Source organism: Corvus moneduloides, chromosome 1, assembly GCF_009650955.1.
Source record: "Corvus moneduloides isolate bCorMon1 chromosome 1, bCorMon1.pri, whole genome shotgun sequence".
Classification (NCBI taxonomy): Eukaryota; Metazoa; Chordata; class Aves; order Passeriformes; family Corvidae; genus Corvus; species Corvus moneduloides.
The window spans coordinates 145,810,819-145,954,997 of record NC_045476.1 but is presented as its reverse complement, the minus strand read 5'-3'; the positions used below and the strand labels follow the sequence as shown (position 1 = coordinate 145,954,997).

Below are 144,179 nucleotides of genomic sequence, written 5' to 3'. Positions count from 1 at the left end.
GGCCCTTTTGATCATGAACACTCAATTCTTTTTACTTCATTCTTGTCCCCTCTTGCCTGCTTTTCTAAGTATTTTAATGCCTTCACTATGCATTAAGTGAACTCACTGAGACTTGTCATGTGTTGTTTGTTCCATCTTTCTCTCAACCCTTACTCCAGGAAAAATATTTATCCAATTTGTTGATTCATGTAGTTATGAAAGGTAAGCAGCATTTGAAACAGGGCATGTATGGTTTGCCTTTCATCCACAAAATACTTTACGAACAGTAGGGTAGGGATTGAAGGATGAGAAATACATTCCAAAATACAAAAATACAAAATACAATCTCCCAGATTTCTTAACATCTACAAAACCAGAATAGGAATTAAGCCATTGTAGACATTCAGTTGTTTATCTGTTATGTCAGCATATAACAGGAATCAAAGCACATTAGGTAGAACTGTATTTCTGTACTAACAACAAAACAGGACACAAAAAACCTTCAGAAGGGTAAAGATGTATGCAGAGAAAGGACATATGCAGAAAGAGACTATGAAACCGTTTTAGAAACAATGCTAAAAAGAGTTACTTTGTATGTTGCCCCAAAGTTACATCAAATCATCTATCATTCTGCCTCAGCAGAAACCATTAGGGAGCTCTGTGCTTCTGACTAAACCTCTGCTATGTTCTCTGCTTAGCACAGAGGAAAAAGATGCTGTCCTTAATGCTTAGACACTGACAGCAGTTTAAAAACACACAAATGACAGGGAAATGTCCAACTAAGAGGAATTTTCTGGAGAAACTATGGGTTTTGTAAAAACAAATCACTTGGGATCCCATCTGCCAAGGTGGATCTCCAGATACCTATTACCTGGTTGCTCTCTGTGCATGATGGGTGAGCCACCTCCCTCCCAACAGAGCACTGCATTGGTCTACTTAAAATGTGTGGGTAGTGAAAGCTGACACACCAACAACAGGCTGCTGTAAGCCTGCTCCCACTCAGACCCAGCTGGGTGTTTTGTGCTGAAGGTGAGAATTCGCCTTAGGGGAATTTGAAGTTCAGTACCCTCTTGGCCTAAAACAAGCGTGCACCTTACATGACCTGGAAGAATACTATAACCACTGGGGTGAAATTAAGCTTTGGGAAACATATTTCTCCTCCTACTGCTGAAGAACTGCCTCTGTGGGTAATGCAAAGCAAACCCACATAGTGAAAAATGGGAATGGCATTAAGTGTAACTATGTAATTGTCTGGGCATTTTATGCTAAACATTCATTACATTAAAAGAATAGAAGTAACCCAGGGAACAAATCCTCAGTTCCTTTCCTGTTGAGCTGACAAGTTTTTATCACTGCTGATGCTTATTTTGGAATTTGAGAAATAAAAAAACCCATGTTCTTAGGCATGGAAAAATTCAAGTGAGAAGTTACAGGAAACTTTAATGGTCATAAAATGTGCAGCTTCTCAAATTCGGCTGACAAAATCACTTCAGCTGACATTGTTAAGGATGTAATGGGTTTAAAAAGAGATAGGAAGCAAATTATAGGCTCTCTACAAATCAAACCCACCCAGCACATTTCTGTGGTATGTAGCAGTCATTTCTGCAAGTCTCTGCCAGGCAGAGCCCAGGGTGAAAGGCACAGTGCACCTGCAGGAGGCTGACAGGCAGTGTTGGTGAGGTGAATACACTGAATTGTGTGGGATATGCCCAGCCACTGCCCTGGAGGGATGTCTGCTGAGATAAGAGATTTCGCAATCGCCCAGCAGGACTCCCTGGAAAGGACTTTGAGTCATGGTGAGGAAAAGTAGACCCACAATCCTTTGGGAGACCCTATGCAGATCGTTCTGTAACCCATTGGTCTATCCCAGACCCTCTGTAATCCACTGGTCCCCTTGCTGATCCCCTGTATCCCTATAAAAGAAGACCAGCTCGTCCCTGGCCTTCCCTTCGCCGGAGGGAACCCACAATAAAGCTACCTTCGTGCGGAACCAGCCATATGGGTCCTCTCGTCTCTCTCTCCGGTCTGGTTTGGCCTAGAGGCTGCCCTGCAGAGCTGAGCTGAAATCACGAGCTGATAATCACTAAAGAGCTGACAGCTTCTGCAAGGGCTCCTCTGCCAGCAGCTGAGAGGGAGACACCGGGCCTCGGGAAGGCGATTCCTTTTGGGACCATCTCCCCGGACCGGTCACCTCTTCCTGGGTCACAGCCTCGGACCCCACCACCAGCTGTAATAGTATTGCACAAATGCTTTGCAGGGATGTGACATTAAACTTGTAAACTTTTATCCTTGGCTCACAATGTTTTACATTTATTCTTTTGGACTGCATCACCTGGCACATATATTTGAAGGACTGTTCCACATCATTCCTGGTTAGCCTTCTGTAGCTTTCCTGGGATCTAGCCTCAGTGACTCTCTGTTACCTTGCCTAGCTAAGCCAGATTTTGTGTCTCCTTTTCCCTTCACCCCCTTTGAAAACCTCTTACTGGTAGAGCACGCTTGTTGCCAGCGGCCAGTGGGAAGACACTAGAGATTAGCCAGAGGAGGCGGCAGGGCAGAGTCAAAGCAGATAGCAGAGGGTAGCCCCCAGCTGTTTTCCTCAGTGCCTGCTCCCCTCACTCCAGGTACACTGGCGATAACGGGATCTTGTCCTGCTCCCCTCCCTCCAGGAACACTGGGGATAGCAAGGGGGTGGAAGCTGTATTTGCATCTGCTGTACAGATGTGAGAGTGTGAGACCCCTCCTGACCCCTTTCCCCACTCAGCAGTGGCAAAAAGGTTGTGGCTGGCTTTGTGGCAATCATTTTCCATCACCACCTGATTTAAAGCTGCTATTACAAATGGTACACAGAACTCATTCCCTGTGCAGCTCTACTCAAAGTGGCACTTAACTGTGCTGAGTGAATGCTGATGAATGATCTTTAATTAAAGTGCTATAATAAAAAACACAGAACATCTGTGCCAAGGTGCTAAGTAATCTGTCTAAACAGATGTCTAATTTTAAGTTCAGTCATATAACTCAAATATTACATAAAATTTTCAAATAGGAAATAGGGTGGCCACTTTTCATATGTGCATTGTGTTTCTCTTCACTCAATGCAAATCTCAGTCTGCATTTGGTTTTATTTTAAGTCCTTGGGGCTTCCAGTTAGGCAGCAGACATGCTCTGTTGGAAGACTAAAAAAAATTTCCCTCTTTTTTAGCTGTGGCTTAACATCCTAGTATTTATTACATTTAAACTACTGGAAAGAAATAGATGTGCAGATGTGAACTTCTATGATAAATCTGGTGTGCAGAAAACATTTGGGATTGCTTGTGTTGCAAACAATCTTTTTAGTAAAGAGACCTTTACTTGATCAAGCTGATTGTTAATGAGCTCTGCAGTGCACCACCAGCCTCTCTTTTTAGCAGGGAGCTAGCAGGCTTCAGAATAGCCTGAATGCTGAGCTTGAACACACCAAACTGCAACAAAATCCTAAACTCCACATGGGAGAGGCAAGAGACCACAGCCTGAGCTTTTCTAACAGGTATCTTCTACAAAACAAAAAGTGAGATTTGATTCTATAAGAAGTTATTAAAAATATATATATATATATTTCTCCGGGAATGATCAAGTTGATATTCACAAGCTATATCCACATACTTGCATCCTTTCGCTCTGTTTATTTTATATCCTCTCTGTAGAAAGGAAGTTATAAATCGGTATAACTGCTTCTTCTCCTGTCACTACCAGTCACTAAAAATGAGATTACACCTCTCACCTTCTCTTTACCTTTAAGGCTCTCTCCCCCCTTCTACTTTAGCCTTGGTATCACAACTCGTCTTGGGACAAAGTGCCAGCACTAGTAGACTTTCCCTGAACATCAGAGCTCTGGAAACAGTCAACAGCCACCTGGGCACTGGGAGAGCATGGGGCACCTCAGGCAGCAAGGTACACTTGGTGCAGTTTCAGTAAAAGGTTTCAGGGATAAAGCCCCCTTCTAAAAATAGCTTTAATTAAGGTTTGTTGCATTCTGTCAAGGTTTTCCTGAAATTCAGAGAAATAAAAACATATTTTCATTGTTCTTCCTGATGGCTGAAGTTTACCCCAACTAAAGCTTGTCACTCACTACCTGACAAGGAGAAAAGCCTGAAGGAGGTTATTTATCAAAAAAACACAAGGAAAAATAGAAGGGGAAAGTCCTCTAAGCAGGAGAGTGTTAGCTTCATTTGCAAACCTAAACTATATTGAGAGGTAGAAGGGCCAAAAGACCGTTTGCCTGCCAGTTTTCACATGAGATGGGTAGCTTTTTCCAAAGGGAAGGGGAAATGGCCCTGACACTCCCCCCAAGCCAGTGGCCATTGGAGACATAATCAGGGGAAAAAAAAAAAGAGGAGAGGGCAGAGGGAATAAATCTCCTTATGTTTTGGGAGGAAAGTGATTTTACTACAGGGGGAGGTGGAAGATGGGGGTATAAAAAAAGTGCAGTCTGTGTGCAGTGAAAAATTCAGAAAATGTTCAGTTGTTAGCAAGGACAGGAAAGGTGTGTATGGATGACCACAGGGAGAAGATGATGGAGATGTGTGCAGAATCCTATGTTCATCAGGAGGGTAAGTAAATGCAGGTGTGGGGAGACAAAGAAATTTGGGCAAGTGAATTCCAGGGAGAAGCTGGGTGTGGGGAGAAAGGCAGGAAAGAAATTAGTGGGAACAGGAAGTGCAGACAAGTCTGGACGTTGGAAGGATTTGCATTCTCCTTTCCCAATAGGCTGAGTGATCCTCGGGTCCTCTGCATGGGTTGAAAGGTTGTCTTCTTCTAGACTACATAGTTAGGTTACCTCAGATGCATTCTTTTCCTGTCTGAAAACTTTTCTTAGGTATCCCAGATTTCCTGGCCTGCAGCAACCTGGCAAACTGTAATTTCTCAGATATTACAGCCTATGTGCTGGGCGTTCCAATCCTAAGCAACACCACTGTGGAGTGAATGCCAGCACTTTTGGGAAGAAGCAGCTGTGCTGCACATGAACTTTTCTGCATGTGTGGGAAATGCAGGCTCTCCCAGGCACATCTGTATTCGCAGTGTGTGAACAGTGGGGGTCAGTATGAAGTTACTGTGGAGTCACTGCACAATCTTTACATGCAAACCTTTAAAAAAGGCCAGGGTTTCCTTGTTTTACTGAGATTTTCCAAGGATTTTTGTTGAGAGATGTAGACTTAACTCATACTTCTTGCTGCCAGTCAAGTAGGTCCCCCTCACGTCCTAGGAAAGCATTAGTGAGGCACACAGAAAAAAGCAGTGTGTCCAACTTAATTATTTTCTCCTTTGGATGGTCCTAAGACATTTTCTTGTCTTGCCTGCATGTGGGGATTGGTTATGGCCCATTTCCTGCCCTCTCTATAGTCATGCTCTTTGACCTGCCACAAAATACCAAAAAAGAAACCCCTCCAAGGAAATAGCTCCAAGGTAATAGCAGCTGAGCAGTTCTCTGCATTTGGTAGCAATAAAAGGTGGGAGGCAGAGACTGGAGGAGCAGATGTTCTGGCAGGATGGGAAGACAGAGCCTGTCAGTCAGCTGGGTGGGATGTCCTGGGGGCCTTCCAGTTTGCTGTCCTGGCTGGGCTGCCAGGACATGAGACATGCCTGGAGCATGAGATCTGAGTGTAATAGCTGTCTCTGATTTATGTCTTCAGTAGCAGAAGTGCTAGGCAGCAAGGAGAAAGTGTTCCTGCATGAATGGTTTCTAGAAGGCAAATGCCTTGATGGAATGAGAGGAGAGGGGATGAGCTAGAAAAGCTGTCATTTGATTTAATTGTGCCGCTGACCCTGTCAGGATGTCAAGGTGGGCAACCTGATGTATTGTGTTACAGTTCTACAGAGAGCAGCTTGGAATTTCCTTCATCAGTCCTGGTGCAAATGGAAACCCAGTTTCTTGGGTTTTGGAGTTGCAAGCAGTTACACAAATAGGCAGCCATCTCTCCCCTTCCATTACCATGTCCTAATGCTACACGCTTATGTGTCCTATAGGTTTGAATGGATCTTCATGAATGTTCATCATCTGGTCTTTAAGCTTTGTCAGTCTTTATCATCTGAAGACTAATTAACAGTAATTGCATGCAATTCCTGAAAATATACTTCTGCATCTTCTGTGGTCTCCAGAGACCTTCATACAGCCTTCAAAGATTTACCTCAGCTGTGACTCCCTACTCCCTGCTCCCTGATTACAGCTTGGCTACTAGTGAAGTGAGTCTATTCCTTATTTATCAGAAGGACCAAAGCAAAGGAAAATACAGCAAATGCCGTATTGATCTAGTCCATTAGTGTTGCAGCTTATCATATCTAATTCTCAGAACAGCAAGCTTTCTAGAGCAAGGATTTTATTTTATCCTTGTTTGTGTCATTTCTAACACAATGGAGTCCAAGTCCTTGATGTGTGCTGTATTAAAGATCAACAAAATACCAATTTTTTTTTGGTAGTAAAGAGAACGAAGCAGGCAAGAAGGAGATGAAGCTCTATTTCTATGGGCAGTGCAGAGGAAATGACTCAGAGGAACATTCCGTGGTCCAATGCACCTGAGTTTGCAGGTAGTAAATGATCTCTTACAGGCTTCTTTGTCTTCATACACACAGTGCAGCATCCAAGAAGAAGAAACCATGGGCTTAGGTTAAGAAATGGTGAGCACAAAAAAAGAATAGGTCTCCTATCCCAGAAAAAATACCCTTCACACTGCTGCAAGGATTTGCGCTTGGATATCTGCCATTTTTAACCTAGGTGGAAGGATCCAGACAAATGTTCCAATGTGAACTGGTTAAAATATTAAGACTAAAGTGTTTCAAAAGCAGGATAAGCTCTGTGTGTATTAGCTGGAGAGGAGGTGATATCTGGAACAAATGGATTTTCTGAATATGTTTTCTGGGAATGTGATGTAATGTAGTACCAGGAAGGAGGTAGATACCTTATTTAAATAGACACACTTTGTCTCCTCTGTTATTTGTTTCCTTTCCTATTGGTTTTTTTTCTTAGAAACTAATACAGGAATTAAGTAGAACAATGTAGGGAAAAAGTGACACTCACGGAAATCGAATGCTGATTGTATTTGCATAAATGCGTGGGCAGAAAGGACTATGCACAAATGTATGTTAACCAGTTTGCAATATCTCTGCTTTTCCTCTTGTTTTTTAAGAAGTTACCATTTAAACAGTGAAAAAGCATGACTTCTTACATGCAATTCTGCTGCCTTATTTTTTTTTAAGTGGAGGCAGTTCACCATGTGTTTTGTGTTTTGTGGGAATGCAGTAAGTACTTATGTAGCTCAAAGACTTTCCTGGTAGCTGAAAGTCATGTTTGTGCAACTGACAAGTCATAACACGCTCATTTCTTATTCTTACTGGGTCCTGAGGATGTTTAATCAACAGTGTAGTCTGAACAAGTCTAGAAAATTAGTGTTGTTAATTAATAACTATTTCTGTTGCAAATATTGAGATGTTTCCAGTCAACATAAGTAGAAGACAATTATATAGTGTGAATGTTTCCCTATTTCAAAAATATAAATATTTTATTTAAAATGTTAGAAATAAACATTTTCCCGCTGATGTGGTAAATAGCTGCCATCAAGCCATTCATCATAAAAATTTTTTTCAGTCTGCAGTTGTTTCTGTTTGCAAACTATTAATAAGACATATTTAGGTCTTAGAAATTTTGGACATGTCATCAGCCCAAGGCTTCTTCCTCTGCTTTGGATATTTTTTTCTCACTCTTGGTAATAGGTTTCATGAAGTCCTGACAAATCAGATTTCTTCTCATCTCTGGTCAGCTGAAACTTAAAAAGGGGAAGGGAATTTGAGTATCATTAACCATAGCTGAGTAAGCAGGACTAACTCTATATTTTTTAAATTTATCAGCTCATCTGCCCAAATACCTCAGTTAACAGACTTTGTGCAACTCCACTTCTGAAACTGTTAGTGATTGGTTCTATAGCCCATTTCTGAAACCGTTCATGATTGGTTCTATAGCCCATTTGAAAACAGAGAACCAGGCATTCTCATGAAGCTATTTTAGAAAGCAAATACAGTTATGAGTGAGCAAATTCAGGGAAATTGAATTTGATAATAAATGTGGAAATTGAAAAGGCCCTGAAATCAGCTAAAATATATTTATTTTCCTAGCTGTAACATTCATACTGAGCTTGCTGCTACCAATGGCTTCTTTTTTGTATAGCATATACACCTGACTAGTTGATATTAGACCATGTTCTTGCTGGTACATAACTTCATCATCCACCTTGTCCCATCTTCATATTACCCTGATTTTTGCTGCTCTCATCCAGTAGTTAGACACTGTCTGTAGGAGTGGTGCCTTGTGGCCAGATGGGAGCTGCCTGTTGACTTGTGTAATGTGGCTCCCACTTGATTCAGACATCTGTGTATACCACAAACAAAATAATTAGAGCTACTGTACTCTACTATGTGATTTGTTTGAAAATGAAAACTTATTCACAGATCTGTGAATTTCAAATGAATTTTGAATGTCTGTACCATGTAGCAATTTGTAGTAATTGAGTATCTGTCCTTATTACTTGAAACAAGTTTCTTCTTGGCAAGAAACAAAGGATGATCCTTTGGAGGACCATTCTACATTGCATATTCATGATCCTGGTTTTTTGTATGATGATTCCAAAAATATTTATTTATCCATTGAAAAGGAGATACCATGCTCTTAGGTGCTGGAACTTGTCTGCCATGGGGACACCTTGATAATTAAAGATTATCACCGGCTGTGAGCAGGAGCAGAGTTGGTGTTTCCTTTGGATGACAGACTGTGGAAGGCTGTGCCCCTCCTGCTTACATTGCCTGTGGCAAAACTGGGAAGGTCACTACTGGGAGTGGAGCTACGATGTGAGGATGACAGCACATATGGGCAGCCCAGTCCCATGGGAGCGCCCAGTCCTTCTCTCTGGCAGCAGCAAATCAAACAAGCTCTACACCTTCACAAGATTCCCATGGTGATTCTGCCCCCTTCCCATGGTCAAAGCCTGAGTCTCCATCCTTGGAGAGGCAAAATTCAATTTTGCTAATGCCTCTGGGAAGCCTTAACCTGTCTCTCTACACTGCAAACTCCACACTTCATATTAAAATCTTTTTTTTATCTTCCTCCTACACAAAACCATTTCTGTCAAGGACCTCAGAAAATTTTCTGCACGGCTTCTTTGGCCTGAAAAGTAGCACTTAAGGGATTACTAAACTTCAGTGTATCCAGATCTTATCCAGTATTGCAGATAATAAAAAATCCTGAAAATTATGATGTTTATGTCTGAAAACAAGTAGTGTTATAAATAAAAAATATACATATACAGTGTCTTATGACGAGTATGAACAGGTAGGTTATTAATTGCATAATATAACAAGTAGAAAAGTTAACACAGTACTTGATCTGAAAATGAGAACTAACCAACAGATGATTAGATCATTATAACTGTTGATTTTAGCTCATCTGACATGTTTGTTCAGTTCACCCTTTTATAAATATTTTTGGACTGCATATACAATCACCTTTTCACTTACCTGTTTAGGCTAGTGGGGAAAGAATGTATTTAACTCCTAATTTGTAAATGACTGCATGATTCTGACCTGTTATTAATAGAGGTAGACTTGATGTAAACTTCAAATTTGAGATATGGAGCCAGAGATAGACACACTTAAAGGTCCATACTTGCTCAGAGCCAAGGCAGGGGTTAATTTGCCTACTAATTATTTCTCAAAGATCAAGTGGGCTAAGTAAATATATTCATCTTCAACACCTTGTTCTCTAGAAGATATATGCAACCCTTCACCATTAATTTTAAACTTTCAAGTTCTCCTCTTAAAACAGATATATGGCTTGGCCCCAGAAGGCAGCTAATGTAACACCATTTTATCTATCATGCAGCTTCAGGAAACATTTGCACAACCAAGTATTTAAGAGTTGTATATATGTTTCATATTTTCATGCTGACATGTACGCAAAAAAAATTTCCATCGATATTGAAATGCTTAAACATCTGTATGAGGATAATCTGATTTCTTGCAAGATTTGGGTAGATGTCAGAAATAGAAACTTGACTAAGCCATGCCTCCCTTTGATCCTGGCCAGACTTCCATAGAAAGGATTTTGGTGTCTCTCTTTGGAAGCTAATGACAAATTCCACCTGGTCTTAGGGGCAGCGAGGCTTTACTCAACACAGGCAGCTGCTCCTGGCATAGGTGTGTCACCCATGCAGGGCAGGGAAGGATAACCCAGCACCTGGGAACACTGATGACTCCTTGGTAAGAGGATGAGTATTGAAATACCTTTGAGGGATTTGTGAGTTTTATTGTCATTGTTTGTAACTGGGTGTCAGTTAAGCCAGTAATCAGTTAGCAAACTATACCAAGCTTTTAAGACCCATCTGGAGAAAAAACATGCAAACAGAAAAGGGAGAAGCACATTTAGCCTTAAAATTATCACCAGGTTTACTACCATCAGTGCTGCATCTCATCTTCTTTATGGCTTTGCAGTCTAGGAAAGAAAAACTGCTTGGCTCCAGCTAGATGTATTTTAAATGTAATTACCTTGGTTGCTCAGCCCGTCAGGCCTAAACCAGATTTAAAATGACAGGGCATGGCATAGAGTTTTTTTCCATGGCAACTATAAATATTTGCTGTCTATTGTAACTGTTCTCTGACTATACAGTTTTGAAATACTTATCCAAGCATATCTGGGATTTGTTACCTGGAAAGGGGTAGAATAAGAGGGTGCAAAAAGCTATAAATAAGGCAGCACAAGTCCTGAGGGGTGTAATTGTGTAATACTCTTCACTGTACAGCTTCTTCCACCTGCTTTTAAGTGTGTTGTAGTTCAGTGTTCAGTGTATCCTACCTGTATCCACTACAAAAGGGGATGCAGTTCATCTCTAAGTGAAGTGCTATGGCAGTCCTGAGGGAAGTTGAAGCAGAAGATGCTCTTTCCCTGGGGAGGACTTTGGCTGCCAGGGCTCTTTCAGAGCAAAGCAGGAGAATGGGAATGGCAATAGGAAATTTTGGAGAGTAGCTGCAGGTCCTGTGCATGCAGCTGAAGAGAACTTGAAAGAGTTGGTCTCAGTTTTGATTGTAGGGTTGAAGAAGGCAAACAGCAGCTGGGAGAACCAAATGCACAGGACACAGCTCAAATGCCATGCAGCTGTCTCAGGGCTTTGTTCTTCCCACACTAAATGAGGGTTTAGAGAAGAGTTTGGAAACCATCTTTTAATACATTGTTGACTGAGAGATTTCTGTGTGCCATTCACTTTGATGTGACAGAAAAAGCTAAGGGCTGACTTGTTCCCCAACTACAGCCTGTGATGGAGAACTGGTGAATGTCTGGGTTTCAGTGTTGCAGATGAAGATGTGACTGGTAGCCAGTAGTACATGCTTGACAAAATCCAGTCTAGAAATTGAAACCCAAAGGCTTACTTTCCTCAATTATTTCTTTGTTATTGTTTGAATGACAAGGACAACCAACCAATGAATGCTGCAGGTGGTCTACTGTCTCTATTATTTTTAATAAATCTGAACCATTTTGATAGATCTACATGGTTTTAAGTGGTTGCTTATTCAAGGATATTCTATAGCCTTGTCCATCAGAAAAAAAAGATTATGGTCATGGTTCACTCTAGTCTCTTAATGTGAAAGATTTTGTTGCTACTTAAAATACAAAACCAAAACTAGTATGTATCAAACAAGAGTTGAATTTCCCACAGTGCTTGCTCTCAGTCTGGTGGGAAGAAGAAGACACAGGAAAAAAGATACACAAACAAATACTGTGTGAACTAAAAATAGGATGTGCATAACGATTTTCAACTGGTAGAAAAGGGCCTTGATGAACTCCCACAGAATTGGGAAATAACATACATCACCCATTCTCACAAGGTCAGTAGTCATGGGATGTTTCATCCTTATTCCTCCCTCCTGAAATCCACCCAAGGAAACAAAGTATATGGGGGGAAAAAAACAAACAGAAAATGTTTCTTGCTGCCTGGTGAGATTTGAAGTAATTTCCAGCTCTTGAACTTCCCCTACACAGCCGATCCTTTCCTCTCTGTGTGACTAGAAGGCGCACATTCAGTCCAAAATGAAAAACCAAACAGTCAGGATGACTAGCTGTCCTGGAGTGACCGTATGATACTGTATTCCCTATCGTCTGCCCTACGCCAGACATGAATCCTGTGCCTTTCTGTGTCTTTAAGCTGGGTCCAAGAGAAAGGGAGGAAAAAAAAGCACGGAGCAGTTTGTGCTCAAGGACACACACTCCCCTGCATTCCTGGCTGCTACAGAGTGGAGAAAAGCACCTTCCTGCTTTTCTCAAATCTCAGTTCCTTTTCTCAGGAGAGAGACGGAGAGTTAAACTCCTTTGCTTTTCAGCTAGTCTGCTAGCTGAGACAAGAAGGTTTTTTCCCTGGGACTTTGGCTTCTTCTACTTCTCTTCTGGACTATTCAGCAACACCAGAACATCACCAGGAGGCCTTACACCTTCACCCAGAGGGGTCCACACCGAACCCCAACTCCGGAGAGCCACCCACAAAGGACTTTGAATTTTACCAGGTTTTCTCCATAGCAAGAGGTTTTATTATCTAGCATTATTTTCTTTTTTTCCCATGCCTGCATGCACTCTGTTTGTTAAATAAATAATTTTTTTTTCACTTTCCTCCGAGGAAAATTCTTTCTGAACCTGGTGGCAGAGGGGTGGCTGTAACCTGCCTTCTATCAGAGGATGTTCATTTCGGACATTCCTCCGAATTTGTCTCAAACTTGGACACTAGCTTAAAAATGGTACCTGCACATTGATCCCAAAACTTCCTTGTACCTCATCCTGTGACCTTAAATGTTGTCTCTTATGGTTGTTTAGCTAGGTAATTTTCATTTTGCTATGGAGAACCCCTACCCTCTACCTGCTCTGAAATCTTAAAAGCCTGTATAAATATTTCTGTGGGGGTTTCAATATGTGTCACTATGAACCCCAGTCACACCAGGATGCTGTTGTGTAGGAACGATACAGAAACATGGGGAGAAACAGTCCCTTTCCAACATATTAGCTGCTTAAGTAGAAAAGTATTTTCATTTCATCTGACAAATGCAAAGTTATGACTTAGAAACATGAAGTGAATTGGTAAATACAAGAATTGACTCTAGGTTTTCCAACTGTAAACCCAAGCTTTTAATCACATGGCAATCCAGCCAATCTCTTGTCTAGTTTTGGGTTGTTCTTTCATTAAGTCTTTTCTTTATTGTTTTCTTTTTAACTTTTTAGGTATTTTGTACAGCGGTTGCTGCAGAGACTAACAGATTACACTTCCTTCAGTGTGATCAGTTGGTTTACTGTAATTCCCCTGGTCTGACTGGGGAATGGGTCATTTACAAAGCTCAATAATGAAAAGCATATGCAAAAGGACACTTACAAACCAAAATTTATTATAGTCTGATCTTCCTAAAATGTACACACATAATAAAAACTTTCTGAAATCAATGCTGTTGATCTAATGATGTATTAACACCAGGTTATCTCTAATATATGAGATTAATTGATACTTTTAGTATGGAAAGAGTGCTAATGTTCTTATTAGCAACTGTATAAAAAGATCACTTAGCACAGTTATAAACTACTGCTTTGTAGGATATAAAAGCAGTTTGGAACTCTTAAGGGCCATGCTGTATATGTCTAATCTTTTCTGTATGACTAGAAAATGTGTTTCTGTTGAAACTTATGTAAATTTGACACATTAGGTCAGTTCTAAAAAAGTAAAGAAAAAAGATTAGCAGTAACTAAATTGAATGAATTATGTACTTACTGACAAAGAACACTGGTATTTTCTAATCCCTTCTAAGACTTTTTCTCTCTGTGCAAGATTATGGATAGTTTTCCTGAATATAATAATGTTTTCAAAGGTCCCTAAAGGCTGACACCTGAATCTTCTTACCTTTTAGAAAGAAGAATTATTTCTTAAAATTATGGGGCATTATTAACACTTTCAAACTGGTTCAGAAAGAGATTAGAAAGTTATACCATACCAGATGATAGTCAACATTTCTGAGAACAAATCCTACCTCTAAAGGAAACTAAGAGTTTTGTGTGGGGTCAGTGTCATTGTAAATCACCCCAGAATGGGCTTAGGTTGCCAACACTTTGGCTGGTAATTATAGCTAACTTCCTATAAAATTTACTTTACATTTACTTTCATATGGGTCAAACAGTGATGAATCATATGCCCTTATAAAAAGTCCCTCTCCAGCTCTCTCCTAGTTTCCTCTAGGCACTGGAAGGCTGCTCTAAGTTGACCCTGCTCTTCTTCAGGCTGAACAACTCCAGCTCCCTGAGCCTGTCTTCATAGGAGAGCTGCTCAAACCCTCTGATCATCTTTGTGGCTCTCCTTTGGACTCACTTAAAGCTGTTTCTCACTCAAAAATTTCTACTTAAAATCATGAAGCTATGATTACAACTTCTTTAATACAGTATTTTTAATTATTATTATTTTTATTTCAATGAGAAAACTAAAGAAAGGACCTCCTCTTAAATACATGTGATCCAAATTAAAATCTTTTGAACTGCACTAAAACTCTCTCTCTGAAATCAGTTCAACCCTTACGTGTTATGGATGGTTTCACAGATTTGTGCAAATGTTTTGTGGCCCTCCCTTACTCCATGATCTGATCTTCTTATTGCCTATACATTTCTTTCATGATGCATTTTGGCATACTGTCACAGCAATCATGCACTGCAGAAATAGCTGCCTAACTCTTTGGCAGGAGGGAGGGCTCTAGAATGACAGGTCCCATGAGGCACTTCAACCTCACAGACTGCTGCATCTTCATGTGGTCTTTAATCAACTTTTATTCAGTCGGTTTTAATGCAAGAAAATTAAATATGATATAAAATTGCTGATATAAAAATGCTGAAATCATTATTTTGGATTTGGAGAAAAAAAATCTTTTCTGTTTTTTTTCCAAAACATGTCAAACAATTTCTCAGGATGTTTTGGTATTCAGTCTGTTCATGGAACAAAGGTAACATCAAAATATTTGAGCTTAAGAAACATTTGAGTGAATGTTCGTGGGTGTCTCAGTCGATCCCTAAAATGAACAAAAGATGCTGTCAAAGACAAATAAAAGAAAGAGGAGTTCCCAAACGACAGTAGTGGCACCATGAAATGTTGGGTACATAAAGTAGATCAGACTTCTATGTGAATGTCAGGGGACTGCTTGTCATGTACAGTGGAGTTCACAGAATCATAGAATAAGCTGAGTCAGAAGGGACCTACAAGGATCATCAAAGTCCAACTCCTGGTCCTGCACAGCACCATCCCTAAGAATCACACCATGCGCCTGACTGTATTTTCCAAACGCTTCTTGAACTCTGTCAGGCTTGGTCCATGATCACTTCCCTGGGGAGCCTGTTCCAGTGCCCAGCCACCTTCTGGGTGAAAATATATTTTCCTAATATCCAATCTCCCCTGACACAATTTCAGGCCATTCCCTGGGGTTGTATTGTTGATCATCAAATAGAAGGAATGCTTCCACTTCATGAGGAAGCTGTAGACCACTGTGAGGTCTCCCCTCAGTCTCCTCTTCTCCAGGCTGAACAGACCAAATGACTTTAGATGCTCCTCATATGGTTTCCCCTCAAGGCCCTTCACCATCTTGGTTGCCCTCCTTTGGGTGCTCTCTAAGAGCTTTATATCCTTCTTAAATTGTGGCACCCAAAACTGCACACAGGACTTGAAGTGAGGCTGCATAAGCACAGAGTAAACCGGGATGGGAGTTGAGGCTGAATGACTCAAATGCTCTTTTCTTAGCCTTTTGTCTAGGATGTGCTACTGCTTGTTTCCTATTCCTCTGCATGGATGTACCTCCATAAATCCTCCTCTGATTCCTATACTAAGCTATTATTTTATTTAGTTGAGTTTCTTGAGAATTCTTTTTTTTACTACTTTATTTGGTATTTTATTTGACCAGAGTAGTCAATTGTAAATAGCTGGCTAATGTTTCTCATGAATTTTGACTGTGAGAAACTCCATAGATGGACCAATACCTAAAAAGCACTTTGCTTTATGGCTTATTATGGAAATGAAATCATGCTGCCTTTGTGCAAACATATACAGAGATGGGTACCCCTCTTAATAACCTTTAAGCTCATTGTCCTGGCAGGAATAAGCCCTCAGAAATAATTGCACTCTGTGAAAACAGATGATCAGTTAGAGGAAGAAGATATCATACATGCCCTCAGGAAAAGATGTTGGGTTAGCTCATCCTTTTTTAAGCACTATGTAATCGACAGAAGAGGGCAGATACACAAATGAGCTTAGAAGTTTCAAGGGAGCTTGCACCTTTCTAGAGAAGTACAACAGAAGTGACTTACAAGTTGTAGAAACCAGGCAAAGTTCATTTTAATACTTGTAATGTTTGAAGAGAAAATATCTGTGTGATGCTCCCATGGTAGTCATTCATTCATTCAAAGTGGAAAGTTTCTGAACCTGAATTAAGGAGTAGACAGACAAAAGTCTTTCAGAGATGTTTGTGTTTCTGCAGTTCTCCAAAGTGATTCCTGGCTGGAAAGTGTCAAGGGAAGAAAAGAAACTAAAAATACATGTTAAGTATAGTTAATGTATTTCCCTCCATTCTGTCATGTAGCTATCTCAGTATATGATCAAGGGATGCTCTGGTCTTTCTTTATGCCACAGTGCTATGCTTGGCACAGCGTTGCTACAGAAAGAAGTTGGACAGGAAGAGGATTATCAGCTGTACTTTGTTCCCTTTTTGTTTTGACATCCTGCTATCAAGAAGGTCTTCTGAGGAAAAAGAGATGAGGTTGTTAGATAATACATCTAGGTCAGGCTGGTATTAAATTGAAACAAGCCAAATACTTGCATTTCATGAAGTATGGAGTTAATATTCCATGACATTTTGATTTAAAACTTTGCTTTGTTTCAGAACTGGAAGTCATTTTAGTGTATTTCTAATACAAAGACCAGGGAGGGGAAGTTCCAAAAGGACCAAAATCCCTTCTTTAGGGACAATGCTATGCCATAAAAACTGTGCTAATTAAATTTGCATATTCTGCAAAGAGAGCTGAAATTAATTACCAAGTAATGGATGTTGCTTAGTCAAATGTCACTTTGACTTTAGTGTAAATGTTCAGCAGAAAGCTTTTGCATGAGATTTAGATCTCTTTCTAAAAGTCATGCTTCATCTGCCTTCTGTGGAGTGAGGGGAATTCAGCCTAAATATGTGAGATTGGTAGAGATGACTTGTTTTTATCTCAGTCCAAAAGTCGCTAACATTGAAAGCTGGTCTCCCCCTATGCTGTGAACTGACCCTAAAGCCCACCCAAAGTAAACACTGAATCTGTAAGAAGGTCCCAATCAAAATTTGGATGCCACAGCTTACGTGTAACGTCTAAACTTCTCCTTCTGTAGTTGACAGTGTCTTAGATTTATCTCTATTATACTGCTGTCAGTGCTCATCGATTTTGCACACTCCAGCTTGACGGACCATTTAATTAACATTAATCTGTTTTGAATATACAGCCTGCATAGGTAAGATGTGTACCCTGTTTCTTGTTAAGTGCTATCTTTATATAATTAACTGTTGATAGCCTATAACTCATTTACAGATAAGCTCCTTATAAATTTCCCGTAGTGTGACAATTCTTATTTTAACTTTTTTTTTTTAATGCAAGGTCATTGGCAAAGTTGCAGGTGTAATTTCTTACTGTAAAGGCTGACTTCTAACACCATACTAGTAAGTGGACTATACAGCTGGTTCTTGAAGATAGGCCTTTGAATCATTTGCCATCTGGTTACTTCGAAGTTATGGAAAATGAATTTGGTGTCATTCCCCAGATGTCCAGCCTCTTTTGCCATTTATGTTAATCGACCCAGTTTGCTGGCCAAGTTCAAAGAAGGAACAAAAAGTTAATACATTGTAGAATCAAATTTCTCTCTCTCACAGAAATGACTGAAAGGCTGGCACAATGGGTCGGGAGAGCTGGCACTCCTAATTTACTTTCCAAGAGGAAAGGACTTCTTGCAGTAGTCAGGGAATTTGTAGAAAATCTGAATGAGACTTTTTGTCTTATTTGAAGAAAAGCTTTCATCCCCAGTGGGTATGGTACCTATTAGAACAGTGAAAATATACATTCAAGATGAGCAACCAACACTAGCCAAGCTGAAAATTACTATAATGGGTCACTTAGGAGTAGCTTGTTATACTTTTTTTGTTCTATAGTCAACGTTAAGAGAGAAGAAATAAAGATTTATTTCAAGTATTTCATGTGCATCTGAAATAAAAAATTGTCTACCTTCTCAATGTATGTATCAAGCTACAGAACTGCACTATCTAATTTCAATAATTCTTTAGGAAGAGGGGACTATAATGAATGACAATTGTAGAAGGTGAACTTACTGACTGTAAAGAACACAAACATTAGAAATATTATAAGATTTGTGGTATGCCTTCCTCTTACGAAGGCTGGTCTCTCAAGTCACTGAAGCAAAGAAATTATTCCAACTAGTGATTTTTTGATTCTAAGATTAACCAGGATCCAAGAATTTTTCTAAGAGAACTTTAGACAGGTGAACTTTAGTGTTTCTGGGATGCTGCTTATACCATGGGCCTATACCTTACAGAGGTAGTCATGGGAAGTCAATAATGAGAGGGAACTGAAAAACCACTACATCAAAGCTAGAACTTCAAGTAAGCAAGTACCAGATTTACCTTATTCCAAAGGTAAATCATTACCTTTGCCTCAGGAGCTGATTTCTGTTTTTTAAAATTATTTTCTTGGCAGACCTGTGATCCACATCTTAATCACTGCTTTTTTATCATGATTATTACATGAAGACCTGTGATCCATATGATAATCAGTTTCAAAATTTTGGATGCTGTTCAAGGCAAAGATGTAACGTCAGGTCTAATTCTAAAATCTCTTGGTATTTCACTGTCAATTTTTGGTTTCTACAGGCAGAAACTTCATTGAGAGATAAAGTTAAAAAAGGTAAAAAAGAAAGCAGATGAACAAGTGCTATATGCCTTAATTCTGTCCAGGAATTGGTAACAGCCATGTCAGCAAAAATACTGTTTTGCTGGTGTAAGTGAGTCTGTGGATGCCCCTCCTTGTCCAAGCTGGCTGCACTGACTGGAGATATTATTGTACCCAAGCTACTCATTGTAAGCCTCTCCCCATCCACAGCTTTTTGAATGAAAATAATCATGCCACCACTTCTGGGCCATCTGAGTGAACTGAAACCAGAGACCTGGGTGGACTGAATCCACTGGCCACGCTGATAGCAAGTGTAAAAGGGAAGTATTCCCCTGATTTTCCTACCTGCAAAATGGGGATGGCAATAGCTCCCAGCAAAGAGTAGGCAGCTAAGAACCAAGAATGCAATAGCACACTCAGCCTGTAGGGCTGTCAAAAAGCTTATTTTAGGATGGTGTTCTGCTATGGTTCTTATAGAACAGGAAGGTTTTTCTAGTGAAAACAGGTTTAAAGCACTCTATAGACAGTAGCGTGAAATAATACGTTCAAAAAACCTGCATGTAATGAATATGCAAGAGGTTGTTCTGACATTTAACTTTGGCAGGTTTTGCAAAGTGTATCTCTATGTATCCTGCAGATCGCTTTTATATGGAATATATGTGTGTGTGTGTGTATATACACACACACACATACAGTATTTAATATAATCCAATGCTTTTTCTATATGAAAGACCATAAACAATCTTAGCTTCTTGTCATGACACATTGCAAAAAAAACTCCTAGAACTAATGAATTTAAATTGGCTGATATAAAATGGAGGCTTTTTTTTTAAAGGCTCTGAACATTTTCAGCAGTACAGATATTTTAATTCATGCTCTGTGCTTAACTAATGGCAGCTATAGTCTCCAAAATTGTACATTTGGTCCTGTCTTCCCACATGCTCTAACAGCTAACCAACAAAAGCTCTTAGGAGTTTAAAAAAATCTTTCTGAGGTCAGGGCAAAAAAGGTTTTTACACTGATACTGTGTTGCAAGCCTTTTATAAATCAATTTATCAAAGCAAAGAAGCAAATCTAAATTTTTAATTCTAACCACGCATGTGATAATTATTAACAAACTGATGGACAGCAGTTGAGTGTTCATGATGTACTGAATATTAGCTCTGAAGATGTCTCATTTACATTGCTTTCAACATTCAGATATCAAAATAAATCATTAAAACAACCATTTTTAATTAGTGGCAGATGATTTTATTGGAGCCTTAATTTTCTAGAGAACTGATACTTAACATTGCTGATGCTAACAGACAAACTAGTGAGAAGTTTCACTGACTACAGTTTTATTTATACAATTAAGTTTTAAGTAGCTGGGTTTGAAAATAGGGTGCCTAATTTAAGCATATTTTTTTGGCAGTGTCATGTCTAAGAGCGCATACTACTCAAAAGACAGATGTTTTAAAGAAATGTTAACAATTGGCAGAAATGCCCATACCAAAGGGAGAGGAAGAAATCCCCCCTTTTTCCAGAGGAAGCAATTAGTAGGAATTATATTGATTGCAGTACTTACTGTGTAAGGGCATGTGTATTAGCACATTGTTTTACTCTCATGGTACTAAAAAATTCCAAGAAACTAGCTTGCAATGCAAACAGAAAAATTATGTCAATAACTAAAAAACCAACCAAACAAAAAAACACACCACCAAAGAAAACAAATAAACCAATGCATTTTGTTGCCCATATTTTAGATTTACAAGAGTTTTCCCTCCACATGGATGCATAGTCTCCAGCTATGTAGCAACCCCTTGTCACTGTGTGACCCTTTGTGCCAGAAAAAGATAGTCACTGTCTCATAGGCAGACTCTGTGTTCAGTGTGGCTATCTCATCCTTCCTGATGTTCATAGGAGTTCTGTTACCACGCAGAGCATGTACAGTGGTTTTAATGCTTTTATCATTTGGACCATCCATGAAAATGTTAGATCAGACTGACCAGTCTTTGACTACCAATCTGCATTTAGTTTTAGAGGAGTTTGAGGGTTGTCCTGCACCAGGGCCATCAGTCGTGGCACTGCCTGATGCTGTTGGATTATCCAAATACTAGACTGTGGTTATCCTTGGGACACTGGAAACACCCATTCATTGTTTACAGCTGGACTGCTATTGTTTTCCTCTTTGTTAACCACTCGGGCTTTTGGCTGAGGGAAAATTTTGGTAGACAGTTTTTAGAGTCAGGATTAGGATCTGTGCTGCCAAATGCAGAGGATATGATCTTTTTGTTGTGTAAGAGCACTAAAGAGAAGCATCAGCCCAACGTCACTTTGTGGCAACAAAGTACAGTAGGGACAACAATTTTGTCATCAAAGGGCTTTCATGTGTCAGCTGTTCACCCAGAAAGATTTTGGGGGCTGGAAAAAAGTCAAGTCTGTGCAAACCCCAGATGTTTGGTAGCCTTGTTCACAGTCAAGGGTATCCTGACTTACCCCCAGATTCTACTGCAGTGCCGCATCTTGATGTGTTGTGGGAAGCAGTCAGTTGCTCTAAAAGAGATGTCTCTTGGTCTCATAAATGACCTTTCCACTTTGAGCCGCAGCTGTCCTCGAGCACCTTGACCCTGTATGCTGGAGGTGTAGCGGAAAGGAGAAACAACTCTGCCTGTGTAAGGGCATGATGCGGAACTATCTGCGGAGTTTCAACTCTTTTCGAGCCTTACAGACTGGGAGACTGAAAAGTTAATGGTTAATGACTCAAACAATCAGCCATTTGCAAAAGCAACAGGGTGTTTTGGTGAGGCCAGATTTGCACCTCCAACCAAAGGGGGGAAGGAGAGGTTTTTGTGTGTGGTGGTGAAATCTCTGATCCGCGTAAGACAGAGGGGGTGAGCACTCATCATCAGAAGATGACCATGACTGACCTTTGTTTAGTAACAAGCTGGGGTTTGAGCCACATAAGGGAGAAGACCAGTAAGAAACAGATGCTACTAGGTGGGATAATGCTTTTTATCAAGCCAATTTCCTCCCTTACACAACTGTCTCAGTTGTAAAACTTCCCCCCTCCAGGGAAGTAACAGGACATCCACATGTAGGCCTGAAGGTATTTATCTCTTGTGATAACTGGCTCAACTATGCTGGCTGGTGTGAGAGACAGCTCTCATGTCTTAGACAGTGTCATGTACCATCAAGGCTCCTAAAGTGCCCCCAGACATTTCTGAGGCCTTCTACCAGAGGACTGTGCATGATCCACAGTGTTACAACAGATCCGCAGGGTTACATCAGGCAGTGTAAAACTGCCCCCTCAGGGGAGGTACCTGGGCATTCCCACATAAACCTGAATTTATATTAACCCATTGAAGTCAGTGATTCATGGGCCTCCCCTACCCTAATGGATCAAGACTGTAGCAACCACTTCAACCAACAGACATCGAAATTGAAATGATCAAGTCTCATTTCTGGATTCACAGGTGGTGATATCTTTTCTCTCCACTATCTACTCCTATCCTTTCCTTTTCTTTCTTTTCCTTATATATTTTCTTAAGTGAAACCTTTATACTTTTGTATTGTTATATTACTATAGAGAATAATAACCAAAATGGCTACATACCTCCTTTCTATTGGAACCAAATTGTTCTAAAATAAACCCTACATATATATATATATATATTTAAACATTGATCATTCAGTGTTTCACTCTAATCCACCCCAAGGGAATCTATTAAAAAGAACTTCAGTTACCCTCACCTTCAGGGACAGGTGAGAACACTGAGTCTGTAATTTTAACAACTGTAAATACGGGAGTCCAATTCCCTTTGCCCACCTGTGTCATTACTCTAGCATGATGCCAATGAAAGGCTGCTGGCTGCTGAAATCAGGAGTTTCATTTAAAAACAACAGTCAGTGATGAATCTAACGTATGTTTTTTATCTGCAAGCATTTACTAGGACTGAGCTGGTAAAGGGGGACATGGGACTAAGCAAGGTAAGAGGAGAAATAGATGGAAATTAATGGCAGGGAGCTAGGAAAAAGCAGAAAAAGAGCCTGGGAGAAGGAAAGATGATGGAAACAAAAGAGTCATTGCTGATACGGAAGGGTGCATCAAAAGTGGACTCACAGACAGTGGTAGCACACTGGGGAAAGAAGATGTACAGAAAAGGAGGGAAATTAATAATGTATTGCTCCATTGAACGTCAGTTCTAAAGTGGATGCTGGAATTATTACTGCAATCTTAAAGTTTTCCAACCAAATTGAAATCAAGCTCTCACTTCACCCTTCACATCCTATTAGGCAGTTCTTAGATCATTGCTTATTTATAGGTGTTCATAATCTCCCATCCTGACTATGGTGGCTTTGCTGCAGCTTGACCTCCTTGAGCCTTTTCTTCCCTCTAGCACAGACTAAATGTAGCCAGCTCTGCACCCATCTGCAGCTGGCCTCCGTTTTCATTGTATCACACAGTTTTCCCTTTAGAACCTTTCTAACAATTTCTGTGTTTACCTGACATCTTTTTGCATCATCCCATTCACGGCATTTACAATGAAGGTTTCCATGTACAATACCTGTCACATTTTATACCATGCTGCCCTCTACAACTTGACTCTCAATTAAATCCATAAAATTATATAATCAAGAGTGTTTCATGGACCAGAAGTTACTACTTAACAGAAGTAAATTTTCCTGCCAAGCTCAGGCACCAAGATGCAGCCCATTGTAAACTGCATCCTTTCAATTTCTGTTCATGAATTTTACACTTTTTTTCACAAGTTTTGCGTTTTCCCCACTGGTTGGAAAATACCTACTACATGGGTGTTATGATCCGGTTATCAAAATTATTAGAAGTGCCTCTGCCCAAATTAAGGTGTAAAGAAGACTATATACCAAAGTCAGTAGTATGGATTTTATTTAAAAGTAAATGAAAAAGAGAGAGACAGAGAGAAAGAAAGAGAAAAGAGTTGGGGGAACAGAAAGAGAGTGACAGAGACAGATTAAGTAGAAAATATCACCACTCCATGGATCCCAACAATGTCCCATTGATCCTCTCCATCCAGTCTTCTTGGTGGTGAGGGTCCCCCCAAAAAACATAGAGTCTGATGGATTAATATACATTCAAGACAGGTGGGAATGCCCGGATACATTCCCCTGTAGAGGAGCAGGGAGGGGCAAGTTTGATACTGTCTCCTGTAACAGACTCTGGATCTGTTGAGTGTCTTTGCATCATGTGCAGTGCTGTGGTGCAAGGCCTCAGGAATAAGTCTGGGGAGCATTTTGGGGGGTCTTTGATGGGTTATGACACCCTCTCAGCTGCTTCTCACATGAATGTCCCACGGATGTGGTCTCCTTGGGGTGGGGATTTTTACAACTGAGTCAGTTTGTGTAAAGGAAGATGGGTGTTCACTGTCTCTGACCTGAGGCTATGCCACACACCCAAAACTCTCCTTCTCCTACCTTGGTTAGGGGGAGTCTGTGCAAACCTGGCCTCAGCAGAGAGACTGAGGGCTATGGCTTCCCCCACCCCATGGAACCCAGACAGGGATGATTTTCAGGACAGCTGCTGGGTTTGGCTTTCTTGTGGATGCATTCTTCTCCCTCAGCCTTGTTTGCTTTTTCCTAGACCTGAGATGATTGAATGATAGTGTCACCTTTATCTTATCTCAAGTTCCCTTAGGTGGCTTAACTCACAGCCCAAAGTTCCCCGTAGGAGGCATCTTCATGGAGCGGAGGGCTTTGGTGGTCACAGCTTCTTTATACAGTTTTGTCATCATGGGCAAAAGGTACTTCATAACAATGTTTAGGCCATGAACCATAACATTTCAGTCTCTGACAACGGGTAAAAGAAAACCATTTCAGAAAGTAAAGACAGTCTTCATGAGCAAAGGTCATAAAAAGCAAGCCTTGACTTGCTAATCTTTTGCTTTAGGCTACTGGGTTTTCTGAATCTCTCCCTGAAAAGTAAATGGAAAAGTAGCACAAAGGTCATCTGATTTACAACTGAATGAGTTTTGAGACTGAGAAGAGACATCTTGATTGCCCACCTCTTATCCACCTCTTGCCCACCTTTAGCCCTTCCACTGCCTTTACCTCTCCCTTCAGCACCAAGGGATTTAAATTGTTGTACTTTTAATTATTTCATAGCTTGAAGTAAAGGAAATACTTTGCTGTCTTCATCTACATGTACTGTATAATGCAGGGAATTAGCAAGAGATGGTGACACTGACACCCTCTTTAACATTGGAAGAAGGACTACCAGAGCTAAAATTCACCATTTATATAATTAGAAGGTTTCTGAATTATAGTATCTTTGGTGAGCCAAAGCAATCATCACCAGAAACAATTTGCTCCACCAGCCTGTTGCTGTTATCCCCACAGAACAACGAAATCACGACATAGGTCCAGGTCAAATGACATGGCCAAAGCAGAGCTAAGGCCTCATTTAATGAATTGCTTACCTTTTACAGTGTAGTTTGCAATAAAGAAATTACATGATTGGCGTATTCACTCACCACCTCTCAAGGTGATAGGCTAAGCAGTAAGACACACATTTCCAAATATTATTCTCACAAGACTGAAAACAATTCTAGTGTTCTGACAACAACTTGCAGGTGTAAAAATAGTTTACATTCTTAATAGTAATAGTTTACATTCTTGTTATCCATCCAGTTCTCATGAGAACGAAAGCTTTCTCAGAGAAGCTGTGAGAAGCTGGATTTCTCTGTTTCTCAGCTGAAGCATGAGAAAGGAAAAACTTCACAAACTACAGAGCTGGAAAATTTCTCTGCTCCTGCCTTTTAGCATCCACACCAGCCCTACATCTGTTCACAGAGCAAAGGGCAGGTCCTGTCTATCACACTCCTCATAAAGAGAGGAAGAGCTGATCATGCTCAGTGAGAAATTGGATTACAGTCACAGCAGAAGCCCTGCCATCATTTCATTTGCTTCTTATTGTATTCTTAAAATTAATCTGTTGTTGCTTAAAAGTTACTGTTTGGCTTCAGTGATCTACCAGTCCAAGATATGTAAAATAGGCATTTTAAATGTAATAATCAGATTAAAATGTAACATGGGAAATATGATCAATATATAATTTAAGCCTTCACTGGACTGTTAGGCCATCTGCATGATCATGCTGCCTAATGCTCCCATGGCTCACAGCAAGTCCCATGAGACCTATGACTGGAAGGCCACATGATGCCTGCTCCTAACTCACCAATACTTACCTTTCCCTCAATATCAAACAGAATTAATGCAGATTATGCCACCTGATAACCTGCTTATGCCTACTCTACACAGTCAGTAGCTCTGGAGAGCCATCCCTGGTGGAACTCCACTAGGTAATGAGGCATTGCCACTGATATGACCATGTACTTGACCACTCATACCTCTGCATCAGGAACAACCATCATTATGTATTCGCTTTTTTGGTTTGTTTGTTTCTGAGTGCACAAACAGCAGAACCAAATGCATACCATTAGACTCATAAAGAATGTTTTTTCCTCTGCATATAAATGTCAGCACCTGTATCTTTTTCTTTAGCTATTGCCACAACTTTATTGCGGCTTAGTTCAGACAATGAGTGGACAGGCACTGAAGTGATTTGATTTTGGAACAGTCCTAAGGTATTTTGCAGTTCTGAAAACACAGTTTAAGAAATATTTGGCCAAAACTTCCAATCAAGGATGGACTCATCTGTTCTTTGCAGTTTTAAAATAGGGAAACCAAATGCACTAGTGAGATCACTTGCCCTGCCATACCTAACACAACCCACAATGTGCACAAAACTTCAAGAGGAGGAAAGCATCCTCTCCTTCTGCCAGGAGCTGACTCCCATGCAAAACCAAAGAGCAGATATTTTCTATTCAGCAAAACAGTTGCTCTATGGCAACTCTGCTATACAGCAGCAAAAGAAAAACCTCTGTCTTCTACATCACAGAGAAGATGCATCTGTCCCTCTTGGGGGAATAGCCCTATCCACAGGGACCATTGCTTTTTGCTGTTCTTTTTGAAGTACCTGTACCCCAAAGGCAAAAATCCCATTATCCTTCTCTGTCCGTCTTGGCCTGGAAATAGTTTAAAATATTCCAACTAGAAATCAGGCCTGTGTTTTCCAGAACATATGCTTAGTGTGTCCTGTTACTTTTTCAGATCTCAAGAGGTCCAAATGCTGTCTTCCTCCCCATCCTCTGGGTTTGCATGGCTGACAGAGACTGACGCATCGCTGTGGCAGCTGGGTGTTCCAGAACCTGCAAACATGCTGTAACACATCTTCTCTGATTATGGGCAGTTTAACAGGAATGGGCAAAAATCAGGCACAGAAACTTAGTTGAACTTAGTCGTGAACTTCTGATATTCATATTTTTTATATCCCATTTCTCACTTCTTCATCCTGTCATTTTGAGCATGTACTTACAGCCACAAAGAAGTCTCCCAAGAACAAATCTTCACTCTCCTCTGCCTCCCAATATGTTGGAAAACAGAAGAGGGAAGACTCTACGTTAGAAATCAGGCTCCTGCTGGATCACTACTCACATTCCTTTCTTCAGGCTGGGCTCATTTCTTTGCAGGCCTTGATCCAGGAGAATTTCCTGGAAAAGATCTCTGGCCCAAGGTTGCAACGCCTGGTTTCCTGGGAGATACAGCTGTCTCCCTGAAGGCACCATGCTAATAATACTACCCTACTGTCTGTCCATCTGTCTGAATGCTTCACCTAAATCTAGAGATGTGGTTAGAGAAGCCAGAGCTCCTCATGAGTCCTTGGAAGCAAAATGGGCATTTTAGTGGGTGATTAGTGACGTGGTGGTATGTTCTGATTATAGTACCTCTGCTTAATGCCACACTGACCCACACTGGAAAAAAACTGTGATCTAGTCGGGAGTGTTATAACTACTACAGGCTGTTGACCACAGCCTGCAACTACAAAGGCTTGAAATTTGCCTATGTACATGGCTGATACATGAGAACTAGATTTGCAGTATAGGTCTGAGGAGCTGTAAGTGTAACTAGTAGAGTGTAGAACCCCTTCTACAGTGCTTGCTTTACTGCTGGGTGGATGAAGGGAGAACAGTAAAAATACATATGTGGAGGAGACTGGGAGAGGGAGTAGTCCTTTCAGAGTCTTCCTAATCCCAGGCACTCAGCTCTGGCCACTGGCTGTCAGTATACCCTCCATACGAAAGTGTGTGCAGAGCATGTCCCCTCTCTAAAGACGACATTGTCTGCCCTTCAGCTTTGCTCCCCTCACCAACAGCAAGCATACCTGCACCAGTTTGCTTACAGAGCAATGCCATAATGGTGGCTAGGTCAGGCAGCTTAGCTTTGACTTATCCTGTACTGGAGGAAAAATGTCACTGTCATGGCCACAGACTGGGCTTGGGAAGAAACAGTCTGTCTTCTGTGTCTTGGAAACTAATATAGACAGGATGCATGATCTGATTTGGTCATAGACACTTTGTAAAGGACAAGGACCAGCTTAGTAGCAAGGGTAAATATGGTGAGCTACTCAAGACTGAAGATTTGTTTCAGGGGAACAAGGATATTCCACACTGGAGTTTTATTTCTAAGTGAAATGGTTTCCTGATCTGCATGTACCAGGCCTGGGACAGATTCATGCAACCAAACTATTACTTGTGGGAAAACAATGCTCATCCTCACCACCTTTGCTGCTGTTACAGCGGAAGTGAGAAGGTGAGAGCTGCTCACTCCAGCACCACATGTCACAGCATCGGGCATAGTTATGGTGCCTTCTGCTTGGTGGCAAAGAGCAAGGAAGGGGCAGAGTACATGGGGGCAGCAGGCAGGCAAACTGGAATCCCAACTGGAATCTTGTCATCTGTGACCACTTGAAGTTGCTTCGAAACCATATGCCCACCTCCAGATTTTTCCTTGCAGACAGATCAACACATAGGCAGTATGGATTACTGTGGACTAGAACACCTGTGAGAAATTCAGTCCAACAGTATAAACACATCCTCTCATTACATATTGCTGCTGATAGTGTTAAGAGAACTAAAGTAATATTTTGCTTTCAAAAGTCAGGCTACAGATATGTGTAGTTAGGAACTTAGCCACAAAGCACTGGAATATTATTAACAAGATCATATGAAAAAGCTATGCAATTCTGTTACATGGGTTTCACGCCCTAAAGAACCCAAGTTTTCTCCCGCTCTTGTATGAAGTTTTGTGAGCAGAAGCTTTGCTGAAAGAAATCCCAAATACTTTTCTATCAACGACACATGGTGCCAGTGTATATGTTCCTGTCTGAAACAGTGAAAATGGAAAGCGAGACAGCTGTGATGAGGTTATTAGTAAATGAGTGTTTTCCTATTGGAGTGTGTAGAGGGAGGTGAGAAGTATTGTTAACTCTCAATCTCCCACAGGGAATGGGAGCTGCAGTCAGTTCACCACACATCGTCTTTGCTGCTGTTTCTTCCTCAGGGGGAGGACCCCTCACACTCTTTCTCTGTCCCAGTGTGGGGTCACTTCCATGGCAGACAGTCCTTCCAGGAACTTCTCTAAAGTGGGTCCTTCCCACAGGCTACAGTTATTCATGAACTGCTCTAGTGTGCATCCCTTCCATGGAGTGCAGTTCTTCAGGAACAGGCTGCTCCAGTGTGGGTCCCCCCCGAGGACACAACTGCTGCCAGAAGGCTGCTCCAGCACAAGTGTCTCACAGGGTCACAGTCTCCTTCAGGCTCCATCCATAGCTGCAGGTTTTTTCTCCTTCTTAAATACATTACCCCAGAGGTGCTGCCACTGTCACTGATAGGCTCAGCCTTGGCCAGCTGCAGGTCCATCTTGGAGCTGCTTGGCATTGGCTCCATTGGACATAAAGGAACTTTCTAATAACTTCTCACAGAAGCCAACCCTATAGCCTTCCCACTTCCAAAATCTTGCCGTGGAAACCAAATACAAAGACTTAAAAAAACCATTTAGTTATCTTGAAACTTAACATTTTGCAATGCTCCTTAACATTCAGCTACAGTAAGTGAAAGCCAGCACTGGCTAGTGTGCTGTACTTCTTATTAAAGTTAACAGAGCAGTACAGAGAAAGATTTATTGTTACTAGCAGGGAGGGAGGGAATGTTTCCAGCAAGATGGAAAAGAAAATAATTCACAGTGCAAGTGTTACTTTCATTTAGTTTGTGTACACTGTTTTTTATCTATGGCCCCAAACTCAAAATATGTGATTCTGAATAAGAGGAAGCCTTCCATTAATGAAATGTACTTTCATGTAGTCAAAAGAACAACACTCATTACAAATGAAGTTTTATAAAATTGTCTCAAGATTGAAAACATATCCATAAATTTAAACACTAAAAGGCATAAACTGCCTAAATTAAAGGGATTAATTTCACTGCACCTGGTGAAGTTGCTTAGTGTTCACATCTGTATGTGGGAGATCTTTTGTTCCCATTAAATCCCTGTGTGTGATGTTGAACTCTTTTGACTGTTGTATGATAGTCTGTTTAATCTTAGCATAAAGCACAAGGACACATAGGCTTATTTAATAATAATATTTCTTCAAGACTTTATCAAAAAAGCATAGGCACATTTATGTGCATAGCATCTTCTAAGTCACCCAGCCTAATTGTGTATTGGGTGTTACAGAAGAAAGTCTTATGCTTTTGCATAACGACATTAGGTATGGAGAGACAATTTTGGGATTTGTGAGCTGGAGGAAGCAAGTTGATAATGAGTCCAGTCACTGCTTAGCTGGAATCTCTCCTGATTCTTCACCGTTCTGTGCCAACATAGGCTTTTGAATACCTGTCCTTTAAAAACAGTGAGGACTGGTATATGCCTTCCACACTGAAGCAAAGATAGTTTAGTAAGAGATAAGCTTTCTTTTTATGCCTCCCCCTATATATTTGCCATCAATTTTCCGTTTGTTAGAGGTGATTTTCCCACATCATCTGTATTTGGACTTTGCTTTGAAACCTGAAGAGACATGAAAGAAATCTGCTGTAGAAAGGCAGACTCTCTCTAGTGTTTAGGCTTTTCAGTACTGGCAGTAAGAAAGGAACCTCTGAGAATGGTGACAGTGAGTGTTGGGGATAAGGCTGAAGAAGAAATAAGTTGTGTAATGTTTCAGAATCGGCTTGAAAAGATTATTTTAGTAACTTCTACCATGCTCAAAGCTTTATCTTTTTGCTTTTTGACTCAAGTATTCAGCCAGTATTCAGAGCTGTGCTCAATTAGTCTGCTGGTAAGGGAAATTGATTTTTACAATAAGGTCTTTCTTTAGTGAAATTCAGTTTATTTACAAAGGAACCTACACAGTGTCCTGCTTCCGTGGACTTACTAAGACCAAATATCCAGTTCACTTCCTCACATTTTCCAAGCTGTCCTTTCCAGTGACTTTCACTTTGGGAGCTCAGCATTCTCCTTCCCCACACAACCGCAGACGTGGGTCTTTGGGGTGATGGCTCCACCCTCCTGTCATTCTTCCCTTTGGCCTTGGATCAAAGATGCACATATCTGCCATCAGTCCGTCTGCTGGTCCATGAGATTTAGCTGTGCTCTGGCCCTGTGTCTTAGTTTGAAAGACAGGTGTCTGCTAAGGAAGGCAGGAGCTCCCCTTGGAATGGCAGATGCAACCCCCCTTCCCTCCGAGTTATTATAATTTTGAAATCAAGGCGCTTTTAGGTAGAGATGTGGAAAATAGGAGTAACAGTTCTTTACTATTATATATCTATATGTGTATAACCAGTAAAACAAACAACAATAACTACGGCAGTAACAGCAAACACAAACCCAGTGCCAGCCTCCCTCGGCTGTCAGGCTATTTCCCCTCGGGTGCAGTTCCGCTCGCAGCCGGCAGGGGCGCTGGCGGCTCCCGGTGAGCAGGGCAGGTGCGATGGTTCCCCCGCGGCTGCAGGGGGCGCTCCGGAGCGAGCTCGGGGAGCACGCGGCACAGGTGCCCTGGGATCCCGGGAAGGGATGGGACAAAGGCTTCACCAACCCCTGGGCAGCCGATCCCGGTGTCCGGCTGGACCCTCGGGAACAGCAGGCTGGAGCGGCAGGCTGGAGCGGCAGGGACGAGCACAAATCCCGGATGGCAGACGAGATGTATCCAAACGGGAACCCCCCCGGAGGTCTGGGCAAGCAGGGTGAGCACAGCTACAACGTAGTGAAGGCTCGAAGCAGCGGCGGGGCAGGGCGGCCATGGCCTGGCTCCCAGCGGGGCAGGGAAGGCAGGCTGGGGATCCTGGGGTTTTTCTCAGCAGAAGGAAAAGCAGCCAACAAAAAAACCAGCTTCCCTTTCCGGAGTTCAGGGACCGAACTGCCCACACACCCAGGTGAAACAAAAGAGTAGCCAGATGCGCCCCACCCCATAGCCACCTCTTTTGTTTTTCAGAAGTATCCAGCCATTTGTCCCCCTAGCAACATGTATGGGGAAAATTCCTTTAACAGAAAAAAAACTAGGAGAACTCCTAAAACCCCAACACCCTGACATTCTGCCATCTGGCCTTGTGAATATTTGTTTCATTTTGTGCATATTATGGCTAGCACCTGCAGAAAGTATAAGTATGATACTGTCTGTTCCAGTTGATGTGTTTATGGAATTTCTTCATATATGTTTATGCTCACATTACACAAGGCAACCCTTCAAAATGAATAGGAAGACCCTTTTCACATGTGAATTTAGAAAGGAATATGAATACCATGTTTGGGAAGAAATGTGCATGTCCCCGACTCACAGATGAAGTTTTGGAACGGACCATCACTGCTAACAGTTCTGAGATCCCCAGCATTCAAAATATACCAGTGGGGGATATTTAATTTTATGCAAAAGTATTATAGATCCGGATCTTTAAAAAACACAACTGGATCATTTAAAAGAAAATATTGCAGAGTTTAAATTAAGGGTGAATGTGAAATTTTCTAGGGAAGCAAAGAGACTTCTGCTGGTCAGTATATGAGAAAATTCAACAAGAGAATTGAAGTAAATATCTTGCTTGGTAATAGTATCAATAACCTATACTTACAAAAATTTTCTTTTTAAGCTGGTAGCATCTAACATTTTACTGTTTATAGAAGGAAGTTAAAGAATTTAAGTTAAAATCCTAACTGTGGTGTTACTTTGATACTGTTTTAATTCTGAGACTGAATACATTATGTGTATATATAATGAACAGAAATTTTTGTAATTTGAAGGGCTACCCAAAGAAAATCAGACCTTATTTCACAACTAAAATATCAATATTTAGTAGTAGTCAACAGACTGAGTTATAGCTTTGATACTGAAATTAAGTATTATTTTAATATAGTAACTAAGATTTAACTGTAGCTGCCAGTTTTAAAAATTCTGACCTTTAAAATAGAGTGTATGACTGGAGGGGAGGAGACAACCTCAATAGCTCCTCTACATTGAAAATTTTCATGGTGTGACTTTCCCTAGCTTTCCTACAGATAAGGACACTGTTGTTGCTTACATAATGCTGAACTTATTTTTTCCTGCAGGGAGTGCATGACACACAAGCTGAATATTTCCATACTTGTAACAACAAAATATGATGGTGTTAAATTTTCTTGCATTTGTAATGAGACTTTGTTGATTGTTAGCCTCAAATTCTTTTATAAAATGTTGCTTGTTACACTGGAAAAAATCTGTTTTCTTTGTATTCCGATCGAGGAAGAACTGCATTTCAGGAAATGCTACATCAGATGTGTAATCAGTATTCTTCAGTGGATGTCTATCTGTTATTTAGGTGATCCCTAGAGTTAGCAATATTATCTCTAAGTACACTATTTAAACTAAATATTTATTAGAAAGATGTAATTTCAGACGTTTTCATTTGGATACCATTAGTCTCTACTGAAATTAAGAAATGGGCTTTTTATTTTATTTTTTTATTTCCATAATTTTGTATCACCTGATTACTGAAATTCTATCTTCTGTATTCCACCAGTGACCAGCTACAGAAGCACTTTGGGTTTGTTGTTTTGTTTCAGTTTTCTTTTTTCCTTAAGAATTATGACAGCAGATCAAATGGTAAATGAGTCATCTAACAGATGTTTTACATTTTTCAATTTACCAGTCTTTGATGATGTCTTGTTTCAAACAGTATACTTCTGATTAAGCCACTCTGTGTGATCCCTTTGTATCCCTGCAGCAGTTAACTTGACTTCTTTAATTTGTCAATAATTACTCTTAAAGAACTGTTTGCTGAGCAAGCTAAATAAACATAGATAGTATTCCACCTGTGGTAAAACTCAGAGGTCCTGCACGATAATCAGTACAAGCAACTCTTCTGAATTAAAAATGTACAAAGAGGAAGAATCTTAGAAATTAAGTTACTTTGGAGAGGATGAAATATAGGTCAGATAACCCAGCAGATGAAAGACTGACAGTGTAATTCTGTGAAAGTGAAATGTGATTGCAAATTCCCTTACCCCTGCAGCTCCTCATTGCTAGCACTGCTCAGACCTTGGTATAAGAGCACACACAGCCAAGCTGGTGAGGAGATGTACGGATATGTGTTGTAGCAGGGATACTGTAACACGCATATCAAACAAGGAGTCCCGTGGAAAAGAAATATATATGGACAGATTCTTGGTAGATGTTTCAGAGAGATGTTTATTTCTCCAGCCGCATGGCCGGAGCTCTGCCGAGGAACTCCTCCAATCACGGGACCAAGGGTCCTTCTGCCCGCGCAGGGAACACAAACCAACCAATGGGAATGAGGCTGAGCAGGGGCAGGGAAACCCCGTGTCTGTGCCCTCAGGGCCCCTCTCCCAGGGCTACATGGCAGGGGAGGAGACCCCGACAGATATGGGCTTAGACCTTTGTCCTGGAAGCGTCTCTACACTGGCATCATTACAGAGCTCCTTTCAGTGGCCAAATCCGTGTGGTAGCCACAGAGCATATGTGCATGATTCCAGATATATTTCACCTCCTGCATCCACATCCACTGCAGTTTTCTCATAAAGAAGCACTGGAGTAACTTCACGCGGGATCTTTCCATTTCACTTCTGGAGAAAAGCGCACTGCCCAGCACACCTTCACTTTGCCTCAAGGGGGCAGCTGAGCGGCTGATAGATGGTAGTTACCTATCAGCTGCTAATGCCCTGCAAAATACTCAGAGACCACAGCAATAAATGCAGTGTAAAAATTTTATGTTGAATAAAATAGTACAAAAAATTGTGTGCCTCCCACAGGAGTTCATGGGTCTTTTGTTGTTGACTTCAAATTCATGTAGAATTCCACCCATGCTATTTCAAGCTAACTGGAAAGTTTTCTTGAAAATTTATGTTAAATTTGGAATAAAATATCTTTTCTTTTTTTTTTTTTTAATGAAGGCTTTCTCTGTATTTAACTAGTCTCAGCTTATTAGAGTATGCTGCTAATAACAGCAAGGTTGTATATTCAATCCCCATATGAGCCATTTACTTAAGAGTTGGACTTGATGATCCTTGTGGGTCCCTTCCAACACAGACTATTCTGTGAATTTGTGATCTCAAGCTCATATTGCTGTTGACCATGGAATTTCTCCTCTTTCTGTAACTCCTAAAGTCCCATAAGATTTTATAGCTGTATCTAATAATCTAATGAAATTCTGGCCTAAACCATTAAGGTGGCATATGCCTTTGCATCTGCATCCTTTGAATTGTTATTAATCCTCACTGGTGTAGATACCTATAGATGTTCTTATTTATGATTTTAATTAAATTTATGATAGTTCAAGGTATGTTTAGCAAATTGTAATTACTACTATTTCTTTATATATAACAAAAAAAGTTAATCAGTTTATCTTTTCATTTCCAATCCCTTAGATATAATTCTGTATCTCCTTTAACTTACAAAATATAATTACAAGTACAGTAATTTGATTAGTGAATACCCTGAAGACTAGAGAATGCATATCTTCTAGACTGGCTCATCCTTCTATATTCTGTTTCTTCATGTATTCCCTTACCTGCCAAATCACCAGATACAGTGACATAATCTTCATTACTTAATTATAATTATTAGTCAAGGGGTTTCTACCCCAGACATATAGCTTTTGAGCAGTCTGTTGAACAGATTAGCAACAGGTTTAAAAAATAAACCATTTGATGATGGGAATATTATCTGCTAGCCACCTAAGAATAGTAGGAGAATAAATACTCCATTGTTATTTGGAGAGTCCTATGTAATGAGAAAGTACAAATACAGAATAAAGGCTGTTTGTGCATCCACTGCTAAAATTCGTTCACTTTTGAATGCAACATATGAATTATGCATGTATATATATACTTATATCAAAAATGTTTGTATATTCCTTATGTAGGCTAGGGCATTTTTGGAGGAATTAAAATAAAGGGGGAGGGCTGCTTGATATTCCAGTGAAATCAAATTTGCAAGCAATTTGCAACTAAAAATTTCACTCGAGAGATTTCCAGGTGGTTGGTGCACATCTACACATAGGAAGAATATTCCAAGAAATGAACCTTAATGGCTACAGTAAAATGAATCAGAGGCCTTACCTTTGCATCTCTACTCTGTGAATTTCTACTTCGTGGATCTGTCTTTTGCTTTTGTATGTCCTTGTTTTTTTAAAAGAAGGCAGATGAGTAGGCTTTTTACTAATGAGTTATACTAAGAGCCTGCTGGATTTCCAGACATACATTTCATGAATTATATTTTACAAAGGCAGTTTTTCAATTCAGTTTCCTAAACACACTGTAGCATGCTTAAAATCAGAATCCTTGAACTATGGGAACTGTACATTTATGAAGTGAGACATCCACCATCAAAATCTTCTCAGTTTGAAGAAAATGGTGGGTAAAAGAATATTACCTCATTCTTTACCTTGGGAACTCAGAAAAACCTTGTTTTTTCACAAGGTCAGGGAGGATAACTGGAGCAGAGTCAAGAAGTTCTCTCTTGATTTAGTGCCAGTTTGTTCCAGCTTCCATGGATGTCCTGTCAGCAGCACTCCCATCTTCTATTACTCTTGACCTTCCTTTTTTTCTTTTCTGGCAAAGCCTAAATGTCACGAATTGTCACAGAGCTAAGTAGATCCCACAGGTAGGCTGGATTATCCTGTGCAGAATTGTCTGTACTGAAAGTGATACTTCAGTCTAGGTCTGTTTAATGGGCAGTTGAAGGAGTAAGCAAATTGAAATATGCAAGTTCCACTTCTCTGCACTACTAGTTAGAAGAGTAAGAAATGAGTAACTAAGAGTCTACAGAAAATTTGCAGCAATATGTGGAGCTTTCAGTGACCTTTCCTTTGTCAAGAACACTTCAATCCTTAGAGCAACAAGCACCATGTCTGTACTGGGCCTGGTCAGGAAAAGCCAGGATGTTCCCTGCAAACAGCCCCACAGCAGCTGAGTGGGAGGTTGTCTTGATAGGTTTCTTGATGCCTCAGATTGCTGGAATGAAGTTTTATAGTTCTGTCCCTCTTTTCATCAGGTTTTATCTCCTCCTACAGGAAGAAATTGCCAGGATTTGTTCCTGCACTTTATGTCCACATTCAGGCTAGGAAGTAGAAGTCTTCCAAGGAAGCAACCAAGTGAGTTTTATCTTCTCCTCGGTGTCTACAGCAACTTCTCTAGAAATCTTTATCTGTTTAGGGGATTTAAAGATTAACAGCATGGACAGAGTGTATACTGTCTCTGGACATACAGATTAAGTGTGAGGAAATACTGGCTTCCCCTAAATTTTTATCCTTCCAGCTCTAGATCTGTGATGAATAAGGACGGGGAGGAGGGCAAACAGGGGAGTAAAATGAGAAATGGGCTAGCTGGCTTTCTGTGACACAGGCCAGTCATCAGGGACAGGATTGCAGATAGTGATAGAGGGTTTAGTGCTGACAGAGCCTGTGTCTTTACCCTTTGGCCCTGGACAGTCATGAATAAACAAGTAACTGTGAAAAATAATAAAATGTCTTTCCGAATTTTAAGAGCCTCACATGCTAGTTCACATGAAAATGATCCCTGCTGCCAGCATTTCCAGGAGCCCAGATATCTCCTGCAATGCAATTATGCAGGTTCAGTAGTAAACTATTCTGCACACTTGGACAATGTAGTAAATGACTGCAGTGAACTATATTGATATTGCACCAAATTGCACCTGAATCCACTACTACTGGGTTTTCTGGTGTTAAAATCTGCCCTTCAGGATCTCATTGTTCTCTTGTTTGTTTGCTTACATCCTCCTTGATACTGCAATACCAGTGTGAGTCCAAGATAGATTAGGAGCAGCTGTTCTGTAGCAAACAAACAAAAGCCTTTGTCTATTATCCACTATCACTTTTTTCCAGTGGGGAAAAAAAGCCAGATGTCTGTTTGCAGACACGTGAAATTTCATCAAATGCTTGAACTTTTTACAAACAGAAAATCTGAAGCTTGATCCAAGAGTGATTTCAGGAAAATCTGATTTTAGTGGAATTTCATTCACTTTGAGGAACAATGCTAATTCCTGCAGTTCATGACACAGCCTCTAACTCAAAAAGTCTCTGAATATTGCCATGAAAATATTTCAGTGTTATTGTGGTACTGCTCACTTGGTGTGTGCCAAAGACTTCTACAAGCCTAACAGGAATATATTCAAAAAATCATGTCAATAAATAAGCAGCATAACATAGCAGGACTAAAGCTTAAAAGGGAAAAATGAAATGCAGAATTGCCTGGCACAGTGAAGAACTAAAATGTAAAACCACTAGGTCTAGTCCTAAATGTATTTTTGGTATATTGAAATGATCTTTCAAATGATCATTCTAATTGGAATCTGTATGTTTATTCCCACTGATCTCTGTAGCTACAGGGAAACAGGGAATATGAGGACATCTCTTCTGCTGTGAATCTCCCACTGTCACTCATGGCAGATGCATTGAAAGATGCAAATGGGATTTAGACACTCAGGCTTTAATTTACCCCTGTAGCTCTAATGACTAGACGTAAAATGTACTGTTGATATTTCTCTGAAGAATAGGTGACAGAATGTGAATGTCATAATCTTAATCTTCCTTTCACATTTTCTTGTATTTTAATTAAAAGATGGGGAAATGCTAAAACAAAAATGTAATATGTCTTTCTTCACTACAGGATATCACCCTACCACAAGGTTCAATTAAAATACTGAATTATTAAATTTAGGCCATTTTATTTTAACTTATATTACTTGAATATACTAAAATACATGTTCAGGAATATGCACAAAGTCTCGAAATGCACTTGCTCTGTCTTTTGAGTGGTTTGATGTGGGGTAGGCCCAGCCCCCGCCCTGGAGGGAGGTCTGCTGAGATAAGGAGAGTGCTTAACCTCCCAGCATAACTCCCCTGGAAAGGCAGCTACTTCGCAGTTACGGGGAGAAGACGACAAACCCCGAATCCTCTGGGAGACCCTATGCAGATCCTTTGTAGCCCATTGGCCCTTACCCTCTGACACCCACCCCCTGCATCCCTATAAAGCCAGCCCCTGCCCCTGCGAAGGGGAGAGAGATGCCCGTCCCTGGCCTCTCCGTCGCCAACTAATAAAGCTACCTTGTGCGGAACAGCTACATGAGCCTCTCGTCTGTCTCTCCCTGGTCTGGCCTGGAGGCTGCCCTGCAGAGCTGAGCTGAAATCACGAGCTGACAATCACTAAATGTGGTGATGCGAGGTTTTTATTGTATTTTTATATGTTTTCTGTACCCAGTGGTTCATTCCTACCTTCCCCACTCTTACTCCCAGTTGGTTTGCCCCAGACCCACGCCGCTCCCCCGGTGCTCCTATATGGTTGTTCTCCTCCCCTTGTTCTGGCTCTTTCCCTATCAATCATCCCAAACCCCTCCTCTTGTTCCCGAAGGTTCGGTGTCTATCACCTGAGCCCTCCCTAATTACCCTTATATGGCCCCCGTCAGTCCCCCGAGATCCTGCCCCCTCCGATACCGCCCCTCTTGGAAATCCCCTAAACCTCGACGCCCCATTGGGGAATGTGACCCCTCTCCCTCCACCCACCAAGACCATTGGACCAGATGTGAGTCCATCCCTTCAGCGTCTCTCCCTCCTAATCCGCTTATTGGTCCCTGGTTGGTGTACTCCCTTTGTTCACCCCCCTTTGTAAGGCATGGGCGCGTTGCAGGCGGGGCTTGTCCTCTGTGGGTTTCCATTAATAAAGTTGGATTACCTCCCGCGGCAAGCCTCCTCGCTACTTTCTATCTCTCCCCTCGTCGGGGGCTGCTGACTGCTACAGTGTCTGGAGCCGGTACTCCACAGGGTAGAGCTGAGGCTTCAGAGGAGCAGCTTTAAAGCTCCGTGCCTCCGGCTGCCCCTCACTCCTGCCACACACCGCTGGAGCTAGCCCGGGCTGTAGACAGCAGCGGTCCATGTGACAACTAAAGAGCTGACAGCCTCTGCACGGGCCCTCCAGCCAGCAGCTGAGGGAAGACACCGGGCCCCGGGAAGACGATCTCTCTCGGGACCATCTCTCCAGACCGGTCACAGCTTCCTCGGTCAGAGCTACTGACCCCACACCAGCTGCCATAGTTTGATACAGGTTTGCTTTTACAAATAAGGAAACGTTTGTGTATGGGATTTCAAATAAAGGTGGCTTTGTCAAGAGTAGACTAGAATGGTCTATAAAATACCCTTGTAAATGGAAACAAACTACAAAATTAAATTTTCTTTGAGTTCTAATTTACATGCATATTTTGTACACACTTCAGAACTGAAAAGTTCATGTTCATCTTGGGGACGTCCAGAGCTTTGTAAATCCCTGGCACTCATAACATATTAGCACATGGTTTATGTCTTAGGTTGAATAAGTGAGCATATGACTGTATTGCCAAGTTTTATGAGTCAAGTCATATGCAAAGTCTTATTGAGAGCCTTACAATTTTTTAATAACTATGTAATTTGGTGCAAGGGAAGGTGAGAACTAGAATGACTCCCAAGATTGTTTGAAATAGGTGCTATTAAGATTAAAGTACCTAAGTAACAATGGAAGGTGTAACAGTGTGTTTTAATGCAATACACACACACATATATATACACACACAAGTGCGTATGTGTCTGCTATAAATTTGGACCTTTCAGAGAATAACTGTCATGTTCAGAAGTTTAGGCAGAAAAGTGTGGTACTCCTTGGAACGTTTTTGCTCAAGGCAGTAGCTGTCAGTTGCTCCATCTGTATATAACAGCTTGAGAAGCTGTTAGAAGAGAAGCTCTTAGAAGACCCTCTCCTCTAACCCTGGTTATTATGTTGTTTATCTTAAGGTCCTACTATAGTTAGATTATCTGACTCACAGTTCTCATGAACCTATGAGATATACCATTGCTTTTGGATTCAAGACAAGTTCCTCTTGCCAAATCCAGTTCAGTCATGCATTAAGAACCAAACTATGACTTTAAAGGATAGTTTCCACTGGTTGGAACAATGGAAAGGATGAGTAACACTGAAGTAATGTAATCCCACTCTGAACATCTGGCTCCTCTAGGGGTTCCTCCCTTTGAAGTTAGCAGTTATCCTACAGAGTGCTCATCACCACCTCTACAAGTTTAGACTCCATGATTTTCTCCAAACTGCAAATCACATCAATGAAAGGGCATTAGACATGGCTAAGCCAAACAAAATCTGATAAGAATTTTAAAACAGCATCATTCCAACTGCCATCATGTAAGGAAAACAAACCACTTCATTCTTGGTCCTGGAGAATTGTAGACATCAGTTCTGGCATCCACTAAGGAAGGAGACTGGATTAAGTCCCTGAATCATAGAATCGGGTTGGATTGGAAGGGACCTGAGGATCATCAAGTTCCAAGCCCCCTGCCATGGGCAAGGACGCCTTCCACCAGGTTGCTCAAAGCACCATCCAATCTGGCCTTGAACATTTCCAGGGATGGGACAACTGTAACTTCTCTGAGCAAATGGTTCCAGTGCCTCACCATCCTCACAGTAAAGAATTTCTTCCTAATACCTAAGTTAAACCTGCCTTCTTTCAGTTTAAATAAATTCTTCCTTGTCCCATCAGTACCAACCTATGTAAAAAGGCACTCTGCCTCTTTTTTATAAGCCCTTTTTAGGTACTGAAAGGCCTCTAAGGTCTCCCTGGACCTTCTGTTCTCCTTAACTCTGTCAACCTGTCTTCATAGGAGAGGTGCTCCAGCCCTCGGATATTCATGGTCACCCTCTGGACTCACTCGAACAGGTCCACAGCTTTCTTTCGCTGAGGACTCCTGTGGCTGGGATCTTTCTCTCTGACTCAAAGTCTTCCACTTGGAAGTTATGGGTGCACAGTACAGACAGATGATCTGGAACTGTGACTAAATACTAGCTGTACTCAACAAGATTAAAAAATCTATTTGGGCAAAATATTAACATACTATGCTTGATGCCTTTTCTTCCAGACCTATCAACATGCAGATCGTGATTACGGCTATGAAACTACAACTTTTTGTGCTTCTTCAAACTTTAATAAATTCAGTAAAATTTAAACTGCCGTACTTTAGAAGTAGTTCACTACTTCATACTTTGTGCTGTTTCTGTTTTAATGACCAGTGGAGACATAATGTGCATGTGCAGGCCAGATAAAGGAGGTTCTAATTTAACCTAATTAAAAATCAAGAATATTACCAGTGTCAGTATGGAGCTTGAAAAGATAATTGCTTCAAAAATTGTATGTAAGGAAAATTAAATTTAATTTAGAAAATGAAAAAATCCACAACAAAAAACAACCCTGTGGGCTTTTTTATAGCTCTTTCCACACTAACTAATTAGCCTCTTAGTTTTGAAAACTGCTCATGAAATGTTCTATTAGTATTGAAGAGATTTTTTGAGATTTTTTGGTTGTCTTTGCAATCATGAAGTCTTACTTTTGTCTTAGCTTTTTCTTTCTTCTTCTTCTTTTTTTTTTTTTTTTTTTTTTGCATATTCAGGATATTTTGCCTTTCTCTTCCCTTTGGTCTTTGGGTTTGCTCTAAAATTAAAATAACAGTTTAATTCTTAATTCTATCCATGAATCAGCTGAACAGTTGTGCTCCTTCTGCAACTGGATAATTGATAAAAATATTTGAAAGCTTTAGACAAATGTCTTCAGCTATTTGTATACAATATCTACAACAATATCTACATTGTTTTTACTAGACTTTAAACTCAGGCCTTTCTTATGGGTTTATTATGTTTGACACAGTAAAAATCAAACAGAGATTTCAGTGATAGAAGTTTCTTCCAGGTATCAAGAAGCAGATCCAGTTCCTTAATCCTGAGAAGATAAATCCAAAGGCATGAGAATGACTGTGAAAAGCAGCCCTAGGTCTCAAAAACTGGAGTGAAAGACTAAATTTTCTTCTGAGATGTAACTATAGACTCCAATTATCTCTCATCTTCTGATACTATTCAACCACTTTAGATAACCACTGCTGTTTATCTAATGCACTGGAAATTTTGTAGTAAAATAGTGCTAATATAATGGTTTCTGAGCCACTTCTGGGGCTGTAATTAAGGAAGCAGGCAGAAGAATGAAGATATCACCACACTTGTTGATCTTTGCCTGTCACCTAGGTCCACATTGCCACAGTAAGCGTTAAGCTGCTTTACTTAACAGTAAGGAATGAACAAAAGCAGTTTTAATACCAGTGATGTTACCATGTTGTAGGTACTTATTTAAGCAGTAAGCTACACAGCATGATTGCAGGCTGAATTAGGTCACACTTTGCCACATGGCCTATTCCAAATTGATGTTACTTCTGTGTGATTGTCCTTTCAGGAGCAGTGATGTACTTTAATAAATGAATAAGCTTGGGCAACACTTCCAGAACTATTTAAAACTACAAAATTAGGCAATTGCAATTCATGAAGCATATGACAGAAGTGCTGTTACTGTCAGAGAAACTACAGAGCTTACAACTATAACTCATGATTTAATCTGCAGAGTCAGTTGAACTTAAACCAGTTGTAATAATATTTAAAGCATAATATCTGATACATGTAAGAGAGACAGTCCAGATTTAGATGACTAGCAAGGAAAACCCCTACTACTATCATGTTAAGGACATGAATTACTTTTAACTGAAGTAAGAAATTTTGTTGGCAGTTCTTAAAATTTGTTTGTAAACACACCCGTTTCTCCTGAGGGGGATAGAGTTACTTTGTTTAGATTCTAGGCAAAGAGCTTAAAAGCTGTCTACAAATAGGTCCTCAGTCCAGAAAGCATGGAAAAAGAGCAGTGACTTACTCCAAGTGCTCTGCAGTGGTTTGAAGAAATGAACGTGAATCCCAGACGCAGTTAGTGGAGTATGGTGCTTAAACTAATGTGCCCTACAAAATTAATTTGGGTGGGTGCAAGCTACAAGGATGCAGCTACACTGTCACTGTCTCCAGGCACACTTCATTTGCAGTTAGGTGAACTATATTTGGACTATTTTCACTGCTCAGCATACAGCATGTCCTATGTTTGTTCAGTCCTTAGCAAAACGGGGCCCTGCTCTTGACTGACCTCTAGACTGCACAATGATACTAATAATAAATACCAGGGAAATAAATGATGACTTAACACATTTGATGTATTTCCCCCAATATCGAAGAGCAATATGAATATGTACACCAGCATGCTGTAAGCAGATTCTGATGTATGCTATATATTTTTAGCACAATGGCCTTGATCCAGGCATTTCTGACATCTTCTACTGTCTTTCATCATTTTGCAGTGAAGTTATGTAGGGTACTCTAGATTTGAGGTAGCTGTGGTCTAGTATTAAAATTAATGTTGTAAAAAAATGTAGCTTAGTAGTACCCTTTAGACAACTGCTGTGCAAACAACTGTTTGTTAGAAAAAATAAATCACTGAATAGATGGCACAAATAACTTTTGTCCCAGTGTTCATATGTTGTGCTGCAAAATAAATGTTAAGTCTAGGAGAGAAATTTATTTCCTCTGCTGCCTATTGCTATGCTTTATTGCTTATAAACAATTGTTTTTAAAAAACTAATAACACAAAATAAGAATATTTAGAATTCTATTGCTGTCACTCTTATGATAAACTTCTGCAAAAAACAGCTAAGGTAAATTCTGATGTGGTTGAGGGCTCACCAAGAAGTCAACTACTGGTACTGATTATAGCCATATTTCTTATGACCTCATGTGAAGGGAAGTTATGGGACAGAAAATACTGGGATTGGTAAAGGAAAAATACTGTTACTTCATTAAGCTGAGATCTAGTCAACATCTTAAATTGTCCTCATTCTTATTGTGTATTAAAATGGTGCTGAGAGGTTCCAACCAGGACTTGGCATTAGAGAGACACTGTAAGATTGTCTCCAATTTTGCACACAGTCAGAGCAGGAATAGAGAGAAAGGAATTAAATGTGGAGTAGTTTTACAATGGGCCATAAAACTGCTATTAATCTGTGGGTGGCATTTGCTAACAGTATAGTCTGAACTGGGAGAATTGAAAGGAGGAAGAGAAAAAAAAGAAGAGCAAGGATGGCAAAAAGGAAGTGCACTTACCAGGAAGTGAAGTGAAGCTGAAGTGACTATAACTAACTGATCATTAAAAACATAATAATGTTGGGAAGAAAAGTACAGGAGAAAAAAAAATCATATACTGATATTGTCAGTGGGTGCCTGATAATTCTTGCTGAAGCTGCCTCAGCAGCTTCATGTGCCAACCTTGAGCATCATACAGAAGAGTGACTGCCTGTTACAGCAATCTTGATTTGGTTCAAGGGGAAGCATGTGTGCTCTGAGGATGTTTTATCTTCACCTGCCTTCAAATACAAAAGAAAGATGCTGTCAACATCTGTGCCAGTTTACAATTATTCCTACTAATAAACTTCTATTAGTCATCTTCAGATAACAGCAAAGAACAACCACCAAACAAAAAATGCAGTCATGATTAGAATTTCATGTACATAAAGATATGACTAGGATTTAGAACATACTTTTCAGGCATAGGAGTAAAGATATTCTCCCAAAACATCAGAGATTAAGAAAGCTATCAGCAGAGACCAACAGGAGTAGCAAAAAAAGCTGCCAAAAAGGAATAAGACTCTTTACTCAGGCAACATGGCTAGGAAAGAAATTTGTAGATCTGGTGGACTTGCTAAGGTTGTTACATGAGAAGATGTTGCTTGACATCATGAGTGTTTTATCTGGACTACTAACACATTATCTTCCCTGGACTTAAAAGATCCAGCTCATCTCATATGCAGGCAAACTGCTCCAGCAGAGTTTGTTTTTTTTTTCTTTAGATCATCACTTCAGTATCTCACCTTTAGCTTGCCAAGCTCATTTAGTACTGAGGCAAGACTTTTGTATATCATCCTTCAATCTGCATCATTAAGAAGGATGTTGGAATTAAACCCATGATGCCAGGCTTTGATGCTTTGGTCTCTGTCATGAACAATCATTCCTGGGTACATGGTAAAGGGTAGCCACTTGTTTGTGCAGTAAGTTGAAGGTAGTTTTGCCAACAGAGATACTTGGGTTGCTTGGAATTGCATTTAATCTGAAATGCTAATTAGTGTTGTCTTCTTTGTTATGCAACTAAAATCTATGGAAAGAGAATCATATCACATCTCTCAGTTGCAACTGTAATTACTGTGGGAGGGTTAGAAGTCCCTGTGCGTTCATAGGCTTTGTGTGGTGTCTGTTCATAAAAGAAGTAATGATTCTCTCAGTAGCTACAGACCAGATTTCTTGAGCATTCCTTCAGTGCCCCATTGTAAATAATCAAAATTTAAAAAATGAATGGGATACAGTGCATGAAAAAGAGCCACCTGAGGTTTCACTGAAGAAGTTAGTTAGACTTGTGAGTAGAAAGAAACCTAAAAGATTGTTGGCCAAGCTGCTCTGAATGCTTTACTTATTTGTATAAACCTATAGGCTGTGTATTTGTCTTCCATGAAATGTTAATTTTGTGTGCATACTCATGTCTTTGGAGAGATGAACACTTACAGGTTCAAACTGTGACTGGGCAAATGTACTGAAGACTAATCCATTGAGTACTCAGTTAACTCTTCAGTTAATGATGCCATCTCTTGTACAAGATGTTTCTGGACCACACTTCCCAGAGTTGGAAAGTATTCATGCTTGGCTGGTTTACCTTCCTTCTTTCATGACCATTATTAATGCTGAATCTTCATCCAGATGCTCACCCTTAAATAAACATCTCCTCCCTTCTAAATGAGACATCCTCCCAATATATTTCTCTTCCTTCCCAAATAGATGGGGATTTGGAAACAAATGCAGGAGAAATCACAGAACAATAAATGAAAAGAAATAACGTCAAGTTGTGACAGGAAAAGTTATTGGATACTAGGAAACATTTCTTCACAGAAAGGGTTGTCAGCATTAGAACAGGCAAGTTAACTCACCATTCCTGAAGGTATTTAAAGGATATGTAGATGTGACACCTGGGGACATGGTTTAGTAGTAGACTTGGCAACGCTATATTTACAGTTGGACTCAATGATTTTAAGGGACTTTTCCAAATGAAATTATTTCATGATTCTATGAAAGAAATGAGATGAATGAGAAGAAATAGCATAGAGCACTCTCCATAGCAATGACCATTTGTGGAGCAAGAACTCTGGTCTGACTCAACACATCTATTTTCAAGGTGTAGCTATAAAGCCTTACCAACATAAGTTAACTTTAGCTTTTCGCAGGGATGGCAATACTTTGTTATTCCAAACAAATGGTTCTAGTCCAACAGGGGCAGTAAACACTTCTCATGCCTGCAACAGGCACTGCAAAATTAAAGATAAATATAAAAGTTGCGCTGTGAATTCTCTTTGCTTTTGACAACAGGTAACTGTGCAGCAGGAAAACAGGCAATCATAATCGAACAGGAAGTGTCACAAGGAATTTCTATGGGGTCTGTAATTTTGCATCCACAGCAGTTGCACTTTTTGTGCTCCCAGGGTAATCTTTCGGTCTCTCTGCTGAGATGCAGATTTGGAGATCAGAAGCACCGCAGCCCCGGCTGCCAGGGTATCCTTGTGCTTTACAGACTGGGATTGGATTCAGGCAGTTTTACTCAGGGCCGAGAGCCAGGGCACTCAAACACCCACTGGGTTATCCTGTGTGGGCCGGGGACCAGGGCTGCTCAGCCGCCAAGACATTCACCCTCCCACCTTCTGATGCCGCCTCAGCCTCCCCGAGTGGAGGCGGCTGCCTCGTTGGGACGGGGCGGGACGGCCGCTGCCCGGGGCGGGCCAAAACCCGGCGGCTGCAGCGGCGACGGAGTGGGAGGAGAGGGAGGAGGTGACGAAGGAGGAGCCGGAGGAGCCGGCAGGGCGGTGCTGCGCCGAGCGCAGCAGCCCGGGCCCGCCCCCGCCGTCTGGGGGCCGCCGCTCCGCCCCGCTCGCCCGCCCGGCCCGCGGCTGCCGGGAGCGGCTCCATGCGCTCGTGCCGGCAGTGCGCAGCCGCGGCGGAGCCGAGCCGGGAGGAGGAAGCGGCGCGCGGGGAGGGAGGCCGAGGCCGGCGGCGGTGGCGGCTCATGGCTCGGCGGGCGAGCGGGCGGCCGAGGCGTGCGGGCCGCTAGCGCTCCCCGAGGCGGCGGCTCCGGCGGGCGACGGGGCGAGGCGCCGCCGGCCCCTCCTGCGGCGGCGGCAGCTCCGGCTCCGTGTCGGGGGCGCGGCGGTGGCAGCTCCGGCTCCGCGCTGCCTCCCCGCGGGCGGGTGTTATGGCCCCTTGGGGGAGCGCAGAGGGCTCCCCGGCTTGGAGGTCAGCGCAGCTCCTGCTCCTCGTCGTCTCCTGCTGCGGTAGGTACCGGGCAGTGACGCCGCCCGTCCGCCTCCGTCTCGCGGGCCGGGAGGCGGCCGCGGGGGAGGGGGAACAAAGCGGCCTTTCTCCCGGCCGGCCTCGGCGGGGTCTCTGTAGCCTCTCAGGACCGTCGCCAGGCCCGGCTGGTGTCCTCGTACTTCCCTTCTCCGCCCCCAGCCCCGTCTCCTTCGAGCTCGACTGCTCCAGAACTCGCTCCGGGGATTTTTGTTTGTTTTGTTTGGGGTTTTTTTTGTGTTGGTAATTTATTTGTTTATTATTTGTGGGGGTTGACGGAAATCTCCTCTGGGAAGTCCTTAAAACTGAGGCCGGGATTCTGGGATTTGGCCCAGCTGCCCTCGGCTTGCTCTCCCGCAGATGTGCGTTGCCGGGAACTCCGGAGTTGGCGCGGGGCCGCACAAACAAGCCAGCCCCAAATCCTCTGAGTCACGAGTAATCGCTGCCTGTGGATAATGGGGATGGATGCTTGGGAGATGTTCCACGTCCGGCCAGCACGAACGAGGCCTGGTGTCGGGGGCAGGGCGGCCTCTCCGGGCCGCGGGGTCGGGGGCTGGCGCTGGTGATGAGTGTGTGACACATCAGCACAGGCCTGGAAGACCTTCCAGGGACCTTTGCTTCTGCTCGGCCTGTCTGCAGTTCATACCCGAATAGGATTTCATCCCTGGGTGTAAACCCATCTTTAAACACAACTGCTAATGAAAAATATTTGTGTAGATTACTGAGATTGGTTTTTACAGTATGAAGGTGGCCCAGTAACACATGACAGATCAGAACACAGATACCTGACAAAGAGAGTCATCTCATGTTTTCTCAGGGAGTTGTGTTTGTTTTATGAAGTCGAGCATAGGTTGTGTCCGTGGGCCTCAAGCAGGAGAAGCCGCCTGTGGCACAGAGCTGGGCATGTGCCTTGCCCTGAGGAGGACAGCGACAAGGGGTCCTGCTTCAGCAGTTTCTGAAGTAGTTGCCTTTGCTCTAAACACGTGATTGAGCATATGAAATTGGAATCTCTTTCACTGTTAAGAAAAGCAAGCTCAAGTCTGGAACATCAATATATTTCAGATTTGTCTATGCAAAGTGCTTTGTCCAGCACATACTTCTGCCGCAACAATCAGTCCAAACTCTAAAAGTGTAGATGTACTACATAAACTTGTAGGAGCATTTCCTGTTTCATATTTACATGAGAAGAAAAGTAAGGAAGGCTTCTTCAAACAGAGCTACAACTATGCCAGTACCTGTAACCAAATAGTTATGCTGGTAAAGTGTAATTTTTGAGCAGCTGTATTTGCATGAACAAAGTGGGGTACTGACCAGTCTTTTGAATGCATGCTAAGTCAAGCAAAAGAGTTTCATGTCAAAAGGTAAACTACCAGCCCAACTGAAAAGGAGTTAGTTAATGGTGGAGCAGGAAGTGGTAGCAAAAATCTCAAGTTTGGATATATTAAGCTGTTTTTCTGTTTGCATACTTAATGTACTTGAGAAATTTCATTTCTGTGGAAAGGTTTTCTAACAAACTCAGTGTGCTGGTTTTATTATACTCATCACAAAATTGAAAATAAAAGTCAAAATTATAATTGTGATATTCCTCATCAGCCTAAGTAAAACATTTTGAATTGTGATACTGTAACTTATATGTTACTGTTAGCATTTCCCTTACAAAAACTTAAATCACAAGCATAATTTTTAGTTAGAGAAAAACCAGCCTAATAAAATTCTTTCTGAATAACATTTTTCATAGACCTTTAATCAAGACTTTTAAAAGTTCAGCCAAGAAGGCTTCATAAGTTTCTTCTGCCTTTCTAAGAAACACGTCACCATCCGTTAATGCCACTGCCAGGAAGGAGAAGGTGCTTCTGATTTTGATCAGCATGCTGTGCCACTTCATCCCCATGAGGGATTAGTTTCCCTTAACAGTTTTTGTTACAAATGTCTGAAGTTCTGACCAGTTTCACTGCGCAAAGGAAAGGAACTTTCTCCTCCCCAGGCTATAATATCTAAAACAGAAGCAAGCACTTAAATGTAGCCTTTTCTCTAGCTTTCATTTTGATTTCTCCCATTTATTTCTTTTGGGAGAAGGGAGTGAGACTGGGAACTATGTCCTATTAAACCATTTTACCTTCCTGTACAACTGCTTTTAGCTCTTCCAAACTAAACTAATTTAATACTGACGTGAATTTGATCAAGACACTGCTGTCAGCATAGCTCTGGACTGTAATGTTGATCCTGAGCAGAGCCTTCCAGATACCATTATGTTAAGGCTTTGAATGCAGTAGGCAGTACCTAAGGTAAATGCATGCTTGGAAAAGCAATGGCGCATCACTTCGGTTGCCTTCCATTATGCAGTTGCACAGTTAAAATATCTAGAATTTTCTGCTAATTAAAATACTAAATTCACCAAGGTTGTTATGTGGGCATTGAGCTCTCCAGAGAATGTTTCTCTGTTTCCCTGTAGTTGGTGAATTTTTCAAACCTTTCTTCTGATGATGACTATAATTATAAAAATTTGAGAAGGAGGAATACTGATGAGTGAAATATTGGAATAGCACCGACTAACAAGAATTACAGCTTGGTGGGGCGTTGGGCAACGGTATTTTTTGGTTTATATTTCCAGCCTTCCTGTTGGCTTGAGAGTTTTATATCCAAGAAATAATTGGTTTTATGTGTCTCTATGTAATCCTGGCCTGGCTTTTACTGGGACAAATATTAAGACATTTCTGCTTATCTCAAAGGCCGTAACAGTTATCTGAGTTTAAAACAGAACCATATGTTGTGCAAGTAATTTTTTTAGGGGAAAAAATGTTGTTTGAGAAATCAGTCCTGTTCTTGAGGGCAATATTTTTCAAACCAAAGTTCCATGATTGATCAACTGGAAATTAAGTAAATCTTGGAATTGTAGAATCATGTAGGTTAGAAAAGACCTTCAAGATCAGAGTCCAACCACAAACCCAGCACTGCCAAGTCCATTGTTAAACCATGTCCCTGAATGACACATCTATACATGTTTAAAGTACCTCCAGGGATGCTGATCTTACTTACTTTCTTGCTAAAACATGAGCTTAAGTTAGAGAACTGAATTTCTAGTGTTACCATTTTGTTTGATTTTTATTTAACTCTTGATAGGATGACGGTTTATATCTTAATTGGTACTGTGATGCAGCACTTTCAGGACCAGTTTGTAAGGGATTCGTGTTCAGGGCAGAGGCTGAGTTATGAAAAGTCTCTGAGGTGGGATAATGCAAAAACTAGGACATGCCTTCCTTTGGAATGAAGTCTGGAAGCATGGGTATTTGGCTTTCAAATTTCTGGAAATTCGAACTTTATATAGTCTTAACTATACTTGTCACCCAGTTACATTAATTTGAATTTCTGTCCCATTGACCAGAAGGCTACAGAAAATTTCTTTAAAGTTTTGTACAGTTGGTAGCAGTCAGTGCAGTGGTACAGTAGGTGAATCTCCCTGCTTCTGACTTCCGGATGTCAGAAGAAAAATATTTACAGTAGTAGGACAGGGACACTAAAAGAGTTCCAAGGTAGAAATAGCGGCAGGAGAGGTCAGTCTTAATTATCCTTATCTCCAGGTTTGTTTTGGTTTAGTGAATACTTTCGGGAGCACTAATACCTGAGAAATATTAGTGGACATCAGAAAATTATTATTCCCTAAAATTGTGATTGAAACAGTGTTTTATGTTAGACTACTGAGACTGTGCAATGCAATGCTATTGATATTATTTTGTCCTGTTAAAGAAAAACACAGTACACTTATATAAGCTTTAAAACATTTAGTTTTGGATTAGACCCATTCCAGGTTTCTGTGGTACAGATGTTGCTTGAAGTTAAAAAAAGGCTGTATATATAACTCATTCTTCATTCAGTTCTAAGGGAAGACAAGTAAAATTGTCATAAAATTTCACTGGTCAGGACCCGAACTTTACTTGTGTGTCAGTTTGTTAATGATGGTGTGAGATGAGGAAGAATAAATAGTTCTTTGGGTTCATTCACCTTGTTTGAAATAATAGCCTGAATCATGTAAGCAAATAAAGTCTGCCAGCTGGTTTATTCAGTTTTCTAAAGAATTTGAACTCTAAGTCCAGAACAGACTGTCCTAAAGGAATTGCTTGACTTAATAAATTATTGTATCTTAAACTCTTGAATGTCAGTCTTTAGTGATGTTTTGTGATATACTGAACAGATATATTTTGCTAAGTTGGAAATTGTATTATTGGCAAAACCACTGCATTTAATTTATTAGAACAGTTTTGTAGTCCGTTAAGAGAACAAGTCCTAATTTTAACACTGTAGGAATTTATATTGTCTAATAAGTTAGTCGTATGTCAACTTGTCCAAGTATGTACATATTCAACTGACCAGAGCCAATATTGCATCTATAGTCAAAAGGTCTGTGAGGTTATGTGAACAATATTTAAAGTGACATTCATTTGAGGGGAGAAGAAAAAAATCCATAGCCTAAACAATCTCATAGCAAAAAGTTTGAAAATTGAATATAAGGTAGTTAGTGTGATTGTTATTATGCACTAAATGAGAACACGGTCAGCCAGAGGAAGAGCAGAGGTGTACTTGTAACCAGAATCATGACAGAAGCCATCTGACTCCATTCCTGTCATCAGAGCAAAGCATGTGATTAGCCTGGCTTTTTCATCTGTTTCTGTCATTGCTAGGAGAGGAAGAGCTCTACTGCATTAGTGTTGGAAGGACCCTACAGGTGAATCTCTTTTGATTCCTTCGCTTCAGTCACTCCTGGTTTAATATCAAATAGATGTTAACTGTAGCAATATTATTTTCAACTAAGCACTAAATATTTATCATTTGTTACTTGGTCTGGCTAAAACTTGCAATTATCAGTCTTGTGGTTTGTTAAGAGATCTCAAATTTTTAAACTTCAGGCCTTTGGTATGTTAGGTACATTCCTTCACATGTTATGTACCTCTTACCAGGTCCCTCAAGTTTCCCAGGGTGTAGGCATTATTTCCATACTTATTAAGTATAATTCACTAATTTCCTTACAGGTTTTTAAAAAATTCATGAGTACTGTTTGTACTGTGTAAATAATGTAGTTTTGCTTTCTTAGATGTCTTGTCATTTTCTAGTTTTAGTGTTCCATTTATACTGTCCCAGATAGTTAATAATTATGTTAAAATACTGGGACAGCTGAGATATCTAGCTAGGCAGTAATTGAGAGAGTGTGATTTGTTGACAGCCTGGGATGTTTTTAGCTTGTATGCATTTCAGAATTACTAGCTGTGGAATTTTTGCAGTACCAGTTATTACTTGAGATGTCTGTTGGTCGGCAAAATTCAGCTTCCATAATTTACATGGTTTTAAGAAAACACTGGGTACCAGTGCATTGGATGCTATAAAATTTGGTTGTAGATTTGAGTACCTGTGTTTATCCCCTCAGTAGAAATAAATGCTCCAAGTAATTTATAGCAGGCTGTATGATACCATGCTCTGAAGAATTGTGTTGTTCTGACTACCTTATTTTTTTGTTTCCTTCACTTGATTTTTTGCTGCAGTTGTTACTTCACTGAGGCTTCATTATGCAAAGCTTTACAATTGCTTTGAAATATATAGTATTGATTATTGTGAATATCTAAGTTAAAACTACTAAATTCAGCAAAATTGACTGAACAGTGCAAACACTTCAAAAAATTAAGTTGTGGTTCAGACTTGTTTCTCTGAACAGATGCTTTAAATTTGGATATACTATAACTTTGTCTAATAACATTGTTATTATAACATTATAACATTGTTATCATCATGGTGGTGTCTTCTTATCAAGGCTTGCACATTTAGTAGCTAGTTACTAGGATTTTTTTTTCCTGCTATTCTATTTTACACTGAATTTTAAGTTATGAGAGAATTTCTATATATCTTTCTCAGCTATTTTGTGAGGAGCAACTTTTTGGAGCTAGTCAGGAAGTTAGCAAGCAAAAATAAGAGCCTTCCCAAAATTAAGAAAGCTTACGAGTAGAGCATGTTTTGAAGGGGGAAAGGGAGCCACAGGAAACCATTTGGTTTAGTACCTTGAGTTGTCATAAGATGGTCTCTCACTTAAGCATCTTGTGAGTTTTAGTACTTATAGGACTTTCCCAGATATATTTAGTTAGTTGTGGAATTTTTTGTTGTGTGAGAAACCTGAACTTGCTCACGCTTAGTAAATTATAAATGCCACAAAGCAATGAAAGTGAACTAGTTGTGTTTCTCTGTGAGTGGAAAGTACATTTGAACTATGTATTGGGATGGGAACTGCATGCTTCACCCAACTGATTGTGTCTAATTCATGACTACCCTTTGCTCAACCTCAGAGATGTTTCCTCTGCTAAGTGGAAGCCCCTGGGACTGACTGGGTAACTAGAGCAGACATTCAAAGTCAGTTGTAGCCATAAAACAGTAGAGTGATTCTCTAACAAGCAGTGTGAGCACACTCAGGCATGTGGTGGAAGTCTATAATGAAGTTGCTTGTATTTAAAAGTTAAGAAAAAATTAGTCTGCTAGAGGCTCCTGTAACTTGGTTTTATTACTCCAGCTTTGTATGCACGTTTTGGGAGATACAGATAAGTCCCTCTGAAAGCACAGAAGGATTGTGAGAATAGTCCTTTCATGGAAAACATAAGATTTTCCTTTAATTTATATCTAGTGTTACTAGAAATAAGTTTGTTCTAGTCAATTATGTCTCTTAAAAATTTAATGATCCTACTCATTTAATGAGCTGCTCCTTTAGAAAGAACTCTTCAATAAATGAAGGTAAGCAGTTTAGAACAGAAAAATGAAGTCTTGTTTGATGTGCCTCGTAGTGGGAAGGCATGCACTTATATTCATATGCTCTGACTTCTAGATTTTAGCTGTACATGAATTTTCATAAGACTTTGCCTAATGCCTTTTTTCCTATGCTTCACAAAGAGTATTACAATCCAGTGAATTACTATACCCTGGTAGGGTGTTTTCCTTCTATGAAATTGTATGGAGTATCTCAAGTAAAAGTTTCCATTAAGGATACTGTAGTAAGTGGGACTGAGTAATGAATACATCACATGCAGTAAACAAATGCATATATATATATATGTGCTTCTCTTACCACATAGTTTTAAGTGGAGGCTTTAACCTCCCATTTCTTTTTTTTCTTGCACATAGAGTTCAACAGAGTAATTTTCAAACAGAAATTTATTCTCGAGTGCTAATTATTGTGCTTTTTTGTTTGTAATATTGTTGTATTTACTTCAGCTTGCTCTTGATATTACTAAAGAATTACATTTTTCCATTTGCTCTCTTCTAAAGAAGTGCTCAGGGAGAGTGTGCAGGGATTTAACTCAAAATGTGTGTTTAAACCATATGGAAGTATTTGTAACTGGACTTGAGAGAATAAATGTTTCATTTTTTCCAGTTTATAATTTTTAAAAGTACGGAGAAAGAACATATGTCCTTTCCATGATCTAAACATCAATTAAAATAATCTGAGAGAGATGCCTACTCTTAAGTCAGGAAGATGAATGACATCAGACACATGACTCTTGATCACAGCAACTTGCAGCTGGAAGCACTGACAGGGATGGATTTGGGTGACTGTGTAATTAGAAGAAATAGCTTCCCTTGTCAGGGCACCTCCCATTTGTCATGTTTCCTATCTAAAGGTACTGAACGAGCAGCCAGTTCCATGGCTAAAGTTCAGCTAGTGTCTGTGGTTGGAGAGATTCACGAAGACCGGAGAGCTGTGGTGGCAAGGGAGGGAAAGCTTGGAACGTCTTGTTAAGGCATGTTCACAGCTAAAGGTGGCAGAACTGTTCTTCAGAGTGGAATAGGAGGCCAAGATGTCTGCAAGAGCAGCTTTTTTTTAAGAAGTTGTGCAAGTAGAAGGGAGGAAAGGAACCAGCCTTTTATTTTGAGGGTGTTATGGTGGCTGAGTGAGCCACCATAATCAGTCTAAGAGGTTACTCTTACGGGCAAGCAAGAGAAGGGGTTTGAATGCAGGAAGAGCTTGGAAATTGCTTGAGATCTTGATCTCTGGCCTTCCAAGTATTCTCAGGCAGAGAGATGCTACAGGAACATTAGATTCCTGCATTTGACCTGTATTTTAGCAAATAAGTGAATAAACAAATAGAGATCTTTGAACATTTTGTAATTCAGCAAATGGTTTTCATCAATGTTTTAAACATCCTTTTTTGCAGTCCCTTTTCTGGCTGATAACTGGCATTTGGCATTTCTGCACTCCAGCAGCTTTACTGCCGGATGTGCCTGAGAGCTGAATGTTTGTGGAGTCCAGTTACTAATGACCTACCTCCCTGTTGTTGCTGATCCAGCTAATGCTGTTTCCAGTGCCTCTTGCCTAGGTGTTGTCTAGTTCATCTCACTTCAATTCCAGATTTCAAGTTACCTGTTGTATCTGTCATCTATGCACACTGTAACAAAGCCTCAGTGGTATCACAGGTCTCATGTAAATGACAGTCCAGTATCCCGCAGCTGAGTGATAATGTTACTAACCTCTTTTAAAGTCCGCAATACTAGCTTTCTGGTTTTCTTCATCGTGGAAATGTAGGACAGTACACAGGCCTTTTGCCTTTACACTGTAGATGAGTAAGGCTTGGGAGAAGAGCTGTACCTTTATCCTCTTGCCTTAGTGAGGAGCACAGTCCACCTTCCCCACTGTCAGTTGGAATTGCAAAGCTTGTGTGTGGTGCTGTAGTGGGCTGACCCTGACTGAACACCAGGACCCACCAAAGTCACTCTTTAACTCCCTTCTGCAACTGGACAGGGGAGAGGAAGTATAACAAAGGGTTCATGGGTTGAGATAAGGTCCTTGAGAGAGATCACTCACCAAATACTGTCATAGACAAAACAGACTCGAGTTAGAGATGTTAATTGAATTTAACAAAATCAAAGCAGTAAAATGAGAAGTAAAAACAGACCTTTCTCATCTCTACCTCCTCCCCACCAGTGATAAAAGGGACACAGAGAATGGGGGTTAGGTCCAGTCATCACAGTTCATCTCTGCCGCTGTTCAGGGAGGGGAGTCCTTCCCCTGCTCCAGTGTGGGGTCCCTTGCATGGGAGACAGTTCTCCATGAGCTTCTCTGGTGTGAGTCCTTCCCATGGGCAGCAGTTCTCTGTGAACTGCTACATCATGGGCCATTCTTCCTTGGGATGCAGTCCTTAAAATCCAGCTTGGATTCCTCACAGGGTCACAAGTCATAGCAGGAAACCTTCTCCAGTGTGAGCTTCTCTCTCCATGGGGTTGCAGATACCTGCCAGGAGCCTGCTCCAGCACAGGCCTCCATGGTGTCACAGCCTCCTCTCAACATCTGCCTGCTCTGGTGTGAGTCTCCTCCACAGGTGCAGGTAGGTCTCTACATCCCTGTGGTCCTCCATGGGCTGCAGGGGCACAGCTGCCTCACCGTGGGCTGGCTGCACCATGGGCTGCAGAGGAATCTCAGCTCTAGTGCCTGGAGCACCTTCTCCCCCTCCTTCTCCACTCATCTTGGTGTCTCCAAACCTGTTCCTTTCACATATTCTCACTCTGCTCTTCTCTGGCCGCAGTTACATCTGCACAGCAACTTTTTTTTCTTCTTGTGTAAGTTATCACAGAGGCTTTGCCACCATTTCTGATGGGCTCGGCCTTGGCCTGCAGCACATCTGCCTTGGAGCTGGCTGGCACTGTCTCTCTTGGACATGGTGGAAGCTTCCAGCAGCTTCTCGCAGAAAGCCACTCCTGTAACCCCCCTGCTACCAAAACCTGGCCATGCAAACACAATATAGGTGCCTTTAGGGTCCATGAGGAGTTTTCCTGGAATAAGAGATCCTGTTTTCTAACTGTGTAGATCAGGAGGAGCAGCAGTGCAACTGTCCTATGCAGTGATGACATCCTTCAAGTCAGATCTGCCCAGAGAGTAATGTTAAGGTCATAGTTGAGGAGTTGAGAGACATCCCACACTCATAACTAACAAAGTTTTATCAGTGCTTGATTTTGAATTAGTATTTTGAAATGAAAGTTTTTGAATTAGTATCTTGAAATACTCAGCTGTACATCAGTCTTAAAATGTTAAATAAAAGCATGGAAGCCAGGAATATGTATGTGAGAATTAAGTTAATCGGTCTATGTTTGACTTTTTTTCCACTAGTTTTCTGAAACTGTCCACATTTTGCAGCTTTACAAAGGAGGTCTGAGATAGCAGTTTAAAGTGTTGGTCATGAAGGGATTCAGCATAAAATGCAAAAGCTGTCAGGAATGACTGATGATTAAAATAAGGCTGAATTTAAATTTTTCATCTGAGATCTTGCTTACTGACCCTACACCGCATTTGGAAGCCAATAAAGTGCTCAAAGAACCTAATTTGAAATAAACATGCACAGTTTCTCAGGCATGTATGTTGCTCAACTAAAATGATCACATCAAATGATTTTTTTTCGAGGGAGATGAGTTAGTGTGATGAGAAAGAGGTCTGAACTAGCTTTAAACTTGAATTGTTGAATATGTTGTATAAATTACTGCTATAAACATAAGGATCATGGTGTTAGATTCTTACTAAGCAACTCCTTCATGCCTTTACTGAAATATATTGTACTTTGATGTATTTTTGAAGTGTCTTGATGATATTTTAATTTATTCAGACAGGTAATCAGGGTTTGGTTTGCGGTTTATGGGATTCCATTGTCCTGGGAGTACTTTTCTCCCTATATCTGGAAGCCTGCTCTTAAACAGGAAGGATGTGTACTTAAATTAGCAATATACCTCATTATATAAAGGCAGATAAATAGGGATTTGAACATGTAGGCACAATGTCTGACATTGATCTTGTGCTTGTCCCCATGCTGTGTCACATTTTTTGCTATTTTAAAATTCAGTGCCTCCCTTTAAAAAGGCTGTAGGAGCAAGTGCTGAATTTTGTTATCAGGTTGGCTTTTAATAGAGTGAAATGTATGGAAAATGAACATATTTTTTTACCCTTTATTTTACAGCTGAATTAGTACATTGAAGCCTCATGTACCTGTTTTCCTCTTCTGGCTATATTCCCTAAAGAGGAAAGCTATTGGAGTGTTAGAACCTTTTAGAAGCAGAATAAAGTATCACCTGTTGTAGCATGATCCATGATTAATTTAAAAACCCCAAAACACTCATTAGCGATACCTATACAGTGGTGAGGACAAAGGCTGACAGAAATGCCATCTGTACTGTTGCTTTTAGCCACAGCAAGCCTAACCAGGGGACTGAACCAACTAAAATACTTTGGGTGAATACACAAATCTCTTGAGAAATCATGTTCTCTTGGTGCCCTAACAGTGATAATGGTGTATGTAAAAGTTGCCATGTAATGTCAGTGCTGAGCCTCTGAGTACTTCTGCAGGTGATCCAGAAGGGAAAAGCAAGTAAATAGTCAACGGGCTAACAATAATTGTGAAGTATAAAAAGTGTAAGAATTTGCAAGTATGCTGTTTTCACAATATCTGCTTTATTACAAATAAGCCTTGTTCTTCACTTTTGTAATCTATATCAACTGGAAAGTACTCTCTAATTTTAGAAAGTTGTATATGTATCTACCATCAGTAACAGATGAGGAATGGAAAAATCTGGTACCATGAAATGTTCCAGATTTCCTTTATACTTCTTTCCCAGAACTGAACCTCTTCTAGAGATACCCTCTTTGTTTCTCAAATAGCTAACACAGAGCAAAGCCAATGCCCTTAAACTGTGACTTACTATTATTATTCATTAGACAAAGTTAGCAGTAAGGAATTGTAAGGGATGTAATCTGCTTTCATCAATGCACAAGTGTAACAGTGCTTTTCATGTACATTGAAAAGAAGCTACATCCAAAAGAATACAACTGCCTATCAAGTTTAGTAAATGGTATTAACATAAGAAAATAGTATCTTTTTCACTTAGCTCTTTTCCCAAAGCATTCTTCATCCCTTTCTTCAAAAAAAGTTTTTTTTTTCATACACAGGTTGAATCTGAGTGTCCAAACAAATGGCTGTTGTTTCTTTCCCTACTTGGCTGTTAACGTCACATGGGATCTCTCTTTATAAAAGAGCACATATGTACCTAGTGGTGACTTGCTGGTATTGGGCTTTCTTCTTAAAAATAGGCTTATTCCAAAAGTGTACTATAAACCTAACTTCCATCTGAATATACTGTGCTCCAAGATGTGATATGGTTGGTAGCAAACCTTCAATAAATATTTTCGTATTAATATATTCTTTTCATAGTCTCCTAAAAGCTCTTTATTATCTGAGATTTAATTATTAAGATAGACAAATACTGAGAGTATTCCTGTAAAGTATGTTGAGCAATGTAGAAGCTGAAGCACAGAAAATAAGTAGCTGTTTCATGGTTGTGCATGCATAGAGTTTGTTACTCCACATTTCTGGTTCTGTACTGATTCTGTGTGAGTGAAGTGGGGAGTCTTGGTTTGGCATAATTTAAGATAGAGTCAGTGTGGGAAAAGGCAGGCTTATTAAAGGGATGTGAGGCAACAGGAGCGTGACTTAATGATCTGAACTCCTCTTCAGAGAAGTCTCAATTCGCAGTGTAGGCAGATTAGTCTGGCCCTCAGAGGGAAGATAGAGAATGAAGAGTTGTCCTAAATTATTTAAATGCAAACAGCATCCTTCTGGGAAATACCCAGTTCCTGAGTTTTTGTTGTGGAACTGGAAATAGGCTACTTTCAGAGCATCGTCTGTTCTACTTTATTTAAAACTCCAGCTCCTCTCCTTGTCTGGTTTTACAGATGTTACTACCAACTGATTTCCTCTCATCTGCTCGTTAGAAACACAGTCTATTGTATATTTCAGCTGTTGTTTAAGTGAGTGGATGCAGAGTGCTTTAAGAGGTTTAGTGATGATCTGCTGCTGCCATTTAAAGAGCTCCTTCAGATCAGATACATTTTATTGGAAGCAGAGGTAGAACATTTTTTATCATGGATTACTGTATTCTGTGTGGAATCTCTTACACTTAGTAACAAATTTACAATGAAACCTCTGTCAGAATACAAATAGAAATGTAAGGTTTTTTCCTTTAAATTTTTATTAACTGGATTTTTGGTACTGTTACTCTTTTGCCAAATGTAGAAATAGTCCAAAGTGTTTGGAAGTTGTGGGGAGCGTGCAGATGTGCACAGCTGAGTGATTCACAGGAAGCGAAGCTTGAATTGATAGTTGGATTGCTGGGTAACAGTGAATATGTTCAAATTAAACAACTGAAGTGGCTTTTGGAGGATGAGGTTGTGAGCTGGATGGACAAAGGAACGGGCAGTTACTATGTAACTTGACCTTCAGTCATCTGGTGTTCATTGGAATGATTCTTGTCAGGGATTTCCACAGAGAGAGTAAAAAAAATTTTTTATATTATCCCATATATTTTAATAAGGTTTTTCTAGGAAGCTGGAATGCAGAAAGAAAGTTGTTTAAAACTTTCCTTACAAAGTTTATGACTCGTGTAAACAAGCAGTGAGAGTGTTTTTTGATCAAGAAAAGCATAGATCAGAAGAACTTGTGTCAAAGAGATGAGGTGTACTAGGTGTAGGGATAGCATACTGGAAGGTAATTATAAATATGAATGTAAGGGTAAATGGTGATGAGGATTTTGGAAATACCTGTTAGATGGCATTATCTTGTCCAAGGTGTTCATTCCTCTTGCTGTGTTTAAACCTCTTTTCCTATTTGTGCTTTTGTCATTGGAAAAAATGTCCTAGAGCTAATGCGCGTTTGTATGTGTGTGTACACGTTTATTCATGGCCACCTGCTTTTCCCTCCCTGGGGAACTGGTGCTTTAGTAAGGTTTTTCAGAGCACTGCAGTGTGAGGCTCTTCGTGTTTTCTTAGTGCACATCCCAGGGGCGCAAGTTTCTTTGAACCTCCTTTCCTAGTTCTGCTGGTGGGACTGGCATGCCGGGTGAGTCTGAGAACAGGAGTATTGGAAATGGGCAGCCTCATGCTGGCTGTGTTGAAGCTGAGGAAGATGGTATGGTTCCAAGTATGGCTGTGTTTCAGTGAAAGGAGGAAGCTTATTTCTTTGTCATTCATCTCCATAGGCCTTTTTTATTAAGAGGAAGTGAGTGGGGCAATTTACACCTCTGTAAATGTGCCTATTTCAACTACCTAACTTCCTGGAAATCTCTTTGCTCTTTTGAATTGCAGTGAAATTACATCTAAAACATGAAGGTTCAGAGTGCAATGAGACACCAGATCTGTGTTGATTTGACCCTGAGATAAACATGTATCATGAATTTTATAGATGTTTCCAATTCCTTGCAAAGCACTTTGATAGAAATTATGGTTCTGCTGCCCAGGACGACACAGATGTGGTTGACAGTCAGAAAGAAATATCTGTGCATATTTAAGAAGGAAAGCTGTATGTAGTTCAAATTTTATGTTACGTAAAAAAATGAGAGAAAGATTCTTGAATGCTTAGAGCTACTGTAGTACAATAAAATTTGGGATTTTGTGACCCATAAAATGTGACACTTTCTCTTACTGACTACTGTGAATAGGCGCAGAAAATGCTTTTTAGGGTCATACAAACAAGCCTTCATTTGTAAACTATGGCATCTATGAGTAATTGTGATCCTTTAGCTTCTGTGACAAATACTTGCTTTGTAAAAAGCCAAAACCAGAATCCATATAGCAAATTACTTGTGTGCTTACTTTAACAATTTAAAGTTTTCCAGGGGTAATGTGTATGTCTTAGGGATGTAGTTTGATAGCAAGGAAATTACATAGTTAAGTGTTTTGAAACAAACTTTGTTGCGTTCTCTTCGACCAATGTTACCTGTACTATAGCTGTCTTGAGGCTGTGTTGTACTCTTCTGAATTGCAGCTGCCTTAGCTGCCTATCTAGTCAAATGTTTATCTAGCTCTACAGAAAGGATTTTATTTTTCTTTATTTTGCAATCATGGAATAATTGTCCTACACTCATGTTTGTAGTCCCTGATAATAGAAGATTGTGTTTATCTTTTCTAACTACTGGGAACCCTCATGGCAAGATGCTGTAATACCCTACAGTCCTGTGCAATATGAGAAGTAGTATTCTGGCTGTCAGAAATGCATTTGTTTCCAGTGCATATAAAGGTGGTAATGTAAATTGTCCTTATCTTACAATTACTGTACTAAAACTGTTTTCACATAAGCTCTCCTGTCTCTGTTACTGCTTCCAGGACAGTGTAATTCAGGCTTTCCAAACGCTTATGAAAGCCTTTCCTTTTGGTGTTCAAATTTTGCACTTTTTTCTCAGTGAATTAGGGGAGAGAGGGAAGAGTGAAGCACAATGAGGAGATAGTTGTTAGCACAGGATAGCTGTATGTCAGAGTTGCGTTTCATTTGGTTTTAGTCTCCTGTTGTTCTGCTGTGTTTCTTTAGTACTGATAGCCTTATCACTTACTAACATTACTCAAGCCTAGCCATTCTTTCCTTTGGGCTTCGCACCACCTGGGTAGTTCTGTCCATGGGAGACACAAAGGCATCATATGTTCCACCTGTCTCTGCTGTGCTTCCTGTAAAGCACTGCCATTTGATTATGTTTTGGAATGTGGTGGGCTGGGATTTCCAGTTGTTTTATGTATCGTGCATTTTTATTGTATTTTCCTTTATCTGATAAAAATGTATCATACCCAGTTTTTACGCAGCAGTTAGTTCTGTGGGCAAGAGTTGTTTTTTCTTGTTCATACAGTTCCTGACACAATAAAGCTATAATAATGAGAAAAGCTTATTTGTGCTGTTATGGGGCAAGAAGCATGGCAGTATTATGTTACTGTATCATGAGCAAAGTAACAAAGACTCCAAACTTACCACAAATTTATTTTGAAAATTTATTTCTAAGATACTCTGTGGTGTTTGAAATAAAACAGAGGTACTCATGCTAGTGTGTGAGGTACAGCACCAGCATTATTCTTGCAGGACAAGAATCACAGGATTTATAGCAGATAACATGGAAGGGAAGGGGGATAAAAAAGCTCTCCTTTTCAAAGAGAAAGAGAGAATTTTGGTCTTAGCGATATGCACTTATTTGTCTATTGGTTTTTAAATTATATAAATAAATACAGATGGCTTCTAGACTTTTTTAAAATATCCGTGAGACTCTTTGGAGTTTCCCATTTAGAATCAATGACTTTAATCAATGCATCAGCTGTAGTGGAGTTTTCTCAAAGAAGAATATTGATCTTGCATAAAACACTGGAGAGAAAATAGGTTTTACTAAATTATAAATTTTATTGGATATTTCCCTTATCATTTGTTTGCTTTGATGAATCAAATTTGTTTGAACAAGAGAATCTAAAAATATGAAGGCTGCCAAGCACAGAATTCTTCCATGGGTGCTGAGTGTACCCATGCAAGTATATGTGCACGCATGTTAATATCACAAGTATGCTTTAGCATTTTCACGATCTGATTCTTACTTAAAGAAGTTACTAATCTGAGTAAAATCAGTTTCATGTCTTGCAGGCAATCTGTCTTCTATTCATGTCTATCTTCTATGACTTGTAGCGATTCACACTACGTTTTGAGGAATGCAGTATGTTACGACCAGCAAGTTAAAGCAAGTTTATGTCTTACTCTTCCTAAGTCCTGGGGATATTTAATAAACAGCACAGTTTAGGCAAGTCTAGAAAATCAGTATAGCTAATTAATAGCCTTTCCTATCATAGCAATTGAAATTTCCCAGTTGACAACAGTAGAGCATGAACTCTGTCAATTCAATGTCTTTTCAGTAGTGAGAATGGAAGCATCTACGTGTTGTGGTTGCCTTGAAACTTGGTGACGTCTCCACTTCTGTCTGCTGTAACTAGAGTAGATCAAATAGCTCATAATAAATAATGAAATTAATTTTGCACAAGGTTGTTTGTATGAGATTAACAAAAAGTATTGTTTCACAGATGTTGAAGGGACAGGCAAAAAAAGTGGGTTGCCTTAGGAGCTCTTTCCTCCTTTGGCTGTGCTTTTCATTGTGTTGTTGCAATCCTTGTAAATGCGTGCAGGGTTACACTATGCAAGGTTACTTCTACGCTTTAATTAGTTCAGTGAAGCATTAACAAGGAACCAAGACTATGTCTTGTGTTACTGGAAGGTAGCTGGGCAGACAGCATGACATTTGGGTTAAGTTCAGTTTCAGTGTGAATAGGTGCGTGGGGTCTAAAAATTCCAGTTACCAGACTGTGCATAAACAAGTCTGCACAAGTCTTTGCAAGGTCTGTAGTTTCTGTGAACTTTTTTCATACATTACAGGAAACAAGTTTTTCTTGGGAACTCTACAGTGTTTTTTAATTCTATCAGAAAGAAAGCAAAACACATTAAAGAGTGTAAAAAGTTGCCAAAATCAAAGTTTTATTTCTAGTAATAAGTAACAAGAAGGAAAGAAAACATAGTTTTATCTTTCAAATGAGGATATTTTTCCTAGATGCAATAAACATGCAGTGCTTTTATGATTTTCATATTTGATATATATGCAAAAAGTGCTGTAAATATACTGTTGCTTCACCGCCCTTCCCAGTAAACTGTTTGCTTTCAAGTCACTTATGTCACTACAGTGAATGCAGCTGGGATGTGTTGCAGTTAATTCTAATTTATTGTTGTCACTGTCATAAAGATGGAATTGAAGCTCAGCAGCTCTATACCACTGACTCCAGTATTCCCTGGTTTGCACAGGCCAATGTTCCAAAACAAATATAGCAGATCTGAAAATTACTGTTTCATTTCTCAATCCCCTACTTTTGCTTCAGACAGAACCATGAAATTTCCTCCTTTATCTCTGTCTGGATTGTGACGTCTTAGCCCATCTGCTGAATAAAGACTTCAAATAAATAGATGCTGTAACTTTATTTTATGAATCCAATGAGCTTTCTGGATTTTGAAACCATTATTCTCTGTATGTATCTTAGGCTTTTTTTGGTTTATTGGCACATGAGATGTAGGCTCACTAATAAAGGTGCAGCAGTAGAGCAGTGTTTTCCTTCTTTTCAAAAACCCTCGTGATTCTCCCCCACCCTCCAATATCAAGTACTCCTACATTATTTCAGTCTTTTTTGGAAAAAAAAAATCAGTTGTAAATCTGAGTCATACTGTAATCTGGAACCAGAAGCTTGGATGTTTTGCGGGTTCCTGGTGGAGATTCATGGAGTAATAGCAGATTATATTTTTATTCTTCAAGCTTATAATAGGTTTATGATGGTTGCAGTTATTATTTATGAATAATGATTTAATTTCTTCTGTTAACACTTTTTCAAGGTGGCACAGACCCAAATCATGAGAGGAAAAGAGGATAACCAGCAGTATTATATTTTAAGAATATATGACCTGATGAAGCCATGCTGTTACCATCTAACTTGTGATAGTTATGAAATCTTCTGATTGTAGATGGTTAGGGGTTTTTGATTATAATTTTTTAAAATATAACATATCAGCTCTATGTAGACTGTTGTGTACTAACATTTGTTCCTGTACTTAAAAAGAATTAAGATGAGAAATAATTGAGCATGATGCAAAAACAAAACCAATTTTTTTACTGCAACAGTGATTTAAAGAAACCAGTAGGTAAAAGTATGAAGCATGTGAAGAGTATGAATCAAATTTGCAATGCTCTTCCCTCTACTTTATAAGTAGTGTGCAGCCCACACATCAAAATTTTCCCCTAGTCTGGCACTTCTCAAATGTGACGTAGTTTGAGATTCTGAAATGGGATTTCAGAAAAGGATAGTTATTGCAGTTGAACACGTACAAATGGTCTGAGCAGTTCTTTTGTAAAATAACTGAGTTTTAGTACTTTAAACACAGCTGTTTAAAACAGCTAGAAACTTAGGGTTTTTCTAGTTTTTTAAGTAATATAGCAGTGGAAGTGTCCAAATAGGAGGGGGTAGACTGTTAGGTTCAAATTAATGATAGGGTCTAATCAGTTAAGAATAGGCTTCTAAGCCTTATAAAGGACATTTAAGGATGGGTAGGCAGTATAGTCTCTCTTGCTTCCCCTGCTAATTTCTGATCTGCTCCCTTTTCCTTTGATTTCCTCAATCTTTTTTTTTTTTCAGTTGGGATTTAGCGGCAGTGTAGGTGACTGAATTCCCTGTTTGAATTGTTTAATTTTGGTTTAGTAATCTCTTTTTTTTCTACTCTCCATCCAATGCGAAACACTGCATTAGATTGCCACCTGAGAACATGTACAGCTTGCAGGCAGTGGTCAGTCAGGTAACCTTCTTTATACCTGGCTGGGCAGAAGTGTAGGGTGTGACATGAATAGAACTACTTATGTGCTTAAAATCAGGAATCTTGTTGAAGCTGAGCCAGTGTCTCTGCTAGATTTCCAATTTCCACTGCCTGCTGCCAAGTATATTAGAGCTGTCTAAATAGGTTGTGGAATTTTTGAGTGAGAATAAAAAAAAGTCAGGTTCTTTTCTGTCCTTGCCTTTTAAAACAACAACTGAGAAACTTTAACTGTTTTTTTTGTTCTGAAACTTTCACACAAAAATCCTTCTGTTAAGTCAAATTAGTTTAGCTGCTACTTTAAAATTTTGTATTTTGTTGATAGCAGACTCAAAATACGAGGAAGAATGGAAAGTGACTGGGAAGCCACACCTATGGAGCAGGAATGGGAATCAATTGTAGACTGCAGCATCTTCCAGACGTTTGCTTGATGTGTCCTGATGGTGCTTTGGGCTCTGTTTTAATACTCCAGCACCATCTGGCTGGCAGCATCTATGTCAAATTTGTATTATGCTAACATCTCAGATGAAAGGGAATTTTATTTATTTTCTTATGTGTGTTGCAACAGCATTCACAATTGTTGTAATATTAGTGAATAATGTATGCAGTGCCTAATGAATCCAGAATGAGAACTTGTGTGGCTTACTCTGAATGGCTGCAGCAGCTGAGCTTATTCCTGAAATTGAGGTGGAGCCTCCCTGGCAGAACTGGAACTGTGGTGAGCAGAGGACACGCTGCGGGTGTGTGTATTGGTACATCCCACAGCCTGGCAAGAGGGGATTTGTGGAGCAAAAGGAGTTAGGCTGAAGACGTAAGTTTGTGCTGTATATGTTTCTAAAGGGTTTTTCTTGGACTAGCTCTAGTGTGGCCCAGAAAACTCAGTACCCATTACAAGTAGGAACATATCCTCTAAAAGAAATCCAGTTTGCTCGTTCCAAGGCCACAGTGTAATGTGCATGAAAGCACAGAAGGTGGAGCAGATCAGGAGATTCAGAAACATGCCCCTTACGTGAAATAAAATACTAATGTAGACAAATCCCAAGTTCACACCACAAAACTATCAGGAATAAAGGATGTATTATGTATTATGTTTTGTTAGAGAAGCTAATAGATTTGTAATGACCTGATCACTGAATAATCTTCAAATTCAAAGCATTCACTGATGTAGTGAACTTAAGATTTTTGGTGTATGTGTTAGAATAGTCAATTTCTGAAGAAGGAATGTTGACTTTTTTTAGGTGTGAAGGTAGTGTTACAATGCTAAGGAACGTAAAAGTAGTAGGATATTTAGCTTTGGAGATTTTTAATTCAGTGTTATCAAGATTATAAAATTATATAATCACAGAATGGCCTATGCTATTAAAAGACCGTCTACTTCACCTGCTGTGGGTAGGGGACCTTCCACTAAACCAGGTTGCTTCAAGCCCCATCCAACGTGACCCTGAACACCTCCAGGGATGGGACATTTCTATGGGGAAAAAACTCCTCTGTTCCTCACCACCTGCACAAGAATTTCCTCCTGGTATCCAAACTAAACCTGCTCTCTTTCAGTGTCGTCATTACCCTTTGTCCTGTCACTACAGGCCCTCACCAGCTCTCTTATAGGCCCCCTTTAGGCACTGAAAGGCTGCAGTAAGGTCACCCCAGAGCTTCCTCCTCTTCAGGCTGAATAACTACAGCTCTCAGGCTTTCTTCACAGGAGAGGTGTTCAGCCCTCTGATCACCTTTGTGGCCCTGCCTATAGCAATAAAAGTATGTGTGATATTCATTCAAGTACTGATTAACTTTTGAGTTTAGACTTTGTACAGTGAATGCTTTGGAAGCTTCATGACTGTTTTATTCGTCAAGAAAGGAATAAAAGCCTGTTTTTCAAAAGTGTCATGCAAGTACATGTTGTTCATGAAGTCCCTCTGGGAGAAGGAAAGGACAGTATGAGGGAGTGATTAAAAGAAAACAATGTGAGACAAGTTTCGAGTATACAGTGCAGACTTTCAGCAGCACCATACCCATTATTTTATACCCAAGAGTAATTGTCTAAGCACACAGTGGTAGATTAGATACTGGTTGTTGTGAAAGGTAAAAAAAAAAAAATCTAAAACCTATGTAAAATTATTCCATTGCAGAATTGATTCTTTAGTTTTTGTCTTAGTTTACTAAATAAAGTTGCATCACAGTTGGTCTAAAATAAAAATTGTGCCACATGAAATAACAGCACTGAGTATTGTAAACAAATTCTGTGCTTCATCTGCTTCTACAGTGAAATTTTATGTGGTTATTTCTAGCTTTTGTATCATTAAACATTTAAATAAACGACTATTTCATCTATTAGTCATTTTCATTCTTAATTAAAGTACTTATGCCACTGTAGTGTTCACGTATACAACACTTTCTCATTTCCTGTGAACATTGGCTTTCACTGTTTGAAATTTTAGATATATTAGCTGTATCTTCTTTGTAGCAGATATTCTTGTGTTACTGGAATTTGAAATAAAGGTTGTCACTGTTGCTCTGCTTGCCTTTAGTAGAGAATTCTGACTGATGTCTGCACAGCACTGAGGCTTTCAATGTTTCTGTGTATTGCATGTGTAATTTTATATTAAAATAAATGGTTGTTTAATCCATCCCTCACATAAAGAATACTTTGCATCTTGCTGTACATTTTAAATCTGATTTACAAATGATCACGTGAAATTCTGATGACTCCAATACTTAACCCTAAGGAAATAAGGAAAAATAAGTGAACTAGTTAATGCCAAACTACTGATTTAAAAATAAATACAAAATCTGTCAATATGTCTTTTGGAGATTTTGCAGCTATGCTGGAGATTATCAGTTAATGCCTAAAAGTCAGTGTCATCCCTTCTCATGATGCTTTTTAAATTGCCTTTTGTCATGAATTGCATGCTACCCTTTGTAAAGGGAGAAAGCAGCAGTAGGGTGTAGGACAAAAACTTGTAGTCAAAAGTGCAATACATTATGTAAAAAAAGGCAATAAAGACAGAAAAATATGAGATTACTGTGATGTGAATTTTGTTCTGAGTAGTTGATCCAAATACATATTGGTGCACAAACTAACTTTATTTCATGCATATCTCTAATCAAAGGGATGTAGTGATTGCAAACTAAGCTGTCAGAAGGCAGAAAATGGTGGTACCTGTAAAGGCTGGGACTGGTTTTGTAGAAATTTGGGAATGATACTGCTGCTTTGCTTTTTTACTGGATATAGAGATATTATAAGTGGTTGCTTGGCTTCGGTATGTTCTGAGCTCTGCCGCACCTTAATTTAAAGCATTCCCTGTAGCAATAACTCCCTATTTCATGGACTGTTCTGGGAGGGTAAGTTTCAAGCTATTAGATTGCTCTTACTTTTTTTTTCTTTTGCTCCACTGTTTGCTTCACTTTCAGTTCCTTCGCTCTTGTAATTTGAAATGCACATGAAGCTCTTCCTGTCTTCTGAGGAAGGGAAAATTTGAATTTCTGTAGTTCAATTTAGCAGTGGTTGGAGAACATATGTTGCACAGATAGAAAAGAACCTACAGAAGAAACCATACTTTCAGAGACTCTGGGTTATAAATGAGGAGAAACATGTCTAGTCCTTTTTGTACGCTCATGTCCATCTGAGATTACAGAAAGTGTTTCCTTCAGCTGGTACTCTCATTATGCTGAGTGCTGATCCTTCTGCAGTACAGGAGAGCTTGGCAGCAGTATGGCCATATACCTATGCATGTGTAGTGCTTGGTGGTGGTTACAGCTTTAAATTCCTGTGGCTAATGCATTTTATTCTAAATGCCCATTAGTTTAACAAATATAAGGAAAGTGTTCAAGAGATGAGGTTGTGAATGATGAGTCAAAAGACTGAGGAGGCTCCTAACTGATTTTTTTTGGCTTGTTAACTGCAGGTGACCCACAAGTAAATAATTCAATACAGTATTTTGGGTTACATGCTAAATTAATGCTTTAATCATAGAATTGCTTGTGTTGGAAGGAACCTTCATCTAGTTTATCTGAAGAAGAGCAGTAGTACTTGTTTTTCTGTTGGTCTCCCACATGTCCTGCTCTGAGCTGTAACATCATAACCATGGATTAACCGTAGGCGTGGTAGGTAGGCAGTGGCCTTTGCACTTTTCTCCCACAGACTCGGCAGAGGAGCCTGCCTGACTGTGGTTCCACAGGACACACGGCATCTCCAGTGGAAGCTTGTTTTTGCACAGCTGTGCTTAGGTGTTTGCAGGAGGTAGGCCACTGGCTGGGGCTGTCACAAAATGTGCTATCAAAAAGGATAATTCCCAAGAAACCTGATGGAATATTGCAGAGGCATCATGGATTTTTCCAGCTCCTCCCATATCTGTAGATGAAAAGGTTATTTTTATTTTTGAACTCATAAGTCAAAGTACCATTGTTAAGTGGCTTTTTACTGAGGTTATATGGAAGGCAGCACCAATTCATTCATGAAAGCATATAGTACCCTTGTTTTGTTCAGTTAGAAGCAAAACTTGGTGAAAAATAATGCAAGGTGACAAAGAGGCAGCTTTTTAAGTACAGGGTGGAAAGGAATTTTGGGAGTAGGATGAAGAAAGGAAGTTTGGTCATGAAATGCATTGTCTAAAGTAAAGCAAGTCTAACATGTATCACAATAAAGGGTGTTTAGAAACACATTATGTACAGGAACTGTTGTTGATCTCTTGTCCCTGATAATTGTAGTTCAAGAAAAATACCCCGTCCAGTCTGCTTATGTAGCATTCATTATGCACCATAGTACCTTTTAACTCAAGTAGTTTAAAAAAATCTCTCTCTTCATAGCCATTCAGTTACAGCGCTTCTTCAATTTATACAGTTCTATTTATAGGTGGTTGTAATTTGGCAGTTAAGGATAATGGCACAGGCTTAATCTTGATACAGAAGAATTTAGCTTCAATGGAGATAGGTGTGCATGATTTTTCTTTGTGGACAGTAACTACTTAGTGTAACAGCAGAAAAAAAGGTGACTTAAATGGCCTTTGCCACTCTTGATTTTTTTCTTTTAATTTTTTCATTTCAGCACTCATTTTTCTTTAAAACACAATCTAGATTTAACTTAGTCTCAAGATACATGATGTTAATTCAAACTGAAGTTAGAGAGTTTGATTTTACAATCACAGTGAACAATGTTGCATGTACCAGATCTTTGTGTGTACTTTTGCAGTATTTATCACTTCACTGTATTAGATTAGTATTGCTCATTTTAGTCAATTTGAAATCAAAATGGCTTCATTTAAGAGCCATTATTTGGTGTCTCAAATATGTCCGTATTTAGGTAAACTTATTTTTTGTCTGAAGCCTTCAAGTTCATATATATATGTATCTGGAGTGCAGAAGGTTGTCTTGTTTAATCTGAATATTTTGACTAAGGGACACTTAATTCTGGGAGGGTGGAGGTAAGTGGGGGTCTGTTTGGTTATGCCTTTTGAAAATGCATGAATGTGAGTAAAACTCAAAGGAGTAGCTCATATCAGGACCATAGGCTGAGTTTTATGCTCCGAAGTTATATGCACATAATCCTGTGAGTCTGATACTCATCCTATTTTGAGGGAGCTGTGCTGCTTAGGCTGTGGGGAAGGACGGATGTGGGGAAGGACGGATGTGGGGGTGTAACATCCCAAAATGAAGGCTGCTGCATTGTGATTAGCCTCCACAGTGAGGCTCAGCACACCGCTACTATCTGGGTTTCAAATATATGGAACGTGGCAGCCGATTTTTCCAAACATGTCATGTTTTTCAAGTGTGTAAGCATTCTTTTCCTTTGCTCTTTAGTTGAAGTGTTTGCTGCTGCCACATTTTCTTTGTTGCCAGCCCCACTCCCCTGGTCTGTATTTAATCTCCTATCTGTGATGAAACTCAGAAGTAGTTAGTGAGTCAAATACCTTTCAAGGCTATGGGTTTTATATTTTGCCTAGTTCTGTTCACTTCTCCACACTATGTATAGGACACTTGGACCAGGATATTGGGAATCGATGTGACAGTGTCGGGATTTTCTGGGTGGGATATGGGATGTTTACCATAGTTGCGTATAGATTTGCAGGGGAGAAATACACCAAGTGCTGGAAAACCTGAAGGCAGACCTAGTGTCATCTTGCTTGCTTCTGTGGTCGGTCAACTGTGAGACATGAATCAAAAGGAATTAATTCAAGTGTCTGAGGAACTACTTGTCTGTCTCTGCCTGCCCCTTAGACGAGGTGGCACTGCAGCCCAGAGAGTTTGAGTGGAATAGAAAAAAGTGGTGGTCAAAAGGACTGGCTTTGTGCTGTGAAAGTAAAACAAAATTTTATGGATACCTCTGTCAGAATCGGTGAACAACTTTGACCATAACCATTCTTTCTTTGAACATTTGAGAGATTTTTAAATTTGTTGAAGACAAAAAGGCACCTCAAAAGTTGGAGGTTGTTCCATGGTGTAAAACATTCTATCAAGAGTTCCACTCATTTAGTAACCAGTTGGGTGAGTTTTTTATATTGCAGTCAAGCAATCTTTAGAGATATTACTATGAATGGTGGCAACAAACTCATGTACACCTCAGTAGAAAGCCATTAAAAGTACTTTTCATACTTTTGTTTAACCTTTAGGTTACCAGTAGTAGTTGTAAACTTTTGTTTACAACTACTGGCAGTTGTAAACAAAAGTTTTTCTACTTTAATGGCAGTAGAAAGCCATTAAAAGTACTTTTCATACTTTTGTTTAACCTTTAGGTTACCAGTAGTTTAAAATATCATAATCAATTTACCAATTTGTTTTGTTTTGTTTAGAAAAAGCGTATTAAGTTCTTGATTTTATCTTGACGCTTGTCCATTTGAATTTTTTAACATACTTGCAGTTGCTGACCACATCTTAAGTTGCAGGGCTAAAGTTGATATACATTGCTGTTTTGTATTTGTACTAAGTGTTTATAAAAGGATGTGAAGAAGATGGGTATAGTCCTGGTTACAGAAGTGATTTCTCTTAAGAAGTCACCAGAAAAAAAAAATGATGGAAGACATTGGTTTTAAAAAAACAATATTGGCTTCTCACAGGCAGAACAGAAGGCAGGAGCTTCTTGGTGTGTATCTTCCAGTGCTGTGCTGTCACACTCCTGTAACTGTTATGGACAAACTTAGTGCTAAGTTTTGTTAGGTGACACCTGTTTCAGTTTAAAACTTCAGGTTGAAATGTGAATAAATAGTAAATTAGTCTTTAGGACATAAAGAAATATGAAAACTTACTGGTGACCTAAGAAATTTTTTTTTATGTTTCATATTCTGCTGTTTTAAGTAGACTAGCAAGAATTTCAAAGATAATTATGTTCCCATATCTTAATGGAAATTACTGATCTGATATATTGGTCTTCTAGTAGGCCAACTTTATGGAACCATGTGATTATTTGTTGAGATCACATAAGGATCATTGCCTAAAAATTTCATAATTGTGTCGGCAGTTAGTAACCCTTAAATGTTTTAAATGGCATCCGAACACACTATTTCAATGACAGTTTTCAATGAAAGAGGAAGTAATAATCGGAGAGATTTCTCATTTTTAATATAATGAAAGTTTATTGGGAGTTTATTTTAAAAAAAAGACCTTACTTTGATACTATAGTACTTGAATCTGAATTTAGGCTTCATCATCATGCATTAGTGCCATTTCTGACTAATCACTGAAGTTTGACAATAAATCTGACATCACTTCATCTCAAGAGATTGTTAGATCGTAAAGCATATTTAGATGGAAAATACTCAAGTGTTCTCTCTAGGTATTGGCTTAAGTTTTCTTAACTCATTAATTCGGAGTTAACGCATACGGGATATGGATGCAAGTTCCCATTTTAGTATGCTTCTCAATATTACTGATTTATAGTTTTTGTCAGTCTTTGATATATATAGACTTTGTTTTCCATCACTTCAGTGTTATGTCAGTCTTTTCATGTTTTATTGTATTTTTATCAGAGCTGATTTCATTAGTATTCTGGGTTTTTGTTTTCCTGATCTTTATGTACAGGCAGCTTGTCAGGAATTCAGGTTCTGGGAACATCAATGGAGTGTTTAGATACTGACTGTCTTCAATGTAATTACTTCAGGGTTTTTCATATTTCTAGATGTTTGTGAGTTCCTTCTTTTTTGTCATGATGTTTGTTTTCAGTGTTCAAGAACAGATATAGCTGTATGTGCTAGTGCCCCTTTTTGCAAGTAAAAAGGTGAATAATATTTGAAAGATGAAATGTCAGTAAGTTATTTTTAGGTTAAACAAAAAGTCTTGAAATGTATTAATGTTTTCTTTATGCTGATGGAAATAATAGAAGACAAAACAATCAGAAATGTGCTTCTATGGAATTAGTTACAAGTAAAATAATTTTCCAGCAAAGATGTTTATTTTGTAAATTGAGAGCTAAGTGTTACTGTATACACAAAATCAGAGTGGCAACATTCCTCAGCATGTCAGTGATATGCAAAGTGGAGAATTATTTGGAAAATAGGTTTTTAAAACTTAGAAGTATATTTTACTTTAAAATAGTTTAATTGAAAAATAATTGCTCACTAATACAGTATTGGAAATAGCTTTTGTTTTAAAAATACTTCAGTGTTTTGAACATTGAGGAGAATTGTTGCAGTGTGGATTTTTTTTTAACAATTGAGACAAAGTAACTTGGTATGTAAATATATGCAGTGAAATTAGTACACTGAAAATGGGGTGGGAAACATGTCACTTTAAAGAGCCAAGGAATTTAGTTTTAAAAAATAAATTAAACTTGACATTTTTCTACAAATTCTGATCATCAGGTTTCTAACTGTATTGTGTCTTTAAAAAGCTAAAAATTAGGTCTTTCTGTATTTGGTGTCAACCCTGGGAGCAATTTCTGAAATATATTCTGTGCAATCACTGCACCAGAGGAGCACTGGGATGCTGGCTTCGATATACTATGTTCTTGGTCAATTCGTAACAGTCTTTAAATTGGTATAAAAGGAATTTGTGTTTTCTTTGTATATTTAAGGTTCTTGTTACCCAGACATACTACACTTACATTGCAGTGCTGGTCGAACAACTGATAGCACATTCATGAAAACCTGTGTGACATGGCAAAGCTTCAATATTAGAAAACTTTTGAGGGATTAAGAGTTGTGGTTTTAAGATTTGCTTAGTGAAGTATTTTACACTTTAGATACACTGCCTGTGTTCAAAGGAGCTTACGTATCAAAGTAGCTCTTTCCTTCTGAAATGTCTAAAAGATTTTATTAAAAATTTGTTGTAAAGGTTAAAAGAAAAGATGATGGATAAAGGAGAGGAGAAATGCACACAAATACAACTTGATGTGTCACATCATGTACCAGTACAGCCACCTGCCAGCAAATATATTGGCTTTAGCAGACTTCCTCTCCGTTGGAGAGTACAAAGTGGTATGGGATTTGGAGGGTTAACTTTTTTGTCTTTTACTCTTGATGACCATATGGGTCTTGTTCATCTTTGCAAGTGTACTTCATTTTAATGAACATGGATGGGGAGTTACTCTTGAAGGTAGCTGTTTCCCTGCTGTATCTGATCCGTCTTTCTGGATAAAGGGTGTAGGCTGCAATTTTTGTGAGAGAGATGGATATAGTCCCCTGGGTGTCTTTATTTGCATAGCATTTGCTTACAAAACTTGGTCCAGAAGGAGATGGGGAAGATGCATTAAAACAAACCTTTCTTGAAAATAAAATAGCGCTGATGCAAAATACAAAGTTGACCATCTAAAATGCATAGTTTCTCAAAACTGCCAGTATCAGTCTTTGCTTGTTCTTTAACTTTCTAGTATATCTAATTGTTCTGAGTAAACTAACAATGCTTGTGTGGGGATATTTTTTATTGTATAGTAACTTTTTCTCTAGTTTTTCTCTTTAATTTATGATAAAACTTATGTAGGACCTTTCATGTTTAATATTAATTAAAATAACTTCAGGTTTGTTCGTTCTGTTCTGTTAAAAGGTATCTGAAGAATTTTTACAAATTTTATCTTGGAAATTAGCTTATTCATTATGTTTAATTTTAGGAAATGGTGCTCTTGCAGAACATTCTGAAAATGTGCATATTTCAGGAGTGTCAACGGGTAAGTCATTTTTTGTAATGTTTAAATTTCATGCATGACTTAAATAGTAAATATTGAAAGCCACCTGGTATCTTATGAAGAGATATTTGGCTATAAAAATTATTACTGCCTTTTGCAGCATGTAATAAGGAATGAAGCAACTGGAACATGGAAAAATTCTCATAAGATAAAACTGATACCTGCATGCTCATGAACAGATTATGCCTTTCTAAGTGGACTGCTTAATTATTTTTCCATACAAACATTGAACTAAGAGAAAAGTTGATTTAAGTTGAATTGATATTTTCTTTCCACAGTAAAGTTTTTGTGAAATGAAATTTACTGAAATGTAATTTTGGACACTATCAAATAATACAAATCCAAGAGTTATGCATTTCACGTGATTAGATTTAACTGAAACTACTGTACACTTGACTGCACAGCTTTCCTTAATACAAGAAAAAAAAATGTAGAACTCATGAAACTGAGAAACTGATGAGATGCTGGGAGAATATGGGGTATAAAAGCAACACATACTGCTTAAAGGTTTCTGTGTTCTCTTCCAATAAGTCGATTTTAGGCCTCTCTGGGCAGCAGCCGCAGTTGGGTCTGTTGTGTGTTAGTGATTGTGGAACTGTGTGGCCATTGAGGTAATGGAGTATAGACTTTGTTCTTCAGATGCTGTGCAGTGTCAGCAGCTGCTGGGCATGGTTTATCATACAGATACTCAGAATATGTGCGAATGGGAAGATAAAGGCTCCTCAGCAGGTAGCAGAATACAAGCGTGATTCTTACCCTAGGAAAGCTGCCACTCATCTGTGGAGTTCAAACTGATTTTCACACACCCTTCTCCTAAAATAAGAGTCAAAATGCAAACTTGTCCTTTTTGAGAACAGCTTGTACATGTTGCTGTAGTTATCCTTCAGTATTGCTTTAAACATTACATTGCTACTTGTATGGTTAAGTATTTGGACAAATTTATGGTCAGTGTATAGTTAGTTTTATACCCATTGCTTTCTATATCCCTTTTATTGTTCACCACTCAAAGACTGTTAGAAGTCTAATTATAGAAGATCTTTCTTACCCATTATTGTGCTGCGTCATGAAGAATGCTGTTGCTTTTTAACAGTACTGGTGCACCAAGTATCATATATACTACATTTATGGCACACTGTAAATAATAAATATCAACATAGCTACTCGCCACTGTTGGAACAATTGTTGCTGGAATTGGAATGGATGAGAGACACTAAGTCAGCCTAAAATCTCACTATGCAGCTTTCAGGGTATGTTTTAACAACCCCTCACTCCTTTGTTTACTGCAAGGGTTGTGTCACAGGTCACAATGCAGGCAGAAAAGCATCTGCTGGGCAAGGGGTGAATGGAATTTTTGACTCTGCTTTCAGTATTTTGGCCAGCATGCTTGAATAGGCAGTGCCAAGAAGAGCAGAACACAACGTACTTTGTACACAAGATAACAGCAGCTGGTAGATAGAACTTTAACTACTGAGAAGAAAGATCCATGTAAAAATAAATAATAATAATAATAATAATAACAACAACAACAAATATATATATGTGTATATATATATAAGTATCTCCTATGTTCTTTTGTTTTAAAATAGCTTTCCGTATGGGGAAAATAAATACTGTACTCTTGAGTTTCTTTTTTAATACAAAGTGCAAGTTCTTCACTGGGGAATTTTGAAGTAACTGGAAAGGGGTGATCTGTTAAGGACAACCTGAAGAAAGCATATAGAGTAGCCCTTTTTTTTTAAGGAGTATTTTCCTTACTGCTCTTTGTATGTACATCTCAAATGTTAAGTGCATAGCCCAAGTATAAAAGATAGGGATGAATGAGATGATTTTTGTAGTTCCTTTGAAATAAATTGTGTCTCTTAAACATATTTTCAAACTTGCAGGTTATATGTTTCATCAGGCATACCTGGATAGGTTTATATTTTGCAGAACAATTTTAAGCAGCGTTTCTGTAAAATAGAACCAAAGACATCTGGCCTTTAATCTTTCTAAATCCAACTTTCACTTGGTGTTGAAACCAAGCAAGCGATTTTCTTGGACAGTTGCTACAGAGACAGGATTTAAAATGAAATTTTTGTCTTGATGGTAGATTTCCTGTCATGCTGCTGCTGTAAGGCTACGTGACCTACCTTACTAAATTATGTTTTAATAGCACAGACCTCTGTGGCCTTTGGTATTTATGCTTCTGCTGTATATTATATCTGCCAAGTTACAGGTACATCTCTAATATATGAACGTGCTTTTTCTACCAAGAACAATTAGTGGAATGTTGTCTCTTTGCATATAAGCTATCACTACAGAACAAGTGTTTATGCCTTTAAAATCTGAAGGGTTCAGAAATATTTTCAGGTCTGTCTTTGAGGTATGTTGAGCCATAATTGTCACAATTGCAAAACCAACTCCCCCATCTCCCTAACCCCTCACTCTGCATTTTAAGGAACTGCAGCACTGTTTTTTATATATATTTAAAAAATGGTTTCTTTTTACTGAATATGTTTCTGTATTGCAGAGCAAAGGGCATTTTAAATTAAAGCCTTTTGGTTTGACCTGGAGGCAAAGATTCCTATGCCTTCTTCCCCTGTAGTTCTCCAAATAAGACTTCCAGTGGCTCCCAAGAGTTACAATGCAATAATTATCCTCCCTATTCACCGTTTAGACTTTATCACAACATTATTCTCTTTTTACTCTAAGCTGTTTTAAACACCTTCAGATCATTTATCCAGCTGCATTCATGTCCTTACCATGTCCAATATAATGCATACCTTATCATCCTGTGGTTCACATTGAAAGCTAATTCTTTTATCTTTTCAACTAATCTCCTGGCATTACTGTGAAGATAAATCCCTAATCTCCCTCTCCCTGCTTTTCTGAAGTGACTTTTTTTCCTTGACATGTTGTTCACTCGTACTACAGGTACTTTACTTCTCTAGATCTTGCTACAGAATTTTTGCATAGGTTTCTTAATTATTTTCTTGTTATAACTTGTTAGTTGAATTTGGTACAGTAACCTATACATTGGCTCTCTTCTGTTTACCAATCAATATCCTGTAGTTTATGATAATGTTCTGTAATGTAGGATGGTAAACAAATTTCAGGAAGAAGGAAATAAGAAAAACAGTTGTGTCTGTTTTTAAGAAGTCTACAGGAAAACCCATATTCCCAGAAAATTATGTGCACAGCTCTTTTGACCATTATTTTACACTCTAATATGTGAAACATCCTCAGTTCTAATTGCAGTATTGCAATCTACTGAACAGTTATATCAGAGTAACGAACAGAATTGCAAATAGATTGTTAATAGAATAAATGTTCTCAAAGGAAAGAGTTTGAAACAGGTAGGAGATGGATGAGTGGAATTGTACCAAAGAATATGAGGGCATTGAAGGGAGTGCAAGCAGCAACAGCATTCATGTAGAAATGGTTGTGCAGAAGGAATTTGTTCCTCCCCCCAGATATTATAGCCACCAGCATGAGATTTGAGAACATCTTGGGCAAGCATCACTGGGTGTCTTTGCTTCTTTACAGTGCAACCTTCTTAATTTCTTTTGTGCTTCTGCCTTGGTTGCAAACTCATTTCCTTTTATCCTGACTCATCTAATTTTCATTCTTCTGTTCTCTTTTAATACTTTAATTAAATTATTTCAAACCTAATCAGTTTTCCTGTAATTTTAAGTTGTCCTAGACATAACTGACCTATATGACAAATGCTTACAGGGCTTCTAGCAATTGAGATTTAAAGTGCAAATTTTGTGCAACTTTAAGTAAGGATGTTTGCCTCTATTGATACATTTCTGCTTTATGGGCTGCCAGTTGGATTTTCTTCTTATCCCATATCCTTCTTGATGTTTGCTTACATTCTGCATGTTTACAATTACATGAATACCGTGTATGTTACCTTATAGTCTCAAAATGTCTAGGAGAAAATCCTAGTTAGGCAGAGGGTTAGGAATTGATTTTAAAGGTTTGCTATTGTCTTTATAAAGTATATTCCCTTTAAAGCTGTTCTATTTCAAAAGGTTATCCTTGATTTTAAAAATCTCGCTGAGAAATTACTCTCTCTCTAAAAGACAGCACTTCTGAAGTGCAGTGTCTGCACAGTTGATCTTGACTTCTCTATGCTTTTTAAGCAAACAGGAGATTTCTGTTGTCTCCTGAGTTATAAGTAAGAGATTTGTAGTGCATTAATACATATCCAGTATGCAAGTGTGTTTAGCTTGTCTAGCCAACTTGAAGTTAAGAGAGCTGTAATTCACTTTTCAAGTCCATTCCTTTTTTTTTTTGAACCCCCACTTTGTAATATGAATACTTTCTTCAGTTCTTTCTCTCTTCTACAGCACTTGTATAGTTTTGTTCACCCCTTATTACTGTGCCTGTGGTCATTCTTGCTTCCTCATGCCCACCATAGTCTGCTTCACTCTCCCTGTATTGGATGCTGTTGCAAATGCTCATATTTTGCGCTCAGCTCTGTAGTGTAAGCTTTACTGGAAACAGAGAAAAAAGACATCTTAATAAAAGAATAAAGAAATTACAAGGATAAGGTTGATTCTTCAAAGGATAAAAAAATCTTGAGTTTGAGTAAAATTGGAAGCTTTCATGTGCTCTGTAAGTACTACCTTGGTTATACAGGATTTTTATGTGGAATTTCTTCCATTCATACTTGCGTAACAAATATATTACTGTTTGTACTGCTGCAGGATTTATGTATGTTCATGTTTTTGGAGGTGAACTCTGTAAAACTGAACGAACACATGTTGAATGGATTATTTTTTAGGTATTTTAGTGCAAAAATTCCTTTGTCACATAAACTTAATATCTTCTTTAGAGGTTCTCAGTGACAAAATTTTGCCTGCCAGTTTGGAAATATCTGATCTCAGGTGTGTGTTGTAATGTAAATTTCACCTCCAGGCAACATTTTTGAAGCTGGGGACTGTTTCAGTAGTAACCAACTAGTATGTGGAATTGTTGCCAGCATTTGCTAGCTTGGTATAAAACGTCTTATACATTCTTCTACATTTTTGCCTGGTTTTGTTTTCTATGTTTTTTGGTTTTTGTTAAAACTGCTATTTCACTTTAACAACTTCATAACCAGTTTTTCTTTCAAGTCCTTACATTTAATGCCTGAACAAATGTTAAGTATAAAAAGATCACTTACAGAGGAGCTGTGTTCCAAATTATCATGGTGTTAGAGCACCACCTATAGGGTTTGCTCAAAATTTAAGAAGAAAGTGAATGATTGCATATTCAAGTGAATAGTATCTTTCTCTATTTTGCAACCTTTTCATCCCAAGATATTAGGGCAGCTCCTGTGTTCTACAGTTAAGGTATGTTAATACTTAACTGTGCAGCATGAGTAAAGCTCTAAAAAGGAATGTGAAAAAATATTTAAAGCATTATTCTCCTACAGATATACAGGAAAAAGGTAAATTTACTGAGTTTTATTTTTGCTGCTGTATTTAAGTTAATATAGAAAATTCAGACATATGTCAGCATTTTTTAATCTTTTAATCCTTCTAAAATATATTTAAAAGTGCATTTGTTATGCCATATAGAAATACCTTAAAGTAATAATAATTTAAAATTATAACTTCTAATAATTTCAAGTCCCTATAGCATTGCAAAATTATTTTAAAAGCTTAAATGTGCATAAAAATAGAAAACAATAACCTCTCCACAGATTACATTACTGCAACTTTTGCACTGTTATAAATGCAGTTCATTCTTCATCCTTTTTGTTTATTGCATCAGTTCTGATTGGTTATTTTAATCAAATAGGAATTCTAAAATCTTTTGATGATCAGACAATAATGGAAGTGCTTCCTTATTTGTCATAGTTCTTGTGTTCAAACTACTGTGTGTAACTTACTGGGCTACCAGTAAACCTTGACAGCTTGCAGATTTTTAACTACCAGTGGTAAAACTGAAAAATAAAAGCACAGAGGGCAGTTATTTTTAATGTGTTTTCTGACCACTGAGACTTCCTCATAATTTGAAGCTCTGTAGTGAGAGTATTCTAGCCTTCCTATTTATGTGAAGGTTCTATATATGCTATATGACAGGTGTTGGATATGAGGCTGCTAAGGGGGGGGGAAACAGGAAAACAAAACCCACGAACTTAAGTGTAAGTACATTACTTCAAATAAAATCAGCAGAACTGAGAACACTTGAGCTCTGGAAGGAACAGCAGCTGAGTTAAGGCCATGTAGAAAGCTACACCTATAATAAAGTAAGAGTACAAATGACTGAGTTACTTCAGTTCTATATAATTAGACCTATCAATATAAGCTTTCTAGTCCATTATCAGAAATGTAGTTCTGTAGGTCTCTCTGCTGCAGTAAGTGCTCTTGCCTTTCAAGCATTTGGAATCATGTTTATGAAGATCATTTCCATGCCAAGAACTGGAAGGGGGGAAGTATTTAAATGATGGTCAAACACTGGTCTACCTATGACAGGAAATTTCAGCTACTTGATTATTTAGCTTTAATTTGCTTTTCATCTTCTAATGCACTTGTCAGTATACAGTGTAAATGCATGGTTAAATTGAACTGAATCTTTGTGAAGACTAAAAATAAAATTTAAAAATAAAAAATCTTTCACTTTACTAGTTGTCAAAGTCCACATAGAATAATCTTTTTTAATCTGTAATAATAATTGACATAAGTAAAAACTGCCACACTGGCAGTGTTGGAAAACATCTTTTGGCTGACACGTTCCGTTAAAAACTCCTTTAGAAGTTGTGGGTTTTTTAATTGGTACGTCATCTAATGCACTCTGATATTTTCCCTGATTAGTGCTATTTGGTTGGGTGGGGGTTTTTGTCCTATATTTTTTCGTAAAAAATAAGGAATTGATCAAATTGCTTTCAATATATATGTGTATTTTAGCTTGTGGAGATATTCCAGAACAAATTCGATCACCAAGCGGGACAATCACGAGTCCAGGGTGGCCCTCTGAGTATCCTGCCCGAGTTAACTGTAGCTGGTACATCCATGCGAACCCAGGGGAGATCATTACTATAAGGTAACAGTGCTCCTGTATTATCCATGTGGATTGAAGAAGTACTAACCAGACATTTTTAACTGCCACTTGTGCACGTACCAGTTTTCTCTTCCGTCCTGTAAGTGAAGGATTTCAGTTCTGTCCTTTGCCTTTCCTTTTATCTGATTTGTTCTCACACAGCCATGTAGCATTTGTTTTTAGCTGGAGAATTGGTGACTAGAAAAAATGTCAATGTGCTCATTTATTTGAATCCTTTTAATGTGTCTGCAACATAAGAAATTTTCATTTAAAAGTGTGTAGAGTAAATGCTGTAATGCTTCATTGCTGTGAAGTCCCTTGGTGTGCTTAATAATGTCGGACAAATAGTGAGTCAATAGATAGGACTGCACTTTAGGAAGGGCCGAGTTTTGATATAGGGAGCTCCTCACAGTTTCCCATATCTTGTAACTTTTCTAAAGTAGTAATGTAAAAAACTTGTGGATTCAAGTTCTCATCAGTTCATTTCCAGTTACTGGTTTCTTGTAGCATTAACATACAAGTTAGTACTGCTTAGACTTGATCATGAAATTGCATTACCTGTAGATTTTCTTCATTTTCCAGTATAGACTTGTTGACCTAAGGAACTGCTCTTCATTATGAAATATTTTCTTTGACACAGTTACTTGTTTAAAGTACTGCTTCTTAATTTAAACAATCTTTCTACTGAATATTTAACTGGCATAAATGCAATGTAAAGTAGGTAAAACTGTTCAGCTACTAGAATGCTTTCTACACATTTCATACTGTTTATTTTTAATAAAACTCTTTTTCTTTCATGTTGTTTCCTTCCACTCATATGTATCACATTTCACTTCTGGCAGTGCTCTGTTGTCTGTGCAGACCTGTTTTGCACAGACTCTCTCCCCCTCACACGTCATTACCATGGCAGCTTGTCTTGATTGAGTGCAGCCACACCATGGCATTCCATGACATAAAGGTTGGGTAGCTGAGTAGTGAGACTGGGAGGAAATCTTACCTGAAAACATAGTTTTGAACAATTTAGCTGTATTTATAATGTCAAATCATATTATTGCCGTAAGTGTAGCATTAGCTAAAATTCTCGTGAAATTTGGGTTAAACAAAATCACTTAGTAGTATATGAAAATCATTAAATGAGACACATAGGGACAATTTCATTAACAGAATTTATTTTTAGATTAAGACAACGTGTGTTTTTGTATAAAACTGCATTTCTGTAAGTGGTGGATGCAATATTTTATCTGACAGAACGCATTCTTGCTGTCCTCATAATCTAGACGTATCAGCACAAGGTTAAATCCTATTTCTACATGGGTAGAAAAGCTACTATTTTTACTTCAGAAATATTTCTTTATTTCAAAAAGAACTTCAAGCTAATTTCCATGTGTAGTAATTAATCAGATTGTTTGTGTAATATTGAGTTCAGTAGCAATTTTGATATTTTTCTTTTTCAGCTTTCAAGATTTTGATGTTCAGGGATCTCGACGATGCAGCTCAGATTGGTTAACAATTGGAAGCTACAAGAATATTGAAGGCTATAGAGCATGTGGCTCTTCCATTCCCTCACCATACATCTCTTCACAGGATCATGTTTGGATAAGGTTTCATTCAGATGATAGCATCTCCAGAAAAGGCTTCAGATTGGCCTACTTTGCTGGTATGTTTCAAATGATATGTAGTATAATTTTATGGTTTCACTTTTTGTTTCCTGTTCCAAGAATTATGTCCTTCTAATGGGGTAAGTATTGACTATGGGTATTTCCTGTAGTCACCTCAAGGTTTATTGAAATCAGAGAAAACATAGATTAGGTAATGTATTTTGATCCCATGCACAACTTGAATATTCAAAGTGGGAATATCAGTAAGCAGATTGAATGATTTTTTGGGAAGAAAAAGGTTAGCCATTAGTAGTAGGTACCTAGAAGTTCTTTTAAAATAGTTTAAGATTTGAAATGTTTTCGTCAGACTAAAATAAATTTATTAAAGTAGTTGGGTAAACTTCTGAGTATCATAAATACAGTAAGAGAGGAAAGAAATGGCAGGATATTTTTTTTTTTACATTTCTCACAGAATGTGCATCATTTTTCCCATTTCCAGAAGGCATACTATCTTTTAAAAAAAAAATCTAAAAAATCCCCACTGCATTAATATTACAGATTAATCCAGCCAAGTGCAGACATGGTTCTGTACCTGCAAAATTTTTCTTGTGTAATTACAGGATGTGATATAAACTAGTTACCAGTAGTAATAGTTTGAGAGTGTTTTGTGAGGCATTCTTGCTCTATTGGATCTTGCCAAGAGGAGGAAGCCAGTTGTGGCTCAAGACTAGTTCCAAACTTTTCCTGACTTTAAGAGGTATTACAGTTTTATATAATAGCATGATTATGGTGTTCTACATCATGATCATCCCAAATACTGGATTAGATTTTTCTTGGTTTTCACAATGGTTTCATGTTACCTTGCTCCCTCCAAGTGTATGCCTGTATCCATTCACTGGCCTGCTCCAGATCTCTGTGCACACCGACTTTTGGCTCCTCTCCTCCATAAAACAATTCATACTCTTACACATATCCAGTGCCACCCACCTTCAAAACAATTCCAACAAGATTCAGTAAATCTAGCCCTGATCTCTAGTCTAAGCTGTATTTGCTCCTGTTCTGTACTCTGCACTCTTCTTACCTAGTAGCTTCCTTCACTGTGGCAGTCTCTCACAAACAAGTTTCCAAGCAGGCTTATCCATCTCTTATCACCTGTTCTCAAGTCTACAAAAAAGCTCTTTCTATGGTTCAGCTCCTTGCAGTTTAGCAGGTCTTGGGGAAGTAATGCAGCCTTGCATTTGATGCTGGCCCGGCTTTCAGGGCAGTGCTCTACCTGGGTTTGGTGCACCATCTCACCAAAAAACGTATCAGGGAGCAGGGAAGAAGCCAGTGGCTGATCAGTCATCCTGTGCTGCTTTTTCTGCCAGTGGCCCAGGGGAACAGTTACCCTGTGTCAGGCATCAGCTTCTGCCCTTTTCAACTCCCTCTCCAAGTAGGCACAGAGGAAAGGCAGCATTCCTTCCTGAGGGATTTTGAGAAGGAAGGATACCTTGGATAAGAGTGTGAAATGGGTAGAGGAGGGAAGCCATGGGCTTTGTAGAATTTTTCTGAAAACCCTTCCCTTTTTCTCTGGTCTTGAGACAATTTTGTTATGTAACCCCTCTTGGAAGAAGCTGTAATATTTTCAATAATAAGCAGGTTTTTATGTTAATTGATTTCTTCTATGTAGTGTTGTAGATTAGAGTGCTTAAGACTTTAATCCTAAATTTGTGAATGTCTTTTTTAAAAGAAAGAAATACTATTTTGGGGAAGTTTGTTCATTTTTTAACAAATGAGCCATACTGAAACTTTGGCTTGAGTTTGCTCCCTATGTTTGATACAATACACAATTGAGATGAAAGTGTAGTGTTTCAGTGATCAGAGTGGTCTTTTAATGTTTTAAACCAATCTGTATATAGGAGAAGAGTTGACAACTGCTCTAATAATCATCTGGTCATTTCTGCCTTTGAGTGTCAAAAAAAGCTCTTGAATGCTAACACTTTTGCTATGCATTCAACTGTGCCATTATGTTTGGTTTCTTCTCATTAGCACTATGCAGTAGTGCTCAAATTAACACCTCAATAGACTGTTTAATTCAGTGTTTTTAAAGCTACTCTCAAAGTTGGCAAGTCATCGTAGAAAAAGGGGAACAAACACTAATGCATTAGTTACTTGGATGCAAGTTAAGCCTATCTGTGCTGGAATGATAGAAACACTACAGATTCCAAGTGCAAAAATGGCCCTTAGGGAGCCCCATGTTTAAAATTGGATGTTAAAGATAGGTCATGTAAATTGTTTGAGTTAATTCTTGTTTAAAGAAAATAATAGGTAAATATTTATATTTAATTTAAAACAAACAAACTAATAGAAAAAAGCATAATGGGTAGGAAGGGTACTGGGCTAGAAAGTAAATTTTGTGCCACTTTTACTTGCCTTTCTTCCCTCTGTCTTCCTCCTGCTACTTAAAATTTATCAGCCATTTTAATTTTGGGAATTGCAATGGGACAGAATTTACTAGTGGTGATGTAGAGTGAAAAATACAGTTATTAAAAGCACTGAGGTCAATGTCCACGGTAAATGCATGAAAGACTTGTGTTAGTCCTTTGGCTGTAACTATATATGGGTGCTGCTAATGATCATGTGCTATCCTCAAGTCTTTTGTGGTGCAGCTCCCAAAGTTATTCTTACTTAGTACATCTCTTATCATTTTAAGACTCTTTTTGATTCACAGGTGAATTTTCTTTATGTAAGGATTGCATGATTGGTGATTAAAAATGCTACATCAGGATCAAGTATCCCAACTCTTTTCTGGGATGTTTAAAAGCTTTTAGAAGGAAGGGCTTGGGTTGAAATTGTATCCTCTTTTGTTACTGCAGTATTCCTGTCAAAATTTATAACTCCATGTTACAGCTTTCTTTTCAAGCTCTTCCAGGTTCTGCAATGCAGAAGGACTGAGCTAGATTTTAATTAGTACTTGTACAGGTTCATTGATGCATATTCTATATTGCCTGCACCTGTGGAGCATAGTCACTCAGTTTAGGTAGGACTAGTCTAGCAGTTCAGTTTTACAGGTTTTGAATTCAAGGCCAAGGTTCCAACTTTGCCATACTAATATTGTGAACCGTATGTATGTGTGTGACTGTACTATATATATATAAATACTTACATATCTGTAACAGAACAAGAAGATGGTATCATTTATACTGCATCTCTTCGGACTTTTTTTAGTGAAATTAAGGTTTTCTGAAAATCAGTCACTGGCAGCACATACATTTTGCTCTCCTTTCATTCTTCAGTCTCTGAAAGCAAATTTGTAGACTAAACATTCTTTAGCAGTGCTTGTAACATTTATCACTGTTGTTGATTTCATTTTTTCTGCATTCACTTTTTAAAAGCCTTAGCATTTGTGAAATTTAAAAATGATGTGTTCTACTTTTCTAAAGAAGAATTATTATTTTAAGTTAGAGTATTTATTTTTAATGCTTTCTGAGAAGATAAAGTAGAAAAAAGGAGAACAGAGGTATGATATGACTTGACCTATCAGAGCAGATTAGTTGCAGCAAGGAAAATTCAAGCTAGCTGTGAAAACTTTTATCATGTTGCCTAATAAAGCACTGGAACTTTAAAAATACTTGATTGCAGAAGGTGCTGAAGAGCCTAATCAAACACCAGTTAGCCTTTTTTTGAGCAGATGATTTGATTAGATGGCCTCCATTCCAATCTGAATTGTTCTCTTGTAAAAAAAGATAGAACATGCTTCTCCTGGGAACATTAGGATTTCAGTGAGTTCATCATGCTGTCTTTCCTGTTTCCTTATTAAAACCTTAGGCATAGTGTTCCTTAGAATGAATATATATTTGTCTAGTTTAGTTTCTGAATTACTGCTGTGTAGGACCATCTGCATTGCAGACTCATTTTAAATTTTTTGACCATGATAGTTTGTTTTATAGCAAATTTTACATTCTGTACAGTGGTTTGTAGAAATAAGTGATTGAAAGTGATACAGCAGTGTTTAACTCAGCTGAACTGTTGCAGAGCTGAAATAGCTTGGATCCCAGGTATATTTGCTGCACTCTCATCTTAGTTGCTCCAGGAGAGGCAGGAGCAAACAGTGGGAAGAGGAGAGGACAGAGGTTTCTTTCTTTGGTGGTAATGTGTAATCTTCAGCTGTCAGCTTCTGTCTTGCCTTAGATCCTTTGGTACAAAGTAGGAACCTCCAAAAGCAGAAGAGAGTCTGACTGCTTTTATGGGAAAGAATTTGAGGAGATAACCAGTACTGCAGCACAAAATGTTTCTGTATTTTGAGTGATAGATGGGAGAGTATTTTTCTAACTTATTGTTAGCATATTAGAAGTCAGATTTCTCAATAGCTATAAATGAGCATTGGTTTTTTTGCTTGGGTTAAAGTTATTTGACTGAAATCAGCTAAGGATAAGGTACATGCTGATGTGTTGATGCAATTTTGCCTTGAAAAAACTGTTTTATCTTGAAATTTGCTGAAAGTTGTCATGGTTTACAGACACTTCAGGCATTTGCTTTTCCCTTCTGAAGTACCTGGTACAGGAAATAAATATGCAACACAAACCATTAAAGTGCTAAACTCTAAGAAAATTTTTTTTTCTACTTCCAGGGAAATCTGATGAACCAAATTGTGATTGTGACCAGTTTCATTGTGCTAATGGGAAGTGTATTCCAGAAAGTTGGAAATGTAACAATATGGATGAATGTGGAGACAACTCGGATGAAGAAATGTGTGCCAAAGCTAATCCTCCAACAGCTTCTTCCTTTCAGCCTTGTGCTAACAATCAGTTCCAGTGTCTTTCCCGCTTCACCAAGCTTTACACTTGCCTTCCAGAATCTTTAAAATGTGATGGTAACATTGATTGTCTTGACCTAGGAGATGAAATAGACTGTGATGTGCCAACATGTGGGCAGTGGTTAAAATACTTTTATGGTACTTTCAGTTCTCCCAACTATCCTGACTTTTATCCACCTGGCAGCAACTGCACCTGGCTGATAGACACTGGTGATCATCGCAAAGTAATCTTGCGATTCACTGATTTTAAACTTGATGGTACAGGTTATGGAGACTATGTCAAAATATATGATGGGTTAGAGGAGAATCCACGGAGGCTGTTGCGTGTACTGACAGCATTTGATTCTCATGCTCCCCTCACAGTTGTTTCATCCTCAGGACAGATAAGAGTGCATTTTTGTGCTGACAAAGTGAATGCTGCAAGAGGGTTCAATGCAACCTATCAGGTTGATGGCTTCTGTTTGCCCTGGGAAATCCCATGCGGTGGAAACTGGGGGTGCTACACAGAGCAGCAACGCTGTGATGGCTACTGGCACTGTCCAAATGGAAGGGATGAAACCAACTGCACCATGTGCCAAAGAGATGAGTTTCCCTGCTCTCGAAATGGTGTTTGCTACCCTCGTTCAGATCGCTGCAACTACCAGAATCATTGCCCTAATGGTTCAGATGAAAAGAACTGTTTCTTCTGTCAGCCAGGCAATTTTCACTGTAAAAATAACCGCTGTGTGTTTGAGAGCTGGGTTTGTGATTCTCAAGATGACTGTGGTGATGGCAGTGACGAAGAGAATTGCCCAGTCATTGTGCCCACTAGAGTGATAACTGCAGCTGTCATTGGGAGTCTTATTTGTGGGTTGCTGCTTGTCATTGCACTGGGATGTACTTGTAAATTGTACTCACTCAGGATGTTTGAGCGAAGGTAAGTTGAACTCAACTTTATTACAAGTTTAGGTATCTTGGTATTGTCTGTACTTGAAGCAGTTTTATTGCCATACAAATATTGTTGCATGTGATTTGTAAATATACTGTTCCTTTTTCTTAGATAGTAAAAAGAGGTTAGTTAATCACAGAGTTTATCAGGTTGGAAGGGACCCATAAGGAATATCAAGTCTAACTCCCTGCTTCTTGCAGGACATCTAAAACTAAACGTTGCTTAGACCTATGGCTGAGCATTGTCCAGATGCTCCTTGGACTCTGAAGGCTGGGTGCCATGACCCAGTTCCCTGGGGAGCCTGTTCCAGTGACTGACTGCTCTCCCAGTGAAGAAAAGAGGATCGAAGTATTCTGATCACTTCACTGTTGAGGGTTAAGCTTTCAGACGATGTTAACAAAAAGGAAGTGTGGAAAAACTGCAGTTAATTAATTTGCAATTTATATTGCAGTTCTGTGTATGACAGCATGTTTCTTCTCTTGTAGGCTAGTTCATGCCAGGATTACATATCCTTCAATTTTTTACAATAATACAAGCATTACTCACACTGCTTTTTATATTCAGCCAATGGGTTTGGGCTGGCTTGTTTGTTTGCTTTTAAGAAACTTATTGTTGGGTTGGTTTTTTTACTCCCATTTCAGCTGGACGGACTCATAGGAATGACTTTATATTCTTTGTCAATTAAATTTCAATTAAATTAGCAAAACTTGATCTTCTGAAAATTTTTTTTCAGATTATAATAGTCTGATGTAGTTTTATTCTTTTCTATATGTATATGCATCAGTGTCTTATGTATTCTGAAATTTCTTTTCTCTTTGAAAGATCATTTGAAACTCACTTGTCAAGGGTTGAGGCTGAACTGTTAAGAAGAGAAGCTCCTCCATCCTATGGACAATTAATTGCCCAGGGTTTAATTCCACCAGTCGAAGATTTCCCTGTTTGTTCCCCAAATCAGGTAAGATTTCAAAATAGCAGGCAGACCACTTAAATTTTAAGGAGACTGAAATGAAGATATTTTAACTTTCATGTACATTCTTTTGTTCTAGAGCATTTCCTTTTCCTCTTTTCAAGTCAATAATGCTACAGGAATGATTAGCTGTTGGAAAAAATCATGATACAGTAACACCACAGTTTCCTTTGCAGGCTTTCTTTTGTTGATAATGCCAGTAATGCACACTATAGAACCCCTCTTGCATGAAGAGTAATAGATTGGTAGATCTAATTGTATGTTCTGTATTACTGTTGTGAAAGTAAGGATTGCATGATAGCACTTTTTGTTTTGGGAAAGAAGACCTAAACTTCTAATGCAAAATGGTAGTTCACATGCACAGTGTGTAGGTATGTTCATGCCTGCTGTGAATAATGAGGTGATGGAGAAGGCCAGGCTGTAGTATCATATAAAATTACATGGACAAGTTACAAAGTAAAAGCTAGTAAATGGCAGTTAATAGTTCCTAGTCATCCAGATTCAGAGGTGGATGATTAGCACATTTCTTACTTGGGCGATTAATGAATTTCTGTCAAACAACTTTTCAAGTAATTAAAAATGTCTTTCAGTTATAGAGCTCTTTTGAGAAATAGAAGGAACGTCTTAGTCTAGGAATCCTGCATTAGAGTTGGCATTAATTATGTTGCAGTTAATACAGGAAAGTTTACTGTAAGAAAAAATTACATGACTATCACATGTTCTTTCATGCACACATGTTCACAAACAGCTAGGATCTGTCACAAAAGATTTTTCAGAGGAAAAGAGGAAAATAAATTGCAATTTGCATGAGAGGCTTTAAAATGTGTCAGAACACATAGTAAAGATTTTTTTAGTAGCTAAATTGGCACTGAGCTTCATTAATTAAATAAATGCCTGTAGTGGACACTGTAGAATCCCTTGTTCAGTGGGTTACTGGGGTTATAATAAAGATCAGTATGTTACTGTTTCAAACCAGTTTTGTACTTCTACAAATTTGGCTTGCTGTCCTCTTTTCCAAAATTAAGCTTCACCAGTTTATGATGGATCTATGTGCACAAGTCTCTTGAGGTAGGGTTAGCCCAAGAAGGTCTGTGGAGACAATGCAGTTATCATGCCCAGATGTGTAAGTCCTCTAGTACAGGTAACTTGGAACAAACCAATGTTTTCTGCAGGTGTGGGACACTTCAGGTTTGGTGTACATAAATATGTGGAGGAACAATTACGATTTTCAAAAAAATCTAGCTTGCTCAGACCCATTTTTCATCATGAAATCGCATAAAGGTGATGTAAAGATCTTGGTTTTTACTAAGAGGAAATCTCATCATAGAGAGGACAGTTCTGAAAGACCCAGGTGTAGTGGCTGCAGTCAGAGATTGGTACTGGAGCTTTTGAAAAGCTGTGCAATTACTGACATTTTCTTTACTCTTTAGTTTGACTTAAATTGAATTACCTACTGTTTCTTTGGATACATTTTAAATTCATTTCAGAATATATTGAAATTATATGGCAATCTTTTGTAATTAAACATAACAAAATGTAGTTGCTTGATAGTATTTATATGTAACCATGATTTCACACTCCATAAAATATCAATGCATTTACAATAGTTTTGAACAGTGAGAGTGTTACTGAATTCCCATTAAGAACACCAGCACTTCAAATAAGACTTGAGGCCTTGAAAACTGAAGTAACTATACTGACCAATTAACTAGCATAGAAATCAGGAGTAGTAGTGAGCAGGCCATCAACTTCAAAAGTAATGAAAGTGTCATTCTAAAGCACTGATGCTTCCATGATAAAAACTTTACTCATACTTGAACAATGAAGTTGCATTGCTTAAAACCTTTGTTTTTCAGAGGAGACAACGTCAATAAAAACTCAAGGCAATGTAAATTGAATTCTATAAATTATAAAACTCGATTTTTAATATAGTAAAGTGTTGGAGGAAGGGAGTCAGTATTACGTCAAGGTGTGTTAAAATTTGTTTCGAGCAAAATATACATCTTAAGATTGCAAACCTGTGTAGGACTGAAGATAGTTATTCAAGATTTCCAGAAGTCTCAAGCTATAGGAATCTTGGATTTCTGTGTAGTGCTTTCTGCCTAAAACTGATACATGCCTTCAGAGCTGGATTTTCAAGGATGAGTAGCAGTCTGTTCAGTAGGTTTCGAAAGTAAGGCTGCTGTACACACATACTGTATGCTTGAATTCAATCATCCTGTGAACTAATGGAAGGGAAGAGGTAGGTTGTGCATGCAGTATAGTTCAGATATTCTGCTGTGTTGTCTGAAGAATGGTGGAAAGGAGGTGAAGGTGACAGCATGAGAACACTAAAGTTCCGTTTTTATAAACGAAAGGAAATACATGCATATATGTTAAGAGTTTAATTGGGGAAAAATGGCTGTTTTGAGGAATATTCTACATTTTTGCCATAAGTGTCATCAAAAGTTGTGAATATGGGCTTTATCCTCTAATTATACATATTTGTGAATATTTTTAGAATGATGATAGAAAATCTTCCAACCTATTTGAGAATTGAGCTACTTAGCTGAGGTAGTGTTCTAAGTTTGAGTTAGTGATGCCTTAGGTTTTAACTTCCATATTTTTCAAATCCTGTACTGCCTAGTGTGTAACTGAAGTTTCCTGTAGCCTGTTCACTTCTGCTCTCTCATGCTAGGTAGACGTAACAAAGCCTCTCCAGGCCTGCTCTCCAAGGACACTCAGATCATTCTAGGCCCAAAAAATATAAACCAAAAGCCTCTAAAGGGAAGGGGCAAGCTTGGGGAAATTACCTCATTAACTGAAGCTTTAATTGGAGAATTAACCCTGATATGCAAATGAACCAAACTTACAAAAGTGTGAAGAACTCGTGGCCTGTTGTCCATCTTGGGGTCCATCTTGGCAGTAGCCTCTGGCTCCCCAGGGGGTACCTTTGAAGGCCTTTCAAATGAATACCTACCTTCATTCCCTTATTCTTGTCTAGTCTCTGTTTTTAGGTGGCCACTTCAGGCATCATTAGGGATCCCCAATACAAAGGAGTTTGTGTGTTTGTGTTACCTTACAGTTCAAAAGTTATACAGGGTTTTAAACAGGAAAATTCAGGTATGCATTCTTCTGTAGCTAAATGACTGGAAAACATATAGTGAATTTGGGAAATGTATAGTTTAGAACACAAAAGATAATTTTATTTCAACAGAAGCATAGCATTTTGAAACTGGAATTAACTGATGATACCAGAAGGGGGGGAAAAAAGTCAAACTATAAGCCTCTGCTGGAGAAGATATTTAATTTAGTCCCTTTGAGGCAGCCCTATGGTAGTGGATAAAGAAGGTGGCCACCTTTGTTAAATCTTTCTGGAAGACTTTGTTTTTAAATCCTAAACTTTCTGAGACATGTTTCTATGTGCTGTTCTCTAAAATCCACAGTGACTACCTTTTTGGTAAGACTGTCTGTAATAGATTTAGTATGCCTGCTCTGCTGGCTCTGTGGTTGTACTTTCCTTTAATCAGTGTTCCATATCCAGGCTATAGTGCCTTGCTTTTCACATTGTCTTATTTAGAGATCCTTGATTAGGGCAGAAATGTACCTTATATAGAATTCATTCCTCTTTTATTACCTTTGCTTATGTATTTCCACTTAATTTGCCTGTTTATAATATTTTTTGCACTAGAGCATCTAAACTTTTTTCATGCCCACTTTTTTTTTTTAAATAGCCTATTGCTACATATACCAGATCCTTATTATGAAAGATGCAACATTTTTTTATATTTAAGACTCTACATTTAACTTCGTTAAATGCTGTTTTCCACAACAGTTATCATTCATTCTTTGCTAGTACCAGCAGACTGTCAACACTTGATTGTTGCTTGTCTTCTCATTTAGGCTTCAGTTCTGGAAAACCTGAGGCTGGCAGTACGATCTCAGCTTGGATTTACCTCAATCAGACTTCCTATGGCTGGCAGATCAAGTAACATTTGGAATCGAATTTTTAATTTTGCAAGGTCACGTCATTCTGGATCGTTGGCATTGGTCTCGGCGGATGGAGATGACGTTGCCAGCCAAAGTACTAGTAGAGAAGCTGAAAGAAATAATACTCACAGAAGTTTGTTTTCAGTTGAATCTGATGATACAGACACAGAAAATGAAAGAAGAGATGCAGCAGGAGCAGTTGGTGGTGTTGCTGCCACCTTGCCTCAAAAAGTCCCTCCTGCAACAGCAATAGAAGCAGCAGTGGGAGCATGTGGGAGTTCCTCTGCTCAGAGCAGCAGTAGCAGTGCCACGGATGGTGGAAGAGAAGTGACAAGTGTAGAGCCCCCAAGCACAAGTCCCGCACGCCACCAGCTCACGAGCGCACTAAGCCGTATGACTCAAGGCTTACGCTGGGTACGCTTTACTTTAGGGAGATCAAGCTCGGTGAATCAGAACCAAAGTCCTTTGAGACAGCTTGATAATGGGGTAAGTGGAAGAGAAGAGGATGATGATGTTGAAATGTTAATTCCAGTCTCTGATGTAGCATCAGACTTTGACATGAATGACTGTTCAAGACCTCTACTTGATCTCAGCTCAGATCAAGGACCAGGGCTTAGACAGCCTTACAGTGCAACACATCACAGTGTGAGGTCATGCAGTCGAGATGGCCCCTGTGAGAGCTGTGGCATCGTACACACTGCCCAGATACCCGACACTTGCTTAGAGGCAACAGTGAAAAATGAAACTAGTGATGATGAGGCATTATTACTCTGCTAGGTACGGATTGTTTAGGAAAGATTGTGTACAAGTTGGAGCAATATCTGTCATTGTTTTGTACTTCACAGTTAAAATTAGTTTTTAGTTTAAAAAAATCCAGGACAACAATATGTTAAAGCTATTTTAGCCTGTGTGGTTGATTAAACTTTTCTTATACTGGATGACATTATGGAACTATAAGAGTGAACATTTTAATGGCTCTGAATACACAATGTGTGTATCCAGTATAATCAGATTACTCTTTAAACTGAAGTTTTCCCCATTAGTTTCAAATTTAGTTTATCCTGGTACTGTAGTTAAAACCTGAAACATGGCTGCTCAAGACTTATTGGCTGCCTGTTTAACCCCATATTAACAGGTGAATTTGTACAGAATTATTTTCCTTTAGGAATTGACTCTGTTGTATTATTGCCAACATACTTGTAACTTAATATACTAAATACTGGTAAGGATTGTTTATGTAAAATATGTACTTTCCTTTGAGTTTATTCAACACTGTCTAAATATTCTTGAATTTCATCATAATGTGAACTTACTTAAAGGGAGGAGAAACTTTCTCCAGGAGCATTCTTTTTCTTTCAGAAGTACAAAATGCAATGATATATGAAATTTAGGCATAGTAGATAAACTGATGGCAAAAGCTTTTTTAGCACTGACTTTCCTAAACTGCAGTCTAATATGGTACAGCCAAATAGTATGTAAAATCCCCAGTCATTAGTCTTTTTGATTTGAAGTAAAAAAGGGCCGAAGATATTACAATATGTGTTAGTTCCTTAAATATCCAATATGTACAAATACACTACAGAATAAGTTCCAACTGGTAATAGATCTTTCCCTAATACTGTAGGGTATAAAGCTTGTTTGGACTCAAGGGATTTGCACTAAAATCATATTAAGGTCTCTAATGAGCTTAGTGCACAAGCACTATCACTTTAAGTACTATTATTGTCTAATATTGCAATGGCTATATATTTCCATGGCTCTTTTCTTGGGGTGTTGCGTTTTTGTTGCAATTGAATTTGCTTTACTAATTCCCTATTTATTCATTGTATTTAAAAACTGATTTACTCGGTCGCAGACTGGTTGTTTAAAAAAAACCAAAAGAAAACCCTTTTAGTGTATTTTTTTATGATACTACATGTTGGAGCAAAACAGATCAGTGAGGAAAAAAGCTCATAACTTCCAATTTTGTGATAAGCAGGTTAATACGTGGCTACTAGCGTGACAAGAAGAAACTACACCTTTTAAAATCAAAACTGTCAACTACTGTTTTATTTATTCTTTGCCAGTCTGTTTTTAGTAGGCTTAAAGATCCAGTATGAAATGTATTTGTGTGTGATTGTATGCTATTTATTAAATTTTAAATACTTTGTTGAATGTCATTTTAAAGCATGTTTAAAGTCTTGTGCATTTCTGTCGTGTTATGCTGTCGGGCAGAACTGACTAAAATTTTAATATGTATCAAAATTAAATTGAATTTTTGTTATGTTTTTGAGGTACTTTTAAAGATAAATCTAAGGTCTGTCTGGCTTTTTTATTTTTTTTTAAATTTTCATCTCTGAGTACAAATCACATGCAGAAGAAACAAACAATTGAATAGGTTCCAAAGTGTATGTATCTTCTCCCTCTTCTCTTCATTCACAGACACTGGGATGAGAAAAATAAACTATTTTACCATCTGGTTAATTTTTTCATGCAGGTTAGCAGGTAAATTCTGAGTTCAGGATGCAATTACGTAGATTTGTGCTTTTGAGGAACCTTATGTGCAATACAGTTGTAAAAGATTTTATTATAATGACCCATGCGGTTTCAAGTTTCAGAACAGATCACATCACACTGGTACCAGATCAGGTACAAGTTGGCCCATAATTACACATACTCAAGTAAAAGTCATCAATGGCCATTTTTATTCACATTGAATAATATCTAAATCTGTGGGTAATCTTTAGTCTGATTTCAGTAGCATTGCTTATAGAGCAGGCAGCTTTGCAATAGGAACATGGTAACACACCCTGAAGTATATGTGAACAGTATGTCCTGGTATAAAATACTGGGTTTTTAAACCTTCCTAGTTAATTGTCATCAGAAAGTGGTTGTGGAAATGCTTGTCCCTGAGGCAGATAAATTTTGAAGAAAGAGTCTTCACAGAATACCTTCGGTGTTGAACACACACAGTGATCTAAATTTGTTCCATTAGATGCCCCAAATAGCATGTACCTATGGACTCCATATTGCAGATGTAAAAAGAACACAATGTTTAATTTGTTTTAAAGGACAAATGCTACACATTTAACTGAGAAGCTGGATTTGATTGATATTTGGAAAATTGTAAATAAAATTCATATTTGTATGAGGCGAATTTGTTGCAGTGATTTTTTTTTTTCTTGGGGATATTAAAAGGAGTGATTGGTTTTTGTTTTCAGTAATGTATGAATGATTGGTTGCATTTGTTTAGTTTGGTTTTACTGAGGTTTCCGGTAAGTCATTATTACCTTGTTTCTTTTTATTCTGGAGAGCTTGAATTAGTGTTTTGTTTAATTGATTCTTGATTTAGCTGTGCTACAATACTAGGGCGGTTTGAACAAAAGTCAGAATTATTTATTGTGGAATTATCTTGTTTTCTGTAATAAATCACTTTCATCTGCAAGCTTTGAAGAATGTAGGTTATTGTGAGGCAAGTTTTCTCCTCATGTAAAGTTATTAAAACATGGAAAGAGTTTGTCATTTTTATTTTCCACATACCACACTTTTTTTGTCACTTGGTTTGCACTGAAACATTAGGGGGGCTGACTGAGCTTCAGATGGTGCAAGGGCTTGTTTTGTATCCAAAGTAAAGGTCATTTTCAGTACAAGTTCAGCAAGTGTTGCTGATAACTCTTCTTTTAAAACAGGTTTCTGGAGAGGATGCTGGAATTAGTTACAGTATTATGTGTTCCACTTTCTATCCAAATGCCTAAGCATGAACTTGTGTCAAAGCTTTGACACCAGTCCAGGGAATTGAAGTTCAAGTTGGGACACAAATACTCTTTCAGTGAGGTTTCTATATTAAATACTCACTGCAGATCAAATCATGGCTTTTCCTATTGGGATGAGGTTTTGCTTCCTTTCTGAAAAGTGAGTGACTTATTTTCCTATATATATATATATCCAGATATTCAGCTGTGACAGTTGTACTGAGGAAGTGCTGCACATTTCCTGTAAATCTTGGTTTAAGTCAAAAGTTTTAATCTTCTGTAGTTGGGATGAAGCTTTTTGTAAAGTGTTTTGTCAGTTTGTGGGGCTTTTTGACTGTATCTCTTTTCTTCCTTGTGAGTTTCTGAAAACAAGCAATTGGTAACTGAATTCCTCCGGGACATCAGCTACTACTCAGTTGCCCAAAATGGGGTGTGTTCTGAAAGGACAAAGGAGAAGTCTGTCTTGTCCCTTTGCCAAGTCACCAAACATATGGAGAGGTAAGCAGATTGATAGTTAAAACTCTTTCCCTTCTATCCTGCATTGGAGTTTCACTCTTGTAGTTAGATTTTCCCTCATCTAAGGAAATTAAAGTCCATAATTATTGGACTTGATACAGAGAAGTTTTATAGCACAACATTCATGTCAATATGTCTAGTTGAGATTTCTGTTCATATGCAGTACCCACTATGGTGGGTAGTAACTTGGGGGAAGAGAATGTAATATCCACTAAACTGAAGTATTATCTAAGAATTTGGATGGACAAGACTTCCCACGTCACTGATGGAGGAGGTAAGAGATGTTGCTCTGAGCAGTGTCAGTGATTCCTAATCACATTTTGAGAAAAGGTATTGCGGCGGGGGCAGATGGCGAGGTGCCGCAACCTTCCAGAAGCACCTCCAACAAAGGGAGTCACTCGGCAGGCCGCTTCTCACACACTCATACACACACACCAGATACATTATAATCCACAAAGAGGCCGACAACAAGGAGCAGGGAAGGGTCTTCGTGTGAGGTTCCACAAGGTAGTTTATTACCACCCAGCTGAAGGTGTCCAGGGACGAAGACGAAGGAACAATGGAGGGCCCAAGGTTTAGATACGGGATCGGATGGGGGCAGAGAAAACACCAGGGCCCAATGGTCGGGGAATACAGAGGTGGAGCATAAGCGGGGTTAAGGTAGGGGAACCAGTAAGGGAGTAGTGAGGGTGGAGCAAGGGAACAAAAGCCAATGGGAGAACCGGGAAGGGAGAACTTTCCAGAGGGAAGACATATAGGGTAAAAAGGGGCAGGGAGACCAACGGGCCAACCAGGAAAACAGAGCTGGGGTATATCAACATAATTGACGTATTTAACACAAAGCCTCTTGGGAGAGACCCTTTTCTCTCACCCTAACCTAATAGAACCCTAGGGTTCATCCTTCCAGGGGGCCCCTGTGGTTCCTTCATTGATAGGTTCAGTGGTCTCCACAAAAGGGCATTTACCATAAACACAATTTAGCTTATCTTTGTGAATATCCAGCCACAAATTAGTGATATTTCTCCATGCACACTGAAATCTAGCGGAAGAGTTTAGGTTTTAGCATTAATTTCTCCCTGTGACCAAGTGGCATACTGTTATCAAAGAACCAAAGAAAATACTCAAATGCAAGTGAAGTTTTTCAGATTGAGATTTTCTTCAGTTTACAGTTACCCTGTATAATGCTTGTGCAGGAAAGAAATTAGTGGAAAACACAGGAAGCAAAAAAAAACATAAAAAGAGGAGTCTCTGAATTTTGAATTTGAATGATGGGAAAGTTGTAATAGACTAGAAACGTTAAAGGAATATAATTGTATTACATTGTACAAAGGATTTTTTTCTCAGACAAATAATTGCAGGAGGCCTTCCCAAAAATAAGTCATAATGGGTAGGACATGTCAAATCAGAAATGTATAAGAAAAAGAAAGAATCAGTTATGGTTCAGTGTGGACTTCCTAACAAATAATAAGGGTTTATTAGGCAAAATGTAAAGGACAAAGAAATAAACTTGTTTTGAGGAATAAGGACATGATCCCTGAAATAAGCATACAGGTATCTGAATTTAGAGCAGAAATCTCAGATTTCATCACAGCATTGTTGACTTGGGGTGTTACAGAGGTTTAGTTGAATTGCATTTGTACCCTTGCAATGAAATAGTCATGCATCTGAAGGTATGCCAACAGAAATGAAGAAATAGGTTTATCTGCTTTTCCAGGTATATAAAATTGAGGAAAAACAACTGGTAAAATGTACTGGTTTAAATCTGTCATCTTTCCTGTGGTTAGTTAAGAACCACCTTGGACAGCCACAGTTGGAGGAAGACGTTCTGGTGCGCCAGAGGAAAAACAGGAGCAACATACAGGACAGTGAGGAATGTCATAAACTGACATCATAATTCTGCAGTGGCATGGCAGGGAACAGAGACGTTCAGTTTTGCTTTCTCTCACCTACTCTGTTGGCCAGCAGTTACAGTCCTGACTTAGTGTTCCTTCAATAGAGAGATGTTGTATTTGAGAGTCGGCGAAAATACAGTTAATATTTTGCAGTGTTTTTCCAGATAATGCATTAGTAAAAAAACCAGTTTCCAAAGATAGCTATTCTCTGTGCTTTTGTGGTTGTGCTTCTTGGAGTCTGGAAAAATCCCACCTAAGAACCTAGTTTCTTTGACTGAGATTGTCCACCGGGAAATAACTGACAAGTATGATAAGTCTTTTTTTCCCAGAGCATTGTGAGACTTAGAATTTCAATGCCTGAGTTGAACTGTCTCACACATATTTATAAAGTTGGCATTTTATTAACCCTTATTGAACCAAATTATAGTGAAAAGAGCAAAGAGCACAGTATGAAGGTTTCTTAGATGCTCCTCTGCTGGGTTCCTGGTAATTCTTTCTTCGTTATTGGTTGTACTGTCTGTGGTTCACCATTTGTGTTGATCAAGGAGGAGGAGGCACTTGGCCTTATGAAAATGAGAGAAGAGTCACTAATTATTGTGGCTCTAAAAAGCAGGATGGTTTTCAGTACATGCACACCTTTGGCTGCCTTCCTTTGTGTCACACACGTGGGACCCAAGGCTGGGTGCTAATGGGCTGCATCACTGCTAATGGATCTGGGGAAAGACTGGCACTAGGATCTTGGATGTAGCCCAGTACTTAGGAGAGCATACTTATAATAGTTCATGTGATGTGGAACTAGAGGATTGAACTTCTTTCTTAATGTTTTTTAGCCCTGTTTTATTATAGAAAACCATAGGGCATGCTTGCTAGTTTGGGAAAGCTTTTACAACTGAAGAAGGCATTAGAGATTAGATTTTGAAACCTCACACTTGTGTCTGAAAATCCATCCCATAAAAGTAGTCAGCACCAGACTTTTCTGAAAACTTGTGAGGTTTTGACAAGGGCACCTGACTGGTCTCACAATTATGAAGACTTTACAGGTGCAATTATGTTTAGACCATCTGGTTTTATTGAATGAATATTAAATTCCCACTGCAGAGGAGTGTGAAAGTAAATCTCAGGTGAACAGACATTATGGATTCTTTGTAGGAGTTGCAAAGAAACAAAAGAGTATTCAGTCCTTCTGACTTTCTGAATATGGGAAAAGATAACCATTCTTTCCTTTCTGCAAATCCAGAGTGCACCTCAAATTGACACATCCTTTTACCAATTCTCTAACACCTAGTGCTTTATCCATCATTACTGAAAGTTGTTGGTATCCTTTTTATTCATTTTCTCATATTGCAAATGTGGTTCACGATCCAGTCTTTCTTCCTTGGAGGAAAGTTGTCAAAAATAAATACTAATAGCACATCTTCATTAGCTGAACTTTCTTCCCACTGCTCATTATCAATCTCTAGATTCCTTCACAAAATACTCTGTTTGTTCAAAAGCCTATTTGTCTGCCACTCCTGCATTTTGAGATACATTTCAGCTTCACCAACTTTAATTTGGAGGTTAATGCCAGTAAGACTCCTGGAGTTAAGAAAAAGCTGAAGACTGAGTGACAATAGAAGAGCTTTACAGAACTAGGGTATGGCAGGAAGAATGTGAAAATGGAAGCAGAGGGAGGATAAGAGTAAGGTGTGATAATTAAAGGAGAAGTTAAAAATTAATAGTATTTTATGTGGGGAGGTAGCAGTTAAAGGTTCCAGGATGAAGTGAATATGTGTGTCTCAGAAGACTTTAAACTGATTATGTCTGCATTACAATGACTTTTAGAAGACATCCTCAAGGTCTGCTGGATGTTCCAAACTTCAGTCCTCTGTTTCTTGCAAACTTATTCCTGAATTTGCAAAATTATTTTCATTTGGTAAATCATAGGTGTGGATTGTGTTTTCTTCAGGGTTGTTCAAATGGAATCAGTTAATCATTAGGCTACTGAGAAAATTCTTACGATTGTACTTCTCTGGTAGCTCCACTAAACAAGACACTCCATGTTTAGATTTCTTGAGGATTTGCTTTGCTAGACACAACAAAAGTATTAACATATGATTCAACTTCAGATTTGTGAGTTTGGGAAGACTTTCTCCAGTGGCTGTCAAATCATTGAGCTACTATGTAACATTTTAGGATCAGTAAAGTCTTCTAACATGAAATTTCTCTGCAGGGTTGTGGTTTAAGCCCAGCTGGCATTTGATCACCGCACGGCCACTTGCTCAATCTATCTGGGTGATAGTGTGAAAACTCATGAGTTTGAGATAATGACAGTTTAATAGGTAAAGCAAAAGCTGCACTTGCAAGCAAAGAAAAGGAAAGGAATTCATTCCTCACTTCCCAGGGGAAGGCAGATGTTCTGCCATCTCCAGGAAAGCAGGGCTCCACCATCCACTAACAGTGACTTGAGAAGACAAATGCTATTTACACTGGTGTCCCTCCCCTTCCTTCCTCTTTCCCCAGTTTTATATGCTGAGCATGATACCATATGGCCTGGGGTATCCCTGTGGTCAGTTGGGATTGGCTGTCCTGGCTGTGTCCCCTTCCAACTTCTTGTGCACCCCCAGCCTCCTCACTGGCGGGGCAATATGAGCTGCAGAAAAGCCCTTGTCGTAGTGCAAATGCTGCTCAGCAATAATGAGAACTTTCCTCTGTTACCAACACTGTTTTCAGCACAGAGTCAAAACAGAGCAATACCAGGTACTATGACAGAGTTTAACTCTCTTCCAGCCCAGACCACTACAACAGTGCAGAGTCAAACATTGATTACAGAGCAAAGATTTGTTTTAAACTGTGCAAAGAGAAGAACAAAAAAGTAAAATGCTTTGTGGGTGAGTAAATACTACAAAGTCAATTAGGAGCCAGAAGCCCTGTTGGAGAAGCAGTAGATAATCAGCGATCACTAAGAATATGGGGCCAGTTGTCTTCTCATGATATTTTAAGTATTATTTCTGTTCCACCAGTGATATTTCAAGCTATTTTTTCTAGGGACAGCTGAGCTGTGAAATACTGAATATTTATCAAATGTACATAAATGCAGCTGATGTGAGATTATCTTTTTGGTCCAAATGGATTAAATAAAAGGGCTTCTTAGACAGAATCTTGTTATGTACCAATACATTAAATAATGTGTTCAAAACCACCTGTGGGGTAAATTCAGTTTTCCTACGCACAGCATTGTAAGATGTTACGTTGCTGGTTTGTGGGCAGCTCTGCAATTCTGAGCTGGGAATGAAGTTACAGATAGAAAGGTTTAGGCACTTAAGAGCAGGATCCATAAAGTCTAAATTAGCCAGGAGGAAATCAGAGGAGGGGAAACAGAGCTCAAGCCTGTTCTTGTTCAGAAACAGACATAAATAGGATTTTGAGCTGTGTACTCTTCATGCATTTATGTATAAAATTGTATCAGCTCTTTCCTGTGCAGCACACACAAAAAGGGAACTGGATATTCCAGTGTACACTACAATCTGCTGTGATGTGGCTGATCTGGCCTCAGATCTCCCTCTGCCCAGTTTGGCAGAAGGATTTGAGCATGAACAGTTTACCACTGCCATTAGCCCAAGAGCATACTCAGAGATGACTGTCTAGGTCTGTCACATAGAAACTCCTTTCATAGAAAATACTAAGTAATCATCTGCCAGGGAGAAATTACAAGAAAGTGGCTATTTTAGGTTGGCAGTTGAGGTACTGAAGTGGTATTGAAACTTCAGGGTGAAGTCTCTGCCAATAAATACTGAAAAATCTGTTGACACTGTTCTACATCAAATCATTAAATATCCATTGGGATGGGCAAAGGAACTTGACTGCTACACCCCACATGACTGCACATGATCAAAAGAACCTCTGACCTTGCTACCCCTCTCCTCACTTAACAAAGGTCACTTCATTTATACAAAGTGAAACTGCTTTCCCAAATGAGCTTTGACCTGTTCTGTTGCTGTGTCATGTTATGAATCCCAGTGGGTCTCTGTCCCACTGCACAAAGGTGAGGTGTAAGACAAGATACCTTGGGATGAGCAGATAGAAAGGCAAATGTATGGTAATGCTCTCCTACCCATCATGAGGGAAGGGACAAAGGTGACATGCTGATGGGAAGGTGAGTTTTTTCCAATCTTGTGTCCTTTGTCTAAATGGCTTTTTGGTGCCCTGTGTGTGCACCCTCTCACAGCCCTCAGAGACAATGTTCTATCTTGCTAAATCATCACCACTGAACTGGAAGAGGTGAGGGAATGAAGATGCAGGTGCTCAGCAGATTCAGGGACACACTTGAGTGGTGTCACTGCTGACTATGCAAATCCAGGGTTATGGCAGGAGAGAAGTGGGAAAATTCCATAGAAACTAGTACCTGTGAGATAGTACAGAGCAGATCTTTCCCCTTCTGCTCCAAACCTTTAGCTCATTTTCCAGTTGTCCTCATTTTACTTTCCCACCTCTTTTTCCAGGTCTATATTCTGAAACACACAGGCCACATCTTTGCCAAGGTCACAGCAGCCTTGTGTGAAAGCCGCCACAGAAGATCCTGACTCTCCCCTGGCCCTCGGGAAGGGCCCCCCTGGGGTAGGGAGATTTGAGGGGCCAGCACAGCCTGGGGCTGCAGCTGGAGCCAGCAGTGGTTGTGTGGGCAGCGGCGTGGGGCTGTGGAGAGCACAGGCTGGGCCTGCCGGGCAGGCACAGCAGGGCCGCGGGGCAGATGGAGTAGGGCATCAGATGCTGAAATGGGATTTTCATATGGATGTTGGCACACACCCCGGCTTCCCCCTCAGTCCAGAGTGGTGTCCATGTAGTGTCATTGCAGGGGCAGGGGGGAGCTGTGTTTGGATCCTGAGGGTGGTATGTCCAAAATCATTTGAGAAACAGCTTTGGAGCAGCGTGGACCCCACCATCTCCACTGAGAAGGGTGCATTTCCCTCTGCACAGGCCAGACCCACAGGCTCCCCAGACATGGCTGCAGGAAGCTCAGGTTACCCTTGGGCTCTCTGGCTTCTTCTGTGGAGAGCTCAGGTCACCCTTATTTTCCTCAAATGCGGCTGCAAAGAGCTTGGTTTGCTTTTGGGCATCACCAGGTGATAAAATGGCCACATTTTCAAAGCAGCTCAGCAAGTTGCAAACCCCTGGGTGCACAGAGCAGGCTGGAACGAGTGCCATGAGAACACCCTAGGGCCCCTGAAAACCTGGCTTGCTTTATCTAGGCGGAGTCCAGAGGAAAATGGCCTGACGCCAGTGCTCTGCTCCCATTCATGTCACTGGGCCAGACAGGGGTGGGAGGTGGAGCCGCCGGGGGCAGAGGGGGCAGTTCCTCCAGTGTCTGTTTAAAGAGCATGGTGTGGTGTGTGTTTAGGGCTATTTGGAGACAACTGCTGCTCTGGGAGGAAGGGGCAGTGAAGTGCTCTCAGGCAAGAGCAATTTCTGAGCTGAGGTCTCACTCTTACCTGCTGGCATGCCACCCCAAAAGCAGGCTCGGCAGAGACTTTTGATCAAAGGGGGAAAAGTTGCGAATGATGACCTCTCTGTGGTGGCTGATGTGTATGTGGAAGATGGAGTGGTGCAGCAGGTGGGACCAAACCTAAACCCGGAGCCCTCGACTGGACTTGTTGTGCTGGATGCGACCAACAAGCTGGTGATCCCTGGGGGCATCGATACTCACACACACATGGAGTTCCCTTTCATGGGTAGCAGGTCAAAAGATGACTTCTATACTGGAACCAAGGTGGGTGCACATATTCACATCTGTGTGTGCATCTGGGCTTTCTCAGAGAGGGATGTCTGCTGCACATTCAGTATTACTTCTAAAAGAGAGAATAGAGTGTGAATCAAGCATGGGCGATTGTTCCTGTCCCTTTGATTGGGACATTGTCACAAAGCAGTTGGGGTACTCAGAGGTCCACCCTCAACCAGTTTGGTTCCTTCAGAACCTATTTGGGTTCCTTCAGAAACTATTGTGACTGCGGGGGTCAAGTGGGGCAGGCATTTACCCTGGCTGTCAGCATGCAGACTATAACCTGCATTGGTACCTGCATCAAGCTTCATACTTTTCTGAGCAAAGGTTAACTAAAGCAACAGTTTAATTCTCCAGTGCCATTTGAGCACTTTTGTGATAATCTGATCTTTCTCCTCTGTTAGCATGAAGGAATGCAGGTTTTTCTTCTGTCATTTGCTTTGGTGCTTACTCTGTCTCTCAATGAAAGTCCACTTAAACACACTTTCTGAAAGTACCTAATTTCTCCCAGTTTTACACTCAGAGTAGGGATTTCTTTCAGCTTTTTAGCTGATCTCATTATATTCCCTGCATATGAATAGTGTATCAGTTACTCATATTAATGGTATAATGTATCATCTCCATACAGCTTCCATACCCAAAATTTTCAAGGTATTTTTCTAAGAGCTTTGTTGGGCAGACTGAAATCCTTTGTTCACAGAAAGGATCACATTGCCCTGTGACTTGGCTTGTCTGCTAGCCAGCACCTTCACAGAGACCGTTACACCCAGTTCCTCTCACAGCAGAACTGGGTTTACTGAAAAGCAGAAAATAAGTTTTTAAGGTTTTCTGAGTAACTCCGAGGTACTTATAGGACAGGGAAGCTGCAAAGCAGAGGCTGCGTACACAAAATAGGATGTCCAGATAGTCACTTCAGAGCCTACAAGAAGATTCTAGATCCAGCTTAGAGATCAGATAGGTCAAAAGTTAGATATTGGGGATATTCTTAAACCAAGTCAAAGTGTGGAGAGTGTTCAGACCTATTCACTGAAGGTCATCACCTGGCAAATATTTTGGCAAGAAATTCAGGGAGACAGAGTTGTATTCCAACTATTGCGAAATATGCTACAATGATTAGCTAAGATTTACCCATTCAGTTGAATACCTAAAGGCACCTCTCTTTACAAGTTGAGGGGAGAAAAAGTTGTAGGGGATAAAAAGAGAGTTTGAGTGGAGTTATGGAACCCACGACTTTTTTTTTTTTTTGCAAGTCTATAAATTTTCTTTAAATCCTGTTTAACAAATAAGTCAATCAGTCTTGTTGAAAAATATTTGACTGGTGGAACTTTTCCTGGAGAAAATATTTTGCTCAATTCATCAGAGATTTACAAATCTCCAAACTTCTCTTTTTGCAAAATATTTACAAATATTTTACAAAATATGTAATATTTGTAAATATTACATATTTACAAATTTTCTTCTGATTTCTAAGTGAACAGAAGGAAGGAAGAGAATGATTTTTCATTAGAAAAAGGAAGAGTAATATAGCATGAGGGACTGGGACAGGCTGGATAGATGGGCTGAGTCCAACAGTAGAAGGTTTAACAAGTTCAAGTGCTGGTTCCTGCACTTTGGCTGCAACAACCCCCTGGAGCGCTACAGGCTGGGGACAGAGTGGCTGGACAGTGCCCAGGTAGAAAGGGACCTGGGGGTATTGGTCGACAACCGACTGAACATCAGCCAGTGTGTGCCCAGGTGGCCAAGAGGGCCAATAACATCCTCACCTGTATCAGCAATAGTGTGGCTGGCAGGACCAGGGCAGTGATTGTCCCTCTGTACTGGGCACTGGTGAGGCCACACCTCGAGTGCTGTGTCCAGTCCTGGGCCCCTCCATCCAGGAAGGATGTTGAGGGGTTCAAGCACATCCAGAGGAGGGCAACAAGGCTGTTGAAGGGTCTGGAACACAAGCCCTATGAGGAGCGGCTGAGAGAGCTGGGGTTGTTCAGCCTGGAGGAGGCTCAGGGGAGACCTTGTCACTCTCAGAACTCCCTGCAAGGAGGATGTAGCCAGGTGGGGGTCAGGCTCTTCTCCCAGGCAACCAGCGACAGGACAAGACGACACAGTCTTAAGCTGCACATGGGGAAGTTTAGGCTGGACATTAGGAAAAAATTCTTCACAGAAAGAGTGATTGGGCATTGGAATGGGCTGCCCAGGGAGGTGGTGGAGTCACTGTCCCTAGAGATGTTTAAAAAAAGACTGGAGGTCTTTTTTACCTCACCAACTAAACCATGGTCACTTAGTGCCATGGTATAGTTGGTAAGGTGGTGTTAGGTCATAGGCTGGACTTGATCTCAAAAAATTAACCTAGTTAATTCTGTCGTTCTGTGATCCTGTGAATTTGAACCATGCATATTTTGATCTGAATTAGTTGTACCTGCTTTGCAAAGGGACATTGTTGAGAGCAATAGAGAGGATTTTTTTTTGCTAATCTGGAAGACAGCAACCATTTCAACAAAGGAATTTCTGTATTGGATCAATTTCTTTTAGTCAAGGATCTGGCATCTGAGAGATGTTTTTCCCCTCCAAAGGAAAACAAAGTAATAATTCAATTTTCATAAAGAAGAGAGAAAATTATTGGTTAAAAAGCAATTTTTGATCACCATACATCTATAAAGTAAGGTTGTAGTTTATTTATCTACTTGACAATGTTTATGTAGAGGATGTAAATTTCTCATTCTATTTAAAGCTCTCTATACAGTTTTACTAAATGATACCCCGTTACTAATAAAAATACACTTTCAAACACCTTTAAAATCTTTTGGTGTTTGGGAATTTTCATACTGTATTTTCAAACTCAATGTGGTTTTTTGTTGTTGTTGTGTATTTGTCCCTTAATTATTTGCCTGTCACTCAGGCTTGTTTTTTCTACTACATAGACTCTGAGGAAGCACGTCTCAAGTGGACTGTGCTTTTCTAGTGCTCTTCTTTCTCACTGATTCCACACACTTGAGGAAACTCACTGATGCATGAAGGCTACAGACACATCTCCAAGTCTTTGATAAGTTTTTGTACACGTGCGAAAGCTTCTCCTTCAGCCTGAAATTTTACTTGGAATCTCCTGAATACATTTTTGAGAACATTTTTCTCAAAGCAGATGAAATTAATCTCCACAATAATTTTGCGAGTCTGGACTTTACTCAGGGATACTCCTCAGTGGCTTTTGGCTTTTCAGTGTATCCAGATTAATTGTTGTAAGGGAGTTAGAAGAGGGTGGGAGGAAATTTGCATTCTTCCTGATTGCTAAATAATAACTTTCTTCTTTTCAGGCTGCTATAGCAGGAGGAACCACTATGATCATCGACTTTGCCATCCCTCAGAAAGGTTGTTCTCTTACTGAAGCTTTTGATACATGGAAAAGCCGGGCAGACCCTAAAGTCTGCTGTGATTATTCATTGCACGTGGCAGTTACATGGTGGAGCAACAAGGTAGACAACAGAGCTGGTTTTCAATTCCATAAACTGGTACCACACCTGCTTTGAATTAGTCTTCACATGCTAAATATTGCTGGTTAGTGTTTTTGTGATTAAAAACAACATTTGAAATAGCCCCTACCCTTCTGAGAGTACATGGATTGAAAAAAAAAGCAAGTCTGCAGATAGCCTATAACTCTGGATAATACTGCACAAAGTTAGAGGTAGTGCTTGTGCAAGACCAAGACCAGGCAGGTCAGAGGGGGAAAGTGGTGTTTACAATAATTTTGTCTTTTGTTACTTGAATACTTAATATTTTATGCTCCTTCTGAGCTTTGGTGGTTTTGTTGTGGTTTTTTTTTTTTTAATAAGGGTATACATGAAAAATATGGTACTTGACTTCATTTGTAAAGGAAAACATCTTTTCCTGGGTGACTGCAGTAATACCCCTTTGAAGTAAAGCAGGACTGGAGTCAATAGTACATCGAATGGAAAATAATCTAAAAAACCTTTTTTGAATTTACATATGGGAAAATCATCTTTGCTGAGTGAATGTTGCTGATAGCCTGAAAGCTTAAATGAATAAAATATTTTTTCAGGTGCTTGATATCTATCTGAATGTGACCCATGTTTTACAAGACGACTTTGGATTCTCTGAGAACTATGCATCAGTACACAGATATGTGAAATAAATTTCCTATTTTGTATATGAGTACTTCTTCTAATTTTTAAATTCTAAAGTATATGCACAAAGCCTTCACTCTGCAAACAGAGTATTTGGTATTCTGTGTACTGAGTGCCAAAATAGACTGACCACAACTTCTAACTTAAGGCAAAGACATGACATAAATTCTCCAATGAAGTTTGAGTAATGTGCATTTGAAACAGGCTTAGCAGACAATAGTGGAATTGTACTGCAAACCAAATAAAACTAGGGAGGTGTAAATCAATGAAATGTTCTAGTTTATATTAAGAATCTAACTGTTTTTAAAGGCCAAGATTAAAAGAAATGGAAAGGTCAGGCGTTTTGTAGCTGTGAAAGGCCTGGGTGAAGAAGACTGATACTTCATGCCCATCTGATTAGCTCTCATCTCCTCAGGATTTAAAGTATTAATTAAAAGTATGCATTCTTTACAATGCCTTCTGTTAATTGTAGTAAATAGTGAAGAAGAGGATAAATGACATGTCTCTATAATTGTGCCAGAGCAGGGCCTTTTGTCAGGTATTTATTTGACAACTCCCACTCAAGATGTGCTCCCATCCCTCCTCTGGATAAATTTCTGAGTTTTTTATAAATCTTACCCTTCGTGGGCAGATCCAACCAGATTATTAGAGAGAAGATGAAAAATATTATTTTACTTTTTGAAAGGAATTAATCCCATGGAAATTGTAATAGCATTACAGCTACATGTCAATTACTGTCACCATCATTTGACTGGGAAGGGAGAGCCAAAGTTATGCAATATACGTTTCTAGCTAACCAGTTGTGAAAGAAGCCTTCAGACTAAAATATGTGTCTTTCTTTGGGATGTAATGTTTTGCTGGGCTTCATAGGCTCTAGTAGAAGTGGGGAATCCTATCAAGCCGTGCATGCCCAAAAAAAAAAAAAAAAAAAAAAAAAAAAAAAAAAAAAACCACAGGCTCACACTTAACATTTTGGAGCTGTTTTGTTTGACAACAAGATGTTTCAAAAGGCTGTGTGTATTGTTTAGAGTCAGGACCAAGCTCTAAAAGGTGAAATCTTTCCTGTCACCATGTTGTTTACCAGAAGCTGCAGCCTATTGCAATCCAATTTTGAACAATAGTTTTGCACAAATATCCATGTTGTCTTGAGTTGGGAACATTGACTGTAATATTAGAATGGGTGTTTTCAACATCAGGAGGTTTATTTGAAATAAAATTCTGCCTCATTACCTTTTGTAAAAAGCATTCCCTTCCTACAATTAGCTTGTGCTTCCAATATTTGCACTGCAGTGCTACTCTTTTATATACTTTGAGAATCAATTTGATATTAGAATAGTCTAAGTCAGTCTTTAAATATGTGATTTGGCAGATCTGTACTGAACATATGTTTGATGGGTGAGTAGAGGCTCACCCTTTATATTTACGATTTCTTTATACCAAGTTATTAAAATGTAAAGTGTAATTGCTGTATTTCTCAGGTGAAGAAAGAAATGGAAAGTCTTGTTCAAAACAAAGGTGTCAACTCCTTCAAGATGTTTATGGCCTATAAAGACATATACATGGTCAATGATGAGGAGCTGTATGAAGCCTTTTCCTGCTGTAAGGAACTTGGAGCAGTTGCTCAAGTCCATGCGGAGAACGGGGAACTAATTGCACAGGTGCACATTTGACATTTTGTCCATGAAAGTCAGGAATACAGATGGTCCTAACCATAGGGCTGTCCAAACATAGCTCATGTAACAGGAGCAAATCCAGAGGTATGAAGAAAGCTTCACTGACTGGGCACAAAAATCTCAACATCCCTCTATGCATAATTAGCCTCACTGCACACTTGCTACTGCCACCTTAGTGCTGTGTGGAGGCACTGAGAGTTCTGAGGCACTGAGACTGTAACTACACTGATTGTACTCAACACCAGTGATAACTTGAGTGGCTATAATGGAATAGTTTCTTCAACTGTTCCAGTCAACAGCATTTTCACTGTGCCCCAGGTCCCATAACGGAAATTAATTCATTGCTAAATAATCTCAAATCTGCACATCTTAAGTTTCTGAACAGAGTAGAGACAAAACCTTTTGCCTCTTAAAACTGCGGAATTTTCAGAGGCTCTGGATATGCATCTTTGTGCTTCGTAAGGATTTTTCCTTTTTTTTTCTTTCCAATGAGGGTTAGTAGCATCACTGGACGTCACTGGCCTTGATATTTAAGCATACATATTGTGAGAGGGGTAGGGTTTTCAAGAGCAATGATTTAATCCTGCAAGCCAGTGGAGTGTGTTCTCTGAATTTAATTAGGTATTCTGAGACCTGAATTTATTGAGAGATATATTGGATTTCAGATAAAACTACAATAACTTCTTTTTGAAAAAAAAAATCATAACTGTCTGATTTTTTTCCTTGAACTGGCTGCAACAGCTGGTTCAGAATCCATTTGACTGACAGGATGTTCATGACACCATGGCTACACTTTAACTGACTCTTACATGCTTTTGTGTGGTCTTCAGGGTGCAAAGAAGATGTTGGCAATGGGAATAACTGGCCCTGAGGGTCATGAGCTGTGTCGTCCTGAAGAAGTGGAAGCTGAAGCTACACAAAGAGCGATTACCATAGCAAATGCTGTGAACTGCCCCCTTTATGTAGTCCATGTAATGAGTAGATCTTCAGCAAAGGTGATCAGTAATGCACGAAGAGAAGGTAAAAGTTCTAGTTCTTTTATGCTTGGACAATGGCATTGGGGGAAGGGTCCTGGAAAACCAAACACAGCATTAGTGTCCTACTTGTCATGGGTGTCCCACTTGTCATGGCTGTCCTACTCAGAATTTCTTGGAGTGGGATGTCTAAACTCTGTGTGTGTGCGTGTGTGTGTGTGTGTGTGTGTATGTTGTTGGGGCCCAAGGGGAGCAGTATGGAAGAACAGCAACCAGAATTGAGACTTTCCCTTCTCCCCAGAGCAAACTTTTTTTCTCTTTGTACTGTACCTCCAAAGTCAAAGTGATGGCCAAGACAGCATTATTGCATTAAAAACGATGTGACCAGTTCAAGACAATAAATGCTCTACTATTCTCCTCCCTTGAGTTAGTCTGCAAGACTTTACCAGATATCTTGATGAGAAATTCTACATTAGAGACCACACCAAATTTTTACAGACAGTGCCATGATGTGACCATGACTCCTATTCACTGGGCACTTAAAAGTCATGGTGAAGATGATAGTGTCTGAAAGCTTTGATTCCCACCAGTGCAGGGTTGCTCAGGTTTGCACTGCAGTGTTCATGAATAATTCTGGTCAGCCAAGGGGGCCTGACCTTCCTGACCATCTCTTGGGCAGACTAGAAGCAGCCTGAAGGCTGTAGGTATTCAGGATGTTTTATCTCCTCATCTCTAAGTCCATTCAGAGCAGCACATGGAACACCAGCACCGTGAGGAGACATTATCAAGGTGGAAGCAGCAGGACAGAAGCCCATGTTTTGGAGGACCTAAAACTATCTGTCCTCATTATCTTTTTACATCTTTTTTATTATGTTTTTACATCTTTTGTGTTTACAGCTTGTTTTCACCTGACTTGATATGAATTTCATACAGACCTCAGTTTCCCTATTTCTTGTCTTTAGATAATGCCTACACAGGGGGCATAGATTATTAATATTAAAATGCAGAGTGTGAGATTGTGATAAATCAGAGCAGGGTGATGTCATTGTGCTAATATAGATGGATATGTTTATGCACAATATGTATGACCATGACTTCTAGTAAATATTAGCAGGAATTCAAGTTTATAAAAGAGTTTACCAGAATATATTTTAATAGCACATCTTTTTATACTGTGCTATACTGGATTCCTCCACTAGATGCCAGTGCTGCTGGGAATGTGGGTTATATCCATCAGTGCACGTTTGTTTGTACACTTCACAGGCGTCATGTGAACATTACCTACAAGAAGCTGTAACAACAGTTGAAATACCCAGATTAAAGATGAAACACCGGCTGTGAACATAAAAGACCTAAAACAGTGTTTTATAATACACTGTTCCAGTAAAGAATTTTATGCTGACAGTAAATATTATAAAACATTGGTTAGGCGTGTTTTGTAAGAACAGTCTGCAGTGCCAGTTTGATTACTGAGGATAAATGTATGCTTTTCCAGTATGTGCAAAGAAAGAATTGGGACAATTTATGTACATTGTGGTGCAAATTGTATTTTATATCTTCCTGGGCTGATGCAGTCAGATTCATCGGTGTTTGCCTTTGTGCACAGCAACATATATCTTCATACTTTATATCTAGCTGCATAAAAATGTACTGTTTAGAAAATAGAAATCTAAAATTGATTAAGAAATTTCAAAAGATAACTAGAGTACCACAAATGTAGTTACAAGAATTGTAGTTTTTAATGAGACTGATCTGTATAAATTTTGGTAATTGGAAATTTGTCATTGTTGGTTTCAGTAGATGTTATTTTCCATTTTTCAGTTAAGAGTGGTAATAGAAAGCAAGGAGTTCCAGGCAAAAAAAAAATTCTCAAAGTATTGTATGAATGACATAAATGGAACTCAAATATTTCAATGAAAGACATTCAACTTGGACAGGTTAAAAACCACTCTAATATGAAAGTTGTGTAAACTCTTAAATATTGGGAGCCTCTCAAGCATTTGAAATATTCACTCTAATATAGTTTATTCATCTTTTCAAGATAATTTCTCCATGTCTTGATGCTAGCTTCCTGCTATTCACAATTGTGAAATTTTTTATGTTCCTTTCCAAGCACTTAGCAAGAAATAAAAATTGTGTGCATATTCATCCCTGCCCATGTCAGAGAAAGACTGATATCCCTTCCAATTCCATCACTGACCTCAGAAGGGGAAAAACTGATCTTCAGTGAGTGAAATCTATTTTCTGGTTGAGAGTGTGATACCAGAACTGAAGCATTGCTTCTCAAATTCAATGGGATGGTGATTTTCCTAGTCAAAAATGTAAGTCAGAGCCCAATTCTTCCTTGTCCCTCATTTAGCTATACAAGATGAGAGCTAATACTGGAGGCTAAAGGCCTGATATAACTTGCTCAAGACAGTAGGCATAATTCTGTTGTCTTCAATGAGCTATGGCTCAGACCTTAAAGGTTAAAATCAGTCATACACACTGTAAAGGAATAGCAGTTCTTATTCTAGATTAAGCAAACTTTAAGAGAATCAGATGAGAGAAAGTCTTTCCTTCTCTCTTCCATGCCAGAGCTCTGACCTACAGCAACACCATTCAAAGAAGGAAACCTCCAGATTATAGCAGCATGTTTTTTTCATGTACATCAGTAATAGCTACTGAATATTCAACAGGGAATCCAAAATTCCACATTGTGACCATGTTGGAGAGGGACAGGCTAACTCCTGCCCTCATCCTGTTCTTTTTGGAGGGTCCTACCAGCCTGTTTGCCAAAAGCAATGTTTTTTCAGTTCTCCACTGAGAGGGTCAAAGAATCTTTGTGAGAACTGTCTTTTCTCAGTGGGCTGTTTCTTCATCCCTGTGTAAAACATGACCTTGAATCTTGAGAGAATAGGTAGAGGAACTGTATTCTTCTACAGAAGGAAAGTCTGATACATTTGTGTGCATGAAACTCTCATTCCTTTAAGTGGGAAGACAGAAGGGATTCTCTTCCTGCTATTGTGTAAAATCTTCCCTCCAGTGAGACTACAAGGCTGTAAAGCTCTGGTGTCAGGCAGTGCAGCTCCTTCTCCCTATTAGGATTACCTGATGTGAGCTTACTGGGGAAAATTAATGTGGCCTTGTCACCCATTCCTGCCACCAGAAATACTTGTGGAGAGAGCAAGGCTAATATAATGTGATTTAGGGGTAGATGATTTATACTGTTTCCCCCTAAAAAATTCTTTCAATTTAAGTGTGCTAAAGCTGGAGACCATAGAATCATAAATGGTTTGGGTTGGAAGGGACCTTAAAGATCATCCAGTGTGATGATTAAAGATTATGTCCCTTTCCTCAGTTAATGTGCTGCTACAGCCAGGAAAATGGGACTTTCTAGTGGAGACCTGGAGAGCAAAATCTTACTGAAAAAGTCAATTTTTAAAAATGCTTCTTCTTTTTTAAAAAAAAGTGCATACAAAAACATGTACTTGGCCAGATTCTAAGAAGCTTACTTAGACTTACAGGGTTGGTTCCTACCATCAGTCACAGGTTATGTCTCCTCTTAGTGAGAGGAAAGACCTGTCCATTGCTGAGGGTATACAAACTCTCAAGCTGATTCTGAGCACAGGAGTGCAACTAAAAATGTCAACTTTTTAGCTGTCTCATGCAGGACAGCTCAGGTCTGGACTGTGTATAGCCTAATGGATGCAATGCTACCCCTGATTCAGTAAACCCTGCCTTGCACTTCTGCTCCTTTCAGAGCATAGCTTGTGAGTATCTTTGCCCCATATGACTTTATCTTAAGTGCTTCTAAACTTCTACTAGAATAAGAACATATGGACCAGTTTTTCAAGCCTGTAAACGTTAGTTGGTGTTTACCAGTGTTGTAACTCTTTTTGAGTTCTGGTAGCTGGTAAAAAAAATTGCAATTGAATGCTCTTTTTTTTAAATAAAGTAATCTATTAAAAATAGCTCTTGCTAGCCAGTTTGGGCATCTGATAAAAAGTCACCAAATACACAGCTATTTACCAGCTGCTCAGAGGTGTCAGGAAGACCAAACAACAGAATACTTGCTGGTTCCTTTTTTTTATTAAATTCTGGAAAAGTTAACAATTTGAAAGACATGATTTATCACTGCATTACTTCACTTTTATGCCTATAGGCAGAAGCCAATGAAGCTAGAAGAAACTTAATGCAGAATTTCCTTGTTGCCAGTCAAGCTAAAAGAGCCTCAGTGCAGAATTTCCTTTTTATTGGGATTAAAGCAGAATCTTGATATTATTGTATCCTTCAGTCTGGCTAGTCATGGCCCAAATGAAATGTAAGAAATTGCACATTCAGCAGAACTGTCCAGAGGTAGTCTGTTGAAACTGCAGTGTTCAGACTCAAAATCACTTGACAGAACAGCTTCTATTCCTCCCCACTCATGGGAACAAAGGGAGATAGTAATCTGAAACTCTGCAGAAACACTGTCATCAGCTACGGTACATGAGTTAGAATCAGTTCAGCATATCCAACTGGGAGCTTGGAAACTTCTTTTCATTTTCATGTTGTGAAGCTGAGATGAGAAAACTATTTTCTTGTTATTCTCTAAATTATTTATTAAGCTAAAAATTCAGTCTTGTCCTGATAATAATTTGTAGCTATGTCTTAATTATTCATAGTTCAGGTTTACTTTGGATGAAAGCTTCTTTAGCTTGTTTACATGCAGTAGGAGAGACACAAACCACACTTCCCTCTCCCACCCCTTTCTGGTGAGTTTGATCATGGAAAATCTGTCAAAAGACTGATAGGTAAATATGACAGATTGGTTATATACACCAGACCTTCTCTACATACATCTAGATTGGTGGCAGCCTACCCTCAAATACAGTGTTTGGGCTTGCCCAGGGAAGACCAAGAGCTCCTGCAGGAGTCAGGGAAGACCCTGAACTAAGGTGAATTAGGTTTCATCCAACTGTCCTGGTTTCATCCATCTCTCTTCTTAGGTTTCATCATTCAGCTCTGAATTAAGAAAACCCATATCTGCTCAAATCTCCTCATCAGTGAGTGGTCATATCACTTCCATGCATGGCCTCATAGTCAGTGCTTTTAAGTTCTGAAAACTAGGTGCAAAAACCAGTAAATAACTACCAAAGTCATGTTTTCAAGTCTAAAAAATGGTGCTCTCCCTCTGAGCGCAAGTATTAATCTATAACATACGTAGATAAGTGGGAGTGAGATCTTAGAATGTTCCAAGACGAGGCATCAGTCTGAGACAAGCACATTCAGCATGTCAGAGCATGCTGAGGTGGTCGTAGGAAATCAGTAATGCTAACAGGGAGTCTTTAGGCTGAGGACGAAGTTGTACTAATATTCCAAGTACTCGGAATAAATACACAATACAGTGACACCAGAGCAGACCTTGATTACCATGTAGAAATAATATTGTGTGAGGCCTTTTTGCAAATCTAGCACCAAAAATTTCAGGAATGGCACTAGTGCAATGAGAAATGTATTTTGAAAATAATTGAGCTCCTCAGTAGCTATCTATGCTAGTGCAGGAGTTACAATCCAGCAGCTCACAGAAGTAGCAGTCTAATGTACAGAGAGAAATCTGCAACGGTTTGCTTTGTTGTTTTCCAGCAGGTAGTATGACTGTATGACTTACACACAGAAAGACAGAGAAAGGTCACAGTCTTGTATCACCAAGCAATTACCAGCTGTGGCCTTGCTGGGGCAATGCAGTGATAGTTCTAATAAAAATTATGCCTGGAGTGAAATCCAGCATCCATAGCAAAATACCCACTGCCTGTAGGGATCAGGGGAGGGAGAAGGCTCTTGCTGGGACCCAGCAGAGACTTCCTTTAACCCGCACCAAGCAGCCTCTGAGTGGGTATGGGAGGTCCCAGCTCATTCTGGTTCTTTAGTGACCACTGCAGTTGGAGGCATCAGCACCTGCCAGCTGCAGAACTGCAGAGTGTCTGGACCACTCGCTCAGGGAGTCAAACATTTTGTTCTGATGAGCTTCAAACCCACGTTTCCCAGGAGGAAAAAGTAGTTAAAATATGTTAGCTCTGTTTAAAGGCTAGCATTTAGTCTGGGCTGGTGTCCTCTTCTGAGGAAAACAGGATCCTGTGCAGCAAAGAATAAAAGATTAAAAATCAGGAGATAACGTTTAAAATTGAATTATTTATAGTTTTTGATTTGGGAAATGTTTCTATACTTCTTAGTTTATGTCTCCTGCCATATTGTTCTTCCTGGCACAGTTATAGCCTGACAATTAAAAGTAGCACCTTGCAAAGTCTGTATGCTGTATATATTAACTTACACTGTTATGCAGTCAGTAATTTCAGAGCACTGAAAAGGTGCTACCAAGTATATGAATCTTAAACATAATTAATTCAACTGAGGACTGCATTCCTTTTGAAATCTCAATCACATTCCTAGTAAACAATGTGTAAAACCCATTATAGTAAATCTGTTAACAATTTAATTAAAAAACTTGCCCAAGCAATGTTCTTAAGAGGAAATATATTGGGAAATCACTAGCAGAATATTCAGAACAAAGATGCTGTGTTATAGCTTAGTTTATTATGTCCTTCCATATGTTGGTGTTTAATTTGAAACACTCATTAAAAGTTAAATTCATTGCCACCAAAAATATCCTCAACAGAGAAAATACAAGTTACACATTTTTATGTTTGATGATGATACCTTTGCTTTACATTTTTCAGGAAAGGTGGTTTATGGGGAACCTATTGCTGCAAGTCTTGGCACCGATGGCACCAACTACTGGAATAAAGACTGGGCTCATGCTGCAGCATATGTGATGGGACCCCCACTGAGACCAGATCCATCTACTCCTGGTTTCCTCATGAACTTACTGGCCAAGTAAGCAGATGAACAAACAGTAGCAGCTGATATCCAAATGCATAGCAAATTTTGTCAGGAGTACATAACAGCAGGCTGACGCTCTGGAGATTTTCTAAGTACAGAATGTTACATTATCAGAAAGGAGAAACCGAAATAACAGATGAAAAATATTTCTGTTTTCATATTTTATTTCTCTGAACCCTTATGGCCTTCTGTCCACACTTGATTTTATTCAATATGTCTTGCCTTGCTCATACCACAGGAAAAATTGTAACATGACCAGGAAGAGAGTAAGGCTGTAAGTCAGTGGGAAATGTGTAAAATGTGAGGTCATAGCTAGATTTCCTGGGGTTTGTTGTCAGCTGCCTTTTTCACTTGAAATTCAAATGTTGCATGAAAAATTAAGTCTGCTAACTTCTGAAGGTACATGTAAGTTGTCCACTTCATAATGTCTACTTCAGAACGAAGTGGAAAAAGAAGTATCTTTCAGATACCTGCAGTTTACATTACAAGATGTGTGGTTTGCTGGTATTTTATGACCAATAAATGTTAACTCCACAAAAGGGTTGAATTTGACCGAAGAGCCTGTACAGGTATGCCTAAACACTGGCTAACTGTTGTGCAGAGCCGTGGTAATTTCAGAGTTCATATGGAGTGACACAGACAAAAACTGCCTGAAGTGAGGATGAAACCAAGCTGCTTGCTCTGGGCAAAGAAGACAGTCCTCCATTTGTGGGACACCTTTGATATATCCAGAGCAAAAGTGTCAGTGTTGGGGCTTTTTTCTTCTTAGGGGTTTCTGAAGAGGGAACTGCTTCATAGGGCAACTGGCTGTTACTGTGGAGCCAGTCTTGGAGGATGGAACTGAAGGTAGGCTGGCAGGGCATATCAGTTTTGATCTTGAAGGATGGATGACTTGGTCTATGCAGCCTTACAACAGGTTTTCCTATGTGGTGCTGTCTGGTACATACTCTGACTCATAATGAACTTTGTTTCTCTGCAGTGGTGACCTATCTGTGACAGGGACTGACAATTGCACCTTTGACATATGCCAGAAAGCTCTGGGCAAAGACGACTTCACAAAAATCCCTAATGGAGTGAATGGTGTGGAAGACAGGATGTCAGTCATATGGGAAAAAGGTGTTGTAAGTATATCAAAATGTCCAAACATAGAGGTAATTGATTTCTCCAATAAAACATAATCTCTCAGCAGTTATTAACTCTTCAGTTTCATCAAGTGTGTTTATCATAGGATAACTTATTCAATTGAAAACCCTAACAGTCCTTATTAGCTCTCACTTTATGGTCCTGGAAGATGGAAGAAGATTCTTGGTGCTTAAAATATTTCCCTAAAGAATCATTTTTATTGTTAAGCAGTAAGGAATTGCTATTGTTTCAGTGGTACTGCAAGTACATTTCCTTGAAGCATATTTTTCAATTCATGAAATGAAAGTAAAAGGGAAGAGGTGCCTACAGTTTCAACTCTATCAGCTGTGTATTTTTTCCTCTCTGATCTCTCTCAAACTTAGCCATTGGAGGTGTTTCTGCACTGGTGTGCCTGTCAACTTCTAATTTATGTTTTAAGATATGCTTCTCTAATGTGTCACTTAGCCATGTGATAACATGAAATGGGCACCTTCACATCCCACTGACTTCAGATTCTCACTATCAACACAAGAATGGTTAGTGCTTCTCAGATAATGCCTGATGAGGGGGAAGGTAAGGAAATCTCTTGAGGAATCTGCTGCATACTGGGTGTTACGATCGCTCTGGCTTGTGCAAAACTGTTATGTTCTGGAAGATCTACTTCTATTTAATATTAAGTTTTCTTGCAATAATGAAGTCATGCTGATAATGCACTGTGAAGCATATTCATTTGTCACAGTATAATTACCTACTCACACACTTGGTAAGAATGTGGTTCATGATGTCTCGTTTATCTGTATCTGGGATTCAGCTCCAGTTGGTATGCACAAAACACACGCACTTGTGTCTATACTCACCTGTGGTATAGCTCTAGTGAGATTTTTTATGGTGTAAACTGAAATCTAGCTTGTGGTTTGTATGAAACTGAGACATGAATGTGCTCATCAGTGCTGCTTTTGAACAGTGCATCCTGTTGGGCAAGACAATTTTTAAAAAGTTCAATTGATAATATCCTCCCTTTTTTCACTTGTAAAATATTACATAGCTGTGTGAGTTTGTCTGAACAGCTTCCCTCCCTTCCCACATGCCATTACTTAGAAGAGCAGTGTTCACCATTTTCATTATACTTTTCTTCTCAGATGACTGCTCACAGACCTCCATAAACATGTTTTTATGACATTCTGATTCCTAGACTGACCTATGCACAATATTACAGCCAGTGTAGCTGGCTTTCCAAACAAACAACAGTCATGGAAGCTGGATTAAATTACACAGCAGTGTACAGTCACAAGACACAAGTATATCCATTGTTATTTGCAATTTTGCTGAAGTGTCACATCAGCAAATCTGTTTTTTATACTACTTGATTTCAACATTTACTGAGCACTACTCTACTCTGTGTTATTGCTAAAGAAATTTGCAAATCAGTTTTCCTATACTACACATTGTGCCTTGCCTTGCTGTTACCACCTTTGAGACTCTCCTTAATACTGTCTCACCACTTTCCAAAACCTAGATACTTGAGAGATGTTATGTTTCCTGAGGAAATCGCTGAGCAGGACTGCAGATTTAAAGCCAGCTAAAACAGTTGATTTCATTTGACTTGAGACTGGATCCACAGGGTGTTTGGTTTAAAGTTGTCCTTTTTTTTCTCTTTGCTGTGGGATAAAGTAAGATAAAATTACTGTATTTAGTGAAAGTACATTGATTATGGGCATCTGAGACAAGTAGTTATTTTTACTTCTAAACTCTTCAGTATGACATTTAAAAAAATTGATGTGATGTCACTCACCCTAGCTTTTTCAACAAGAAGAGCATTGTTTTCATTCCTTGTTTAAAAAAGTAATGAGTTTTCTTTTGCATACTCTTTTGCAGCACAGTGGAAAAATGGATGAAAACAGATTTGTAGCTGTTACCAGCACAAATGCAGCAAAGATCTTTAACCTTTACCCAAAGAAGGGGAGAATTGCTGTGGGCTCTGATGCTGACATTGTCATTTGGGATCCTAAAGCTACAAAGTATGTACAGGAAATTATTTCTTGCTCCACCCCCGCCCCCACCATCCCCCATCCAGCCTTTCTGCAGGAAAAAAGAGCATCACAAAGCCTTCGTACAACAATCAGCCTTTGGGTGAGATTATGGTGGTTTCAAATAGCACCTCGCATGAATTAATTACAGGATTTTGTCTCGCACAATAGTGTATGTAAGGAGAGCTCTTTGATCTCTAGATGGATTCAACAACATTCTCTCTGATTGCTGACCAAGTGCAAAAATTAAAAATCTGTACATTATGCAGCCAGGGCTTGGTATCCTAAGAGTAAAACTAACCTCTTTGGGATGTCAGAGCAACTCTTTTTAGTGCTGGAGTATGTTTGAATTCCTCCCACTGCAAAGGGCAGGAGAAGAGCCTGCTGCAGTGTGACCCATTACAAACTTGTGGTTTGAACTTACAGTTGCTTAAAAACTGTTCAAAGGTGGCTTGAACTTACTTTTGAAGCTCAATCTGTTCATGCTTATGCTTTTATTTAAGGAGTTTTCTGATTGTGTGCACAGTAATTCTGCTAGAATAGAGCTTGTTGCACCAACAGACACACAAACAGTGTCCTGGTGTCTCACCCTGCATGACTTGATACCATGGTACATTTTTGCTAGAAGGGACAGGAAGTGTCTTTCTAGGAGCCTCAACTCACCCAGCATACTGTGCACTACAGCTGATTCCTGTCCTCAGGTATATTCACACCATCAGCCAACCCCATAGTCAGGACTCTATAAATATTTCAGGAATTACATCTTGAGTCTTGCTCTGTCTCTTGAGCCCATCCTGGTCTTGTTTAAACTGCCTGGAAATGGTCTGGCAGCTGTCTGTCACAGAGCCAGATCAGCTGGGGAGTTGTCTCTTAGTTGAGATGCCACTGAACTCTGTGAGTGCATCTCCACTGTTCCAGTGCTGGGCAGGGTAACTTAAGTCTGCAGGAGATTTAAGAACCAAGTCTTACCTCTGGCCACCTGTGCACACAGCAGCAGCAGCAGGTCAGGAAGTGTTCTGGGGTGGTTTTCTTCATGGGCTCAGCTCTAGTGAGCAGTGTGACCATACAACTGTGCTTTCAGCCTTTGATTTTTGAAAAGAAAAAAGCTGAACACTCTGTTCATGGTGTAGGAAAGTTCTGAAACGTAACTGGACATATCTGATTTTGGCAGACAAATAGGTAACATGCTCCCCCCCCCCACCTCACCTGCCCAATCCTAGATTTACCTTACACAAGCAAAAGTCTTTTGACCAATCTTCTGGTGTTTTTAATTTTTGGTAATGTAATTCTCACTCATTTCAGTATATTAATGCATACCAAAAGCATGTGAAAGTGTGAAGAAAAGTCTTCTGTGTCTTAAGCTACAATATTTGAAGATATGGAGGTTGCTATTCAGAAGTCCCACAAAAAAACTGGCAGCACCAGCAAAAGAAGTTTCAGGAGTGTCAAAAACCCAAATAAATATAGAGGCCTGCCCAGTGCTGGGTCAGGGAGATTTTCGTGTGCATTATGCCTTCTGGCAGGTTGAGCAAGCATATTTTGAGATACCAGCACTGAGCTATTTCAGGACAGTGAAGTTATGAACTCTGATTAAAAAAGCCCTGAAGGATTGTTTTCTGAACTCTCTTCTGCTCTGCCGGGGGACAAATGAATCTAGAAGGATAGCAGAGTTCTGACAATGTTCTCAAGGTGTTTCATCAGCTCCTGTAATTATTTATCTTTTTTGCCTCTCAAACGTTCCTTCTGCTTCTTCACTCTCTCCTGAGTGCTCTAATTGCCTTTTCACCCACTGCAGCTGTGAAGGTGCAGTTTTTCTTTAAGTATTTTTTAAACATTTAAACTGTATTTTCTTACTGAGCATGCTTATTTTAAGTTCAGCCAATATTTTTCTTTCTGATCTGGTACTGTTCCCATTGTTTATCAGTTTGGCTTTGCTGGGAATAGTCTCTCTGCAGGTACAGTTGTGTGAACTATATGAGTAAGTATAAATAAATCACGCTGGAACTTGTCTATTAATTTCACTACAAATCCTGAAGAGGGTATAAACAGCCCAGAAGAAAAAAGGAATCTAGCTAATGGATTTCAGCCATTTAAGATATTACACAAGGCGCAGCCTTGTGTGCTTTGTTGATTCTGGGAAGTGATTTTCAATTTCACAATAGGCTTGTTCCTCTTTCTTGCCAAGTTCTTCCTCTTTTGTGCATGACTTTTTTTCTTGTTTGCAACTCTAAGTCTTGTAAGGGGAAAATGCAATTTTTCACTTCTGGTTTGAGGTTGTTTTGCTGTAGTCTTGAAATACTGACTGATACCAGCCTAAAGAGTTAGCCAATTGCTGGAATATTGCTGTGAGGAATTGGTATTATCACAATCTGTCAGAGATAGTCTATACGGAAGATTCTAGAGTCATTCAGAAAGGTAGTGCAGCTCTTCAATACAAAAAACTTGTATCCCTACAAAATCAGCTGCATTTCCATGTCCATGTCATTGCACAGTAACAACATGTTGGGTGCTATCTGAGCATTCAGGATTGTTTCTTTCCAGGTTACAAAACCCTCATGAATTCATTTTGACAGCTCTGCAAGCTGGAAGCAATTGCAATTTAAGGTTCTGCTTCCAGCACTCTGCTGCTCTAGCTGAGGCTTTCCTTTCAAGGGTCAGCTTCACTGACTGGCCTATTTCTGTAGCATTTTCTGGTAATTTCTGCAGAAAATACTGTATCAACAATTATCAGATTTTCTAGTGTATTTAAAAGCATCTGAATACTGGTTTTTGCAGAGCTGCATGACAGCAAGCATTATTGGGAAGAAACATTAAATGTATAAATAGGTTAGAAACTGCATTACGAAAGATGTGTTGTGAGTCCTGCCAAAGTGGATCTTTTTGTTAGCTTCCTCATACTTATTCTGTTCATTAAAGACCACATAAATATGAAAGGGATCTGTTAAGTTTATTGCAAGCCATGTGCTACCAAATGTCATATTGCAGACCTCAACACCCTCAGCATCCCAAGTACAGTCTGTGCAAACAGGATTGTTCTGTGAAAGTTCCTTGGGAAAATGCATGTAGGCAGCAAATGTGTACTCACTGTACCATCTTATTTTAATCTGTGTTTTGATCAAGACTGTTCACTGACTTCTTTCAGCTGCACACAAATAATAAAAAAGCCCAAATTCTGTGGAACAAAAGCAACTGTAAAGACTTTTTCAGGAGGAGAGAGCAAAGTAAGGGAGAGGGAATTTCACCTGTCAGCAAGTCAGTGTCCTCTATAGCTGATGCCTTTAGCTATTTGAAAGCAAGCAGGAGTATAAAATCTCTAGGGTTTGTTTCAGCAAGGAATCTAAATACTGCAGTACCCAGTTCAGGCAGTGAAAAGAGCTGAGCATCCCTTGTAAAGGAGGGGCAGAAGGTCCTAAAGAGCTCCAGCTCCCAGCAGATATTAGGGCTCAGTTAATGCAATGTAGCCTGTTGGAGCCTTGCAAGTAAACTCTGGATCAAGTCCCAAAGGCAAGATCAAACACCCATAAGGATAAAAAACCTGTCTCAAATAGAGTTCAACTTTCTAAGTCCAGACACTTCATTATAACAACATGCAAATTGGGAAGCCTCACTCCCCAGGGTTTTTCCCTCATTCAATATAGCTGAAAAGTTAGATACTTCTGATTGCAAAGGCAGAGCTGGCTGTGCAGGTAGCACCATCCTCTCTGGGCTTTGCTGGAGCGGCCCTCTTTGGCAGGCCCAGCGTGTGCCCCATGTGTGCTGGTGGAGCTGGGCTCAAGCTCTGAGCAGGACAGTGGTGGCTGCAGCCCCGGTGTTCAGCTGCTGGACTGGGGTCCCTGACCAGCAGGGATGGGGGAAGCCTGAGGTGAGGATGGCAGGGAGGAAAACAACAGGTTATCTACCTGCCTGACATGACAGAGGAAGATGTGTTTTCTAGTTTGTTTCCAGTATTTTTGCATTTTAAGGGAAATAGTGACTGGATGTGAATCAGCAAGAAGTCAGAGTTCTCCTGTCTGCTGGCATATGTTCCCTCAATGCCTTTGCTTGCATGTAGATATGTTCATGGCTAAATCTTCTGCATTTGTTAGAACCAAAATCTGCAGCCTATGTCTGTCTTATTTGTAGTCAAGTCTTCAGCCTCAGAGGCTGAAGTGGGGATGTTACAACGTTTAAGCACTCTGCCAAGTAACTGCCTGTAATTTTTAGTAACAAAAGAGAGGAAGAAACCAAGATGTTAGCAGAAGATTAGAATAAATAATGCTGCAACTGTCTTACTCTTTTGATGAATGAGCATGATTTTGAATACTGAGTATATGGATAACTGCATCTAGTCACAATGAGACAAAATGAAATAATGTGCTGTACAAATATCTATGCATAGGACAAGTATGTTCTGACATTTTCAATAGCCCCATGTTCTTTTGCACAAGTGAAAGCATGTGCATGCATGAATGTACACTAATTCACCAGAATCCTGCCAAAGACCTCTTATCTCAAATTAAGAAAATGGGGAGAAAGAAGCAATAGGCACAAATTAAAATATAGGAAATTTCATTTCCATAGGAAGTAATTTTTTTTTTTCTGTGATGGTGATCAAGGTTGCCCACAGAGCTTGTGAATCTCCCTCTTTGGAGGCACTTATAACCCAATTTAACATGGCCCTGAGAAACCTACTTTGGCTAACCCTGATCAGAACAGAGGGCTTGGAATAGATGATCTCCAGAGATGCTTTCCAACCTCAGTGACACTCTGGTTTTGTGAACTGTAACAAGATAAGCCTCTCTGAGAGTGCATGATGTACGTTTCCCTAGTAACTTGCTGTTTCCAGAATGTCACTTGGTCTCTTTAGAGAAGTGAAATTCAGAAATGTTACCAAAAAAAATTAAATCTTTCTTTATTTTCTCCTTACATCATTTTTAATTTTTCCCTTGTAAACACTTCAAGATCTTTTCTAGTCATTGAATAGACTAATTTGTGTTTTCCTCTTTGTGTATGCTTTTCTGCAAGCTAATTTCTCATTACTGCTTCTCTCCTGCTCACAGTTTTTCACAAATGTTCACTTCCATCCTGTAACAGCTTGGAGCAATTGGTAGGACCAGACTGGATAGTATTGTTGACAAATTAGCTACTTACCATAATATAAAAATTATTTCATTGTCATTCTCTACCCCCCTTAAAATGATGAATTTTAGGAGATTTGATTGCATTAAATAAAGATCCCATTCCTTCAGATAAGTCACTTTGATCTGATGCTCCTGAACATTAACTTCCTGCCTCTTCTTGCATCTTCATGAATAGTTGCCTGTATATATTTGTATATGCAATTATTGCAATTCCTTAATATAAAGTAGGCCATGGGGTTTTTAATCCACATTATAGGCTTATACCTAGCATTTTCACACACGGATTGTTAGAATTTCTTATTTTTCCCCTTTTCTTTTTCCTGTTCTTTGCTTTTCTTTTTAAAACTCTTAATTATCATGATAAATGAGTGGTGACTCAGAAAACACAGAAAAGTGAAAAATTTATTTTCTCTAGATTTTAGAAAAGCAGGTTAACAATATGTGGAGTTCAAAAGCATCTGAAAGTGATGAGAAGAGGCAACTCACAAAGGCTGATACTGTCCTCAGCAAAGTGGCATTTCTCACCTACCCCCACCTCTGAAAAGCTCAGAGATACTGCGCTGTTAAGCACTGAGAGAAGTTGCTTACAGCTCAAATACTCACTCCTACACAAATTGATTTTCTTTGGCAGCTGTCAACAAAGCAGTTGTTTTCAAGGACAGACATTATTACTATTTTTTAAATTAAGTAGTTAATTGATTGTATAACAGGCGTCCTCCCTTTACTGAGATGTTGAGCAGCTATTCTTGCCTAAGGGCTGTTGTCTACAGCATTCCTTCATATTCCTGTATCTGAAAGCTTTAAAGAAATCTGGGTATGTATCCATTTCCATTAAATGTAATTACATTCTTCATTTGCTTGCTTATGTAACCTTGAAAATTAAAGGGATAATACTCGTGGTCAAAGTTTTGGTTCTAGAGCTGATGTATCTTCATGTCCTATGCATTACGAAAGGTAGAAGATCACTCTAATTTTTAATGGGTTCCCTTCATCCATATTTCCCTCCTGCCCACCTGTAACTCACTATTTACTGTTTCAATCTCTGACTGAGGCATAGACATGTTTGTTGAGATGAAAACTGGTACCTCTAACTCCTTAACAAAGCTTTAGGTCATAACTTGACCTGTATAATCTTGACTTTCACCCTACGTGTTGCTGCATTATCTTATCTGCTGCTCTTTTCTAAGTTTCAAGCTGCAGTTTGTAGTTTATAAGTCCTTTATCACACAGAGCATAAATAAATACTGTTCTACTAGTCACTGAATCTTCACACAGTTAGAGGAAATCTGTCAGTTTTTCTTGGACTAAATTACTCTTTGACTCCAAACTAGTTGGACAGAAATATGGTGTTGAAAAATGACAATTTCAGAAGCATGTCTTCCTCTTTGGTACCAGAGGAATGGCAGTGTTTATATTAATAGCTTTAAATTTCTTTGCAAGCCAGGTGTATCAAAAGAAGCTGAAGTGAACTGCATGGAAGCACTGACGTGAGTAGGAGCTATACAGGAGCAGGTGTCTTTACAGTATCCTCTTTATAGAGGAAAACGTTCTTTTACATTTTGAAGTAATTGTTCTTATCTCAGTCTCCATTTAAGAAAGGTTGTTTGAAACAAGAGCCACTGTAATTTATAAGCAGAATTTGTGAATTTTACAGATTTTATTTTAAAAATACAATACAATTTTTTGAAACCTGGATTCAGAACCTGTTCTCATGATGAGTAATTCCTTATGTCAGGCATCACTTAGGATGCTGGAAACAGCTGCTAAGTTGTACTCAACTATGGTGACAGTCCTGGTTTCTTGGATTATTAGTAGGTTACAACTGTTTTTGCCATTAGCTGAGAGCAAACATCAGAATTTTGCTAAGCTGCCTGCTACTGAAATTGGTGATACAGCTGTAAACAGTCTGTTGCATAAGATTGCTGAATTGTGATGTTGGGACCCAAACAGACCATCTAGTTCTGTTTTATTTGGTTGCTTGCTTGCTTGCTACCTGAAACTTTCACTGACATTGACAATGTCAGAGGGTTAAATCACAGGCAAATTTTTGGTGATTTCCATCAGGGAAAATGCACTTCACCTTCAGAAAGGGCAGCATGATCTACAGCGGGTTTCAACAGAAGAGTTATAAATGAGTTCTACAGAGGTTTGTTGTTGAGACAAGCTCTGGAAATGAATTTTGTCATATTGCAAGGTTTAGATGTACAAATGGCTATTACTTTTAAATGTGCCGACTTCCATTCATTTTGTATCTTTAAATTAAGGACGTACTTTCCTCTGAGGCATGGTTACCTCTAGTGATCCTGCTCTAGCACATTTAAACAGCTCACATGTTGATGAAGGATCTTGTTTATTTTTTTGTGTTTCCTCAAATTACCTTCTCCATTTTTCTGTTCATGTCCTGGTACTGCTGTGCAAATCGATAGGATATATAATCAGAGAATGCTAAAGATAATTATATTACAGTTGTTCTTACTTACTGCTCTAGCAATTGAACCCATAAGGCTAATGCAATAAGCTAAAGGAGTATGCTCACAAACTCCATATAGGGCTATAACAACACCCATGGATAAATTAGTTTGATAGTATTCAATAGGACCAGTGAAAATCAGAGAGGTTTGACTTTTCCCAACATGAATCTACCAGGTGATGCTGATATTGGCAAGCAGGCATGCATAAGTTTTCTGTCCAAGGTGTGCTGTATAAGGCAAAGTTTTTATTCCTATGGGCAGATTGGTCATAGACAGTATTTACATATATACAGCCTTTGAAATGTCAGTTATCACCAAGATTTAAATGTAGCCCTTAGAAGAACCAATTTCTCTTAATTCAACAGAATGATAAGAAAGGAAAACTAAGTATCTTTCCATGAATTCTTTTCTCCTCTGTATAAGTAATCATGTCAAATATTTAATATGATTAATTTTGAAAGTGACTGTATTTCAAGTAAGATACAGATTTTTTGTGGTTTTCTCATTTTGAGGGGGATACTGAATGAAGTTTTAGAAAATTTTTCTCCAAATTGATCAATATTTTAACCTATTAATATTTCATATTGCTTGTGACTTTGATAATTCCTTTGCAAAAAGATGTACTCTGGAAAAATATGAATGCATGTATATGAATTATAATATATGCATGATAGACTTTTCATTGCGAGCACCCATACTGGAAAAAGCCCAACTGGCAGCCAAAAGCATGAAGCTTCCTTCTTTTCAGAAATGATGAATGACAGTAAAAATATAAACATTCCAAATAATATATATAATCTGTAGATTGGATACAGGAAGTTAATAAAATAATTAGCTGAAACTCAAAATTCTTTTGACCAGCTGTAGTTACAGTACACAGTAAGTAGCTCAGTAGGGAAAATAAACAATAAAGGAAGTATACACAGCCTGCACTTCCAGATAGTAATGTCAGCTGTAGCATTGGCTCCGCCTTTAAATTAGCCAGTTAGGGTTGGAGAAATGGAAATCATATAGAATGAGGTCTACATATACACAAAGCAATAATACCATCATTCAAGTGAGTACTGTTGAAGTCTGAAATTATAATTTACTTAATACCCTTGGAGGAAAGGTATGTAGCAGTGTGATGTCATTATCTTTTAGCAGCATTGAGATATTTGGGCCGTCAGTCATTGAATCAATCCAGCTCACACTAAGCATTACCAAAAATCATTACCATCTACTGACTTCCCAATGAAATGGTCTTTTTGTGAGACTCAATATTTGAAACATTGCAGCTGTGCTTTTCAAACTTGAAACTGCAAGTCATTCCAGTTAAAAGGTCAGAGCTTTTTCTGATTGAATTGTGCATAGATATTTGCTTGACAAGGCAAAATGAAATCATGTTATCCAAAGAAAATATTACAGCCTGGGTTTTTTCCCACTAATCTCTTTTGTAGTGGAAAATTTTGCATTTCAAGGCTGCTGAGTTCTGTCCTTTTGACTCCCCCTTCATTCTTTTGAAATGCAATTACTGTTCAATGAAATGTTACTGTGCTATCCTATTTTTACAGCTGCTCTATGATGTACTGTACAGTGTTGTAGTTAAATAACGTTGCTAAATTTTTTTCTTACATCAATTTATCAAAATTTTCTAATGAAGTAAAAGGCAAGGATCATAGTAATTTTGTGTGTTGTTTTGTAAACACAGGAAAATATCTGCAAAAACACATCACCAGGCAAATAACTTCAATATATTTGAAGGAATGGTCTGCCATGGAGTTCCAGTTGCGACAGTTTCAAGAGGCAAAGTGGTTTATGAAGGCGGAGTTTTCAATGTCACAGCAGGAGAAGGCAAATATGTCTCCCGTCCACCATTCCCTCCATATGTCTACAAACGAGTCAGGCAGCGGGAACAGGTTAATTAAACTAATAAATCTCTGAAACGCCTTGTACAACATGAGGATAACTAGCTCTTGGGAAGAGAAGTTTGGGGATTCAATGGTAATTTTCCGTACTAATCAAAATATGCCAAGGTGGGAGGAAAGGAAACGAAGGACTCAATTTTTATTGCTCCTTATCTTACAGAAAAATATTATAGACTAGTTCCTGCTCTTACAGTAGTCTGTACAGCTTGTGAACTAAGCCTCAGTACTTTTAAAAATAAACATGTCCTACTTTCAATAAAAATGGACAAAGTTTTTCTTCTGAGTAATCTAACTGCTACATTTCATCACTGATTTCACTGAAAATCAGAGAGCCTAAATATCATATGCAGGATGAAACCTTGCACCAAGGAAGAAATAAAAAATTTTCTAACTTTTTCATGGATGAAATATTTTGAGCTAAACCCTGCAGAGCATTGAACATTTTGCTGTCTTCCAGCAAGAATGTGTTAAAAGCTGAATATGTGCAAAGGGTACTGCTGGGCCAAGCAAGATAGCTCTGTTCAAGCTTTTGTTCTATTTTTTAAAGAAAAATATTTCAAATACATAAAGATTGAATTTTCAGTGTCTATTTACTGTGCAAGCATTCATGATGCTTTTGCATCCTTACTGTATTGTGAATAGGATTTTCAGAAGCACACTGAGTAAGTACACTTTAAAATCACCACCTGAATTAATGGGATTTGCTGCAGGATCTAAAAATTGAATCAGACTAGCATTCTTGTTTAATACGGCCCAGTGAAATGCCCCCAAGATAATTCTGTGTATTTCCTTCTGCTGTTGTCTTGATGGACTGAGAAGGGCTTTGCTCCAAAGACCACAATTTCACAGGAGGTAGTGAGCTGCTTGCAAGTTCATACACATAATACAGTATCAAAACTACAATAAACTGAAATTTGTAAGATATTTGATAATTACACAATTCTGAAAGACTTCCATGAACATATCAGTTTTCATTTCCCTTCAAAGCTAGAGAGAATTTTCCCTTAACCCAAATATCAAATGCAGCATGTTTTCAAAAGTGATTTTTCAACCAGCTCGGCCTCCTGTAGCCAGCAGCTAGAATAGTGGGTGATAGATATCCAAACAAGGCAGAATTTGCTTCGTTTCATTGACATTTATTAACCTGATGTAATTAATCTGATGTATTAAAAACATCACTGGAAAATGTGAATACTCTAACAAATAGAAAAATCCATAACATGAGGTGGAACATGTCAAGTTGCTTCTTTAAAAAATGGATTTAGAATTGGTTTGTTACAGTGTTGAACATATTTAGCCACCCGACTCCTGATGAAAGCTGAAAATGAAACAGTTTAATCCCAGTGCATTACATAGAAAGATGGATTATCACAGGACTTCTATTTCAATAATGTCCAATTAGCAATTGCAAAGGAAGACAAAATAGTGAAATATTTTAAAAATTTTATTGCAGGTATCTCAACCTGTTCCTGTCAAGAGGGCACCATATACAGGCACGGTCTCAGGAACATCCGTCACGCGAAAATAACAGGCTCATTCCCCAGTTTTGGCTGTTGCAGGTAACCATCTCCTTTGGTTAGTGAAAACTATTTAATGCTTCTCTGAAACTTCAAGAAAACAGAAGTGTAGCAGGTTGTCTATCTGGGGACAGGCTTGTCTGAAATAAGCCCTCTCAGAAGCTGAGTTGTCTTGGTATCTGTAAATTTGACGAAAAAGGTGTGGCAGCCCAGGTATGGAGAACCTAATTTTGATTGGAACCTCATTTAAAAAGTTCAGTTGAAAGAAACTGAGGAGTCTAACTGCTGAACTGAGACATGGGTATGAAGGCCCATCCAAAACCTGAGTTCGGTTAGCAACAGGAGAACAAAATGAAGGATGAATATTTGACTTCCAACTTTACAGAAAAAAAACCAAAATCACGAACAAAACCAGCTTGATGTGAAAAACTAAAATGTCAGTGTCTCTGTGTTACACAGTAGAACAGCCATTGAAAAGAGAATAGGTTTAGATTAGATATTAGGAAGAAATTCTTTACAGTAAAGCTGGTAAGGAACTGGAACAGGTTACCCAGAGAATTTGTGGATGCCCCATCCCTGGAAGCATTCAAGGCCAAGCTGGATGGATGGGGCTCTGAGCAGCCTGGTCTAATGGAAGGTGTCCCTGCCCATGGTAGAAAGGTTGGAACTAGATGATCTTTAAAGTTCCTTCCAACCCAAGCCATTCCGCGATTCCATGAATTGCTGCAGTCAGTGCCAGCAGTGTTTAATTAATATAAGCTCATCACTGCTAACAGAGGAGTTACACCCAGCATCTCCCCTTCCCTCCTCTCCGGTGTTCACAGTGTGTAACTTGGTTATTGACAATCTTTGTATAGGCCCTGGTGCTTGGCAGATCTTTCTATGAGCTGATTTCCTTGCTAAGGCAGCAGAAATCAATTAGCCTTGTTTTCTCAGTCAGTTTTCTGTTAGCTTGGTGAGTTGAAGTGTCTCTTAGAAGGTCTTAAAATCAAGAATCAAACACGGTTAGAAGGGAAAAAGGGATTTTACCTATTTATTTAATGATCCTTAGGTGCACCACATCCAGGTGGAACGCGCCGAAATGCACGCCGCAATGCACCCCCACAATAGATTGAGTGACACTGTTGTGTTGCCCGAGGCAGCACAGCATCCAGCTGCAGATGTCCTTGGTGTCAGCTGCAGCCCGCAGGGAAAGCTGGCTCATTCGCAAGGAGCGAGCCCCAAACAAAGGTGGTGTAAAAGGATCAGTGGAGGCAAAGGACAAAGCAGGGTCTTTGCATAGGTTCCTGCTGGTTTACTGCAGGTGGAGAGCCCAGGGACAGAGCCCAGGGACAAAGACCAGGGATAAGAGAGAACACAGCCTTTTATACGGGGGTGAACAAAGGGAAACAACCAATGGGGATGGACTAAGGGGGAGGAGCCAACAGGGAAATATCCAATAGGGATAACCTAGGGGAGGGAATTACATGAGTAGACCAATGGGAGTGTCGAGGAAGGAAGAACTTTCCAGAACTAATACATAAGCAATTAAGGGAAATGCATAAACATGAGCTTATACATAAAACTGGATGGAGAACTCCTAAACCAGTAAACTTGAAACATGTAAACTAAGAACCACTAGGAGCATGGGAGCTCGCCATAACCAAGGGGTGAGGATTAGACCATGGTGGAGACCATGGAGGCCTGTCCACCAGTCTTCTGAATGCTCTGCTGCAGTGGCCACTGCCACATGCACCACAACAATTGAGTATAACATTATAGGTCTTACTAATTAGCATATCCATCAAAGATTCCCCAATGAGAGGCTCGAATGAGCCCTCCCTCCCCAAGGAACCTTCCCCTGGATGGTTCTATCTTAGTTTACAAAACGTGTTCTGGAGAGGACCTTGGTGTCTGGGGCATTCTGATCCCTAACTGTGAGGCTTCTAAGATGTTTAGTCTCCCAGCTTGATAAATAAGTCTAAGAATGTAGGCTAAAACCCACTAAGAATACAAAAGCTATATAAAGGTATATAAAAGGGGTATAAAAGAAAAGGCAAAAAAATCATCATGGCATCAGAAGAACCTAGCGAAGATCACTGCAGTGCAGCATATGGATGGGGTGAGGCAGCTGGGGACAGGGACTAGTGACAGCCCCTCACTCTCTAACTGTTTAACAAGCAGAAGACCTGCTTCAGGAAAAGGTCAAAACTAGGTAAGTCCTTCAGCAAGCACAGTTAAGCCATGATGCTGCTGTGTGCCAGCTGCAGCTGAAATGATGTCTGCTACAGCAGGGGAGTTGATAAATATGGGTTGGGGGAACAGTGAGTGACAGGAAGCATGACAAAATCCAGGCTGAAGTTTTGGGTGCATATGTGTACCAACAATGAGATCAGCTGGTTTGAGAAATGATTTCCCAACAGATGAACAGAAAGCTCCAGTTTGCACCTCACTAAAATGAGCCTGTTCTTAGTGCTAATTAATATGGGATAGGAACAAACCTGCAATGGTTGGGGGGGTGAAATTAGCTTTTCCACATTTCATGGTATCATTCCTTTAAAGCTACCTTACAGTGAAACTCATCCAGGGCATCAGTAGCAGCAACAGAGTGCAGTATCCTATTTGTTTTTCTCTGCCATAAGGGAAAAGCTTTTCTAATAGAGAGCACTAAAGGCTAAAGCTTCAGTAGAGTGAGGGAGCAATAATCATTCTTTCTAGCTCCTAGCAGTCCTTCTCCATTATTACCTCTGAGTGAAAAATTGCAAAGAAGAGATTTTCTTTTGAAATATGATATCATATTGTCTTTTTCTTCTCTGTAGATAAAAGCAAATGAAAATGACCTTGCTGCCCCCACGAGCAGTGCCTTCTGGTTCCAGCAATCAATCCACAATCAACTTATCAAGAGCCAACATGAAACAACAGTAACCAATAAGCATTATATTTGTCTTCCTACATAAAATTGTCCTTGAAATTTTTCTTTGAAAAGATTTTTGCTATAATAATTGGAAAATTCCTTTTAGAAAATGGAGTAATAATAAAAAAATAACTACAATTATAATGTGGCAACAGCTCTGTACATTCTTAAAGTATGTAAGTTTTGGGATGGTATTTCTTAATGTTTATCTTCAAAAGGTATCAGCTAGCCAATAAAGTAAAAGCAATGAACGATGGTGTTTAAGCACATTTTTTAAACTCCTGCTCTTTGGGGTCCCAAGAGATTAATCCTAATTGTCTAATTTTATATGTTAGGAAGACCTCTATTGTGCTTGGCAATGCAGAGAGTTCTGAGAGCAGATGCTGAATTTTATTTTTTAATTTTCCCTGTCTGGAAGGGGTCAGTACAGAAATATGCTGATTCAGCAGAGCACTCACTATTTTGGAGCTGCTGCCACATCTCCATGTCGCTGTCTTTAAAGAACTTTATGTATTTTGTCACTGCCAGCTGTACCACCAAGCATTTTTTGGTGGGTTCAAGTATTTCCTTCGTTGCACTCTAGGCAAACCTATGTGAACCATACTCATGAACTCACCTACAGTAATATTTTGTGTTCTGGCTTTATGGAGAGACACACATCCATCGCCTGAAGGCTTATGAAATGAGATCACCAGAGAAAAACATAATGCATTAATGTCAAAAAACATTTTTAACTGCAAGTGCGAAGTTTTTCTCAATGTAACTAATACTTTGTTTTTTGTAGGACAGGATTCCTAATTAGCAAAAAATCTTTTGCTCAATTATTTGATTTCCCTTTTCAGAGGTTGTTGTACTTTTAGAAGCATGATTCCGGTACCATGTCTAGACATATTTTGATTTGGAGAACTTGAATGTTGGTTAAAGTTGCACTTTCATATGTAATAGCTCTTCTTTTTAAGCAGCTGTCACTGGGAAAAATTTTAGAGAGTGGTTTAATCCCAGCTGGCAGCTAAGTACCACACAGACACTCGCTCAATTTCCCCCCAGTTAGGTGGGGAAGAAAATCAGAAGAGTAAAAGTTAGAAAACTCTTAGGCTGGGATAAAGATATTTAATAGGTAGAGCAAAAGCCATGCACACAAGCAAAGCAAAACAAGGAATTCACTCCCCATCATCAGGCAGCTGTTCAGGCATCCCCAGGAAAGAACTCTGAACGTCCCTCCTGCTTCTTCCCCCAGTTTAACATGCTGAGCATGAGCACATGGTCCAGGGTATTCCTGGGGTCAGTTGAGGTCAGCTGTCTTGGGTGTGTCCCATCCCATCTGCTTGTGCACGCCCAGCCCTCTTGCTGATGGGATGGGGTGAAAAGCAGAAAAGGCCTTGATGCTGTGTAAGCATTGCTCCTTGATAATGAAAACATCCTTAAATTATCAACACCATTTCCAGCACAGATCCAAAACATAACCCCACACTAGCCGCTGTGTAGAAAATTAACTCTACCTCAGCCAAAAGTAGCACAGAGAGAGATGAGGCCAACACAAAATCACCTGTACAGTGAGTTGACTGTCCTCTGTGCAGAAACAATGTAACCTGTACTTCTGTGCAACCCACAGGCCAAACAGGCCCAGAAAGTGCTGCATATTTTATGACATACCCATTAAACATATGATAATTACTAATATTTTTGACAGTGGAAAGCAGACTTGCAGTTCCTGCTATATTCACAGCCATACAGTGACGTATGAGCTTGTATGAAAAACAAACTCCTATTAGGTCAGTAGTTCTGGTGTCTCTAAACAGCAAAGCAGGGTTTTCTTTGTAAGATGATGGAGGATAGTCATGGGTATGGTCGAGAAGATCTAGCACCACTTCCTGTTTCTCAGGTTTGTCTTTGAGGTGGCAGAACAGCAGAACCAACAATCCAGCACTATTACAATGACTATTACAAGGAAACGGAGTTCATTGTTCAGTACAGACTTCTGTACTGTCATGCTCTGCATCTCAGTTTGTTGCCCAGTCTCCCTGTACAATCAACAGAGAAAGAGATGCTTTTGCAACTTCATTTGTCTCTGCATCAAGATCTCACACAGGTCAGAAGAAACTGTCTGGAGCTGTTCTCCTTTGGGATGAGGTGGGCAGTTTTCTTGCAGTGCTGATTTGTCTCCATTGGCTACAAAGATTATGCAGTGTGTGTAACTATGGTGCTAATTTCTACTCTGCAGCTGCCTTCCATCTGTCTTTGCCTGTCAGAACTGGAACTTTCTTGTATAAAGGATGCCAGTCTTTTCTTTTGTTTTGTCTCATCAGTAGCGCAGGTCAACCATGAATCCATTCTTTCCAATCAATCTTTTGCCACCTTGGAGTAAGAGCAGAAATGCAGTAAGAGTAATCTCCAAACCATGTACATGTATAATCTATGGAAAAATGTAAGATATTTTTAGGTTTCCTACTCATTTTTATTAGAAATGAGTGAGCTTCCTCCTATATAATTAGCAAAGAATTCCTGAGCCCTATATTGGTACTTACTGCTCTGTATCATGGATTATTCTTCCTAAGGGGGTTATACCTTTTTTTTCTTAAGAAAAACCTACTTTTTAATTCCAGTGAGTCTTAACTATTGTGCAGATGTCATGAAAGAAACTACCTGCATTTTGTGAACTGGGATTTACACCAAATCATCTGCTGTATTTTTACATCCTTGAGTGCAACAAGTAATTGAGCCTGTCAGGTTTGTTATATTTATGAACATTTGTTTTGCCATGACACGTGCTGACCCTAGTACCTGAATCCTGCCTCAAGTCACAAGGTGCCAAGTAATAGCCCTTGAGGAACACTGTGACATCTAAAGAATTTCAACTGTGCCATTCAGGCACTCCTACTGAAGTTGAGGCTGTCAGACTGCAAATCTCTGTCATCCTTGTTCTTTTTCCACTTACATGGGCTATGCAGTAATGGTGGGATCTTCGTAGGATGTAATTTTGGGACTGCCCAGGTCTCTACACAGAACATCCTTTCCTTGCTCAGCATTTCTCTTTGGAATGCTACTGGTTTCCACCTCTTTCTTGTATGGAAAGGCTGAAGATTCAAACACATTGTTAAAGTAAGGAAAAAACTCGTATTTTCATCGCTCTCCCTACTCAGACAGAAATTTGGGATCTTTAGTACTTCATTCTCTCTGGTGATGTGGATTCCAGAGGCAGGAGCAGAAAAGCAGTTTGGGAGATCTGATCCCTGCTTACACAATACTGCTTTCATCCACATCATTTGGCAGTGAAAGCCTCATATAGACAGTAGGTGTTTATTGCCCGGTTGCTGGCACTCAGTTCACCACCTGTGACACTCACGGCTGTGGTGCAGACACCCACACCTGCAGCACTTCTCTCTTCAGCCTGCAGCACCAGGGATGGATCTCTGCAGAGCAGCACTACTGAGCCCTGTGGCTGTACTGGGCCACTGGAGGGCAGGGCAGGTATAATGTATCAGCAGTGAAAGGAGAAGGAAGGTACTCTCATGCACAGCAGCACCCCTGAAGCATGCTCACGTTTTGAAATCTGTGCTCCTAAAGTCGACAATAACACCCCTATTTTCAGGCTTTATTTCATCAGCAGCAGAGAGTGATCCTTTGATCCTTACTCTCCACTTTTGAGATGTAAAACAGAATTAGAGGAAAGGTTTTGATTATTCATTTCTTTTTTAACTGCATCTCTGGGCTATTTAAACTGCGATGGAAACAGTGAGTCCATGTGATAATATTGACAGAGCAGGGGTCACGGTTACAGCAGTTGTAAACCCCGCATCCTCCGACTTTGCACACCCAGCGGGTCACACGAAATCCTGCAACAAAACCAGCACAGAGGAAAAGAAACCTTTAGCTTGGCTTTGCTTTAGAAGCCAGCCAGGTTTGGGGGTATGGGGTGGTGATAAGGAGAGGTTCATAAACACTGTTACTGAAAGGAAATATCCTTGTTTGTATTCCACTCCAGGAAGGTCAGGAGCACTAGCATGTCTCTCTGAATTACTTTCACAAGACAATAATTCATTAATTTTACAAACCAGATTTGATCCAATTGAAGGATTTTTCACAGTAAATCAAACAGCTTCTACACTAGTGAGGAATGTTTTAAAAGGAAGTTGAGTTCTGCTGTGAGCTGAGAGCAGGACAGGGATGAATAAGTCAAAAGCCAAATCCCAAATCCAGACTTCTCAGACTCTTGTTCTGAGAATGCATTTCTGACAAGCCCTAGACAGTCATTTAGAGACAAAGCCCAGTAACGTGATACTAAACCAACAAATGAATAAAAATCCTTAATTTCAACGGCACCTATAGTTCCCTTGTGCTCAGCAGAAAGAAAAGCATTGTATACTTTTATGTATGA

General features: G+C 39.3%; 2 protein-coding genes across 3 annotated transcripts; both read left to right on the top strand.

The window, feature by feature from the left end:
* The first annotated feature begins 48,448 nt into the window (after positions 1-48,448).
* LRP12 (LDL receptor related protein 12) lies at positions 48,449-100,347 on the top strand. Its single transcript, XM_032131286.1, has 7 exons — positions 48,449-48,636; positions 77,870-77,926; positions 84,826-84,961; positions 86,413-86,615; positions 91,166-92,267; positions 93,102-93,234; positions 97,129-100,347. Exons 1-7 carry the CDS (start codon positions 48,558-48,560, stop codon positions 97,990-97,992), a joined length of 2,574 nt encoding a protein of 857 aa, XP_031987177.1. The 5' UTR covers positions 48,449-48,557; the 3' UTR covers positions 97,993-100,347.
* A 992-nt stretch (positions 100,348-101,339) lies between these two features.
* On the top strand, positions 101,340-140,055 carry DPYS (dihydropyrimidinase). 2 transcript variants are annotated; one of them, XM_032131249.1, is made up of 12 exons: positions 101,341-101,444; positions 107,833-107,947; positions 108,729-109,097; positions 112,412-112,570; positions 114,718-114,897; positions 115,743-115,932; positions 122,585-122,741; positions 123,727-123,868; positions 125,745-125,887; positions 135,178-135,385; positions 136,848-136,953; positions 139,710-140,055. In XM_032131249.1, the coding sequence occupies exons 3-11, from the start codon at positions 108,828-108,830 to the stop codon at positions 136,920-136,922; spliced, it is 1,524 nt and encodes a 507-aa protein (XP_031987140.1). In that variant the 5' UTR covers positions 101,341-101,444; positions 107,833-107,947; positions 108,729-108,827; the 3' UTR covers positions 136,923-136,953; positions 139,710-140,055. The 2 variants fall into 2 exon arrangements, with proteins under 2 accessions (XP_031987150.1, XP_031987140.1); XM_032131259.1 differs by lacking the exon at positions 114,718-114,897 and having other exon boundaries at positions 101,340-101,444.
* The last annotated feature ends 4,124 nt before the right edge of the window (positions 140,056-144,179 follow it).

Excerpts from the sequence above, each read along its gene's own strand:
- DPYS (XM_032131249.1), top strand. The coding sequence starts at position 108,828 with ATGCCACCCCAAAAGCAGGCTCGGCAGAGACTTTTGATCAAAGGGGGA. Across the intron at positions 112,571-114,717 it reads TTACATGGTGGAGCAACAAG|GTGAAGAAAGAAATGGAAAG; the intron begins GTAGACAACAGA and ends TGTATTTCTCAG. Across the intron at positions 135,386-136,847 it reads GAGTCAGGCAGCGGGAACAG|GTATCTCAACCTGTTCCTGT; the intron begins GTTAATTAAACT and ends ATTTTATTGCAG.
- LRP12 (XM_032131286.1), top strand. The coding sequence starts at position 48,558 with ATGGCCCCTTGGGGGAGCGCAGAGGGCTCCCCGGCTTGGAGGTCAGCG. Across the intron at positions 86,616-91,165 it reads CAGATTGGCCTACTTTGCTG|GGAAATCTGATGAACCAAAT; the intron begins GTATGTTTCAAA and ends TTCTACTTCCAG. Across the intron at positions 92,268-93,101 it reads CTCAGGATGTTTGAGCGAAG|ATCATTTGAAACTCACTTGT; the intron begins GTAAGTTGAACT and ends TCTCTTTGAAAG.